Consider the following 144,179-nt stretch of genomic DNA (forward strand, 5'->3'; position numbering starts at 1 on the left):
ATACACCGTATGGAGTCTCTATTTGACTTCTCTCAACTTGACCTGGAAATGACAAATTGGGCTGCAGCATTTGTGGGCAGGGGTCCAAGAAGCTTCAAAAACACAGGAGTGAGGAACAGCATCAGAATAGCTGCTTTGATTTTGAAAACTATTTGAGGTATTGTAAGACCTTAACTAAAAAAATACATATACAAAACATAGAAGGAGTCATTTTTAATCAATGCAGATATTTTGGAGCCAAATATTATAAATTATAGTTTTACACTTGAAATGCTAAGTAGAATATTAATATCCTGTTCTACAGTTTTAGAGTTTATTCCTGACCTTGACAACTGCAAATACCATGCAAAATCTCATCTTCAGCTGCATATTCTGTTGCAGCTTTTAGTCTCCCCACCTTCTGCATCCTAATTTACAGTGTCTATTAAAAGTATTCACCTCTTTGGATGTTTTGATCTTTAATTGATTTTATAAATCATTCATAGTCAATTTAATTTGGCTTTTAAAAAAGGGAAAAACATCTTCAATGTCAATGTGAACACAGATTTCTACAAAGTAATGTCAATGAAATAAAATATATAATATAAGATAAGTGACTGCACAAGTATTCACCTATGACTACTTTGAAGGTGTTACAAGCTTCAGCAGCTGAGATGGGAGAGACTCTGCATACAACAACTGTTCGCCTGGATTCTTCACCAGTCAAAGCTTTACGGGAGAGTGGCAAAGAGAAAGCAACTGTTATAGAAAACTAGAGTTCACCAAAAGGCATGTGTGAGACTCCACAGTCAAGTGGAAGAAAGTTCTTTTGTGTGATGAGACCAAAATGGTGCTTTCTGGCCGTCAGTCAAGGCGCTATGTTCGGTGGACAACAAACACTGCACATCACCACAAACACGCCATCCCCACTGTGAAGCATGGTGGTGGTAGCATCATGCTGTGGGAATGTTTCTTGGCAGCCAGCCCTGGAAGGCTTGTAAAGGTAGAGGGTAAAATAAATGCAGCAAGATATAGGAAAATCCTGGAGGACAATCTTATTCAGTCTGCAGGAGACTGAAGCATACTGTCTGATTAAGACCTGAAAGCCAAATTATGCTGACCATGACAGATTTATAATATCACTAAAAGGGTACAACATCCAGTGGGGAGAATGCTTTAGGCACTGTATGCTAAAATATCAATATACTGCAGACATGGCTCTAACTGCCTCTACCTACTCATAATATAAGAGGCTAACATCATTATTAAAAATGATACCAAGTGCAGTATCAGTGTTTTATAATAATGTGTAGGCTACTCAGGTAAGTTCTTATGTTTTTATATATATTTGTAAATGAGATAATAAAAACGATTAATTTGTCAAAATGTGATAAAAATACAACTGAAATGATGCATTAAATCAAACAAAGAGCATGCCAGTGATACACAAATAGCCTCTTTTTCAGCATGCAGTGTCATTATTGAGATGCCATCTTTGTTTAAGAGGCAGTAAGTTATTTTAGACGGGACGTGACTGACACCTAGTGGACGACATTTGTCTCTAATTTTGCAAAGTGTCAATTGCAATACACCTTCGCTATTATCAAAAAGTCGTTGACGGAATTAGGGCAAGGCTGTCTGTGAATGTCACTATTTATAGTGTGGAGAATTATTTGATTATTTCTCTCCTTTTGAGGGCAACTTTATGTTGTTTTCAGACAATTTAACGTCATTTAGTGGAGTATATTTCAGACAGACTTTTTATTCACTTCCTTTTCTTAAAGACCAATGATAGTGACCTGACTGACAGCAGGGTGTCTATTTATAAAAGTGGACAGCCCCCCCCTTCCCTCCTCCCCTCGCGTCTCCCCTCCTCACCCTACATTACGTCATAGGAGCGCTGCCCTCGCGCATCGCGGTGAATCTCGGGGATGCAGCTCTGCATGAAGCGAAGCATGCACTTGCAGGAGACTGAGGAGAGTCTTTTGTCTTCACATGGTCCGGTGTGGTTTCTCTCCTGTCTGTAAACTCGATAGAAATAAAGTCAAAGGCGCGGAGCAGGGTGAAAGGCGGGACTTCCTTTGGACATAAACGCGTCCGGCTGTTTATCTCTGCGTGCAGCTTCGAGGCGAGCCAGTGCAGGATCAGATAACGAGGTGAGCTTGTTGACCACATTCTGTGTTATGAATTTATACCTTTAAAAACACTAAAGCCACTTCATGCACTCATGCCGCTTAGTCTCTTTGTTTAATTGTTGCAGAATTAACTGCGTGTCTTAGCTCTTAGCTCTTGCAGCATGTATGCTAATCACTGTATTACATCTTTACTGTGTCAGACCGTCTGTAGAAGGGATGTTGTTAATTATTTTCAACTTATGTCGCCCTTATAAATGCATTACAGACGCTTTTATGCACAGGCTACTAAATATTCAATGATATCATTGCTCCTCTGATCTATAATGTCTGTAGTGCTAATAGCTTTATGTTTAGGAAAACTCATGTTTTGAAGTCTAGACCCAATTATGTCAAAATAACATCACTTTGACACATTACTGCTAGTAATTACAGTATTTTTAGTGTCATGATATACATTTAAAACGTTATTAAACCTATTAAACTCATTTTATTGTGAATTCTCTGACCTAATTTTTACAGGAGAGCTTCATCCAATAGTTCTATCATATTGTTTTTCAGTGAAAATAAAAATGATGAAACCTTTAAATAATCTAGAGGAAAAATACTCCATCACAACCCCAGTTTCCAAGGCGACATCTCAAATTTGCCAATTAATCCATTCAAGGGTCCATTATTCAAAGCATTTGTGTATCTGACAGCAATTTAATTGAAGTGGGATAAACAATCTTATTCTAAAGCAGCATTTCCCAAACCTTTCAGCCATTTACCCCCAAAATTAAAGCGCCAAAGGGCAAGAACCCCCATTATCCCTGGAAGTATCATGTACAAATTTACATTTTAGGGCGTTTTTGTACACATTACTTATATTTAAGCACACATCTCACTCATTAACTCTGGTTTTAGTTTGATAATAAATAATAATTTCAACCATAGGTAAAATAGACCACTTTAACTAATTTTGTTTTTCTGTTTCACTATCCCCTATAGAGGCCCTGACCCCCACTATCGGGCCCACTTTTAAGTAAAATAGTCAAAATTGTTTTTTAAACTACTGGCTCAAAATGATACAGTTTCATGTTTTTTTAAATTATCTAACTCATTGAAAGGTAAAGCTTCAAAGAAACTACACCTGTTTTATTGGCTATAAGCTAAGGAGGGGTTTGAATCAATGCAAGATTGTAATACAACTCTTGTGCATTGTTTAAACTGTATAAATGGTTAATTGATCATTAACACATTTACATAATCAGCCATGGCAGTAAAAAATGCAATTAGGCATGCAGACAAGGCGATATGCTGAAATTCAAGTCAAGCATCAAAATAAGGAAGAGAGGTAATTGAGTGACTTTGAGCATGGCATTGTTGTTGAGTATTTCAGTCACTACTGACCACACAACCATCTCTAGGATCTAGAGAAAATATCCAGTGATCGACAGCTGTGGGTGAAAAATGCCTTGTTGATGTCAGAGGAGATTGACCAGACTGGTTCAGGCTGATAAAAAGGCAGCAGTAACTCGGTAGACTATATTGAGTGCTACTCCTGTTGGCTAAGAACAGTAAACTGAGGCTACAGTTTATTGGACTCATAGAACTGGAAAATGTAAGATTGTAAGGACTTTACCTGGTCTGATGGGTCTCAATTTTTGCCAGACCACCAGCAACCATGGCTCACTCAAAGTCCCTTAAATCACCTCACTTCAACATTCTGAAGCTCAGTTTGAACTTCAACACATCGCCTTGACCATGTCTGCATGCCTAAATTCGAGGGGTGCATGATAATATCGGCATGATATTGATATCAGCAGATCAGCTTAAAAAGTTAATTATTGGTTTTAGCAGATAGAAAATTCTTGCTGATATTTACAACCGATACCAGCAGTGTATATCAACTATATGTACAGTTAACCATGTTAACTTAGACTGGACCAACTCTTTTTCTTTCTTTGCCCTTCTTTACACTTTTAAGTTTGATTTAAGAATTAAATTTAGTTTATTTCTTCATGCTTTGACTTTAAAATGTGTTTATGAACAGAAGTTTTAAGTCTGAACTACTTTTATATGTCAATTTGTGTTTATTGAGCAATTTTATTAAGCAACTGAACAGAATTACCTAATAAATTAATTAATTTATTAAGGCATTGTGCAGGAGTTTGCAAGCACTTTTTGGTAAATCAAGAAATGACTGAATTTTTGGTGCATAAGACATGCATATTTTGCTGCTAGTATTGTAAATGTTGATACTGTTAGATTGTCACAGTAAGGGTATTTAAGTTACAAATATATCATTGTAACAGCCCTGTTTCATAGCAAGAAGTACTCTGACATTTCTGCTTATTAGTTTGCTCAAATGAGTAAATGCTGCTTTAGATTAGTAGTCAGCTTGTGTCCAAACCATCAGTTACTCAAATATTTGCCTAATCTCAAATCTAGATCTGCAGTCGTTCCTCAGACTCTTGTGCAAATCTTAAAATTTGATGACAGTTTTCACATTTTGATTCTGAAGCCTTCTGGGAGAAAATATTATTATTTGATTTTAAGCAATCACAAATGTGAGCCAGGTTCAAGGGTTGACTTAATTTAAATGAGGAACATTTCTTTAATTGTTTAATGACTGTTTCAAACATTATTGACATTAAATTACAGCCACTAATGTTTGGAAATCTTGTTCCCAGGATAATGGCTGTCAGTAAGCAAGTTTAAGATGTATCTTCAGCTTTTTTGATCACTATTTAGTTGTATTTCTATTTCTACTCTTTTTTTCTTAAATTTTGTACAATGTTAGTATTTTTTATGAGCTGTTTGCACACTGTCAAAATGAGCTGTATAAATACAGGTTATAATTCTACTATTGAGCTGTGATGGTGTATTTTTTCCACCCAAAAACTCAAATTTTAGTGTTAGAAAGCACCTCGTCACAGAAGCCTTGAAATAAAAGCATTCATTCGTTTTCCATTTTCTGTGGAAATGGGGAGTTTTGAGGATTTTGTGAGTAATTACATTGTTGTCTTGTCTTGGGAAAACCATATTTGTCATGCAAGAAAAGGGGGTAAATAAGTCCAAATCTTGAGAGAACAACCTAAATTTAGCCTACCCTTTATCTTGGGATTTAAATGGAGTATAATTGGCTTTCTTCTTCTGTACATCATAGACTTTTTTGCCACATTTTTGTATTCCATGCATTCTAACTTTGTTGGAGTTATTCATCATGTTAACTTCTAACTTTGTATAATGTAACCGCTATTTTACTTAATTATATAGACAATTGATTTATCAGTACAAGAGTCATAAGGATGCATTCATGAAGAAAGTTGCAGTTCTTTGCCAGCACACTACAGTTAAAAAAAATTGAAATAAGGAGATTGTGTTCAACCACTGAAACAGGCCTGGAACATAAAAGCTCATTCAGCACACATTTTTTTCAGATAGGAGAGGTTAATTGCTTGTTTCTCTGTCTGAGTTTTTTTTGTGTGTATTTGCAGACTGTGTCATCACACCACGCTATGCTACGCCGCTTGCTGTGCGGAGGCTGCAGTCCTCTGCTCTGCATTTGGGTCCTCCTGCTGCCTCTGGTCTCCCTCCATCGTCTCAACCAACATGGCCGCAGGAACCACAGCGTAAGGGACCGTTCCAAACTGCTGCTCGTCTCCTTTGATGGATTTCGCTGGGATTACATTGACCGGGTCCCGACGCCTAACTTCCACAAACTCATCGACGAGGGTGTGATGGTGGAGCAGGTGGAGAACGCTTACATCACCAAAACCTTCCCCAACCACTACAGCTTGGTGACGGGGCTGTACGCCGAGACGCACGGCATCGTGGCCAATGAGATGTACGACCCCGTTCTGAACCGCTCCTTTTCAATGGAAACGGATAGTATTTATGAGTCCCGGTGGTGGGAGGAAGCCGTGCCTCTCTGGGTGACCATACAGAAAAGTGGAGGGCGGAGCGGAGCAGCAATGTGGCCAGGGTCTGATGTAAAGATCCACGGCATGTTCCCTAACCAGTACCTCCACTATAACTCCTCAGTCTCTTTTGAAACCAGGGTGGAGTGCATCATTGAGTGGTTCGCTGCACCCAAAGAAGAAGCAGTAGATTTTGGAGTTCTGTACTGGGAGGAACCAGATGAAAGTGGGCACATATTTGGACCTCAGGACTCCAGAATGGATGCAGTCATCTACGGAATTGATGAGAAGCTGGGCTTCCTTATCAACGAGCTAAGGAAGGCGAGGCTGTATGAGAAAGTGAACCTGATAGTGACCAGTGATCATGGGATGACACAGGTTTCTCCTGATAATATCATAGAGCTGGACCAGTATGTGAGCAGAGACCTGTACACCTGGGTGGATAAGAGTCCAGTGGTGGGAATACTCCCCAAAGAAGGTATATGTTAAACATCTGTTATAGTCAACATCACTGACATACCTAAAATCATTGAGTAGCACTGGTTTGTCTGCTGGTTTAATTGCACGTCTCATGTACAGGGAGTAGGACTACATTCAACACACGGCCCCTTTCCCTCCCATCATACTCAACTCTCTCTGTCCCCACACTGCCTCTTCTATCAAGGGACTTCAGATGTAATATAGCTCTAATTTAACTCTGCTAAAATGCATGAAATGGCCAGATTTATGTTAAATATCGTGCAGGGTCCCTTTACACATGAAATTGATTCATTAAAACAACTAAATGAATTGTCCTATCTGTAAAGTAAAAGCATTTTAGCTTAAATAAAAGATTAATACTCTTCTCATTTCAGTACAAGAAATAAGATCCCTCTGCAAGGAGACAGTTAGCCTAGCTCAGCAAAAAGTCTTGAGACAGTAAATCTAGCTACCCTGCATCTATCTAAAGGCAAAGAAAGACAGTCTTTAGAGACTCGGACTTTATGCTTACAATTTAATTTTTTACTGCTACTTCATGCTAACTTCATCTTACAGTATGCTCCAAATAGCATATATATGTTTTAGATATGTTATATTTTGAGTGTGCAAAGTGCAGCATTTGGAATGATGGAAACCTCCCAGCCTCTATGAATGCCATATTAGTAACATAGGGGAGAATGCCACAGACTTCTCAACTTTCAAAATAATGTCAGGGGACAGCAGTGAGAAAATGGCTCTTTGGTGATAGAAGTTGCTGATCTCTGTACGTACCATTGTTATGGCATGATCTGATCTTGGCTATCAGTGTCAGAAAAAACAATTTTGAATTTAGATGGTTTGATGAGAAAACTGTGCAGGGACACTGAAGTTGATTTTCTTTGAAGGAATGTTTCTAAAATAAAACGCAAGTTAAATGAATTTAATAGTGGGTGAAAATCAGAGGCGGAAAAATCACAAGATTATAACTCTCACGCTAAAGAACAGTTTATCTGGTTAAAACTTACTTAAGTAACCATAAAAGTACTGATTTCAAAATTTACTCAAAAATGTGCAGTACCCAAAAAAGACAACTCACTTTTTCAAAACTTGAGTAAATGTAATTAGTGACTTTCCACCTCTGATGAAAATAACGTCAATTTTCAATCACCTATAGCAGTGGCTTCCACATGGTGTTGTGAGACACACTGGTGTGCCTTTCAGCAATATTAGGTGTGCTGTGGGACATTGTCAATGTCGATATGTCAATACAACAACCCTATGACAAGAGATTAGGAATATCAGCTGTAAAAAACTGGCCTATATCATCTGCAAATATCAGCAAATATTGTCTGAAAATATCAGCCCATACTGGTTTTCAATAACAGTCTATTTCAGCTGTCAATGTAAGCCTATATTAGCTGTTAATATCATCAGGAAATTGGCCTGTATGATCTGTAAATGTTGGCCAATATTGTCTTTAAATCGGCCAGTATTTGCCTCCAATATTGGCCATTTTTATGTAAATCTCAGGAAAAAATACTTAATAAGAACAAAATGTAAAATAATTGCTAAATAAAAGTTTACATTATACATTATAGTGTATATATATTTTGCATTTTTTTAAAAGTGGTCTTAAGTAAGCAGTGAAAGCATCTATTGTCAGATGATAAACCAGTATTATTTCAGCAGTCATTTAACATTAAAAAGATGCTGAACTGTGCATATGTTCTAGGCATGTTTGGGCCCAAAACTGAGGTTGAAGTAAGGCAAAAATGTGGCGAGAAAGCCGCCTTAGGGCACCATTAGGCAGGAAGGAGGATTGACGCAACCGCAGTCATGCTCTGGATGTCATTGCATATTACCAGGGGCATTGGAAAAAAATCTGTTGAAAAAATAAGAAAGTCCACACCTTTAGGACGGAGTAAGGGGTGGATGTGGTGAGCAAGCATGGCCTAAGGTACTGTGTAGGTGGGTAGAAGGATGGGTGTATTACCAGGGGTAATACGGCCCAGACAAAAGAGTTGGCGTTGAGCTTGACCTTGAGTGCTGAGCGGCTCACGTGGGTCGACATATGTTGAGCTGGACTCTGTCCCCGCCCTCTAGTCCTGGGTTGTGGCACATCAGGCCGATGATGAATCCTTAGCACCCTACATGCCTTAAACTTATGCACAGGACTGTCTATGTTATTGTTAAACTTGTGTCCTCTAATATCTGCAGCATTTCTGTTATTCCGTACTGTGGTTTTAGTCCTTACCCATAATAATCCTTTAATTTCTCGGCATTATTCTTGCAGGAAAGCTTGACGAGGTATACAGTAAGCTGATGGATGCAAACCCAAACATGGCGGTGTTCAAGAAAGAAGACATTCCTGCTCACTTGCACTATCAACACAACGTCCGGATCATGCCGATCATCATCGAGGCCAAAGAGGGCTGGACCGTGGTACAGAACAGGAGCAGTTCCTTTATGGGTTCGTAGTCAAACCTCATACAGCGGCACTCAGAAATTATGCACACATTAAACAGTTTTTTTCCTTTTGCTTCAAGCAGCTGCTGCTATGAATAGCTTCACAAGAGATTTTTTTGAGTCATTGAACCAAAGCTAGCTCATATTCTTTCAGTGTTAATTAACAAAGAAAGCCAGATTTGTTTTCCCTTGGAGACAGTAGGAGTGTTCATGTGAAGGTTTTTCTTTCACTGCTTTCAGTTGCACTTATTTCTTCCTAATCTCACTCAAATCACGTACTTTTTTCCCCCTCACCTCTTTACATAAGAGATCTCAAACTATCACAATTAGAGGACTTTTTCATTGCAGTTGCTGACTGTACCCTCTAATCTTTGTGCTGACTTTCTCCTTTGCTGTTAAAGTCTTGTTAATCAGTAAAATGTCCTGCTGGAGCATGCAGCAGTAGAAAACCTGCTGACTCTCCGTCCTGAGAGATACGTAATGTTAGACTGCCTGGATAGATAAGTGATAAATGCTTTTCTGTGCATCAAAAGGACGTAGATGATAAGACTAAAGCCGTGGCTGTGGCCCCTACATAACAGAAAAGGTACTGATGTATATTAGTTTAGTCCTAGTCTGCATGAACCACATCAGCACTCTGTTATTAGAGATTATTATCAGTTTATGTGGATGGATGTGCGCTGCCTGGTGCTTGAAGATTAAAAGTCATATTACAGATAAACTGTATGAAGATTCATGGTGCTTACTTCTGTGGTATCTTGAAAAGGTGTGCAGAAAGTACTCTAAGACCTTCTTTTTAAACCCAGGCCAGGCAGCAAAAACTGAGCAAAGACAAAGGGGCGTTAGTGATAAAGGCACAGAAACTTCTGCTTTTCTGGGATCTTGTCCAATCAGAAATGCTTTTAACTCAGCATATGTCACAACTGTCACTCACTGTGAATTCTCCAGTGGTCAATCCCAGTCTGGCACATCTTTAACACCTGCAAACACATGAAAGAAAAGTGTTTGTCAATATCAGTTATTCTGTCAGCTCTCCCTACTGCTCTGGCAAACTTAGTGGATGTTTTTTTTTACCTTTGTACTTCAAGTATCCCTCATTTACATTATCATCTCGTTATTTCATTCAAAACTGGGATTTGAAGGGCTGATACCATAAAACGTAATGGGACACCAGCAGCCCTGTGTGTTAATTCTTAATTTAATTTAATTTAATTTATTTATTTTCTTTATGGTAAATAAGGTTTGTACTGAAAGTACGGAATCTATCCGCTCTAAAAGATTTGGATCATTTTGCTCAGTACGATAGCGCTGATTGTTTAGCTACCAAATGCAGGGGGTGGAAAGTCACTTATTACATTTCAGTCAGGAGAGACCAGATAAAGATAACATTTATTTTACACGTGTGATAATGAATTATATTTATTAACATAGATGTAATATTGAATTATTGTCAGAGTCTCTTTGGCGCTTGAACTCCACAAGGACATAGTGTGATCGAAGGGTGTCTGCCTGAGCGGCAGAAAGATCTATTCCCCCCGTGGAGTCCAGACACTGGTGGTGGTGGTGATGGCTGAAGATGTCATTTCAGTCCATATGAACGTTGATGGACTTGTAGACTTGGCGGTGATGGGGAGGTGGAGGGTCGCTCGGAACCATGCCATGAATAAACTAATGGAGGAGAAAGCCACATTTAAAAGGGGCAGCAGTGATATGATAGGCTAACAATAAGGGAGTGGAGCAGTGCTATTGGATATGTGTGGTTAGGTGATGTGGACAGCTGATTATGATGAGACAGAGAGCATGAATGAGGGAGTGCGTGAAATAGTGCAGGCATGAACTACTAAACCAGCATGGAGAATATAGTCTTCTTGACTGAACTTACGCTAAGCTTCATTTACTCAAATTACAGTAATTAAGAAGCTTTTTGGGGTACTTGTACTTTTTTGAGTACATTTTAAAATCAGTAGTACTTTGATTTAAGTATGTTTTAACCAGAGTAACTGTAGTTTTACTGGAGTAATTGCTCTTGTACTTTTTCCACCTCTGTTGACTACACAGTAGCACATAGAGATGGAATACTTCAACATCACATCCATAAACAGCTGTTGAATTGTCAGGGTTAAACATTTCAGAGTTGATTTTAACTTCCAAAGTATGATTGTATAGATGTGTTAAGTTGTATTTAGATGTTGCTGGTTGTACAACCCCCTGGTGGGGCTCTTTTGGTGATGTGGACTGTTGTTGTTTTTAATGTGAGACACATTTGCACCTTGAGTGAAGTTATGTATTGAGTTAAAGTTCCTGTTTGTGACTTTAGATGCTCCTAAAGGTCGATAGTGCATATTCTTCTTCAGTATGCATTGCCTTGCTATGAGGTCTACTCTCTCAGTCATATTATCAAAAACTGAATACTTTCAAAAGTGTAGTTTAACTATATGTAGTGTAGAACAAACAGACACTTCTAAAGTGTTAAATATAACTATTTATGAGTTTTATTAATACTATCAATTTTGCTGTGTATTTTATTTGATCAAAGAGGTGTGACTTTAGCTGAACAACCTGGTTGGAGATCTGTTCTCTTATTATTGCCTCTAAGGAGAGATCACACGTAACTGTACAACTCATCAGTTTCTATTCAGTATTTAAAGTAAACTTTAAGTCAAATACTTTTTACTTTTACTTGAATAGATTTTTAGACAAGCACTTTTACTTGAAAAAATCTTAACCAATGTAACTGTATTTTACTGGAGTAAATAGTGGTGTCATTTTTCCACATATGACTAAACTGCTCTTTATTTTTTAGCAGTTTGGAGTTTTAAATGTTGAATAAGTAACAACTAAAACTAGAGGAAATGAAACTGGCACTCAAACAGGACTAGCTGCTGTGGCTCATATTGATGAGCTGTTTCATGGAATAGACTCCTTACCTACTTCTTTGTTCTGTTCATTATTCCACAAGATTTAGATCTGCAGGACTGCTTTATGTAATTTGTGATATTGATCGCCTACGCACTAGTTAAATCAGTTGAACTGTGGGAAAAACTCACTTTTTGTTACAATGCAGGGATTGTATTCAATGTACAGTGCTTAACAAATTTATTAGACCACCCTAACCCTAACCAAAGTAAGGTTTATGCCACAGCTGCACTAAATTAACAGTGTTGGTAATTACCAGAATCATTTTTTATGTTTCAGCAATGGTTAATACACCAATATGTAGAAGCTCTGTAACCGAAATGATTTTTTAAATGCTAAAATATAATTATTATTGTTATACATGAATTTTCAAATGTACTGATTTACAAAAAAAATGAAAAAATAGTAAAGCACATTATTATTTCTTGATTAATATGTCAAATTATAGTCATTTACTTGCATTCCTGAACAGAAAAATTCATTTTAGTGGTTGAATATTATGCTTGATTCATTTCTGACTTGTCAGGGAAGCCCAGTGATCCGGCTCAAATTTGGGTGAATTCAGTTTGAAATCCCTCATTCCTGCTCAAAATGGTAAAACGTGGAGAGCTGACTGAAAATGAAAGAGTCCACATTAAAGCACTTCATGATGCTGGATGGTCTTTAAAACAAATAGGACAGGTGGTCTAACAAATTTGTTAAGCACTGTATATAGAAATTTTATGGTAATAAATGCAGCCTACAGGTCCATTTAGAGCTTTAAAGTACTAACTTTTCCTCCATTCCCACTCATTTATGTTTCCCTCATTTACAATGACATTAAAATAAAAAGAAGACTAAATAAAAACTTAATTAAAACAAACCAGGAAAGGGGGATGCTTAGTTAAAACAATTGCACGCTGTGCTGAAATGATTTGAGTTCATCATCATAAATTGTCCAAGAGAAACTAAAATGTCAACCTTAAGACTTTGATATAAAATGTTTCACATTTTAGGAGCACAAAAGCTGAATGCAGATTTACCAAATTCTGAGTAAACCCTTGGGACCTGTAACATTAGACAGTCAGTAGAGTGAGTTTGGTAATATCCAGTGGTCCAGTTCATTACAGATGTTATGTAGAATGGTGTTGCATCCTATCAGGGATTTTAGATAAAAAGACACAGGTGTTTATCATGTCTCTATGCCAAAGATGTCCAACCAACTCTGTTAGACAGTGATGTGTGTTATGGATCCCCAGTTACTCCCTGACCCCCATTTCATATTTGGGTGCCATAAAGATCACGTGACTTAAAACAACCTATTGGACTGGCTCTAATTTTCATGATTGGTCTATCTGCAGTCTATCTCTGCCTTTGGTGGCTTTTCACATTGTTTCTCTGCATGTTACCTCTACTATCAATAGGTGCAACATGAAAACACTGAAGCACTTATTATTATGTCTCAATAATGAAATAAAAAATGATATTAAAGACAAAAAAACATTTTATACCTTCTAAACGCAGAATAAATCTGAACTGCTATCCCTGATTGAATTGTTGTCAACTCACTTTACAGGACGCCCTGATAACCTATATTGATTTTACTCACAGAACAATAAGCTCTCTCTGTCAGTGCTGGAGTGTAATAATGTTGATACATTCTTGGAGCAATAGTTAGCTGGTCTAAGCTTTCATTAGAAGTCATTCAGTTTTATTTTTTCCTGTGCATTGCTGTGATTGATTGAGCAGTAACCAGTCTGCTTGGACAAACAGTGATGGTAGTAAATCATCTTACAGAGCAGCAGTGCTGGAGTCAATAAATCTTAAAACAAAATATGCTTCATGTGACTCAAGGGAAGTGAAAACAGGAAATATTAGTTTAAAAATGTCAGAAAAATTAGATTTTTAGTGTTTAACGTCTTAATGTTTTTGTCTTCTTTTGCAGCAGGAAACCACGGCTACGACAACACCTTACGCAGCATGCACCCGGTGTTTGTCGCCCGTGGGCCAGCCTTTCGCCAGAAATACATCAAGACCTCCATGCGTTCTGTAGACCTTTACCCTCTCATGTGCCAGATCCTATCAATCAGGCCCCTGCCGAACAACGGCTCCCTCATGAACGTTATAGACCTGCTGTCCCCAGACACAACTCCTCCCACATCCAGCCCCCCTCCCAAGGTCCCCGTGTACTCCTACGCTCCTGTCATGGGTTCCTTCCTCGGTGTGGTGATGGTGCTGGGCTTTCTGGTGGTGTACATCAGACAAGTGACGCTCAAACAGCTGCCCTCGCTCAAACACAGACGCAGGGAGATGTCGCAGCCCTTACTGCAAGAGGACTTGCACCTGTAGATGATTGAACAGAGAGGATGGCAGACATAAAAGAAGAGGAGGTACCGCTCCCCAAGGTAGTCCGCTCTGTCCAGAAGCATCCCCTAGACGCTTCCTATTCAACGACTTCATGCCAGTGTGATTCTCTTTATAAGATAGGGATGAAGAGAACATAATCTAACCTCCTAATCATGTACAGAGGTAAACCTTGTTTGCTTGTTTGTAAAGGAAACGTCGCGGGTTTGCTTCTGGTGCAGGATAATCAAGATAATAAACCTTTACATGGGCTTCATAGTGGCTTTGCTTTGATTGTGAATTTTACCTACTATCATTTTGTCATCTTCATTGTCATTTAGGAATTAAAGTGGAATTTTAACCAGCCAATCAGGCAGGTTTGGAGCATTGTTAGCCAAAACCATGACTCTGATAACATGAAGGTGTCAGTATGCTCAAAAGGAACGCATCTATGTGAAGTTTACAGCGTTTACAGAGGAGGAAGTAGCAATAAAACTTAAAAAGGGAATACATGCAAAGACTTTCAGACAATCGTACCTTGATGGCATTCATAGTTTTGCACTCGTTTGTACATGGGAAAAATAGAAGTAGCTTCAGTTTCAGGGAGATGTTCAGTCTTTGCTTACTTTCTCCTCTTTACACGTCTGTGCTGGATGGATATGATGTCAGATTGTCTGCTCCGGAAGGGGGCAGAAACTTTCAGGCACCCTCCTATGCAGAGCGATAAAGCTCCATTATCCCAGGACTTTTTGATATCCCTTCCCTTACTAATTTTAGATGTAAGCAAGGCCTGCATAATACGTTGCATTGCTATCATTATTGTGTCATTAGATTCACAGTAAACCCATTGCTAAGGTCCCAACTGATCCCAGTAAATAAGGAAAATTATTTTATGTCAACAAGAAATGCTTCCTCACTCATCATATGTATGCGCACCTCACCTCAAATTTGACCTGATGTGGAGCGATCAGTTAAAAGCAAACCAAATTATCTAGTATTATCTAGTATAAATGCTTTTAGATCCAGGAGAAACATGTTGCATACATTGTTAGAACAGCAGATAGACATAAGCCTATGCATACACTCTTTGGCTTTTGTTAGTTTATCACATTTAATATCATTTTTGCAACAGTGAACTATGTTTTTGCACATTTCATGTTTTTCTTATAATCGGCAGGCCTCATTTAGGCTCAGTTTTCCCGTTCATGTTATCCCATACATCCTCTGCATTCATATAACAATGTGGAGACCAGTCCATGACTGTCACAGTCTTATTAGCTGTGCTTTCTCCGAATATGATTTCACTGCATTAGAAAGGAACTTGGGATTATTGTTGTGCTTTACAACAAAAAAAAAGAAAAAAATAAATAAGGCGAAAAGTGTCCCGGTGCTTTCCAAGAGTAATCAGTGTTCTGGCAGATCCTTGAAAAGCCTTAGAAAGACTTCAGTTGGACTTTTGAAATTTAATGCCATAAAAACTCTTATTTTTTAATTTGTGAGAGGTCTTGAATGTTAGATGTCACTTTGTCTAAGACAAGTCTTTACTTACCATTGGCACCTTTTTATGATTTCTTTGCATATGTGTTTGTCCATGTTACAGCTTTCAGGCCGGCCACAAGAAATACGTACACACCCCCCCACCCCCACACCCATTTTGATCAATCTTCCCTGGCAAAGCGTCTTTTTTAATAATGAGTGTGTTAAGTATCAGGTTAGCACACCTGAAAATGTGTTAATATAAAAATCACCAGTATATTAATAGAATAGCGGGATTAAATGTGCCAGCCGGCAATGATCAAATTTGGGTGTTTATGACCCAAAAATGTCTTTGCCCTACGAAATTTCTCTTACATGCCTTTAATTTTTGATCGTTGGGTGCACAAAAACTCTGTATTTTTTCAGTTTAGGTATTAAAAAGTCTTAAATTTGATATTTATAAGTGTGTAGGCATCCTGCAATAACATGTTAAATAATATATAATGATGGGCCAAGACTTTTACACTTCTGCCAATATGGCCCTGTCCATTTTCTAACTGTTACCCCTTCCCCTTGATTTTGAGTGCCCCCTTGCACCTTAAAAACAAATTTATGCAATCAATTAATAAAACCTTTCCAACTCCAACGAAATGTATTTTTAACTTAAATTTCTTATAACTTATTTTTTGAGAGTCTTTTAAATGTTTGTCCTTCTGCAAATTTCAGTTAACAATTTGAACTTCTCATTTGGTACTGCTACTTGTTTTATTTTTAGAATTTTTTTAAGTAAATTTAAATAGTAAAGTTGAATATTGTAATGTTAACATGATGAAATAAAGTTGGTGTGCACACAGTTTTATCCCCCCCACCCCACCCCACACACACACACACACACACACACACACACACACACACACGCGCACACAAATCAGGGCCAGGGCACCACCAACCAAAAAGTCTAGATTCCCCCTGCTTTGGGACTAATGAGCACATGTTACAGGTTAACAGTCACCTGCAGTAAATAAAGACATATGTAAGTCATTCGCAGCAGCAAATTGAATAAAGACATTCATGCTCTGCTAAACCAAAATGAGCGTAGACTACATGAATTAAGTCCAGGGTGTTTTGTTGTTTGATGCCTTTTATTTGGACTGGAGGAGGGTTGCGTAATAATGAAATATGGCAGGGAAATCTTGGTTTTGATTTGGTTTGGTAGTTAAGGATGAGTACTGGATTTTGATACTCATCCCTATACATACATGGTGGAAATTAGGGATAAGTAGTGGGGGCAAGGAGGGTATTGGGAATAAGACATTATCTTTATCATTTTTTCACCACATTACCCACCAAATACTCCTCAAGTTTAGTGGAAGGCAGGGGGGTTTCAGTTAACATCTTTATGGACGGTCTTTTGGAGCATACTGACACCCTTATTCTCTGACAGTATTTTGGCATTTTCAAATCTATGCAAAACAGATTTGTGTGTCATAAAGGAAGGTCAGAACCAGACCTTGTCAGGTATGTGCAACGATTGTGTTCTAATTACTGAATTAGGAGGTACTTTGAAACTTAAAGACTGTGACTAATCAGAAAAATGTTCTTAAGTCGACTAGATTGGGAGACGGGCAGGAGTCGGTGTTATATTTTGAATGTCACATTTGGAATCAGATGTTCCACTGAAGTCTCACTCCATGTGCCAGACTACTGCTTATAAATGTAGGTCATTCCATGATTGCTCTTTAGTGGACAGTAACCATTTGCCTTTAAAATAACAGAGAACATCTCTTTAATGTGTGCAATCGTTTGTCAGGTGTCAGTCTGTTATTTTGTAGCATTTGTGTTTGGAGGACATGTTTCTGTAAAGATGACTGTGTACTGCCCTCCTGCTCATACATCCACTGTCATAACCACGGCCATTTGTTGGTGAAATGTGAAGTGCAATTGCTATTGGTCAGTATTTCGTCTAAGGGGTTTTTAAGGGTTTTGTTGTTGCTAGGTTGAGAAGACTATTTCGGCATGACTCGTGAGAACTGCTCCCCTGATTTGCACTATAGGATAGAAATGAAACAGAGCGAAGGGGAAGTAGGTGGATGCTTCTTAGGTCATGTTTAATTTGCACTCGTTCGTAGTAGCTATATGAAACAATTAAAAAAAGTTAGGTGCCTCTTGCCAAAAAGCGCTTTTTAATGAGTAATAGAAAGTCAAGTAGAATCCAAATCAGAATAAAAGTTCTAATATTTTTTCAAGATCTTTTAAGAAACAATTGGTTAAATTTTCTTCTGCTTTTCGCTGCACTGACTAACACCTGTGGCCCAAAAAATGACAGACATCACTGTGATATATAGTTTTTATGAAATTTAAATTCATAAATTGAGAGAATTTATATGAAAATTATTAATTTTCTGACAATTGTTGTTTTATGAAAGAGGTGTCTGATAATTTTCCCCTGAATTTTTGAAATATAAATAAAATTGAGATTATATTTAAATAATTATTTGGAAATGATGAGAAATGAATGAATATTAGATCAGGTTTATCTCAGTGGATTATTAACTTGGATTTGAAGAATGGATTATTAACATTATTTACAAATTAACTATCTTTGCCATGTTGATGCAATTAAAGAGTCTTCTGAAATTAAAGACACTGTGTGATTTTTTTCCTCCATCCCTGTTCCTTTTTGAAGCCAAGGCCTTTTCATGTTTTCAGATTCAGAAAGTTGAACATAACTTCTTAAAAACAGCTGAACTGTGTGGTACAAAATGTTACATTGTCCTTAAAACCTAGGGACTGGACAAAGGATTTTTCCAGTGTTAAAAAATGAAGCCAAGATGCAACCAAAACTGTAGTTCATGAAGTGTCCACTAGAAGCTGAGCGCATAACCGTGGAAGTCACATACTCACTATCAAAATTCAGCTTTACATCAGAAATAAATGTGTTTACAGCCTGGTTCAAACAACTGTTTTGGTCAGAATCGTCAACGCCATTATTTGTACACACTGTGTGGGGGTTGAATTTTTTTAATACTCATCCTTTTTTTCAAATAAGGATATTGCTTTATATGTAATTTAATCAATCAGCTGTTTTTTTTTTCGTGTAGGGCCGATTTATAACCAAAGGTATCTTTGGGCACTTTACAAAGAGGGCAGATCTAGACTACACTCTCTGCCGTATTATTTATAAAGAAAGACCCAACTTTAATCAACAATGAATGTAGTAGTAACATTTAGCATAGTTTATTGAATGTTGAATAGCCATCTGCCAAAGCTGTGCTGGCAGAAAGACAGCAGAGGGTGAAGCAGAAAGAGAGAACAAGTAAATAGAGGAAAGAGAGGAGGGAGAAAGGGGAAATGCAGAAAAAGGAGTCAGATGAAGGAAAAGGGAGATGCAGAAAGAGAAGAGGAAGATCCAGAAAAAGAGATGAAGGAGAAGCAGATTCAGAAAGAATAAGGAAATACAGAAAGAGAAAGGAGGGAAATGAAGAAGATGAAATGCAGGAAGAGAGGAGGAAGGTATGGAAAGAGATAAGAGTAAGATGCAGAAAGCAAGAAAGGAGCTTCATAAAAAGAGAACAGGGAATTAGAAAAGAAAGACCAAGAACAGCATCAACAATGAATAATAAATAAAGACATTATAGACTTATTTTCTTCAGTATAGTTGGCAGTAATGGAGCATATTGATCCAACATAGTTTTTGGTCTATTTTTTTTAGTTGAAAACTTCCTAAATTATGTAGAGAAAGTTCATCTGTCTAACACTGTATAGCTTAGCTTCCCTGGTGGAATGACCAGTGAGTCTTAAAAGGGGAGGCTTGAGGCTAAAGCCACGATTAATGCAAAACACCACATACAACCTAACTTCAAAAATACCAGAGCTTAAACTTGAGCTGGAAAAAACTTGATTTGTTCGCTTTTTTACTCATTAAAGCAGTTTCAAATACTATGCCCATAAAAAGTATTCACACCCTTGGATGTTTTACACTTTTATTGATTTAATAAATTAATCATGGTCAATATAAGTTTGGCTTTTTTGATGAAATAAATAAACAAAAAACAACTTTAATGTCAAAGTGAAAACAGGTTTCTACAAAGTAATGACAGTTAAATGAACACATGTAATTTAAAATAATTGACTGCATAAATATTCACCCCCTTTTTGTCAGTATTTAGTAGATGCACCTTTGGCTGCAATCACAGCACTGAGTCTCTGTGCATGGGTCTCAGTCAGGCTTGTACATCTGGACACTGAAATTTTACTCCATTCTTCTTTGCAAAACTGTTCAAGCTCTGTCAGGCCGCATGGAGATCAAGCATGAACAGCCTTTTTCAAGTCCAGCCACAAATTCTCTAATGGATTGAGGTCTGGTCTTTGACTCTGCCACTCCAGAAAATTCACCTTGTTGTTAAAGCATTTCTGTGTCGCTTTTGCTGTATGCAGAAGGTCATTGTCTTCCTGGGAAATAATCTGCTCCCAAGCAGTAGATCTCTTGCAGACTGAATAAGATTGTCCTCCAGGATTTCCCTATATTTTGCTGCATTCATTTTACTGTCTACTTTTAAAGCCAGGGATGGCCACAGAGAAGCATCCCCACATCATGATGCTGCCACCACTGTGCTCCACCGTGGGGATGGTGTGTCTGTGGTGATGTGCAGTGTTTGGCATCTTGTCTGATGAACCAAAAAGCATCATTTTGGTCCCATCAGACCAAAGAACTTTTTTCCATTTGACCATGGAGTCTCACACATGCCTTCTGGCAAACTTTATTCCTGATATTATCAGAGTTTTCTTCAACAGTGGCGTTTTCTTTGCCCATCTCCCATAAAGCTTTGACAGGTGAAGAACCCAGGCAACAGTTGTATTCACTCCCATCGCAGCTGCTGAAGCTTGTAGCTCCTTCAGAGCAGTCATAGGTGTCTTGTTGGCCTCTCTGACTAGTCTCCTTCTGGACGGTCACTTAGTTTGTGAGGACTCCCTGATCTAGGCAGATTTACACGTGCTATATTCCTTCCATTTCTTGATGATGCATTTAACTGAACTGTTATGTTCAGGGCCTTGGGAATTTGAGTTGAGTTAATTTGAGTGTTCTTTTGGCTTCACGGTGTAATGGTAGCAAGGAATACTGATTAACCAGTGACTGGGCCTTCCAGAGCCAGGTGTCTCCGTACTACAATCACTTGAGACACACTCACTGCACTAAGGTGATCCCCGTTTCACCAATTGTGAGACTACTAGCAACAGTTGGTCAGGGCATTTGGTCAGTCACTTTAAAGAGGGTGAACATTTATGTATTCTCTTATTTTACATGATACATTTTATTGAATTAACATTACTTTGTAGAAATCTGTGTTCACTTTAATATTAAAGAGTTTTTAAGTTAAAAAGCCAAATTATATTGACCATGACTGAATCAATAAAGGGTAAAACATCCAAGGGGGTGAAAACGTTTTATAGGCGCTGTAGGTCCACATTTTTCTTTCTTTTTGAGTGGGCCTAGTCTGTCTGAACAGACATAAATTACTTGGACAAACTTGAAGTCAGAAGTTAGGTGAGAAGTGCATTGATTTAAGTTTTTTTTTTTCAACCATTTCTCTTTTTGCATTGTTTGAAATAAACATGTTTGAAAAAATAAAAAACTACTTTTCATGAAATTTCTGCAAACTTCAGTCGCGATTATTACACTTAAACTGACTTTCCTTACTACTAAACTGTCCTTGAAGGCTGGCTCTGTTTTTGCATAAATTACTAGTTAACTTTTCGGATCAAAGGTCTTTTATGAGTTATCGCTGGAATTTGCCCGGACGCTCAGTCAGTCAGAGGCAGGCGGACTGTGAGCCACTACTTCAGCACTCCTCATTTAACCCAGGTCTGCTTAAAAACACCAACACCAGCCAAACATGGACAACGTGTACGAGACAGTGGATGAGGTAAGTGCTAAAGAAGCTGGCAGTAGCCGCTCCAGCAGCCCGGACAGTGAGCCCAAGTATGAAAACACAGCTGAGGCCGAGGAGCACCTGTACAGCGAGGTGCAAGTGCACGCCTCCGCGGAGGAAGAGCGTGGCTCGCCGGACTACATGGACATCAGAGAGGAGGACAAACACAGCTCGTCTTCCTCCAGCGAGGATGAAGAGGAGAAAGCAGAGCAAGTTCAAGCTGAAGAGGTAGATGAAGTCAAAGCTGAGGAGGTAGAGGAGGTGAAAGCAGAGGAAGAGCCAGAGCCAGCGGTGGAGTTGGAAGTGAACGGCGAGGCACACGACGGATCCAGGCGCTGTTCGGCCTCTTCATCATCCTCTTCTTCCGCCGGAGACCCGTGTGACGACCCTCCGATTGAGGCAGAGGTCAAGGTGGAGGAATCTGTCGACTACAGCGTGAAAACCCTAGAAAATGTGACTCTGGATGACCCCAGCCAGCCTGAAATCACTCTGTTTGTCAAGGTAGGAGACACAAGGGCCGAAAGGTCAAGGCGCTATTTCTTTGCAGGGTTGACCCAGGGATAGCATCAAAAAGCTTTAGCTGCACCGTTCTGCTCTAGGTATGATAAAACTTCATTTAATTCACTGTTTTAACCTTCAGTAGGGAAATACTCAACGCAGTCAAGCAAAGGGGAACAGAGGAAGTCATGCTTAGAGAACCTTCTGTCTCTCACCTCTGTTTGCTTGGATAATAATACACTCAACATTATAATAAGCTACCACTTAATATAGTTTATACCAACCGAGATTATTTCTGTTAAACGGGGTAATAGCTTTGACAATAAGGTGATTCTGTGGATATATCTACGCCTAAAAGCGGACTAACAACTGCTCAAACCTCTGAGGTAATGATATCAAATGAGAATCAATGGCAGCACTAAATAGTAGCCTACTTACTAGGCTGTGTTTATGTGTGTGATTGTATGTGATTGAATCAGATTGCCCCCTCTTTATCTCTACAGATGATACAAAGTTTTATGACTTCCTTAAAGATTACATAATGCATGAAAAAACAGATAAAAATCAAAACATTAACACAAATATCCAAAGAAACTTAGAGATACAGACAAGAATAATCACAAATTTGTTCAAGAACTACTTTTATTTCAATTTCATTCAACCTCTGTCTTACCAAGACTATTCCAGTTGAGCTTTGAGTTTGATTTTTAATACTTGCCACATATATAAACTATATAATTTCCATTTTAACTGACTGATACCAAAATCTAGAAAGCTTAAAAAACTACATATATATTTAAAAAGATGTGTGTGTATGAGAGGAACGAATCCATTAAAAAATTGCAGATTCCTGCTGAAATGGCAGAACTGTACTGGCAACGTTTTAGTAGCAAGGTTGCTCATATTTTTTGATAGTTAAAAAAATTCTATCTTTGTTGCCAGCATGAAAACCAACAGCAATGTTTGAGGCAAAAGAGAAGAAGCGGTGTTTGTAGTGTCACATCCAGATGCTCTTTGGAAACTGGGTGTGATCTGTCCAGTTCATCCAGTGAAGGGGTGGTTCTATGAGTCAAAAAGGTTTAATCCAGAAATTATAAATGAAAAACTCAAACGGAAACAGTCTTTCAAATACATTTAAAGAATAGCCGACACATTTTTTGAAAATGTATTTTTCTGTGCGATATAAAGACATATTATTAAACCTGGCATATAAGCTGATTATCTATCAGTATCAAGACCATTTTTAAAATTCTGGGACTATGAAAAGCAATATTGTCAAATGAAAATCTCTTTTTTACAGAGCTATGGCCAGGACAGCTGCAGAGAGTTAAAACAAAGAACATACAACAGATCAATGACGAGGTGAAGTCAGATAATCCAGTGGCAGAGTCCAGCATTAAGGCATGTGTATGCACTGGTCAGTACGATCCTTTATACTGGGTTTGCTATACTCCTAACTACCAAAATGCTTAGGTTTAGAGTAATCCTGCACCTCAGATCAAGATAAGAGTGAGTAAAAACATTAAAAAGGCTTTTAAAAGAAGGAGCAAGTAAAAAAAAAAGATTACATACATGATGTGACCATGACCCTGTGACAGTTTTTTTTAAACAACAAAAATGGTTTAAGAAAAAAAAGTAAATCTAAACTGTATGAAGTCATCCATATCCAGTAAGGTTGTGAAAATGGTCATACATTTGCAATGCTATGTTTTTTATATCGTTACAATCTTTATATTAGGGATGCATAGTATTGTCAGTACGATAACGGTATCGGCAGATGAAAAAATTAGGCTGCATCAACAGACATTTGGCAGCTAAGGACTTGTTCTTTTTCACCCTTCCTTACACTTTAAAGTGTGTTAAGAACCAAATTTTTGTTCATTTTTGTTAATTTGTTCATCCTCAGACTCAAAATGTGTGTTTTAAGGACTGAATTTTGAGGTCTGAACTACATTTAAATATCGGTATCGATATCAGTAGCTAATCAGCTAAAATTATTTTGTATCAGCAGCATATCAGCATTTCAGATACCTGCAACAATCCAATAATGTGCATCCCTACTCTTTATATCATCGCTCATATCAGAAAGGACATTTATAAACATTTGTTTTATGAGTAGGGTTGTTCCGATTCTGATACCAGTATCAGAAATATCCGCTACTGCTTAACATGCAGGTGTTGGTATTGGCGAGTACACGAGTTTATGCAATGATCTGATACCGTGTTGTTTAGCTGTATATTTTGCTTTGTTTAGCCATGCTAAATGTTAGCACAATAAACCAGAAATTAATTCTTCTTCGCTGACAGAAAGCACTGCATGCACGGGCTACTGTTTTTATTGCAGCGAAGAAGAACCAAAGACCCTCTGCAGCAGCGAAGAATGGAGGCTACATGACAGTTTTTCTCTGAATGTGATCGTTAAAAATGTCCTCTAGATTGGTGAAGTCGTACATGACAACGAAGCGACAGCTTATCAAAAGTTAAATAACTTTTGAACCATAAATTGTTTCCTCTTACTTGTTTTTCCTCTTAAAGTTAGCCATTGTGGAAGCATTTTTAGCAAGCCTGGAACTCATGTGACTTTTGGGGACTTTAATGGTTCTATTTGTTGAGCCATGTTCTGAGTCAAATTTAGGTCTGAAATAATTTGCTAGTCTGCACAGTCAGTCCAGGAAGTTCACACTGGTTTTGAATCAGTTCTCAGTATCGAATGATACCCAACACCTTGGTATCGGAATCGGTATCAGGAACGGAAAAAAGGTATTGGAACATCCCTATGGGACACTTGAGTAAATTAAAAATGAGTCCAGCAAAAGTTCCAGAAACACTGTCTAATTTGCACAAAACAGGGCACCAGTATCCAATTGGATATGTCCATGTGCTGTTTGGAGGGAAATAAGATTAGACCATTCTAAGGCCCCTTGACTGACGGGGGTCTGAAAATGTTTGTTAAACGAAAGTTATTTTGTTCCACATATTGTTGGTCTGTCACCATGAAGGAAGACTTTTTTTCTTATATGACACTATTGCAACACAAAAGGCTCTTCAAGTGAATATTTATTTATTTTTAATTTATTGCATAATGGAGATGTGGTACAGAAGTTGCAGAGCTGTTATGGGGTGTGGTGGTGGGGCCAGATTTGTATTTTGACAAGCCCTTGTAGCGCCTATGTCCATGTGTCCCACGCACACAGAGGCGATGGTCCTCAAAACAGGTGGCCTGGGGAATTACCCAGCATTGGTACCTAAAACTTAAGTCAAACAAACTGTAAGAGTAAATCAGTATTAAAAAATGCACTTGAAGTTAGTGAATAACACTGATGTAGTTTTAAACAGAATGTAGGAATTCAAGTTCAAATTAAAATCTGCTAAAATGATAATAATTCTATTTCATATTTAAATAGATTTTACATAGATTCTGTTTAACTCAACACAGTTATGTATTCAGACACAGCTGCTCAAAATTCAGTTAATGAATATGACCTAGTTAATACAGAGGGTAGATCGTAAAGATCTGTTAATAAGCAGCGTTAATAATGGCAGAGTATTGTTGAATGCCATCGTTGCAGGGACTTTAATGTGAAGGTGGGCTGATGTAATTATTAACCTGTTGACTCTACCACCATCGAAACACGAGGTGAACTCTATGGCTGAGTGAATCCATCTGTGTGTTCTGCTGCTTGTCAGATAGAGCCACTCTGTGAGCTGTACTCTCACCTCACAGAGTCACACTGCTGATTGGGCAACAGAGATTTAGGCTGAATGAGCTCTGATTCAACTCACTGCAGGCCTTTTAATGAGTAATGACAGCAGCAGTCTGTAGCCTGTAAATATGACATTTATTTTTAATCAAAGAAGCAACAGTAACAGTAAAACAAACCGTAAAAAGGGAAAGTGGGTACCATCAGAAGGTACATAACTATCCCCTTATCTCTTTCCTCTTCTGTGGGACTTTAGTAGTTATATGCCACTCCAGTTGGATCTACTAATGTCATTTAGTTATAGGTTAAGCTTGAATTTTGAATATACTGGAGAAAGGGTTGCCAAACCTTGTTGAGATGTTGGAATTTTTTTTATCGTTAGAGACAGATTATCTCCAAATGCTTTTACCATAGTGTTAAGATGTTTTTTTCCCTTTGGTAAGCATGTAGGATACAATAGAAGTCCATGGCACCTCATGTTAGATCATTTTTTTGTTGTTTTCAGTTATCACAAATTTCAGGTAAACTCCTGCACACTTTCTAAATTGCACAAAAAAATATTGGCAATGTTTTAGTGTGAAATGTGCCTGTAAATGTTGATGCAATAATTGATACCTCTCCTATACACACCTGTGCCATTTAATAGATATAAACTTAGCATAAAAAGGAAATTTGTGTTTGGTAGATTATTTCTTTGTTGTAATGATGCTACCTGGCAGTAAATCTACCGTTGGAAAGCCTGTTTATTTCACTTTTAAATTGCACCACATTTGCAAGGAACATGCACTTGTGGGATGAGCAGCAGTGCTGAGTATGTTGGTTGCCCCCATGCAATTGGAGAAGGCTCTGCTCAAGAGATGCTCTCTGGGTTTGTCCAGCAGTGTGCTTTGACTTTCCAAGGAGTGCGTGGCTAGAAAACCCCTATATGGATAAATACATTTATGACAATGCGCACTGCATACCATAAAGAATTTTAAAAGCAATTAATCCATAGTAGCATGAATCTCAATATGAGGGTGCAACAGGCTTTATGTGATAAAGGAAGAGGCTTGGGTGGTGGAGGTTAAGCATAAAACAAGATAATGGAGATACAATTGCTGTGCCTCATTATGTTTTGTGCACAGTTTAACTATAGGCTTTGTTTTGTTTTGGAAATGGAACATATCCTCCCTTTCTTTGCAGAACAGCGTGCCCACCAAAACAGCTCTCACTTTAATTTAGGACTACTTAGCAGAGGGAGCAACATCATATACTCTGGTTAGTCTGAAAAGCGAGAGAGCTAAAGTAGCAAAAAAGGTAAAATGTCCTTGATCAAATGGGAACACTCTGATTTTGAGGAGTCAGACCTGGAACAATGCAATATAGAGTGCTGAACCTGTTGCAGAGTTGTGGCTTCCCCTCAAGGCAACACCAAAAATCATCTGAAATTCATGCACAGATGCAGATGTTGTAATATGGATAAGTAATCAAATTTAACCGTGATCTCCTGATTATTTTTGCCGTATCTGAGTGGTCCTACCACCTTATTGCCAAATCCAACAACAACTAAATAAGTCTTAAAGAAACCCACTGAGTTTATTATTATTCTTGCAGGTTATTTTTAACCATGTTCTCAATTACTCAAAGTACAAATGGACAAAAGCACAATTTCCCCATATGGAGATATACTATCTTCATGCCGTTATGATAAACCTGGACCATAGTTCACCACTGAACATATTTGGCCCCTTCCTCACATACCACCCCACCCTGCTTCCTATCCAACCTGCTAGTGGATTTCCCAACTGTTTAATCTTCAACAATCGCAATAACCATAAACTGAGCTGGGTTATAAAAGCAGGGAGGAGGGTTAGGAGATCAGCGGTCCGTGCTGAAAGACCGTGGCTCCTCCCCTGTGATAAAGCAGCGCACTATTACTACTATCACTGCTATCACCAAGAAGCATTTCACATTATGATCTTTTATAATCTTTGTAGACAGAGTGGATTATGGTGTTTAAGATAAATCGAACAAAATGCTCAAGTAATTACTATCAAAGTTTAAGAAGCCATATTATCAAATTAATGACTCAAAATAAAGTAATGACACATTTGGCAAGTGAATTCAGATTAAAGGGCAAGTTCCCCATATTGGCTCCATAAAGATACAAGGTGTCTGTTACTGTTTGATGTTTGAGTGAATCATTAGCTTCAGAAGTCAGTGATTGGAGCTGCTGTGTGTCTCAAGAGAACACTAAGGCCGACTTCTAAACCTTAAATGTTTTCATGATCATAAAGGATTTCAAAAGCCTTTGAAGAAAACAGATATTGCAACATAAATACTAAAGTGTGCATAGCTGTTTTACTACAAGCTGTATGTTTTTAACAAATACAGCGCCTAGCCTAGCAACTCTGTACAAAGGTTTAAGAAGTGCAATAATCTCTACATTCATAGTTAGTTAACACATTGTCACATAGTATCAATTTAACTTCTAGTAGAAAAGTGTATGATTGCTGTTTTTCATGCTTATTAAAGCAGTCAACCCAGTGGTAGCTTTATTCTGAGCTTAAAGAAACAAATAAAATTGGTATTTACCTTTTCATTAAACTCATAGCAATAAGCCAAACAAATCTTTTCCTTCAGAAATTACAGCCCTTTCCTCCAGCTAAGAAAGGATGCTATAAGCAAAGCAGAAACGTTTCTGTTGTTCATTCTACATTAACCTGTTCATTAACCTGACCTATTAAAATACAGACATTTTCACACATTTTCACTAGTTCAGATTGCTGTTGATACAATATGAATAAATCAAAAAACAAAACGGATAAAAAACTGTATTCATCAAGTTTCATGATCACATACAATAAATCAAGTTTTTTCCATATTGAAGAGATTTTACAAAACAATGAAGTTCATTTATTAATCTCCTCTTATGGGGTTTGAATTTTAAATATTTACATCTGAATAGGGATGCACCCATATCGGTGCTGATGCCAAGCCCAAGTGCTCATACTCGCACTCATGAAACATAACTGATACTGAACTCAGTATCATTTTACAGCATGGTGTTAACCACTCATTAGTGAAACAGGTAGGTATGAGTCATATCTGCACGTTGGCGATATAAATATAAAAATGAGGTTGATAAAAGTAGAGCATACTGCAAACCAAGGTTATAAATTTAACCAGTGACAGTATTGATACTGGTTCACCTCCCACCACTAATTTGACATTATCAACTAACTATTATAATTACAAAGACAAAATTAAGTTGAACTTAAAATGCAAAATAATGTCATATGAATAAAATGTGTGGGCAGGAAATGTATTCGTTTTATTCATCGGAAACTCATCAGCGATTAAAAAAAACAAAAACAATCCTAGATGTAAAGTCTTCCTTTTTAATGATGATGTAGAGCAGGTATGTTTTAATTAAAAAAGTGACCGTGTTAACCGCTGACTTTTCAGCTGAAAGTGTCAGCGGTTGTCATAGTTACAACATTGTTAAAACACGGAACATTTTCTGTTAAGCTTGATATATGTTAAGAAGATGTGAATTTAATGAAAAACAAAACAGAGTTTAAGTATTTGATATCTGTTATTAACTCTGAAGCATCTCATGTGTAGTCACTAGTTAACATGGTCACTGATTAAACTGTAACACTGGTCTTATATGTGAAAAGATAAAGACCCTGTTATTTTTGTTGTCTGTGCTGGTCAGCAGGTGTGGCTGATGTTTCGCTTATTTTAACACTGGGTGAATATGTTTGTTAACCGTTCCTGAAGTATGCATTACTTTAATTTAGCACTCAGCATGAATGTCGAATCATTCTCCCTTTTTACTACTTGATTATAGAAACCATGGTGAGTCATATAACTTTATTTTGGGAAAACAGGAGGAACTCACAGCTCCACAGATAGTGCAGGCAATATGCCAGACACAGCATTGTAAACAATACCAACACTAAGAGCTGGTGCTGCTAATGCTAACAGCGCAATTTGTGCATTGGTGCATGGAAGAAATACCAGCAGCAGTTTTGCTGTGCTGTCTGCTGTTGAAAATGCACTGAGGATGTAATAAAATATGTTTAAAAATATATTATTGGAAATTTTAAATCAGTTTATAATTGTAGAAATTCATGCTTATGATTCTGACATGAATTGATTTTTTTTCTGGCACCTCTAGTATCAATACAAATCCTGAAATCTGAATAAAAATGTACAAACTGGCTGTTCGATGTAGACTTAAATTTACTTAACAGTCAGGAGATCAAATGTACCATCACAAGCTGTAAGTCTTACAAGTCTTTACCAGCTAAAGATCCTATAAATTATGAAGAGAGCTGTGTTAAAATGCAGCTACACCAGTTTAGCCTGAGGTTTTCTTCTTATAGTTGAAGCACTATCAAATCAGATCCAAATCTTTAATGACTTCATCCTCAGCTTATTCTCACATATTGTTTCCATGATGTAGGGCTGTGAATCCTTTTAAAACTGTACAATAAAACTCACCAAAACCTAAAATAGCTCATTCAGAAACTCTACAACATTCCTCATAAACATGGATAATGAGCTCTCTCTTCTATAGTGGCTCAGTAATTAGTGTGTGCTGCATGTTGTTACATCAGCCAGGAGAGGGGGCTGCTCTATAAATAGAAACAGATTAAAAAATTACCCCTAGCTGCCTCATCTCTCCCCCCTTTTTCTGACTTTAAAATCGTTGATGATACTTTGTCTCCCTAGAAAATGAATCAAAAAGTATGTCAATGTCTAAAGTGTGTGCTGATGAATATTGTATTAGTCAGGGCAGTTTTTTTGCTGCCCTACATAGGTCCCTTTTCTACAAGTGAAGTCATTTCCTGCTTAAAACCAAAGCCAGGCATCAATAATTCACAGAAGAATCTTCTCCAGGTGTCCCAGTAGTGATCAAATATAACCTGACAGAGTCAAACATGTGAGCATGGATTAAAAATGGATGCCTCTGCTCAGACTCTCAAAAAGTGACAGATGTATCTCCAATATATTTTGACGGTTTCTGATATCAGGGAATTACCTGAGGGCAGAGATATTTTTGACTGTTTTTGATGCATCTAGAAACTAGAGCTACTGCCTGGTGGTTATATGGATCTGTGAAGTATTCAGCTGCTGAACCTGAGGTACAGTGGTGGGTCAAAAGAGGAGCAAGAAGAGCTGAAATCTGATTTGTTGAAATCTTTTAAGCATGATCTAAACATGGGGCCCACTGACCGTAGACCATCAGAATGAAGCTGGTTCATCTTTAGATAAGGGGGGATATTTCTGCAAAGTTTGAAGAAATTTCCAGCGAGTGCACTTGGCATTTTGTATTCACAAATTAGGGATGGACTCAGTGCCCATTGACATTGAACCTTCAACCAGCAAATTCTAAACAGTTCATCCTTAAGTCAGAGAGGACATATGTAGAAAGTTTCAAGAATATCCCTTTTAGTTACCTGGAGATATTGCCTTTGAAAGCAAGGGATTAACATGTTGCCCAATGATCTTTGAGAGCTCCAAATCTGATCAGTTTATCTTTGAGTCAGTGAATATTCAGGCAAAGTTCAAGAAAAATCTCTTGAAGTTTTCTTGAGATAAATCCTTCTCAATCAAGGGGTGAACATGAGGCTCATTCAACCTGACCTCTGATTTCCAAAATCTAATCAGTTCATCCTTGGGTTAGAGTAGACATTGATGCAAAGTTTGAAAACTACCTGAGAGTGCATTTGACATTTTGTATTCACAAGTAAGGAATGGACACAAGGCCCATTGATACTGAACCTTCACCTTCAACCAGCAAATTCTAATCAGTTCACCCTGTAGTCAGATTGGATATATGTGCAGAGTTTCAAGAAAATCCTTTTCAGTTTTCAGGAGATATGCTTTCAAAAGCAAGAGATCATTGTGAGGCCAGATAATAGGCTTAATTCTAAGCAGTTCATTTTGAGTCAGGGTGTTTAATCAAGCAAAATTTGAAGAAAATCCCTTTAAGTTTTCTTGAAATAAATTCAGCTTAATTGAAGGGAACATGAGGCTCATTTAACTTGACCTTTGACTTACAAAATCTGCCAAATTCTTTCTTTGTAAGAGTTGGCATTACTGCAAAGTTTGAAGAAATTCCCTCAAAGAATTCTTGAAATTTTTAATCACAAGCAAGGGATGAACATAAGGTCCATTAACATTAAACCAAAGTTCGAAGAAAGTCACACAAAGTGTTCTGGAGATGATATGTTCACAAGCAAGGGATGAACACAAGGCCCTGTCTACTTGAAATTCACCCTCAAAAACCTGAAAGGTTGAGCTTGAGACAGAGTGGACAAATATGCAAAGTTTGAAGTTTTATCTTTGACCTCCAACATCTATAACAGAGCTAACCTGACATGTCAGATTGACTGTTTCATATATCCATTGCATGGATATATTTCACATTCATCTGGGAAACCTCCCATTCAAAGCGTATGGAAGGACAGGACTTCTCAAAAAATTCTCAGAAGGTGATTGGGCGAATGTCCTGTCTGTTACAGTCATTGCAAGCCAATCAGAGTGACAATGCAAACTGAAGTAGTAGGCATGAGCACCTTTGGTAGTAACCTGAGCTCGACAGACATGTGCTGCCACTGTAGGGTTGGGTATCCTTTTCTATTTTTTTTTTTTTAGTGATAACAGTACTAATTCAATGCTTTTTTATGTAGTGCCGGTGCCTAAATGTCTGAATCTTCTGATACTTTTGCCAGAAAAATAAGTATGGTTAAAGTCAGCAGGAAAAAAAAAGCTGTCTGGGTATCATAAATGATTCGCAGTAGTATCTTTATAAGGTGCCAGTTGAACATGGTAGGAAAACAAAACCTGTGTAACTGAACACATAAATCACACAAAATCCATAATGTATTTTTTGCCTTTTATTTGGGGTGGCATTGGGGTGGTGTGGTATCAAAATTAAGAATTGGTGTTTGTGTTGTAATTCGATCCAGTGGGTCCAATATGTACTGGTACCATGTAAATACTGGATTTCAATACTCATCCCTTTGCCACAGTTAATGAATGATGGAGCTTGTTGTTAGATAAAACTCATGCCAAGGCCAGTCAGGAGAAGTGTAAAAACATCTTTTCTGCAAAGAGAAGCTTTCAGTGTGGCTCTTTGCTCGTGTTTTAATAAAGAAATGTGGCCCAGTTCTGTTTGACTACCATCGTACTATAGCTACATCTGAGCCACTCACTATACCAGCAGCAGCCATTGTATATACTGACCTACAGAGCAACTAAACCCCACCCTTAACTATTGTTTACCCATGCCAAAGCAGCTTGGGGGAAGAGCAAAATCATCTTTTTTGTTTTGAAGCACTTTCTGTTCTGTTCATTGCTCTGTTTAAAAAGAGAAATGTGGCCCGGTTCTGATAAAACTACCGTTATTCTATTGCTACATCTGTGCTTATTGCTATATCCGAGGCGGCCATTACTATCAGCTTCCAGAACGACTGAAGTCCACCTGTAGCTACTGTCTCGTTCTCCCCAAATGACGCTGATTGGTCAGGCCCGTTTTCAGAGCTAGCACAATTGTTCAAGATTGGAGCTTTGCAAGATGGATTTAAATGATGAGAGACATGGACTCTAGCCAGTCCATCTGCTTTTCAGGGTTATGACAGTGCTAAAGTTGAAGAAAATCACCTAAAGTCTTCTTGAGGTATTGCTTTTACAAGTATAGCCTGAATGGAGGGACAGATGTAAGGACAGACAGCCTGGAAACATTAAGCCTCTGACTTTGACTATTGTTGACATGGAGGCTTAAAAATTCTCTTTCACCTCATCAGGCTAAAGGAAACGATATAAACAAGAAACTGAGTTGACGGTTTGAAGAGAGCTGAGACAGATGAGAGTGGAGTGATGTGTGTCAGAGGGAGGAGAGGGATGCAGCTCCTCCCCCTGCTACAGACTGACTGACACCTGTTTTCTGCTGTGTGTCAGTGAGAGCTCACTCTGCTCTCCATCTGTGTCCAAATCAGAGCACGGGGCTGTCTGCCTGCCACCTGGACCGACCCTCAGACTCACCTGCAGGGCACAGATAAGGGAGAAGAAAACCCTTTACGGGACCAAAGAGGTGGATCCAGGGACTAGACACTGAAACAGCTTCTTTATATGAGTGGAGAGGATTATCTCAAAGAAGACATTAGAGTTTTTACATCTTCTTTTGGAGGATGTAAACCTCCAAGATCGAAAACGGAGTTGATTTGGGAAAAAAGGATCAAGTTGACAGCCAGAACAAGGCATTATGTCCACTAACAGTCAAGACAGAGACCCTGAAATTGAACTTTTTGTCAAGGTAAGATGGAGACAGAACTGTGGTGACAGTATTTCCTATTAAAAGTAAGTTTTTAAAGAATATAAAGCGCATACAAATGTGTTTTAGTGTAACACTGGAGTGTGCTGTGGAAAGCTGTTGTAACTCAATAGCAGAGGTAGTGTTACAGCAGCACTGGCACACTATGCTCTGTGTTGACCTGGGCTTGTTGTGACAGTGATACTAAAGCTGCTGAGAGGCTGACATTAGGGCAGCACTACCACACATTAAAAGGACTTATCCATACAATTCTGCAGTGCATGATGGGATAACTTTTTTTTTTTTTTTTTTACTTAGTCCATTAAATCTGCTTTTCATGTGCTCTTTTGTAATTATCAATAGATGCTCCATAAAATCACTTGAAATGGCTAAAAATGATCAGTCCCAGTGAATACAGCAGTGTTGTTTTGTTCATCGTGCACTCAAGGCCCTCTGGGGAATGTTTGAGGCATGATTCTACCTGAGGCAGGTGAGATGAAGCAGGTGGAAGGGCTCATTTACCTTTGTAGCAACCCAATTAGCTGCTGTAGCTGCTTTCAGTCAGTCGCTCTACTAGGAAACAAGTCAGCTAGGTAACCCAAAGTTCACTAACACATGGTGTAGGTCATCACCTCTTTAAAGCTGTACCATGCACATCATTATTTTCCCCCTTTAATACATGAAAATGTTATTTATCAAGAGCAGTATTACTGGAGATGCATCATGTTGTTTTATCTTGAATGTGGAAATGTTTTTACAATATGCCAGTCTTTTAAGATCTATTTTGGGGCTTTTTTGCCTTTATTAGAGAGGTTTAGAGCTGGATGAAAGAGTGGGGAATGACGTGCAGTTAAAGAGCCACATTCCAGACTTGAACCCAGTCTGCCTGCATATGGGGCCACTAGGCAATCTGTGCCTGGTTTAACTGTGTTTTAACCCAGAGCCAGTCTGCTGCACAGACACTCAAAATTGAGAACTGCCATCTGAGATGTGACCTACATGGACAGTGAGGTATCCCACATGGCCGTGGATCTTTTTATAAACTTGGCCTTGCACAAAATTTAGTTTGTCAGTGAGTGCAACCTCTTAAATATGGCGTGACACCAGCTGTTTGTGTTATTGTTGCCTTGTGTTGAATGCACAGCCAACTCTCGCTCCTTTAAATGCACTCAGGAAGAGAAAAGTACCAGGGTATCAGTAATTAGTATGAAGACATTAACTTTAAATGTGCAGCAGGGCCTTACGATGATGTAGCCCTTGCAGGAGTCTTAGAGGTCTTTCTTGCAAGCAAGGACTTGGTGAATATGCTTGGTTAAAAAACAAGATCAATCGAAATATGGATGTGTAAAATTTACCCAATGGCAAATACTCTTGAAAATATTTTTTCATCACTTCTTTCAGTGTAAGACTCTCACAATGCCAACATTTCCTCTCATGTTGGACCAGGAAAACAGGTGAGAGTTTGTTCAACAGGTCACATCCTTTGCCCAATAATATATCTTTTCTCTGAACCAGCTGTGAGATGTGCTAAATGCCAACATGAAATTAATGACATAACTGATACATAATTTTAACTGATTAATGTTCAAACCGACATTGAGGGCAGTGGTTTGGCCCAGTTGATAGAGCAGGCGCTTCTCAGTCCCTGTGCTTTTGGTACTTGGTACTTCCTGTCTCTCTTCCTATCCAAATTAAGACAACAAAGCAACCCCCAAAAATGTATATTTAACCCACAGTATTTACCTTTATTTAATGGCCGAAGTTTGTTGGAAGGGCAGATATAGGCCGATGCCTGCGTTAAACCAGTCTGTGCCTCCCTGCATTAAAGTGTGGGATATCAGGAGGGGTGCAAATAGTTTAGTGGTCAGGTTGCGCCCCATATACAGAGGCTAGTGTGCGACCCAGACTCAAACCAAACCTGTGGCTCCCTTTCTGTATGTATTTTCACACTCACTCCATCCAATTTCCTTCTCTAATATCCTATGAAAAGGAAATCAAAAGTGGTTATGTATGGCTGTTGTCCTCAAGGCAGGTAGTCAAGGGTTTCAATCTGACCTGTGGTTACTTTCCCTCATGTAATTCCCAACCCTTTCGGCATCTTCATGAGATCTTTCTCTCAGTTCTACATGTTATGGAGACATCTTTAATTCACTCATCAACTTTGAACACTCTTTTCTTCTCTTTAAAGTAAAGATTCACCATTAAGGCACCAGCACTGTTTAAAAAGTGTTGATTTAGCACAGGTATCAGAAGAAACCCAAACAATACAGAACCCTAGTTGTACTGTAGGTCTGAAAGACTGAGGGTTTTTTCAGGCTTGACCAATAAAAACACCTTTACATATTGTGATTCTGCAATTGAACCATACCAAATACATTACATTTGCATAAAATCAGCAACAGTGATGAGTCTTTTCCCACTTGGTTAGCTCACTTTGTTAGCACAGCCCTAATCAACCCCTTATCCAAATGCACACATCGTTTTGTTCTGCTGGCTCCAACGTACTCCTTGCCAACTGACTCCTCTTCGTTACGCCTCTGTTACTACCTCCAATGGTGGAGCAGGGGTGGTACCACCACCTCTGTGTCTTACATTTTGCAGGCAAGCTCAACAGGGCTGTTAATACTCAGGCAATATGGCTATACATAAGCCACAACAAGGATAAGGATGTTACTGCTTCTTATGAGTCCTTCAACCTTTCAAGTGCATTGACTAAGTAGAGATTACACTGTAAAACACCTACTGGTATCTTGCCTTCATTATTGATTAAAGTAGCTTAGAAATAACACTAGCAGCAATTAAAAGAAACTCTTACTCTAATTTTGTGAACTGGCATGCCTCGTTTCAGCATAATGTTTTTTTTTTTAAATATGGTAATTTTTTGGATATTTCAGCCTGGAAAAGTGTAATTCAGTAAAGTTTTTAAATGCATCTCACAAAGTATATTAGAAAGGAAGTCCTTAGACTAGATAATGCAGTTAGAAGTTCATAAAATGTGACATATCTGACCCTATATTGAAGAAAAAGTTTTTGAATATGATATAATGTCATATAGAGGAGTACTGATCAATGATAAATACCATTGAATCACTAAAATCTAAAATGTTAGGAATCATTTTGTGTCCTGACTTGTTAAATCTAAATATAAACCAGACTGAGGTCTAGTATACATGCATGTAACAGATCATATGAGGTAACATTGCCTCCATTGGACCCCTCTCATCCTCACATCACTCAGCAGCTCACTCCTTGTGCCCACAGGCCCCACTCTGTGTGTGTGTGTGTGAGACAGCTTTTGTCCTCCATATTCTAGATGTTGATTGGCTATTATGATGAGCCTCTGTGTGTATTGTGTTACAGCCGTGCCGCTGAGCCGGGCCACAACAATGCACAGACAGAAGCATCACATGCTCCCGGCAGCATCAATGGCTGGAGCTCATACAGTTGGCTCAGCTACTTTTAGACTGACGGCTCTGTTTTCTGGTCTTTGCTGGGAGCAGTGAACTGTGGGAAACGTGGACTGACTGCAAAAATAATTCACTTTTGTCACATATTTTTTCTTTTGACTTTGTCACTATTTTTTCCTCTAAATGAATTATTTAATGTTTTCAGTTCTGTCTGTGTGCAGCAACGATGGCATTTTACATAACAAACACCCTCTACTGTTATTTGACCGTTTAATAAAAAGTGTGATAAGCCAAATTAAATCTACGGAGTTAAATCCTTACTGACCCTGAAGTCATTACCCTTACTACCCCGTGTGTAGCAGACCTCAGTGTGACTGTCGGCCTGCAGGTCTGACCCTGAACTCTTTGTTCAGCTGGTCAGTGAACCAGCTGATGGAGTCCCTAATCTATAATTCAGCCAGACCAGAGGCTCAGGTGTCACAGCTGATGATCTGCTGTGAGTGCGTACATGCCGACACATGAGCTCACTGGATGTGCACAAGGGTCCAACAGACAGGAAGTGAATTAAGCAGGAGTGATCACAAAGGGAGGGGAATTTATAACTCTTATGTGTGTATTTTCAGTGTTAAAAAGAAGTAATCTACATTTAATAAAACTGTTAAACTGTGTTTGAAATACACTTTACAAAAGCTTTGCAGGTTAAATATTTTGCTTCTCATCTGTGAAGAAAATTGTAGCTTATTAAAAATGTGCTTAACTTGCAGTTTTGTTACTTAAAAAGATAAATATCTGGGATTGTTTTGTGTTGGACGTACGCTGCAGATTGTTAGTTCTCCTCAAATGATATTTTCCCGTAGTTACAAGAGTTTTGAAGCAAAATTTTAAATTTCTAAAACTTATTTTATAATAGTGCTGGGTGATAAATTGAGGTTCAGTTATGAGTTTCAACCCCCACAATCATGAAAACAAGACAACTGGGATAAAAAACAATTACTCTTCTGTATGCTATCTCACTTTGTTTTTAAAAATTGTTTCTTATTTTCTTTTTTTTATTTCGTCAGCTTTTAAATTTGTATTTTCATTGATTTTGAAGGTGTTCAGAATTTTTAAGTGGTAAGAGTGTGAAAATTGGATAAATGGATATAATGCAGAAAGAATAAAATCACTGACTGTGAAATAATCCTGATTTTATCAATCAGAATATTCGTAATTAGGGTTTTTTGCTGTAACTGAGAAGCCCTTGTTTAGGGTCAGTTTATCATTGATATTATTGATTGGTAATAGATTGGTATGTGTTAGGGATGCACAATATTAATGCCATGATTTTTTTATCGGCAGATATGAAAGTTTTTACCAATATTTACAACTGATATTTTAGCTATAATAATCTGCCTGTATCAGCTGTAAATATTGGCCATATAAACAAATAAATAAGTGAAGTTTTAGGCTGGACCAGTAGACTTGTGTCAGCTGAGGCGTTGTCTTTCATCATCATTGTTTAAACTTTAATGTGTCTTAAGGACTGAGGTTTAAGGTCTGATCTAAATTTAAATATTTGTATCAATTCGTTATCAGCTGTTCATATCTTTGCACTTTGTAACGTCTGTTTGAAAAATGCTTTATTATTGTTATTGTTATCATTATTATTAATATTATTATTATTGTTATTATCTTAGTAGCACTTTTTCGTTGCTTTTAAGCCACTCTTTTTCACATGAAACTATATTTTTTTCATGTGCAAGTAGATAAAGGACTGATTGTTGTTGATTTGTTCATCCTCAAACTTTAAATTGTGTGTTTTAAGTGTGGAAGTTTTATGTCTGAACTACATTTAAATATCAGTTTTGTTAAAATTACTATGTAAATATCGGCATATCTAATATCTGCAAACTCCTGCATCCCTGAGGGAATATTTTGTGACCAAAGACTTTCCCAGCAGCAGAGTGGGATCCTCTCTCCTCATAACCGTATTTGATACCTGGATTGAGAAATGGAAAAACCCTTCAAGCAATCAGGAGCACAGCGTGTGCTTTATCAGGAAGGCTGAACAATATATTATTATATATATCGTGGAGTTACTAAGACTGAACAACTTTGAAAAAATATCTAATAGTGGTTATTTTGACTCATTGTTAATTGGATAGTAACTGTTGTATTGAGATTGTTCTAGAAAAAATGACCTTGAATGTTTGCATGATGTGTGGAGCACCCTCTTGCGATATGAAAATTGCAGTAGGACATATCAGGATTTAATCCAAAATTTGAATTAACTGCCTAACCCTGTTTAACAGTCTATTTGACAGAGATTTATGCAGTATTGTAAGATCAGAACCCAAAGAGAAGTTTCAGATGCAACTAAACTGTTTTAAATGTGCATAAAAAAACTCAGCCGTAGGTCTGTAAAGCTTGTTACTCCAGATTCTGTTTGGGTGAGGCAGTGGCTCCTGACCTGAGGTCAGTGAGGCCAGCAATCATAGAAAAGGGAGGGAGGCAGGCTGCTCTAAAGTTGTTAAAACTGTTTTCAGCATAATAACTAAAATTTTGATCCTGGATTCCCAGATGTTTTTTTAAAGATCTTGGTTTTTAGGTAAAACTTGTCAAAAACACATGTTCTCACTCAAAAATATTTAACTGGATTGATTGAAATCAGCCCTGTTTCGTCTGGTGGGGTTGGGGGGGCTTTAAAGGAAACGGTTGAGAACCAAGGACTCAAGGTCTACAACTTAGCACACATGTCTGTGTTCACTCATGCAGTTCTCGTTTTTCCAAATCTTCATCAAGAGGGCGACTGGACTTGATTGAGGTTCTTGAAGATATTTTGCCTTTCTTCCAAACTGCTTCTTCAGGCCTGAACAGTAAAACTGAAGAAGCCTTTTGGAGAAAAAAAAAAAGTGCAAAATATCTTAAAGAACCAAGTCCAGTTGCCCCATTGATGAAGATTTGGATAACTTGTGCTTAATTTGATGATTATTATCTTGACTGAATATTTGGTCAACCACCACAAAAAGACTAGAATTATCTACAGCACATGATCAAATGATACTTACCTCGCCACAAACTTCCACTCATTTATCTACTTTGATCTTTATTGAAGAAAAGCAGCAAAGTCTCACATTTGTAATGGTGAAGCCATCAAATATTTGTTACTTTTCCCTCAGGTATAACTTTAAGAAAATAGCAACTGACGATTTCACTCTAGCTGGTGCTGTTGTTCATCAACAGAATGCTAGTCTGTTTAGATTATATAAATACAAAGCAGTTTTTATCACTCTGATGATTTATGTGCCGTTTGCAGGCTGGTAATGATGGAGAAAGCATCGGTAACTGCCCCTTCTCTCAGCGTATCTTCATGATCCTGTGGCTTAAAGGAGTGGTGTTTAACGTCACAACCGTCGACCTCAAAAGGTAGAAACAAAAACAGTAGCTTTCAGTATAAAAAACACCTCAGTGAACTTCCTCCTGACCTGCTGCTCTCTCTTCAAAGAAAACCAGCTGATCTGCACAACCTGGCCCCGGGGACACACCCTCCTTTCCTGACCTACAACGGAGAAGTCAAGACCGATATCAACAAGATCGAGGAGTTCCTGGAGGAAACGCTCTCTCCTCCAAAGTAAATATTTTGGAAGCTTTCCAACACAGTAACAGATTATATCAGACACGATCCTTCGGCTCCGTCTATCTATTTAGTTGAGAGGAAATGGTTCAATAAAAGTAGATGTGTGCTGATAATAGATTAAACTTTTATTGTTTATGGTTGTTGATGACTTTTTGTGAATGAGTCTCAGATTATAAAGCCCTGACAACAGCCGTGGCTTGTTTTGTAACTTCAGAAAAATCATGACAGGTTTTTTTCTCTTATATTCACTCTCTAAAAGTAAAAAAAAAACTTTATGCTTGAGTATTTACAGAGAAAAATGTCAGATTAACTAAATCAGTCTTTTATTGCGTGCAAAGTTTTTAACATTATAAATGGACCTCAGTGTGAGAGAGCTTAAAGGGGCCTATGGCCAACTCTGTGAGCATGTAACATGTTTTCAGTCTGAGCCGAGCTCCAGTCCAGGTGTTAATGCTATCCAGATGCTTTTTTCTCTGACTGCAACCCTCCCCTCCTCCTTCGCCTGCTCAGGTATCCCAAACTGGCCGCCAAGCAGAGAGAGTCGAACACAGCTGGAAACGACATCTTCGCCAAGTTCTCAGCCTACATCAAGAACACCAAACCAGAGGCCAACGCCGGTGGGCTGCTCATTTTTGTGACATTTTCACTCACACACTCACAGAACTAGATGAAAAAGCCTGTGTTGTATTCCTCCGCTAGGCTGTAGCAGAGTCCAGTGTTTGAGGCTGCCTTTTATCCATGTATACTGCTGTGCTGCCCCCTAGAGGTTATAAAAGGAATAGACCACTTTAATGTTACAGTTCTATATCCATGTCTCTGTTTGTCTTCATTTTTAGTCCTGGAGAAAGGTTTGACCAAAGCTCTGAGTAAGCTGGATGACTACCTGAACACCCCAGTGACTGATGAGATCGACGCAGACAGCATGGAGGAGGAGAAGGGATCAAACCGGCTCTTCCTGGATGGAAATGACCTGACTCTGGCTGACTGCAACCTGCTGCCTAAACTGCACATAGTCAAGGTAAAGAGACTACCTGAGGGAAAGATTCATTAATGTTAACTGATTAAATCAAGAACTATGCAAAGTCCTCTTTTTCAGGCTCTTTAAAGTTTGAAAAAATATTATTTTTTGGGGACATTTTTGCTCTCAGTGAGTAAAAACGGGTGATGTTGGGGGGATAATGGGAATTAAATGAAGCAAAGATCCTAGGTGTAAATGAGAGTAAGCTTATTATAATTATGCAGTCTTATGTTAATTACGTTACCCATCAAAACAATCAAATTCATCATGATATGCAATCCTAAATAAGTTCTTACCATCTTCACAAACTTTAATTTTTTTCAGTTTTCTTAATGACAGACAACTTGTATACCTTGCCATGTTTCAACTGCTATGTTCTTGCAGTTTTTCTCAGAAGAGTCACGTTATCTTGCTCTGATGTGTCTTAACAGCTGCAGGCTTAGTCGTCCTGTCTTGATTGAGAGGATGACCAGGTGTGGGGCAACATATAAGCCCCCTCGTCCCTGTTGATAGTTTTATGGGCCCATTTCTAAATCTCGGTGGCTTCTTGGATTTATCGGACAGCAGAGGCATGGTCATCCTCTGAATCAAGACGGGATGACCAAACCTGCATAAGATCAGCTGATAAGACACATCACAGCAAAATCACGTGACTCTTCTTAGGAAGACTGCAGGAACTTAGCAGTCGAAACCTGTCTGTCAATAAGACAACAGAAGAAATCAACATGGTAATATTACCAATTTACATCGATTACAACCAGCTGGTTTATAAACAACAGCAAAAGAAGAGATTAAGCATCAAGTTTGCTTGTACAAGTGTAAACTAACAAGCATGCTCCACTGCACTGTCTGAGTCTGTTCCAGAGGGAGAAAGCTGATTGTGTCTGGGATCACATTAATTCTCCTAAAATAAATTAATAATTTGCCTATTCATAACCCACCTGGGAGTGAAGCCTAGGTAAAGTCTGTGTGTGGGAAACACTGAGTGTTCATTACCTTTGTGATATTCTTCATACAGACAGCAAACTGATCAGAGGGAGAAAAAAGACACCTGTGCGAATATTTCTGCAGCTCCTTCAGGTCTACCTGTGGTTAATAACACTCTCAGTACTAAACAAACCACCAGAGTCGGAATAAGAGTGGACTGAGACCTACCCTCTCAAGCAGTCTTGATCCTGTTTTTCAGTGGACAGCTTTCACACCAGCACAAACAAACCCAATAAACTTAGAAAAAGAACTCAAATTCTTTGCAACCAAAGCAAACAGGTTAGGTGTCAAAGCACCCTGAACTGGCAACCCAGAAACACTGAGCAGAATATAAGTTATCAAGTATGACATTACATATTTGGCTGCAGTTTGCAGCTCAGCGCACTTACTCTTTGCCAGATGACTATTTGAAGCACAAAACCATGGAAATTATTAAAGTACATGCCACACTGACTGTGTTTGCATCAGAAAGTACTGCAACCACCATATTGGCAGTGTTAGATCTGTGCTGTAAGCAAATACAAGGAGATGAGAAAACTGATTGACTTATTTGCATTGCCACTGACTGTTTATAGATCATTTAACTGTTCTGACTGTGATTGTGAAGCTATCAATCATCTGGGCCACTGTTTCTAATTATGTGGTACATCTGAAGGTAGAGGTAGTGGGTGGGATTGGGTGAGTGAGCTATTTTTGTTTGTAATATGTATTGTTTGTTTTGTACTTCTGTTTATGTTGTTTATGTTGTATCAGGATAGTCAAACAGGATTATTTCAGTCACGTTTCATTTTGTCTTCTCTCTTAGGTTGTCGCTAAGAAGTACCGCAACTACGAAATCCCCTCAAGCATGACGGGCGTGTGGCGGTATCTGAAGAACGCCTACACACGTGATGAATTCACCAACACTTGTGCTGCTGACTCTGAGATCGAGACCGCCTACAAAGACGTGGCGAAAAGGCTGGCCAAGTAACCCGCCAACTGACCCGAGCTCAAACCAGATAAACTTGTAACACAACACAAAAAAAACCCATTAGTTTCAGTAAACAAGTCTGACAGTCCTCTCTCCGCTGTCGTCTTCTGGGGCGTTTTCAGAAACCTTCAGGAATGTTTTTTCTGTCGTAGTCAGGTCACATGTTTAATTCAGCTTCTTGACAGCAGATTCAAACGTGATTGTGTCTGTCTATATTTATTCCTCATAACACAAAGCTCTCTTTCATTCTCCGGTCTGCATGGCCAAACGTTTAGTAGCTGCTGATGTCAGGGCAGTTCACTTTATTTATTCCTGAGCCCACAGAAGTCTAGTCTGCCTCCAGTGTTTATTAGACTCCTCGGAGACACCTCGATTCATCTGTGATTAATGACTTATGGTAATTGTTTGCTGAATATATGACTGTTTAAATCTGCAGACTCATTATGATTGTCATTCATTACTGTTGATGTTGCTGTAGTTGTTGTTTCTTTGAACTTCTGCATTTCTTTAGATTCACTCCTGCTTCTGAATGATTGATTTTAAGAATGATTGATTTTAAATTTAACCTCTTGGTAATGTGAGTTTTAAAGAACAAAATTTAGCTGGCAAAGGCATTAATAGCTGAGAAAAAAGTTTGTTTGGAAATTGTTTGCATCCATAAATCTGTTTTAAATTGCGATATTTTAACCTGATATCATGAAAAGCCTCAACTATGTGCCTTTATTTTGAAGAGTCATAAGTCCATGCCAACGCCACTGATGGATTCATTCTGAAAAATGTATTGCAGCCAGAGCCGAGCCATTTGTTCTGCCTCTAGCTATTAGTGTTCAGTGGAGGTATTGATTTTGTCTTGAGTTACACATGATATTATGAATGGAGAGAGTATTTATTTAGCAGCCCCAATCAGCCCTGATTAGGTAGAGCCATTAGCACTGCGATGAAAAGCGTCTTCCAGGCCAGGTCCACAATGGTCCGAAACCCTCACCCTCCAGCCCCTCATCAAAGAGACATTTCCTCCGCTCTGAAGAGTCCGTCAACATCCGCAGCCTAAAGTTCAAGTTCAAAAGTTTCATTGTCCATTGCGCGAGAGGAGGATGGAAATTTGTCTCGGGGCTTATCGTCTTTGGCGTGGTGTCAGGCTGCAACTTTAGCGAGACTTCCTTGCAGAACCATAAGGCTCTTGTGTGGTTTGGACAAACATGTGATATGAAATTGGAGCATGATGACTGAGAGCCTTGCTCATTGCAAAGCTCCACAAATAAAATAATATTTTCACAGATCGGCTTCTGCCTTTTCTTTCCTTTCTCTTGCTAGGTGATCAATCAACATTGATACTTTGGAGGTTGTCATGTAGAAGAGGCCGTATCGGTGACAGGAAAGGTGCTGCTGGAAGCTGGATCCTTAAAAGGGTTAAGTGTTCCTGACTGAGTTGATCAAATCCAGTGGTGCAGGTCTGTTTCTCCATCATAACAGAAAGAGAGAGAGAGAGAGAGAGGGAGGGAGAGAGAGTGATGACCGTTGACAGGCTTAAATAGAGGCTTCCATGCCAGGGATCAAACGCCATCCCTCTTCTCCACTCTCTCATTAAGACGGAAAACCCGAGCGCCGCCATCCGATCTGTCTCCATTTTTCCTCAAAGGAGTCTAACTTGAAAGATCTGCGCCTGTCGGATTTACAATGGTGGGCGAGCGGTGTTTACTGAGACGCGGCCTTGCCAGAAACAACAGTCAAAGAAAATAAATGGAGCCTGCCGAGTGTTTCCACAGGAGTAAGGAAATATGGAGCGAGACTTGTGCCTTGCTGTTTGGTAATTAGTACCTAAACATCCCTGTCCTTGGATCCCATTGCTCACATCCAACATTTCTGCAGGCTGGATAATATACAGTGGAGCATTAACGTCAAACACGTCTGGTCACGGGGCCTGGCACGCCACATTAATCTGTTATTACGCTCCCAGTGGATCAACCAGTTGCTGGCCTTGGCTGGGCCACCGTAGCACAGGGAGTCCATATAGGCTGACAGGGACTCACATACGGTGCACTTTTATAGCCAGCTTCAGTAAACCTTCTCAGCTCAGGCATAAATTGTCTAAATTGAGTCTTGCTCAGAGACCTGAGCTGATTAAAACAAACGGGTGTGTTTGACGTGTGAGGACCCACCAGGAACAGACCTGTGATCCAATTAAACAGCAGAGCCATAGTCAAAGAAATACAGCCATACAGAGCTCAGAGCTCCTCAGGCTGATGCTTACCTTACATACTGTACCCACGGGACAGACGTATGTTTCAGCCAGAGGCGAAACCCTGCACCAGCCATGTCCTGTAACACCGACAGCAGCAGAGTTGGGAAACTTCTGCAGAGCATGGCCTTGCAAGCTACAAGTCAAAATGTTTTAAAAATGGGGGATGATACAAAGCGAAATACTTGCCCATGCATGTTCAGGATAAGAGCAGCATAGAAATTAGACTTAACACTGTCCACAGGGGCCAGGAGTGGCCCAAGTGAAGTTCCTCATGGAAGCTCGTGGAGCTTTAAAAAAATAGAGCTTGACCCAGGTTTTCAATTTACTAAAGCTGTTTTTAAAATCCTTTGACTGTTCAGATCATCTTGATGAAATTATGCAACTTATTTTCTAAGCTACACATCCATGTAGCAGGCCGTAAATGACATGCCTGGAGTTTAATTCTCACAATCTAAGTCTTACTACCTACAGTACTGTGAAAAAGTATTTGCCCCCTTTCTGATTCCTGAGCTTTTTGCATATGTATCACACTTAAATGTTTTGGATCATCAAACCAATTTTTATATTTCACACAGACAACCCAAGTAAATAGAAAATGCAGTGTCTGAAGGATTATTTAATTTTTCAAGGGGGGAAAAAATCCAAACCTATCTGGCCCTATGTGAAAAAGTAACCCCCCCCCCCCTTTAAATCATGAGTTAACTGTGATTAACCATGGTTCTTGGAAAGCTGAGTTCAATTTCACTGTCCTCGCCCAGGCCTGATTACAGCCAGATTTGTTCAATCAAGAAATCACTTAAATAGAAGCTGTCAGACAAAGGGAAGTAGGCCACAAGAACTCAAAAAGAAACATCATGCCACAATCCCAAGAAATCCAAGAACAAATGACAAACAAAGTGATTGAAATCTATCAGTTTGGAAAAGGTTACAAAGCCATTTCTAAGGCTTGGGGAATCCAGCAAACCACTGTCAGAGCCATTATCCACAAATGAAGAAAACAGGGAACAGTGGTGAACCTTCCCAGGAGTGGTCGGCCAACCAAAATTACTCCAAGAGTGCAACGATGACTCATCCAGGAGGTCACAAAAGAACCTAGAACCACATCCAAAGACCTACAGGCCTCACTAGACTCAGTTAAGGTCAGAGTTCATGACTCAACCATAAGAAAGACACTGGGCAAAAATGGCATCCATAGGCCAAAACCAATGCTGACAAAAAAGAGCACAAAAGCTCAACTCACATTTTCAAAAAAACGTATCAATAATCCCCAAGACTTTTGGAGAAATATTCGACCCAAACATACCAGGAAGTCCATCTCTGAATGGCTCAAGAAAAACAAAGTTAAGGTTTTGGAGTGGCCAAGTCAGAGTCCGGATTTAAATCCAATGGAGATGCTGTGGTGTGACCTTAAACAGGCAGTTCATGCTGGAAAACCCTGCAATATAGCTGAGTTAAAACAATTCCACGAAGAAGAGTGGGCCAAAATTCCTCCACAGCAATGCAAAAGACTCATCACCAGTTATCACAAATGCTTGATTTCAGTTATTGCTGCTAAGGGTGGAACAACCAGTTATTAGGTTCAGGCGGCAATTACTTTTTCACACAGGGCCAGATAGGTTTGGACCCCCCCCCAACAAAATAAATAATCATTCAGACACTGCATTTTCTATTTACTTGGGTTGTTTTTTTGAAATATAAAAATTGGTTTGATGATAAGAAATATTTAAGTGTGATACATATGAAAAAACTCTGAATCAGAGAGGGGGCAAATACTTTTTCAAGGCACTGTATGACTATCAAAATGTCATCAGTTTTAAGCCAAAAGCAGTTGTGCCTACAATTGTAAAGCTATTATATCAGAGTGTTTTTATTTTCTGTGCACAGAACTTGACTTTGCATCTCCATAATACATTCAGTTTATCATTTTATAATAGTAGACGTTAGTGCAAAGTTTGACGAAAATCCCTCAAAGTTTTCTTGAGATATCCCCTTCTTAAGGATGCACCAAATGTACGTATGGATAGAAAATCAGTTTGATGCATCCAGCCCTGGGTATTGCTAGCACAGCATCATAACATTATTTTTTTTATCACTCAACTTTATCAGAGATATAACTATATAGATGTAACAATATAGTTATTTAGTGTAAAAGAAATACCTCATTCTTCAAAATGTTAAAATTCCCAACCACTTGACATTGACCACAAGAGAACAATGGCTTCAGCAAACCTACTTTTTTGTTTTCTCTGTTGTTTTGCTTTGTTTCATTGTCTTTCTTGTTTATCTGCAGAGTCACCTGTCTGTCTTTGCTGTTACACCAATAAAAAAATGATAAGAAAAGGCAAAGGCAATGACCCTGGGAAAATAAAGTTGATCAGTGATAAGGAATAACATGAAGACATACACACTGTTGTTTTAAGAACTAAGGATTGCAGAAAACAAAACTACTAGTACTCCGTGATGTTCTATTATTTATTGTAGTTTAGTATAAACTAAAAATAGAATGTGTTCACACCAAACACAAACAATCACCTATTTGTGTGAATCTTAACACACAAATACAGGGAGCTTATTTTTTGGAAAAGTGCGCTAACAACTTGCTCCACTCTCGTGTCAAATCTCATGTGAAGGTGCCCAGAAGACGCAAGACAACTTACTTCTCCCACAACCGGCATATCCATCTGTTGTCAACAAACATGGCTGAACTTGACTACACTGAGAGGATTTCTGCTTTATATCTGTCGTGACAAAAGTTTTTACAACTTACCAGGCAATCCGACCTCCTCACTTACTTTCCTCCGAGAGAGCTCCTTTTATTCCTGTGGCAGTAGAACATAACCTTGCAAAGCAGATGGATTCACCCATTTCTGTATTTCTTTCTGGTCTTTCTTTGGGCCCGGTTACAAAGTGGCAGGACCAACAGCGTCAAGGGGCAGTACTTTTGGGCATGGCAGAGTCGTGACGCAAGCAAGCAGCGACAAGAGACCGGTGCAATTATGGCGGAAGACGTTAGCGTGGATGCTGCTAAAGCGCCTGTTTTATCAGAACTTGATGGTATTTCTTCCTTAAAAGAAGAACAGAACGAGACAGAACGTTCACCCAATCACCCTCCGAGTTTTATTTTTCAAAGGATCTGCCCTTTCCCAAACGCTGTCTATGGAAGGATTACCAGATGGATGTGTAAAACAAATCCATCTGGTGTGTCAGGTTAAGTAAACCAGGCACGTTGTGTAGTATAGCTCTGAGTATCAACAGACAGACTCCACTACTTTTTCCTCCAGGGATATTTTGCAGACGTCACCAGAGGATCTTCATGCTGATTGGTTATAATGACCTGAGTGATTTGCTTGAGTTCAGATTTATTAACACTTGCAAATAAAATTAAGCAAATGGCACATTGAATGCTGTCCAATTTGCATGTAATTAAATCGTGTGAATTATTTTAACCAAGTCCGGTGTGAACACAACATTGGTAAAATCTTAATTACAAAGCTAAAAAGGAGATTTCTTTTTTATAATATACCTGAGAAAAGAGTTTAATTTTTAATGCCTCTCCATTGATAATAGCCTGGCCCAGAGGCATTTTCTTTTAGGATTGTCTGTCCCTGTGTTCTGCCTGAACGAGTTCAGTGAACGATCGTTCACTGAACTTCTTCATATTTTGGGCAAATGTGAACTGAACGTTCTGCCTGATGAGCGTTATTGTGAGCGCACTCATCTTGGTGTTTGTGAACGGCGCTCTCTCACAATTCAACTTTGTTCAAGAGAGTGCCAGATTTCCATAGAGCCTTCCAGGCGAAACCCCGGCTAAAACACACAGTAAACGGGCTTTAATATGTAGGGGGAAAAACACCCAATCTGGCAACACCAGCCACCACAGAGTCACACCGTCGCTTGCGTCATCAAAATGCGAAGCATGGAGGCAAAAACAAATGAAGGCAGCAGCACTCTCTCAGACCCCACCTCCACGATTAATACGGCATCTTTGTATGATTACTTAAAAGAATTTTATGAAAAGGTCAGTGATGATCCAGGCGGGAAAAATCTTACCTTTTTGTGTAAACTTTGCCCGCCGGGTTTCAAGAAGCATCTCCGTACATCAACAACGTTAACAGCGAACCTGAAACGGCACATTGAACTAAAGCACCTGGCTAGCCTTTCAAGGTATGTGCAAGTGTGGACTGAATGGGTTGCAACAATGGGGAAATGCTAGTATTCTAAGGGTAATAGCTCACAGCAACATATTAGATAAAGAACTATGAACTAGTTCATTTTGAAATTTCTGAACTGAACTTTGAGATAGTTCATGTAGAAATTGAACTTTCCCAACACTGGTCTGTCCACCATACATCCTCATGAATGGTCGATTCTTGTAAATGAGACATCTACCTACCAATCTGAGGAATTTTCTTCAACTTTGCACAGATGTCCACTCTGAGTTGAGAATTAACTGTTTAGATTTCAAAGGTCATGAATCAGAGGTCAAGGTCAGTAGGTCTCATGTTCATTCATCTCTTGCTATAGAAAGCAATGTCTCTATAATTATTTGAGGGATTTTCTTCATACCTTCAACAAATGTCTAGTCTGACCCAAGGATAAACTGTTTAGATTTTAGAGGTACACGGCCACTGTCACAGTGATCTAAAGTCTCCTGCAATGAGTCAATAATTCATGACCAGATTCCTGTCAAATTATGCACAAGTTTATTACAAAACATGCACAAGCATCATTGAAGAAATAACAATTTTTACCAATCACTCTCCCACAGATCCACTCCTTAGCTGTTCGTCTTGACCCACCTTTGTACTTTCACTGTATGGCAACTGTTCTTTTAAGAACTAGGATGCTTACCGTTGCAACTTCAATGTAGTTAGACAAGATTTATTTAAGCAGTTTCACCTTCCTCTACGCTGAATAACAACTTCCCATCCATGATTATTCTCTTTCCTGATGTTGGCGAATGACTGACATGTGACCTTAACGTCAGCCTTTTGAGAATCTGAAGGCTGAAGTCCTACAGGCCTGAGAAGGAAGTGTCTAATCAGCCCAGCGCTGACGTCGACAGAAACCATGTCATAACAGGAGATCATGTTTAAAAGAGAGACAGAGCTGTGGCAGACGAGTCCTCATCCCTTCCACTGCGAGACACGGAGCATCCAACAGAGTATCAAGTTCTCAGCAGGTCCCCCATCCCCTCCTCCGCTCGCCTGCCCTCGGAGGCTTTGAGTGACTTGTGGTGGAGCATGATGGGGATTATTGATCTGCCTGGCGCGCGCCTGCGGTTTTCGGCGTAAGACTGACGACCTCACCAGAGAGAGTTCTTGGCACTCGGCGGCCCCTGTCTTAGATCAGGGCCGTGTTGAGGCCAGGACAGGCCTGACGTGTCCTGAAACGTGGACTGTTTGAGCTCGGAGCCAGGTGATCAAGACATTTCCCTGAGTCTTTAAATAATCAGCCTCAAATTAAGGCAGAAGATAACAATAAACATATCTGATTGGCTTCTTGGAGAGGAGCTGTTAAAATGAGTAGCCGTGTCTGCAGACAGCAGGGCCCAGGGGTATTTATGCTCTCGGTTAGCTTTTACTGGTTTGGGTTTCAGTTCCAGTTGTGGACCACATGAAATAATCCATGGCCACTGGAGAAGGATGTGGACACTGTGCTAATTATGTGAGATGATGATGTCAGGTAAAGATACTCTCTCCTCAGCCAGAGCTTTTTCTTTCCCTCTATGTTGTGTTCCAACGTATATAACCGCGCTGTGGTGACCACACGGGCTATACGACCACACTCACATCCACATGTCGGACATGTCTGGATCCTCAGCAGCCCTCACACATCCGCACTGTCAGCCGGCCGCTCACTTTATCATTCGGAGTTGTAAATCATCGCTTCGCCTGCAGGAAACACACAGCATTTTATTTTCCAGTCATAAACCATAAAACCTGCCTCTAACACGAGTTATGATCCTTGGAGACCAAGAGGATGAATGTCTAAAGCAGAACCAGACTCGATGGCGGGCATCCTTCATCCCCCTTGTGTTTTTTTTCTGCCTGGCATTGGTGGATTTTCCAAAAAGCTCCAACATGATCCAAATGTCACTGTGGTAGTCCGTCATTTAGCAGTGAACTGGAAATCTCTGACTGCTCTGAATTACCAGTCCATTAGTTCTCAATTAACACTTGCCTGATAAAGTTTTAACGGCCCTTCATCTGACAGGAGGAGCACATAGAGGCCCTTCATGCTCCGTTTCAGGCAGAGATGGGGCCCCTGCCAAAAATTTTTCAAATTTTATTGCCTGGCTGAAACCTATGGAAAAGGCCTGTTTTGCATGAATATTTGGCACCGAGCGGACGTTTATCCTGTCTTACGTTCTACGCACTCAGTGGCGCTGCAACAGTTTGCCTTTTTTTGACAGCTGAGATGGTGTATAATTTGAAACACTGACATGAAGCGGGGACCCCGCACAAAGAGGCCTTTTGTTTGTGTGTTTGGTCGCTGTCCATGGTCCTGACACTCTCATTTTCACTGTAATTCCTATTTTTTTTCTTGACAGTGTGGCTGGTATCAGGTTGCATAATCCAAACTGGCAGATGTCATTAAATGTAGGCTTTTTTATGTTTCACTTTTCTCTGAGTTTGCTGCAAATGGTTTCAAGGAATCGAATGTTTCCAGAGCAGGGCCGAGCTTTAATCTAGTGATGAATGGATTCTACTGCAGGCTCTCTTACAACCAAACATGTCTGCAAGGCTCTGGGCTGCTGCTCCAGCCTGCCAATTGATCATTTCTTTTATTACAGGTCAAAAGACAAGTTGTCGTTTACAACCCTCGCTCTCTTAGGCCAAAACTTTTCAAATCCGGCGTTCATTTATGGAGTAAAGCTCTTGAACATGCAGAGTGAAAAAGTGTTGGAGCCTCACTAGAAGCAAAGACTAACATAATAAGTTTGGCCACATCCAGCCTGACTGCCTGCCCGCATGGAACACCGTATGGGTGGGCCCCCTCACTCGGGTCCCTATGGTTGCATAAAAAGCCACTAGAGTGCGCCAAAGTACACAGTTATTGTTGACTCAGTATGAAATCCTCCTGGAGCTGAGAAGGGGGGGTTGTTCAATTACAATCAGATCAAATTAAGATCACTCCTGTGTGATTTACACGGGTTACAAGCCCTACTAGAGGATGGACGCCATTTTTACAACTCTGATTACATCAGATTAGGATGGTTCAGGGAGGTCATGCTAATCTGACAGGCAGGGCCCACACTGGAGAGCCCCTTGCTCTGAGTTTATCTCAGGACTAAATGAGAAATCAAGATGCAAAGAAAAGATCCAGGCAGACTGCTAGCAGTGATGGATCTGCAGAGATTTACAGCTCTGTGAGTTAATATGGGACCCTTGAGGCAGACTTCCCGCCTCAGCTTCTCCTCTGAAACGTTTACAGAGGTCAAGTAAACACTGGTATCAGGCTGTCAGCTGCGCACGCTTTTAAATAAAGTGGTTTTGTCTCCTCATAAACTCCTGTTTCTTACCCTCTCTGCTGATTGCATAACATAAGGAAGAGGCTGCAGGCTTGTTTTTGCTGCTGCAGGACTTTTTTAACCTGGAATAAAAATCAAGTGCACATTATCACAGGCATCATGTTCATGCAGCAGATTAGAACAGGGACAAGAACTCAATACCATCCCCTCTGAAATGAGCCTGTCTCTCTCGTGCATACAGGACATTATGCTAATTTCTCTGGGTGTCTGGGTCCCGTTTGCTCCCTCAGAGTTCATTATTATAATTGCTAGACATGGCTGAGAATGCTGCGAATGTGAACCTGAAACCAGCAGGAGATTTTTTTTTCCATGCAATCTATATGCAGGGAAATCCCTAGAATGTTCCCAATCTGAACCCTAAGAAAACACATGGATGCTAAAGCTGGCCCTCTCTCTTCTCTTTGTGTACGTGTGTGAGCGCTCACTTAGATTGGCTCTATTATGTCTCAGAATAATGTAAAACAGCTTCCCTGCTTCTCCCTGTCTCCGTTTCTCTCTGGTTTTCTCAGCGTACCTTTGAAATGAAGCCATGGCAGTGGCGGTGGCAGTAGTTCTCTGGCTCGGCGTCCTTCGCCTTCGTCCCTGTCCAAAGACAATGTTGGTGCAGACGGAGCGGCAGACCAGAGATGACACTGTTAGATGTGCTTCCTACGCGAAAAAAAGCATAGAGATCTGCCTGTTAACTGCTCTCAGAGAGGATTAAAGAAGTGATGACAGTGTTTAATATTTGTGGAGCATCAGCGGTGGCCTTTAAATTTAAATAGAAATTAAGGAAAATCTAATCAAAATACAAAGAAATAATGATGGATGAGCTCTTGATGGATATATAATCCTGTTTAAATAATGAATCTTGTCCTGATAAGGTCAATTACAAGGTACAAAATCTTCTTTCTTTCCAAAATAATCCAAATCTATGCATTTAAATGTGTCAACATCCTTCATTAAAAGAAGTAGTTCTTAACTGGTCAGGATCAGGCCCCACCAAATCCCAGAGGGCAATCGTGAGCCTTTTTTTCTTTTAAAAATTTTCCAGTCACTTAAAATATATTCAAAGATAAAAGTTGAGGTTTTGACCCAAAACGGAACAAATCCTACCAAAGAGACAGCGCAAAACAAACACGTTAAAGAAGCCCATCATTACAGAGAGACATGTATGAGTCCATTTTATTTTACACAGCATGGAACTTTGGTAATTTCTTGACAAATTTTGCTGTTATCGTAGGAAAACTAGTCTTGTCATTCAGATAAATGAGCAGAGATCTTGAAACAAACACTGAAATTGACTCCTCATAATGGAAAAACCTAGAATATGTTTGAATTTACTTCGGCCCAGTTCTTCCCGCAGAATTGACCAGGCCCCTGAATGTGCCCTAACCAGTTGTTATTTTGTGATGATATCAGTGCACGTGTGTTAGATCAGTAGCATCGGTGCTAGCGTCCTGGCGAACAGTCACATTATGCTGAAAAGTGTGTCAAACTGTTATTGGGGTCTGATGTTGAAATTATTTGCTCACTTATTTGCTACTTTTAAACATGTTTTGCTGTTTTTTCACCCATTTTTGTCATTTGTTTTTTGCCACTTTTTACATTATTGCTGCTTTTACCCATTTCACCACTTCTTTGTACCACTTTACATGCATTTTTGCCACATATTAGCCACTAGTTGTCCATTTTCTGTTTCTTACCCTATTTTGCCCATTTGTGCTGCCTTTTCCCACATTTTTTGCCACTTTTTGCCCATATAGCTACTTGTAAGCCAATTGCTCCATATTTTGCCACTTATTTTAGTCAACTCATTTTGCTGCGGTAACACATTTTTGATCACTTTCACCTATTTTTTTGCCACTTTTTTGCCAACCTGAATCTAATTTTGCCACTCATGCTGGTTTTAGCCACATGTAACCAACTGATTTGCTCATTATTGCCACTTGAGGGCCACTTGTTGCCCATTTTTTGCCTCTTCCTGCCCTACTTTTCCCTCAATTACCTATTTTTTCTCCCTTTATTTTTTTTTTGACTTATTGACTTATTTTAGCCACATTTAACCAAAATTTGCAACTTTTTCCCATTCTAGCCATTCCCCCCCCACTTTTGCAGTTTCTAATCCTTTTTTGCCCTTTTGTGCCAAGTTCTGTCACTTTAAGTCAATTATCCCTAATTTTTGTAATATCTTTTAATCAAATCTTTTTGCAACTTGAACCTACTTTTGCTCATTTTTAACCAATTTTTGCCACTTTTTTGGCACCCATTTTTTGTCCCTTTTACAATCACATTCATTTTTCCATTAAAGTTGTCTCAGTTTCTCCTTCTTGATTTTCTGGCATGCTGGCATTTGTGAACATCGTGCCTTAGCTGTGAAGTCTAACATTACTTTCCTAATCATTTATATCAGTGTGCCCATCCACAATGTCAACATCACCCCAAAAAAGTAATCACATCTTAAGATAAGGGGGTTTTACATTTTGAAATAAGCTGTATCATACTATGACTAAAATTAATTTTTGTTTCTTTGATATGAGTGTGTTTTTTTGTTTATCACAGCTTAACTTTACAATGGACCATTATCTCCCCAGCCTGGGCCCCAGTTTGGCTGGGCCCCAGAATGCTCTGCCCTTTATCCCCTCTTATGGGCTGCCCTGCTTAGGGCTACATACACTTTTTTTTCTGGCACACATTTGTTACCCACTGAAATAAGGTTCATGACTCACTTTTGGGTCCCGACCCACCAGCTGAGAACCACTGATTTTAAGCATTCTGCTACTTCACTGAAAAGTCTGTGCTCTTTTCCATATTAACTTGAGTAAGCTGCACATTAAGCAATTCAAATATGTGATCACAAAACAGAATAATGGCAGACAAAGACCAAACAGTGTATATGATTCATTAGGGGACAAAAAGATGCAAAATCATTCACAAACGTAGGGATTTTAAGAGACAGAAACATATAAATAATCTGAGATTAAATAAGGGATTATTCCACACATGCACACTGTCCCTTTAAGTAAAAAAAAAAAAAAAAACACAGTCCAAATAAGGCAACAAGTTCAGAAATTAAGTTACAAAATTCCTATTTTATTCTTAAAGTAGACAAATGTACAATCACAATGCCAATTTCACTCACTGTTGTCAGGTGTGTTTGTCCCTTTAAAAAAAAACATGATTTTTATGAAACGTACCAGCAAAATCTCCATAAGATTCAACTTCCTGACAAGATTTCATGAGAGAAGAAGACTAAAAATAGACATAAAAAGTAAACTTTACATAAGAGCAGGGTCAGGTATGATACATGTGGATCATTAAATAATAAAACAACATTTCTGGTTGACAGTTTGGACGCAACAAAGTAGAGAAAGGAGGAGGTTGAACCTCCTGTTTTCTTGAGAGAAAAAAAAAAGAACAACAAAAACAAAAGCAGGAGAGGACAAAGTGGGATGTCAGTGCTGCGTTGATGTGTAAACAGTTTTCAAAGACCATTTCCTGTTTAGAAGTTGTAGACAAAGAAGCAGATTAAATAAAGTCCAACAGATGTGCATAGTTGCTGTGGAGCACGGATTAAATCTGTAATTGGAAAACAGCTATAAAATGACAATAATCTCAAAGCTTTTATTGCTCTATTTTGTTTCTCTGTAAGAGCAAAGAGACTTTTTACTTTGGGCCGAAGCTTATGGGGAAATGTAGTGCGACATGTTCACTTGTATTAAGCGGGATCAGAACATCTTCTGCAGACACGAGGAGGAGAGAGAGAGAGGCACTGCGTGCAAACCTTCAATGAAAAGCCTGAAGTCTGATCCTTGGACAGGACTGTGTTTTTCTCAGCTTTTTCAAATTGAGTTATTATATTACCTACATGCACTGGAGATCATATTGTACCAAAAATGACTTTTTTCAAACAAATACCAACTGCCTTGTGAGATCAGATTCAACTCCAATGAAAATTTCTTGTTTGGCCAAGTGTTATCCATTCTTCAGTGGCGTTATGTCGACACTGAGGACCAAAACCACTAGCCCTGCTGGCAGCCGGCCGCAAGTGCTGCTAGAAATAAAACAAGAAATAAGTGCTTTATGAAACAAACATACACAAGTCTCCCATATTTTTTGGTTGCCAGTTTTGCTGCCAGCAGCTGCATCCAATCACCTCCCTTTTTTGCACTTTTTTCCCTCTACTCCGACACTTCTCACATCAAAATATCAGACCTCCCCGCCACACTGGTGCCACAGAACCATTTTAGAGCGTAACACTGAAAAGAAGACGATACAAATCTATTTGGAAAAGCCAGTCAACAAAAGGCAAAAAATGGAAAATAAATAAACGTCTGAAGGAATGTCACAGTCTGTTCTGTCTTTAACTGTGATTTTTCCTTTTCAATCTCAGAGATTGAAGAGAAACAAACAAAAGTACCCGTGTGTGCCTCACACAAAGACACTTTTTCAAAGCTATCTTTTGCACACTATATGAAGCTAGACTTGGCAGTTTTCCCCTATAATCTTGACAGAGCATTCAGACTGACTGGATATGAAGAGACTCAGATTTAACTAATCTGTAGGATCATCCAGGGATTATTCCCGGCCTGAGGAGTTGATAAATTATAAAATAAGTGAGCCCTAAAGTCTGACCTGCTGCTCTTAAGCATGCTTAGAGCACAAACAGGCGTGGCTCCGCCATAATCATCTTTGGGCTGCATGTCAGTTCGTGCATAAATGGACTCTTTACTTATTTGGAGGAGAAAACACACATGTATCTGTGTGCATGTCAGACTAGACGAAGTGAAAAAATCAAGCAGATTTTCCCTGACGGATAATTATTTTCTCCCAATGAAGCTCTCTTTTATGGTATGTTGCCAAGAGGCACAATACGAGTTATTGCTCAATAAATACCAAAGGTTTCATTCCCAGCCAAATGTGTGTCAACGCCTAGCGAGGATGTTGAGCTCTTAACGTGCGGAGCAGTTAAACTGAAAGTTACACCAGAAGAAACATGTTGCAATACTCTTTGGAAATTACATTTCATATTCAAAACCATTTAAATCTTTGGGTACGACAACAACAAAATTAAACCTCTCACTCTCTTAAATTACCTATCAAAAACAAGAACATTTTAACTTATAGATGCATCAAAAATATTCAGATTACACTTCTTTGACTCAAGTTTCAAATACAATACATAATTTATGGCTTTATAAGTTAAACGAAGAAAAACGCCTCAATCTACATCAACGTTTCACCCACAATATACAAGTTAAATTAATTGGTTTAAAGCAAATTTACTGTCCATACCACTCATGGTAACATTTGTTACTCTCCTCACTTGCTACTCAGTGCCTAACTTGCATCTTGATATTGTCGTAGTACAAAAACATGCTCTGCAAAAAGCCTTATTGAAATACAAACACTATACAAAAGAGGCAGTCTTTTACAAAGATGATTGAAGCATCCCTTAGCCTGTGGATTAGAATAAAAGGAGATAATGTCTCATCCACAGCAGCCTTGTTAAAACGTCTCTCATTATTGCTGTGAGAAATCGCTCCCTTTGTAGTGCCGTGGTCAAAACACATTCCAGGAAGACAAGCCCATACGAGTCCTGTCTTTTTTTTTTTTATCATCTCTGCCTTAATTTCCAACAAAAGGCAGAGATAGCTGATGAGAGCTCAAAAATCCCCTTTACTTTTTAAAAAAAGGTCTTGTGCTTTCAAACCATGACATCAGTTGACTTCCAGTCTCCGCCCCGTTCATTTTCTTCAATATGGCCTCCAGACAGCTTCATCCATGCGGCCTCCAGGGTTAAGAACAGTCGGGGAGTTACTGTGGCTCCCGTCTCCATCCACCCCTCCCTCTGTCTGGCTGGGCAGGTTGGGGTTCACCAGCGAGGTGCCCGTGGAGGCGCTAGTGCAAGGCGGGATCATCCTGGAGGGCGAGCGGTCCCCGCCAGGAACCATGGAGAACTGGTAGGAGCCAGACGAGGCGCCGTAGTAGAGATAAGGTGTGCTGCTGGTCTGGAAGGGTCCACTCTGACTCTGGGTGGAGCCCGGGTAAGGAGGGGGCAGGTAGGTGTGGTAGTGGGCGCTCCCGAGAGACATGGCGGAGGTGACAGGCGGGGAGTAGGTGAAGGTGGCCGGGTAGTGCATGCGAGGGCCGGAGAAGCGAGTCTCTGTGAGGGAGGAGAGGCCAGGGAATTGGCGCTCAAACTGACCAGGGAACGGGCTCAGGTCAGACGAACCTGCAGAAACAATGACATAAAAACATATTTAGCAAGTGCTCATTTTGGCAGCTGTTTTAAATTTGGTCTTTAGACTGAAATGCATTGAAGATTTGTCACATTTTAGTCATTTCTAACCTTTATAGTTTTTGTCTAGTTTAAGTCACCAAAAACAAAAAACATTTTAGTTTTTTTATATTTCATTAAAAGTTTTAGACAAAGCTTTTGGTTAAAAATTTATGTTCTTTGCCTCAAACTGGTGTAGACCATACTTCTGTATATGGTTTGGTAGTGGCTGTTATCCCTGCTTTCTACAGCTAAAAGGCTGTCTCAGTTTTGAGCTATTCAGGTGTTTGGTGTTGATTTAATCTCTAAAAACCCTGGAAAGTCACACAAGTTCCAGGTTTGCTAGAAAAGCCTCTGTACAGGCTACAAAGGCATGGATAGTATCATCAAAAGGCAAAATGGAGGGCTTCTAAGGGGCAAAAAAAGGGGTTATGACTTATCTCATCTTGTCATGTGCGACACCATCAGTCTGAGAGAATAAAAGATAAAAACAAGAGCAAAGACTCCCATTGAAAGCTTCTCTAGAAGGAGAAGACGTTTTTACAGTTCTTCAGCCTTGGCTTGAGTTTTATCCACCAACAAGCTCCACTGTTTATCTACTGGCCTGTCAAGCTCAGGTTACTACTGTTGCTATGCATGCCTGCTACCTCATTTTGTCTTGTTGCTTTGATCGGCCTGTAATTAATGTGACAGACAGAAAATTCCTCCAATTACCTTCCAAGGATTCTTTGGAAAGTCCTGCCCTTCCCCAACACTTTGTATGAGAGGTTTCTCAGATGAATGTGATACATGCCCATGAATTGATATATGAAACGGTCTATCTGGCGTGCCAGGTTAAGCATTGTTACCAGGTTACCGCCCACCACTTACTTTTGAGAATTTTGGTTATTCAAGATCTATTTTTAGCTAGTCTAACATTTTAAGTCACAGTTTTAGTGGACAAAGTTAACAACGTCTTCTGCATCCTCTGACATCACCATTACACCTCCTTTAACACTTCTTCAGCTCTGATTCAAGGAAATGTGGTTTGATTTGGACTCTTTTGGTGCTGCTGAGTAATTGAATTAAACAAATGTGTCCCCGGAGAAATGAAACAGTAGTAAAGCGGATTGTATGTAATCAAATGTTTGGAGCCAGATATGTGTGTACGCTCATTACGAGCAGACTTTAGCTAACGGTTATTGTGGGCACAGGCATGGAGCGGCATTATTCTATAAATATTGTTATATCCATCAACTCCATTCAGAGCTGTTTTTCACTTTGGGTTTGATAAAGTTAACAAACACATCAGTGCAGCCCCACACAGCAATATGTTTACGCCTCTGCATATTTATGTTTCTGTGAGTGTGCGTTGGCCCTCGTTCATGTGTGTGTGACTGTTTATGAATATGTGTGTGCATACGGTGTGTGGGTGGGTGTATGTGTGTGTGAATACTGTATGCACATAAAAAAGCAGTTGGGATGAATCAGGAGCTGCACATGTGGAAACACTTTGAGCAGAAACAGTTTCCATGAGATCCATAATGAGGCAGGGCTGAGCTCTGATGTGGCTCCTCTCCTCGCCTCCCATCGGCTCCAGCGTCTGTGTGTACGTGTGTGCGCCTGAGCGAGCGAGCGAGTTGGAGAGAGAGAGCGCTGGGGAAGGAGCTGCTCCATCTCACCCTTCGTTCCTCTCTTCGCTTCATCCCTTAAAAAATACCCAAAAACCACTAACTGGCTGCGGCGAGCTTTGCGCTTAAGGAGAATAGGAGGTCGTCCCCCCCTCCCCTCCTGTCTCCTCTCAGTGGTTTAGTCCAGCCATGGCGCTCTTATCATAAATCACCAGGCGTCTTCCGTGTCACCATGTCTGCTGTGAGAGGACAGGGGGTGGCGGGGAAGAGGAGAAGGAGGGGGACGCAGTGTTTATGTGCAGGGAGGAATTGCGAAGCCGGATTGTCGCTAGCGTCAGATAGCATATGCTGCCAATTAAGGCCTTTAAACTTCCTCTTTCCACAAGATCCATTTGATTCTAATAGAACTAGTAGGTGATTGTCTCCGCTGTGGAGGAGCGGTGTGATCTCAGACATGACCGGCGCTGTTCAATAAACTCCTGACTCCTGCTTTTAACATTTGGACTTATTTTAGCTCACAAAGGGGCCCTGTGATGATGAGCCAGATCGAGCTTTATTAGTTTAAATGAAACCAGAGTGGAACTTTGTCTAAATATTTGGAAGGACCCGACAAACTCTAGAGCATCACTTCCGAATTAGGTGTGTGACTTGACTGATGAACTTTTGCAGCATTTCAACACACGAGCCTGTTGGTGTGAAGGTGTGAATATGCAGGGGGGGCGTAGGGATGGAGCAGCGCTCCAGCATCCCTATCAGCTTCTGCTTGTACTTGTCGGTATGTTCTACGGCTGGATACTGTTACAACGCAGCCTGGCGAGGTGTCAACATGATCTCCAGAGATCTGAACGCCTTAGTCACATCACTTAGGAGGCATTAAATGCTGGAGGTGTGCATGTGGGTGCACAAAGCTGTGTTTACGCTCATGGACGTGCTTGCACATGCACGTGTGTCACTCTGAGAACAAAGCCTGACACTCAGGAGATGAAAGCTGAAGGGGAAGACCAAACTAATCAAAGTTGACAAGGCAGCTGGCTGGATTTTAAACCCTTTCTAATGCAGAGTCACACGGCCCACGACGCGTAATCACTCACCCTCGCTTGGGGCACACACTCACACATAGACACACAGAGGAGGGTGCAGCACAGGAAAACAGAAGGAGAAAAAAGCAGGTAGAGAAAAAAAAAAAAAACTCATGGCATTGAGTCAAACAGGTGTACGGGGGAGAAACTTGTCTGGCGGCATGTTGGGAGTTTAAAGGAGCTTTCACGTCGGGGAGGGGGAAACAGAGACAAATTGGAACACAGATGCTGCCGTTATGGCAAACAGATTGGCTAATGCAATTACCCAGGATTCTTTGGGAGAGTGGCCTATCACTATAAAGACACTTTATTTGTCAGTCACGAGCCTGTTATTATCCGGGGCCTGTTATTACCCATAGTCCTCTGGGATCAAAGGCTTGGACTGAGGAAAAAAGGAAACAATCGTTTTTCCTACACTGTCATCCTTGCCATCCAAACGGCTCCTCTGGGAAACAGTCGGACAACATGCCCCATTCTTCCTGTCCATGTGAGAATGAGCTAAAAGCAGCGCTGCATTTGTCTCTGGTCAGTAATAACACAAAGCATGTTAAGCTGTCTATCTTTATTCTGCTCCTAATGTGAGCACAAATGTCTTTCTTCACCCTTCCCCCTTTCTAATGAGTAAGAAAATGTTTATCTGGATTGTGGTTCTACCTGGCAATCGACGAGGCACGTCACTGATGGCAGGCAGGCCCGTGCCTCGGCTGGAGGAGAGGGGGGTGGTGGAGTGGACTGAGGGGGACGCCATGGGACTCAGGTAGGACGGGTACGTCTGTTCATACGACCAGGGAGGAGAGGACTGGGACTGACGAGGGTCTGATGGGGAGAAATGAAGCGAGGGAAGAGAAGGAGGAAGAAGAAAAACAGCCCAGAAAGACAGAGAAAGAGATAAAAACAGACAGGAAAAGACAGGATCATTACTAAGAGCCCAAATGGCCTAGTTTTCTGTTTAACAACATTCACAGAAACCGTAGACATTATTAGTGTGTCTGTTTCTCTGTGCTTGTGTTTAGAGGTAAGTATCAGTTGGGCGAGTTATGCAACATCCTCCATAATGACACATCTAATGTTTACCTTCGTAGAGAAGATCTTCCTGTTTGCCTTATAAAACATTGTGCTTGCAGCTGAGGCACAGAGAGCCTCACTGGCATACACCCAAGGTGTAAACACACGCAGACGACCAACAAAATACTGCTGAGCACACTTTGTCTGGAGTATCTGTACCACAACACTAGCATAGGTGTGCAATGTTACAAATGATAAAAGCTATTTTTATGTTATTAATGACAATTATGAATTGAAAGAGTTAATTCCGTCTTTGCCTGAAGGTTTGCAGAGAGATTACAGACATGCTGATATAATTACGAAAATAAAATTAAGATTCCATTAAAAACCACATTGACATACTGAGTTGGACTTTATTAAGATTTAATTAATGGTTAAAATATGTCGCTTTAGTTATGGTTAAAAATAGAAAAAGAGCAGCAAGGTTTAACTTTATGCATATACATTAAAAAAGGCATATAAATGCTAATGATAGTTAAAATTGTGCTAAAAGTACAAGTGGATAGACATGTTAGCGAGTTAGTCAAAAGTGCTAATAGACAACCTACTTTTAAATATTTTTAAGTAATAGTGGAAAACATATTCAGGTTATCTAAAAGAATGACTGGGACTTACTTCGAACTAGTTAGTTTAGGCATTAGTGGTTGAACAGCAAAGAAAACATTAGCTTAAAATACAGATGTATAACCTACTGATAGCCTACAGTTAACTTAAAACACCTGTACATGAAAAGCTCCTCAAGTACTAATAGATAACAGTAAACATAGTTATCAGCTGTTGAATAAGTAAGCTAAATATTTGAGACAAACAGCTGAAAAAAATAAGTAGTGAACCATAAACAAAGTTGACCTGATGTATTCAAGTTAGCTAAAAGAGGCGGTTGAAAAGTCCCAGCCAAAAGTATGTAAACTTTAAAAGTCAGCTGAAAATGTTACTAGACAATCATTTGATAGTTCCTTTACAATTACACTGAAAAACAACAAATAAAGTCCTTTAAAATTGTTAGTGGGAGGAGGTAAATACATTCAATTTGGGTACTCATGGATGAACAGCTAAGAAAGTTAGCTCAAAATACTAATGGATAACCTACTGACACAGCTAGCATACACAATAACATGCTAACAGAAAACCTTGTAGTTAAAGTATTGTTAGAAAACAACTAAGCAAGTTATCTAAAAGTGTGACTGAAAAGAGGGTAAGTTAGTTTAGATACTAACGGATAAACAGCTGAAAAAGTTAGCTTAAAATACTAATGAACAAACTATTGATACAATTAGCTTAAACTAGAAGGTAACAGCTATTCAAATTATCTTAAAGTGCTATTGGTCACAGTTAGCATAGTTAGCATAGGTACTAATGACAAACAGTGGAATTGGAGATTTAAATAACTGAACCAGCTGTTGAATAAGTTAGCTAAATGTGTAAGGTAAACAGTGGAAAAATAAATATAAACGTAATCAATTGTTAACAAAGTTAGCCTGGGACATACTAAATTAGCTAAAAGGAGCTCTTGAAAATTTGTGAATAGCTGGCTTAACATTTTATACAGCTTAACAATTTAACAGTAAGTGTGTCTATTTACTAAACAGTGACCTTAAAATATTTCAAATTTTTATCCAGAGGTAATGGATTATTTGTAAAGGTGTTAGCCACAAGGATCAATAAATATGCTGAAAGTGTTTATTAAAAGTTCAAATGACAAAATGCGAAGGATAAAAAATTAGAATAGTCAGAAAAACTTACTGATTAGTTGTAAAAGGGAAGAGTTCTAATGGATGAAAGGTAAGGTTAAAGTAATTCAAAAGCATAAAACATTGAAAGAGACAGTTAAGATAACAATCTAAAAGCAGAAACAGTTGAAATGGCTAAATTCATCATCTAAAAGCAAAAATAGTTGAAACGGACGGTTAAAATTATTATTCAAAAGCAAAAATAGCTGAAAGCGTTTTCTTAAAGTCCAATCTATAAACTTGAAAAAGTAAGCTAAATTTAGCAAAAAAGTGGCTAAAAGTAATAAATAAAAGTTTCTTGTACTCCATATTGGATGTGCAGTTGAAACAGTTAGCTAAAGGCAATGATGTTTTAATATGACACCTCTCTTTCTTTAAGAGGAGAAAGCAAACATTACAGAACCCATCAAGACTGACAATTTAATTATATGACAATGTCAATATAGACTTTAACATAGACATATTGTTGCATTTTAAACAGTTAAAAATATTTCAGGACAGGAATGGTGCCAGAGTTTTTTTCCTCACAGGGCCCTGCAGGTTTGTGAAACTTCATCTCAAAGTTCATATTCGAAAAGCGGTTCTTACTTGTAGCTGCTGTTCACTTCAGTCTATTCTACTTTTCATTCACTGCGGCACAGATCCACTGTTTAACCATCCCTCAAATGACCCACTGACTACCACTATAGAGCTGTGCCAGAGAGTAACAAAAAGCTAAATGACGACCTGCTTCGAGCCTGTGGAGGTGTGGGTGATCAGATAGCAGCCACCCCAAACCGTGAGAGATGGTGTTACCTTCCAGGATGTAGATTGATAGAGTGACAGAGAAGAGAAAGACAGATGATCTCAGTGTTAATGTAACGTACAGCACCGGGCATTTTATGGTCCCATCAGGATGTGTCCATGGCTGCAGTCAGGGTTTGATATTTCACCTCACATACTGTAAATGTGGTTTATTTAGAGTGTGACTCAGACTGCTGGCTTACTCGGTAAGGACTATTTTTAGAAAGTGTGACACATGTTGTAGATGTTTCTAGCCCTTTAATGAAATCCTGACTGTGCTGAATTAGGACTTTCTTGGAACTTTGGGAGTAAAAACAACTTAAAAAAACACAAAATATCAAATGTGTTCATTTAACCTTTTACACTTAATATTTAAATGTCAATTTAAAACAAAGATTAGCCTGTGATTAGTATGCAGTCTCAGTAAATGCTTTGTTCCCTTTAAGCTAGAGGTGTTTCTCTGCAAATAATTTAAAATCTAGTGAAGTGAAAATTTTAATTGTTTACTTTAGTTAGACTAGTCTGAAGTTACAAAACCTTTAAAACACAGTCAGATTTTAGCACAATTTAGTGATTGAAACAAAGCTTGACTGTGCTGTTAAGAGATGCTATCAGTGATATCTGTTTCAGCTTGTTTACATGCTGATTCAAAAGCATTATGGCAAAGCAGCAGTCATAAATGGCAGCAACAGTGTCTACTACTGTTGAAAAGCTGTGTTACAGTACAGACAGGGCATTTGAGCTGGATTATGTGCCTGAACTAAGAAAAACTACTGAGGATTAGTTTGACCAAGTCATAATGCTGATGCAGACAACTGAGGGCTCTGACATTTAACCAGTGAGCTGGCTAATTACACATATTCCTTCCTTAAAAGCAGGCCTGAGACATGCAATTTCAAGAGAAATGTTTTGTTAACTGAGACCTAAAACTACTTTAATCCTTAATAAAGAAGTTTTGAAATGAAAACTGAAATACAGGGTTAAAAAAGATGAGGAAAATTCTAAAAATACAGTATGATTTACACTTGCTATTTTAAAAAGAAAGTGAAAATGTTTGATAAAAATTAAACACAAACAAAAAAAGGGTCTGCTTTTTCGTCTCCTGTCTCCAGAAGTTGTCATCAACCAGGGAGGAGCCAGTGAGGAAGACGCAGGGTAGAAAAGACAACATATTGCCCAAAAGGGCGACAGGAAGTAATATGTTGTGTACAGAAGGGACAAACAAGTGTGTCTCAGGGTGTCAGATATGACTGTGGAAAAACTAAGCGGCATGTTTCAGGTTAAAAAAATGAAGTGATCAATGTGTGACAAGCAAATAGCTTTGCTCTAGTTTCTGAAGCAAGCCTGTTGAGCTCAAAGTTAACTAACTGCCTGAAGACATAGGGAATCTTGGACAACATTGACACTAGGGATGAATAAATCTGGTAGCGACATGGTACCAGTACCAACACATCTGATGCCTACTGGATTGAATTACAACACAGATATCAATACATCATTTTGATACCCAACCACTCCAAATGAAAGTCAAGAAATATGTAAACAAATTTGACTGGTTTACGTCTTATGCTACGCTAATTTCCTTTTCTTAACCCATATTCGACTGGCATCTTTTAAAGATATGTCTTCGAATCATTTCCAACACTTGTATTCTCAGGCCAACTTTCCCTTAAAAGTATCAATTCAGGCACTGTTTATGCACGGGCATATAGAAAGTAAAAAAAAAACCAAATGATATTCAATCCTAGCTGTTACTTATAGCATGTGAGCAGTAAATAATAACATTAAATATTTACACATTGGCTTACGGAGTATTTAAGGGGTTAAGTAACTTAACAAGCTAGCAGGCTAAGTCCACTACAGACCCACCGAAACTTGTTTCTGTTTCTACCCTGCACCGTCCTCATTGGCTCCCTCCTTGCAGATGACAACATCAGATGAATATAAATGAATACACAGACCTTTCCTTGTTTCTGTCCTTGTTTTCTTCTTTTCTTTTTTTAATGAACGATGAAAGCAAGCTGTTTTTTCTTTTACTCAAGTTGATCAATTTTAATTTTTGTTTAGATATTCATTTTTCTATTTTAAAACAAAACTCAAGCCACAACTTATTTTTTAATTTCTAATTCAGTTTCCTAACATTATATTCACTTACCAAAAGAGACAGAGTCTCAGGATATATGGGGTAAAACCTCTGACTGATGACATTACCCTCTGACATAAAGATGCTAATCACGTGCAAAAGTGCAGTTAAAGAGCTAGTGTTTAAAATCAAGTAAAAGTACAGCAACTTTGGAAAACATTGACTTAAGTAGAAGTGAAATTAGCTCTAGTAAAATTGAAAAGTATTACATTTAAATTTTACTGTATGTACTGAATATCGGTTAGCTTCTGAGGAGTTGTCCAGCGAAATCTGATCTCTCCTTATCTGCAATAATAACATGAAAATATGGGTCTCCAAGTAGCTTGTTCAGGTGAAGTCACACTTTTTGAATTACCTGAAACAGCTGTTTTGGGATGTCATGTGGAATTATTCTCTTGTTATGTTCTACATAGTGTGACGGTCTTGTGTGGTCAAAGCCACAGAACTTGCCAGTGTTATGAGAAAGCTAGAAGCTCCTCATTATGACTTTTAGGTTTTATTTAATTCAGTAACAGATGGTTTCTAAAATGCCATGAAAAAAAATTTCTTTCCCTATACTTAAGTAAAAATAAAACTACTGATTTCAGAGACGACTCAATAAATTACAAGCATCAAAAAGTGACTCAATTACAGTAATCTGATTAAATGATTTACTTTCCACCCCGGTTTAAGCCCCTGTGCAGAATGTTTGGTTTGTCTCATAATTAGCGCTCCCTGTAGACTAACAGATTTTATTTATCCCTGATCTACTGATCTTGTCCTGTGCCTGTGCAAGTTGTGTTTTAAGACAATCCAATCTTGCTTTATTTCAAACTTCAATAAATCACTCACTGTGAATCTTTGGTAAAGAAAATGTAATCAGTCTTTCTTTTAACTTGTGTGAAACCTACCCCACAGCAGAATTTACCGGCATTAGAAAAAGCCATTTGGAAATGATCAGCCATCCTCCTGATGGTCCCATTGCTTTATTAACTCATACAGAGACATCAGGAATAATTTAGCCAGAGAAATACTCCTAGCAGCAGCAGCTTTAAGTTACATTAAAATCTGTAAATCTCGACACATGTGATCCCAGAGGGAAAATATAAGTCCCTTCATAGTTGGTAGGGGGCCAGGGTTTTGTCATACAGTGGAAGAACTGCATTCGTCTAATTTCTACTCAAAAATAACTTACCTGATAATTCCAGATTAGCATGTTTCCCATGATATAAACCACAAAAAATAAGGCCTGCATTGTATGTCATAATTAGAAATCTCGTAAGAAGTGTCTTAAAATGCTAAGTGAATTAGGTAGTTGCAATGCTGTACTTGTGCTGTAAGGGTGTGTCTACTCTTGTCTGGTTTTCAGATGCTCACCCGTTATCTGCGTCTGTCCCTGCGGATTGAAGGAGTTGGCTGCTGTGTTGAGAGTCGGCCGGGGTCCCTGAGTTGGAACCGTCACCCTCACCCTCATCCTCTCGAGCTCACTGAGACGATCTGAGAACAGACCTGTTTTTGGAGGGTCTTCGAGTTTCTGACGATGTCCTGAAGAAACACAAAAACAATATTTCATTGGTGAAGAGTTGCACCAATCATCGCTGGACCTCCGGGCTGCATTTCAACAGAACTTCATTTGCTAATTAGATTTATTAGCGCTGTGATGTTGCATGCAAACTATATTTTTATCAAACTTTCAATGAAACAAGCTGTGCTCTTTGATATGATTGATGATCTCCGTTTGTTTGCTGTTCTCTTGGCGCAGTTTGTCAGCTCCTCTTTATAATGGACATTTAATGACTCAGTTCCTCTGTATGCCATGCCTTTCTTGGTAAACAAAGTGTGCTCGACAACAAAGAGGAGGTACAGAGGCTCTTGGGAATGGGATGCTACATCCTGCTAATTAGGAACACCAATTACATCAAATCACCTTGCATGAGAGAGAGGGAGAGAGAGTTCAGATGGGGTGATTGAGAAGGAGAAGTCAGCATGTATGTTTAGTTTTAACCCGAGGCCTCTTCCTCAGGTAAACACATGCTCTCACGCCATTACCCCATTATCCCTGCAGGAGGCTAAACCTATGCCAAAGATGTTATACCTGTTCTTTCCCTTCATTCCTCTGCTTTTAATCTTACACTTTAATCTCTCTTTCATGGCTTTTCTAGGCTTGGTACTTTGTTCAAAACAACGTATCAGTAAGAAGCCTGTTGTTTTCCTCAAGTCCCTATCTCTCAGTGGGCATGGGCTGCCTACCCAGGGAACCCAGGTGTAGTCTACTGTAGTTTAGCAAAGGTGGGGTAAAAATAAAGGCCTCTGCACACACAGTCTTCTTTTTTAACACTGACACAGCTCTGTATCAGTGCGTCTGTCTGGTCTTGCACTGGTTCCCCTGTGAAGGCGGTAAAGTAAATATCAAACAGAGGAGAGTAGGAGCTCCTGCTGTGCTTGGCAGTGCTCCAGCTGGCTCAGACAGAAACAGAGGACTGCTTCAGAATCCTGCCCAACCTGCCTGCTGCCTGTGCCGGGAACAAAGACCTGGCACTACACCTACAGCGCTCAATGGTTGTTACTGAAGGAAAGAGGAGAGGAGATCTTCATGTGATCATTTGTGTACCTGAATTTTCATTAAAATACAACAAAAACTACCTCACAGGGGGGTCTTGTGGACAAATTGATCAATTTAGCCTAAAGGATGAGGAGCTTTAAAGCATGTCTTTCCACATTTCACTTCATTTTATGACACTTTCGGCTGACAAATTCATCTTTAAAGTCCTTTGTAGTACTTTTCATCAATTCTTTTATGCTTCTGTGCCTCTATAAACCATCTGATGCTTCACAACAAACTAATTTATCATGAGGCAAGTCTTTGGAGTTCAGCTCTGCAATAATTTGAGAATGAAAAAGCAGCCAGTGACAGTCAGACGGACCCTGATTTTTATTACAGTGACGTTACCAGACTGGCATTGAGGAGTTCAAAATAAACAGACAATCTCATCATCCGTTTCTTTGCGTAGTAGCTTTGGAACGCTGCTAATATCGGCTACTTAAAACCCTAAGCTTATTGAAGTTTCTCATTTTATAACATAATTCATGGCCATTTTTCATTAATAATATTGCTCCATCGTTCCTGAGGATAATTTGTGCCTCTCGCTGGCATTCCTCATCTCTCTATGCACGCTGTGCCCAGTCAATCATAGCGTTTCCATTTTCACCAGACCAAATTTCTATTCTAAAAAAGCCTCAGGACACAGTGCCGGCTTTGTGCACAGCCCGTCTCCTAGTGATGGGAATAAATAGCAAAAGGGAGACCAAGGGAGATGAGGGGAGACAGAGTGGGACAGAAGTGAGGGGGGAGGAGGCGCATGGAGAGGAAGAGACCCTGATGACCAGTAAATTAAGAGCTCTGGATGGGTCTGAACCGGTCTGAGGCGACATGAAGAGTGCTGAGCACAGCAAATGGGGAAATAGTTAGAGATGATTAGGAATAATGGGAAGATCCAAAATTCAGACAAATGCATATATTTTTAAATGTGACAGTTCTGATCTGCATGGCAGCTTAAATTTGTACAGGATCTGAAGCTCTGATTTTCCAACCAGGACTTAAACCTGTCAAACACCTATAGATGCAGCTCAGTTTTCAGGAAAACCAATGCATTTTTTCTTGGACAGAGATGCAGCATTTGAACCACAACATTAAGGTCCAATTTACACTCCAAACAGCGAGACCTCAAGTCCATTAGTTTAGCAAGCTTTGACAGTAAATACAGTTTTTCATGAGTTAATTACACCTTTTAGAGGACAACTGTTGCCAAACACAAGACGTCTCAGCTGTTTTATCGGAACCCTAGCTGGGCGGAGGAATGAGCCGGGGGTATTTAAAGGAGCGGGAAAGGCGGATGATTTCACTGCCGTAGGGAAAGTCCCTGAGATTCCCATCATCCCTGTGAAAACAGCGGAGATTTTCGATAGCGCCTGCCACTTCCCTGCCCAGCCAGCGGCCGGAAACATGGACAGATTCAGACCAGATGTGAGAAACTTGCGCACATGCATGGAAACACACGCAGAGACGCACACATGTAAGAGCGGACGTGTGCAAACACACGTCTGCACATGCAATCACGAACATGTGCACACATGCATCATGCATACACTCTACTAAGTTGCACATGCAAACCAGGCTCATGCAGACACACAAAAAAAGATTAATAATGATTAGATAACGCCTCTATAGATAGTATCTCTAATCACGCAGTTGCACAGTGATCCTAGAATAGTATTATTTCAGCCGTCCAAGAGACATAAGTCTGGATTCAACTTGCCCCTGCTGATCTGATAACAGTTAGTAAGAGCAAGTAGGCAAACAGAATATAAGTCCTCTGTAATTAATGGCAGCATTAGACTGGATCTGAGCCTGAGCACAGAGATCTTTGACGGATGGTTAGCTGTTCCCTCATATGTCCTGGCTGAAAATATTCCTGGAATACCAACATTTTGTTAAGATATGTTTTGGTTTGCACAAGGATTTTTTTCATGATGAGGGTACCATAGGATTTTTAAACTTGAATCAATAAGAATAGATGTTGCTACGTGGGATCCTTCTTTATCCACTCAAAGTTAAATGGGAATAATACTTCTCTGTTGTCTGTACATTAAGTTTCAATCTATAGCTAGATGGTAGAAATACTGAAAGCATGAAGAAACAGGAAGCCTAATTCTGGTGGAACAGATTTATTTTTACAAGTAGACAAAGACAAGACAGCCTTTTTCCAGTCTTTATGCTAACCTAAGTGAAGACCCTGTAGCCTCAAAAATCACAGTACAAACTAAAGAGTGGAAACAGTTTGTCTCGTAATATCCTTTTTTATCAAAGGCTAATGATGACAGTTTCTTGTCTGTATGCTAATACTGAAGCTACAGCTGTGGAATTGAGCTTTATCATTATTGTTATTATTATCACTATTTTTATAATCATTATTACTAGATAAAGACATGCCCCTATACTAAACAAAGAGTGTAAACGATTCTAGTGTCTTGAAACACTGCCCTTTTCTAAAAGTCACATAAAAACATTTAACCACTCTCTTTTTGCATGCTAAATCTACAGCTAGCATAACTTGGCACACGGACTGGATAGGATACAAGAAGAAGCAGTTAGCCAAGCTCCGTTAGCTAGCCTAAGGTTATTAATATTTTTGGTTTGATTTGGACAAAAACAGATTAACTTCTTCATTAGCAGTCATTAAGCTAATCGAGCATACAAGCTATAGTTTCATAATTACAGCAAAAACTGGAGAGAGGAATCAATTCTACAGTCTTAAAACAATCTTTGCTTACATTATAACATTGATTCCACTTTCTTTCCAGATGCTAACAATGAATCTTAAGCTAGCTATAGCCTAGCTTTAAATTACTGCACAAACTAGGTGGTGGAATTGATTTTTTTCGGTTTGGAACATTGTCTTTTACTTAAAGTTACATAAGAACATTGATGTATTTTTTTGTCTGTATGCTTAAAATGAATCTGCAGCTAGCTGGACCAGGTACAAAGACTGGATAGGTTAGAGGAAGCAACAATTAGTGTAGCTCTGTTAGCTGACCTTAGATATATTTGGTTGTATTTGGACAAATACAGGCTAATTTAACCAGTATTACTTATTCTTTCAAACATACATAAACAGAAAAAACTCTTTGAGAATAAGTCAGCCATCATGTTAATGTAGCATTATCAGATTTAGCTTCAAAATTAATGTATAATCGCGACAGCAAAGGTATGAAATTTCAGATTTTTTATTGGCTGGGGTTTTTTTTTTCACTATTTGATTTGCAATTTCAGTTTAGTTTCAGTGTTTAAAGCTGTTTTACTAGATTAGTTTTGATTTTATTTTCCAAAAATGTTTTGTTTTAGTTTAATTTTTAATAGTTTTAGTAAAATGGGATACTATTCAGGGGCGAGGCTCAAAAAGACCAGAAAAAGTAAACATCATACAATTTTAAAAATTCATTCAAATAGGCTGCTCTTCACTCTTCATTTTATTTATTCAAATTTGAAGATTGAATGCAAATCAACACCTAAAATGACTATTTTGTGAAGTCTTTTTCAATCAAATCAAATCACTTTACACTCTCCAGGCTTTGGTGTGCATTTCGGTCAGTATGCTGGGCCAAAGACTAAAACTTAGGATATTTTGTCCCTTTTATTTTATTTTAGGTAGTTATGAGCGCACAATAAAGTTTTAATGTGTTTTTGTAAAGCCTTATCTTTATTCTATTTTTAAATAAGCACAATTATTTATGCATTTTAGTTTTAGCTGTATGTGTAGGTTCTCATTCATCCAGTTCATGGTTATCCAAATCTTCATCAAGGGGGCAACTGGACTTGATTGAGGCTCTTGAAGACTTTTTGCCTCTCCTCCAAAAGGCTTCTTCAGTTCAAGACTGTCTGGGTTTACTTTTAGTTATTTCATTAGTTTTAGTTTACTATAACCTTTTTGGGAGAGGAACACGTTCTCATGTCTCAAAATATCCCCTGTTATTGACAGTTACATGAACTACATGACCTGTTTAAAAGACTCTGAACAGGGAGAAACAGTTAACCTAGCTCTGTTGGTTAGCATTCAAGGTTAATGGATTTTGTTGGATTTGGCCAGCTTTTGCCCTTTTCCAGTTTTTCTGCTAATCTATGTCAGCATCTCCTGGCTATTGCTTCATACAGACATGAGAGGAGTCGATTGTAATGTCTCAAAAATGTGATTTATTCCTGATCTCCTCCCATTTGCAAGCACATCAAGTTTCAGCTAGCCTATCACTGCATCAAACACTCATCAGTTGGAAATCCTGCCTGCTGGCTGACTAAGTAACATGTGAGGAAAAAGTGGAGCGCCAGAAAATCCTGAATAAATGGGATAATTTATAAATTTGGTGTCACGTCATGCCCTTGCAGCCCTTCAGTCTGGTTTATGATCACTGGGTGAGATTGGATGAATGTATCTTTTGGGCTGATTCAGAAAAACCCCTCATGCTGGTGGAGCCTGGAGTTGAATCAGCCAGTCTGTGTTTGTGAGAGTCTGTGTATGAGCGTGTCAGTCATCTCCGAGTGCAACGGCCAGTAAAGTCGATGAATGAATACACTGGGTCCATATTTCACTTTTTTATTTGGAACCCTCACAGTGGCCATGTTGTTTTTGTGAGCGGTCAGAAACAATGAATTATTTCAGGTGGCAATCTGAAACTGGCAGAGCGTGGCCCGAGAGGAAAAGTGCTGAGTGGGTGACAGCCAGACGCCCATCTACCATGGGGGTCTGGTATAAATGTAAAGAGAGGGAGGGAGGGAGGGGAGAAAAAGAAGAGAGGGGAGATAATAAAAACAGAATCTGGGGAAAAAAAAAGAGAGAAAAGAGGGAAAAAGAGAGAAAAGGGGGTGGAGGAGGTGTGGGAGATGAGGCGGCGAGCGAAGAAGAGAAGGAGACGGAGAGAAAAAGGGGGGAGCCAGGCTGTCGTGGAGGGCTGCCAGCCGTCTGTGTGGTCCATGCGTTCCAGCCTGGAGGAAGCAAGCCAGGCAAGGGAAGGGCACACACACAGACATACACAATAATTCCCAAAGGCGAAACATTTATTGAACAAAAAAACACATTATATACACGCTTGTACCATATTGTACAAGGTTAAAAGAGCAGAAGCACACATACAAACACAGTTTGGCTCGTGTGTGGTTTTCAGTCAGGCTCCCGCTGCACTTCAACACTCACACTGAAGTGTTTTGATCAGAAAAAAATGTGGAGCAACACAGGACTAACAAACTCAGGACAGTCCTTCTTAATCTTAGTCTCTTCAAATAGTTTACTTTCTTCCTCCTTTCTCTTCTTTTTTCCTGCTCTCTTCCTTTCTGTTCCTCCCTCCTGCTGAATGATTTTGTGTTTTGCGTTGTAAAGGACTTGGCACCCCTTCAAGGAACTTCATAAGACATGCAACTGACTGAACGCCTCTGGAAAAGCCTACAGTCTTTTTTTTCATCTCTCTCTTTTCACCTCCTCTCTCCCTCCCTCTTCTCATTCCTCCTGATGTTTGGTTGAGTTTTATTTGTCCGGCTCCCATTGTTAAAACTGCTTCAAATAAGGTAACCACAAAAAGGTGTGGGCATGTATCTGTCTGAGAAAGAGTTTTAAGTCTTCTAAAATCCCTTTTTAATTACCTGGAATCTGTACAAATTATGTTCTTTACTTTGGAAATGATGCTTGATGCAGAGGCTGAAAGGTATGATAATCCGTAACCTATTTCCTTGTACAATTAAAGAAATTAAAGCGTGCTGACAAATGTTTAATAGTGCAGAGAAATGTAATTACCACTGACTACTAACACATAAATGTTTGTTGTAAGAAACAAAGCCCAGGACTTACAGAAGGTAATAGTACGTCACATCTGCATGTAATGGCATGTTATTCTGATGACACCGTTTGGAGGCCTGTAGGTGTCGTCATGACAGAAGTATTAATAAAGGCTGCTCACTTACTCATAGTGCTTCCAGCCCTACAATGAAACAGAGCAGTCTTTTTTTATGTTAATAGCTCAGAAACTATGTCACTAACATAGTTCACATGTAAGCTAAAAATAAAGTTGAAGGGTTTAGTTGTGCATTTTCATCATCTTCTATGTGGTGTGCCACAGGGCTCTATTTTAGGTCCCCTATTGCTCTCTCTTTGCATGCTTTCTTTCAAAGAAGTAATTTCAAATTATTATAAAAAACTTTAATTTCTTTGCAGATGACCCTCAGGTGTATATTTCCATCACTTCTGCCCACAGCAGTAATCTAGTTACTCTCATAAACAGCCTTAACAAGATTAAGTGCTGGATGTCCAACAATTTCATGCTGGTAAATTTTAAATAAATCAGAGGTCACTCTATTTGTGCTTTTTTTCTGTTCATATTTTTTTTTTTTTATCTAGGGCAGTCTGTCATTAAAGTAAAACATGTGAGTACAAATCTGGGAATTTTTTTGTTTTTATAATCAAATTTGGTTGAACAGAGCTGCTACCTCGGTGGCAAATCTGTGACAAAGAATTAGATTTCAACAATTTCCCCTTGACCTGAACTGCAGAGAGTTATCCACTGGTTTTAATTTAATCACATTTAAACTCCTATAGCTTACTTTATTAAATTTGAGTTAATGAAATAAACATTAAATCGGTTGTTCAGTTTTTCCTATTTTGGCCTTTCATACCAGTTTTTTCAAAATTTATTTTAACAGCTTTTTTGAATCCAAGGATAAGTTCCAGAAATACATCTATAAACTTAAACCTTGTGAATCAGACCAAGGTAGTGAGTCTACCCTGTACACCTAGAAACAAGCTAGCAGTTGGAGCCTTTGTTGTGAGGGCTCAACAGCTCCTGGATTACTTGTTTTGGAAATTCAAGCTTGATTTAACCCTTTTTGGGGCAAGAAACCATATATGCCTACTTCTGATGACTTCCTTTGTAGCCTCCCCCCAACTCTCTGATTTTTCTCAGCCAATCAGTGGAGATCAGCCAACATCAAAGAGAGTATCATCACACCAACTGACAAATCAGCAGTGGCCAAGAGCACTCAAACTTCCTGTTTCCTCCAGAAGCTGAAAAATGTAGTTTTATGTCTCTTTTTGGTCCCAAAGAAACTACCCTAAAATCATAACTAACCACGATATGTCAATGAAACTTACAAATTATGAAATTTCAAATGTCATAATAGATTTTGTTTGCAAAGGATATCTAGCGATTACTGAAATTTTGCGTTAAAAATTAAGGAACCATATTTTGACATACGCCCATTAAGTGATGTAAAATATTGTCTATATTAAAACACATGGCTGACTCACCTAGCAACCATACTAAGGGTGTGTTCTTGAAAAATAACTTATAATGTAGGATAACAGTACTCTATAGCGTAGTTGGATATGGTCAATTTTCAGTGGTACATTTTACCAATTTATAAAATGTTCAAGGTATAGATAGTATAATAGGTGTGATATTTGGTCAGTTATAAAACCTTGTAACAGTTTTATTATGCTTAAGTGGTTTATATCAGTTCTTATATTTACTGTCAGCCTTATTTATGCCTAAATTAATTTGGAAATTTAAAGTTTGTGATGCTTCTTACGTTTTCTGGTGGAATTATAAAGAAAAATAAATGTTATAAATAGTAAAATATTTGTGATTTTACTCAGTGTTAAAACAGCATAATCATTTTATTTAACTTAAATGTCAAAAATCAGTTTTTATTTTTATTGTGGGCCTCATCACTGCTTAAATTCACTTACTTATTCAATATTTGGGATTATTATGGGTGTCCTGTTGGACTTACAGAATAAAACTGGTGGTACCACCATAACTTATGCAGAATTCTGAAGTCATTCATGTTTTTCCTCTAAAACGGGTCACAATCTTTAAACACCCACACCATGTGAGATAATTAATTTGTTGTATTTAAATAACTTTTTAATGTAAATGCTCATTAGACTACATATGTGTTTATTTTCCATTATTAACATCTTTATATGTATATATCCACTTCATGGATTTTTTCATAAATCATCATCATAAATAGTTAAGGGAACAATATACTGTCACTTTGTTAACATTGATTTTCACTATAAGAATGAAAAAATATATATACATAAGTAATAAAAAATTTAAAAAGTCATTGGGTGTCCACCAATAATATTCCAGGGCTTAAATTTTGAATTTCCACATATTTCAGTGAGTGCCCTATAAAAAGTTAAAGTATGCTTCTGTGTGGAAACTCTGCCATAGCATCAACTGTAGGTCCTTGTGACTCCGGTCCTGATAAGCATCCAAATTTTGGTCAAGGGGGTAACTGGACCTCTATCAAGTCAAGTTGCCCCTTGATGAAGATTTGGACAAGCATGACCTTGATGAATAGGAACGTACACAGACACCTATGCACAAAGCTGAGGGGGCTTTTCCACTATGACTTTTGACTGTGTCGATCCAAACCAAGCCATACTGATCTACCTTTGCATCGCCAGTGAGGTCGTGCCAGGCTACGTTGAGTCATGCCCATCGTGCAGTGGTCCTGCTCTGAAGCAGGACCCAAGCACGCCTGCCCCACCTCTAATTGCCACAGTGGTTTGTCATTATTTAGGGACACCTCATAGACATGTTTAAGTAGCAACCACTGCACCAGACTTTGAAATACCTGCTGGATTACCAATAGAATAAGAAGAAACTTTCAAGTGTCTCTTCTTCTGGCAGAACAAGACAACGCTTACAGAAGTGGATCTATTTAATGTTTAAAGTAGAGCCAAGCTGCTCCATGTAATAAAAAAGCCTCACTAATGTAATTATGTGTGGAGATGATGCAGACTTCAAGCCCTGTGATTGGTCCACTGGTTGGAACTGGTGACAGCTAGTCTCTGAGTAATGCTTACAGGCAAGCTGCGTGTTCTTTAGTGTGATACAACTAGTCAAATCTACTTCAAAACATCCTAAAATATCAGACGCTCATTTCCTCATCCATGTCTCTCACTAGTCGGTCCTTTGCCTCAGAGGTTGTCCCTTTATCCTACTCGAGTGTCTCCTCTGTTTCTACTTTAGAATAGTTGTAGTATAATTAACTGCTGCTTGTTATTTATCAGCCCAACATAATAAGCTCGGTTTCAGCTGCCATGGTTTCCTGAATACAAACAAGCAGAAAATGTAGCGACAGGATCAGAGCTCTTAGCATTCAGTAGTAGTTGTCCTTGTCATCTTTTCTGCTGTAGTATCTTCTAGTGTGATTAGTTTCTTGTTATGTTTAGCTATGTAGAAGGTAAAAATGTTTATTTTTAGAAAATGTAGCTTTGTAAAATTGTTTGAATCATGTTTTCAATAATAAATACCTACAGGTTCCTATTGGTGAATGTACACAGAAACATATCTACCAAGTATTACATGTAAGTATGAGCACATGTGTGCCACAGGAAGAGTTTGGCTTGGCAGACAGATCTCCTGAACCACTAATATTGTCTGCAGGCCTCTAAGTAACCGAGGCCTCTTCCCCAGACTTGTTAACACCCTGACCAAAATCGAACCAAAACATGACCCTGTCCCCAAGCCCAGATACCCCAGACCCGGCAAATTTAAACACCAGAGAGGAGAGCCTGACCGCTAAAATCCCACCACTGACACACAACACACGCCGTTACCAACACTCGGTTATTCAAAATAACCACCGAAATATGCCACAGTAAGTCACAGCTAGTGTGACGCCACAATGGTTTTTGTCACCTCCTGTGTTTTTCTGTCATCAATTAAGTCTAATGAGAAGTGTGGGTTTGGACAGAATGCCTTGTATATTGTGTTATTATGGCTCGGCTATTATCACTCAGGAAGTTTGTCTCAGTTGGCCGCAGCCTCCGTCAGGAGTAGCTCAAAGGAGACAGAACCACCTATAAAAGCATATTGGTTTAAACAGCCACTCCCTGTCTATTAGCTCAAAATGACATTTAATGAGGCCTATTAGCTCCGCTCCAAATCAGCACTGCCGCTACACTGGAGTAATGACACCAATAACACACACACTCTCTGTACAACACGTCATGTGGGCTCACGTTTGCAGACGCTAGAGGATATTTAAAATCATACATTAGCAAACAGACATGCACATTGCTGCACGCATGAACACACAGACACGTATGTGTGCACAAACACTTGCTGAGTTGTTGGTGCAGTGGCAAACCACAGGGTAACCAAGAGCTGTCAAACGATTAAGCACAATGCGAGCCACAGAAACCGAGTTAGCCTCCCGCTAATAACACAGTGGCCAGAGGGACCTGACTAACCACTTACCATAGCCACACATACACTGTAAACCTCTGAGGAAAATCATACCGCAGATCTTTAAAGGAGGCCCTGCTGATATTCGTCACTCTGACCACGCAATTAATTAGCCGGAGCTCAGCGCCACAGCTCAGAGATACAAGCCTTATTCATTCACGGGTGGTCTGACCTGATCCCACTACTGATATTAGAAGAGGAACCGCTGGGGAAATCAAATCCCGCAGGAAGACTCATATGGTTGCCATAAGGCTCATCAAACACGCCGACACAAAATATCCTTCCTGAGTGAGACACCACAACCAAGTAAGTCATTAACAAGGAGCAAAAACTGCCACTTACATCCCAAAAAAGTCAGAAAAATCAATCAAAGCATAAAGGTTTTAGTTTCTCTAGCTTGTGTTGAACTCTACTGCTATTGTCAGCCCTGTTTTTTTGCAGAAAGCCAACCCTGCTTTCAAAGACGGGCTCCACAGAGTGCCAGTGTATGTCAGGCCAAAGACAGCCCACTGTTCTTTCTCCATGTGTCTCTGTGTGGACCCCTCCCAGTAGAGGCCCGTAGTGCCACAGGCCTCCTAATTACCCACTCGTTTAACACAAAATAGAGCTGTAATGGCCCCCCCATGTGTCAATGAAGCGTTCACAGATAGAATCACAGTTCTGGAGACAGCCGGGGCTCTCTGCTCCGAGTCTCTCTGTGCTGAAAACCTGGAGTTGGAGGGAGGCCCAGTTGAGAGGGCACATGTGTGTTTTGCCACCCTCCGACCTCAGCTTAATGACCCCTGAGAGGGATACGTGTTCTGGCTGTAGTTTCTGAGTAAATTACACCGGCGCTGCAATTCTGACCACTTAGCAGCAAAGTAAAGAAGTTCAGGGGTTACGTATGATGACATACTCTCTATTGCTTAAATTACTGTCCTGAGACTTTAGAGTAGAATGTGCATACTTTAACTTTAAAAGATGTGTTTAAAACCACAAATTGGTTTGAGACAAAGGAAAGAATAACAAATAAAGGTGCCAAAATCCCTCACCTGATGGCAGTTAGTGTTGACTGCAAGGTTGCATGCTTTTAAAATCTAATGTAAGGCTTTTATAGAATTAAAAATATCTGCACACTGTTGCATGGTCTTTTTCCATTTTCACATGGGTATGAATGGCTTTGATTAGCAGTATTCCAAGTTGAAAAGCTTTTTCATCTTTCTTGCAAGTTGCCCAATAATCACTGTCTGCCTTTGCCAATCATCATCTGTGATTTTCCTCTTGAAGCCAAATTTCCTCAACCTTGCATTCTCATTTTCTTCTCCTTCTCTCTCTACATGTGAATTTTTATGCAAAACGCTGCCATAAAGGCTTCAAATTTGCAATTAATTGAATTGAATGAGCGAATCCATGAAAAAAGTAGAGTTAAGGCTCATTCAAATACTTAAGACAAATTTAAGGCACATTGTCATCTTAATTTCAAGACATCTCAAGTTAAAGACTATTTAAGATTTAAGTTTTTAGGATCTAAAGTAAAACGTTTCAAGGATAAAAGTTGGTTGACTCAGTCCTCTTTCCATATTTCTCAGCAAGGTTTTCCGGACACTTTTCATAAACATACTCTGCTCTGACTCCCATCTGCTCACCACTGAACAACAGTACTTGTTTGAAAGTCATCTGACGGGGGACAGCAGATGCACAGGAAATGCTTTTGATCAAACAAAAAGGCTCGAATGGGAGGAAAGAAGAAGGGGAGAAAAAAGTGGGTGTGATTGTCAGTACATGTGTGCACGACGACTAGCATGTGCATTTGTTTCGTACTGTGTGTTGATGAACGCTGGATGTCGACTTTCTGATCCGGTTTTTGGCACTGTGGCCGCTTTCCTACAATGGAGACTGATGGTGGTGCTAATCCTACTGTCTCCCGGCTCCTCTGTGTCTCTGAGCGTCCTGGTGCCATATGTGGCGGCGCAGGCGGCGAGGCTTGTTTGTGATGTGATATTGTTCATTGAGACGCCATGAGATGAGAATATGTTTTTTTTTATGAATAGGGAGGAGGGTTGGGAGAAACAGCTGCATGCCAGACCAGTTGGCACTGACGGCTATAGTAAAGTTTTTTTTTCCTCCTTGGTTGTTTTTATATGGGCCATTAAAAGGAGCTGATGTTAGCATTCTGCTACCCAGTGTACCCTCTCAGGAATATTCTGCCTCACTTTTTATTTCCTCTCTTTCTCTCAGACTGTCACAGGGGTGGCTGACATTCTTTAAGAGATTGACTTTATTAAAACCTGTTGATTGCTAATCAAACCATCAAATTCTTTTCCAGTAAACTTTTTTTCTTAATTAATGTGTTTTACAACCTGTGCTATTTTAGTTAGGCATCTGCTGCCACTGACTTACTGCACATTCAGCCACACCCGCAGTTTGTTAAAGGGGCATTCAACTAAATTTTAAACTTAATCGACTCATCAGCTCATACTGTCGTTACAGAAAAATACCTTTAAAATAGGGCTCAAATGATTAAATAATTCAATCATAAGTAATCCTGAACTTCTTTAGTCAATTGGATTCATCTCCCTTTTTGTCACAATTTGTAATTACACTTTTTTTGTTTCATTTTTGATTTTTGTATTTTTCTTGAACTGTTTGGATACACACCTGCTTAAATTTTTAAAGAAGAAAAGGAACTTCAGTAAAATGGAGATTATGACATGGCAAAAGGAACATGTTATGGATCGTAAATAGTAAAACTGTAAATGGGAATTAGCATTTGAGCTTGTATAGTGCTTTTCTAGTCATCTGACTACTCAAATGCTGTCACATGACAGGCCACACTTACCCATTCACTCCACATTCACACACTGATGGCAAAGTCTGCTATGCAGAGTGTCCATCAGTATTAGCTTGACCCATTTATACTCATCCATATGCATTCACATGCCAATGAAGCAGCAGTGGGAGAAAGTTAGGGTTAAGCGTTTTGCCTTTAGTCACATCCATATATGACTGAAAACAGCTGCGATTGAAACAACAACTTTGGAGTATTGAAATGATTACTTACTGACCCATAGTCACCCCAGAAAGTAAATAAAGGAGCAGTAAGAAGGTATGCTTGATAACACAAGGTACAGATGACTCCTGATTGGTCCACTGAGCTTAAAGTGAAATAAGTAGAACTGTCTAAATTAATTGCATTAATGGCGATTAACTATGATTCACTAAAAGTGCTTTAATCCCTTTCAATCGCCATTAATCGCATGCTTTATTGTCCCTGTAAGCACACTTTGGTTAAGCTACTGTATCGTCTCTCTGCAGGTATGGTTATGTAAAATAAGTCCACCATTTCTCCTTAATGTCTCATTTCACTTTAAAAACCCAGACAGCTCAGCTCAATTCATCTAGATTTTTGTCATCAGAATTTAAGTTTTCATAATCCTCTTATTTCCTTTTCAATCCAAAACAAGTTCTTTTTTCCGTGGTTAATTCCATGCTATACGCTTTGTTCAACCAATAAAGGCAGATCTGCATCCAAACAGGATGTCAGTTACCCTTATATTAAGACAGTAGAGAAACACAGAATGACACAATAACAATTTTAAATGCAAAACAGAGGAATTTCAAAATGTGATTAAAAAGAGTGCACTTAATCGTGATTAATTACAAAAATCATGAGATCAATTGCAATAAAAAATTTTAATCTTTTGCCAGCCCAAATAATAAGACATTTGGGAGCAGTGGTAGTTTTATTTTATATCCCTGTTGCTGCAGAGAGCTGTTGCACCGATTTGACCAAAATGTGCTAAAAGTGACAGTTAAGCATGTGTTTAATGCAATTAAGACAACTAATGCACTATGGTCTTAAATCACATTAATGCTGACAGCCCTGCTTTTAAAGTATGAAAATTGTTCCAACAAGGATGCCTAAGCTGGGGGTTAAGACTTTAAGTCAAAGCTCCTGTCAGGACCTTTTGTTTGATGTTGATTTTGGCGCCCTCTCTGGACAAAGCTGTAGCTCTTGCTGCTTTCTACTTTTTCCAGACATTCAAAAGTGCTGTTTTTTAATGGTCAAATATCAAGAATCTTAAAAAAGTACTTCTTCTGACACCTACCCTACCTCAGCAGTTTCAGGCATTCGAAGTTACTACAGAGAAATGCTCAACCTTGTCTCTAGCAGTCTCTTTGCTTTTGCAAACCATAAGGAGATATTAACATTAGTTTCAGTCTGTTCCAATGGTAGCTAAAAATGCCACATGGGAGATTTAAGGCCTATAAACTTGAGCACTTCTCACTTCTGAGAGAAGTGTTTGATGAAAGATTATGTTGCATTGCATTATGGGAAATGTAGTACCTAGTGTTTTGAGGCTTGAAGAAGCTTCAACTCTAAAAATCTGGACAAACTGTCCTTAGCTGCATCAATTTTGACCTTTCTTGTCACTGATTTCTAAATATATCTCATTTTCAATAAACTACTCTTATTTTGAGGTAGCTGCTTGAAAGATACAAAAAAGTTGGACCACCACCCTAAAAGCAAACTAAAGAGGGTAAACTGCTCTTTAGATGGATGTGTGAGAATATTTCCACACAGGACTGTATGTGCGTGCCTTTGTACTCACTCCTGGGCTCACGCGGTCCGTCCACGGTGACCTTTATGGCTCGGTGGTAAGTGGCCACTTGTGGTGGGTTGGTGAATACTGTGATTGTCAGCGTGAAGCTCTTGCCTGTGGTGACATCAAACAACATCAAATGACACACTCTCCTCAGAGACAATGACATGCATTCATCACTAAATCATCCCCAAGTCACAAGTGTGGTTGTGATCACATAATGGCCAATGCAAACTAGGATTAACGACAGACATGATTGCCTCTTTCACTGGCTCTATTTAGGATCTCTGGCAGAGTCTAAATGGGAGATTGACTAGAGGAGCCAGTGTCTCGTTATCCAGACTTTCTCCCCCGTCTAACGCAGTGTGAGTGGGCGAGAGGCATTTTAATAGTCACTTCCTTTCTCGATAATCCCCAGCAGTTGCTGCCTTGGGGGTTTGTGTGTCTGTCTGTGCTCCTATGTGCATGCGTGAGGAACACTATGAATCAGAGTGCAACAGCCAAGTCAGCAGCAGCGCTCACGGCTGAGGTATGCAGATGCTTCGTGTAGCTATGGCTACACAAAGGAAACAGGAAGAAGGGGGCAGGTTGCTGCAGCAGCTGTCCATTCAGTCTGAGCACACCTATCAGCGCATGTTCTCCTCTCTGAAGCTCAGTGTAAACACGCCTTCAAGGAAGTGATAAGATGATCAGGAGAGATAACAGGTCACAGATGCAACAGGTGTCCCACATACCTGATTTGAGGTGCATGCGGGTGAAGCAGAGCCAGTGATGTGTGACAACACCTCTGCGTCACCTCCCTGCATTCACTGCTTCTAATTTAAGCTTACTATCGAGGCATTCCTGTAAACCAATTTATTATTGACTCTAATGATGTTATCAAAGGTGTCTGATTTCACCTGTCTCTTCTCTCCTTGCTGTATTGCATGCTAGCACAGTTCCAGCCTCTGTCTATCAATCCTTGTGCATCTCTGCTGGCTTCCCCTGCCTCTGTGTGCATGCCTGTTAGCTATCTAACATCCTATCAGTTTGCTCTGCTTGTACTTATCTCTCTCATTGCCTGGTGTTCATTTCAGACACCTAGTAGTCTGATCTCCCCAGGTTTCTATGTCACTTCCTGTGACTAGATTCTGTGTCAGAGCATCGGGACGCACGCAAGGTCTCCGTGACGACAAGTCCGGCCTTCATACATCCACTGCTCTTATAAAAATCTGTCATTTACATCCCTGCAGACTGATTTTGACAGAAGAAAACTAAAAGGAAAAGTCACTGATGGAGGTGCTGACAGCGCTTATCACCATCAACTTATCGCAGGCGATCACTGTCTGTGAGCCTTGTAGAGAATTAAAGTGTCAAAGAAAATATTTCCAGTAAGTTTGAGGGCTCATCCCAAGTGCCAAATCTCTAATCGTAAATAAGACGCCTTAGTGACAAGGCAGTTAATGATGCAGAGAGTCGCCTTGGCGATGCCAAATATTCTGGGAATGCCATTTGACCCAATAGGAGAGCGGCTGCCTCGCTGCCTGAGGATGTGTGCAGAGTGATCAGCGGCCAGGCTGCAGCACCACCCATCATGCAAATAAGCCTGAGCTGAGCAGGGTCACGTTAGGTGAACGTTATGAAACAGAAAAAAACAACTTGGATTTTTTATATCATCTTTTTCTTACAGTCAGTCTTTGTCTAAAGCTTTGTTTCAGATTTGTAAAAAGTGGATCTGAGAAAGCTTCTCAGTCTCACCTGAGTCAGAAAAATAAATCAAGCACTCTTTGCACTGCAACCTTATTCAGCACTCAGACTTAAGGAGACTGGTGGTGAGATCTGAGCTCAGAGTTAGAGATCATTATGTGGTCGCCACGTAGAGAATGTGACCACATAATCCACACCGCTGAACCTAATCTAATAGCCCCTGCTGAGTCGTGTGAGTGGAGCTCAGAGTGGTTCAGGCCTCACCTCTGCCACTGCGGCCCACGAAGCGAAGGTCGTTGAAACGTGCTACCTGGTTCTTCATCACACCTGAAGCGTTCCGCAGCTCGGCCGAGTAGTTCTCATCGTTGCCCGCCATCACCGTGACGACGGTGCCATCAGGTATGTCTCCCAGTGCGACCACCTGTCAAAAGGAGGAACTACTTAAATGATGCTCCACTCAAAAGCAGTTAAATGTGACTCCCAATTATCATATGATACTCTATTCCTCTGTTTATTATTAAAAATGATGACAGAACAAAGGAATTTCTTCTTGAGTGAAATCAACCCTTGGATGAATTTGAGTTTCTCTTGTAAAATAATTATTAAAGCTTATGAGACAGGCTTGTTAAACATCACACCATCCTCTTCAAAATCCTGTTGACAAATGACTTTTAATTCAGCCCCACATCGTCTTTAAAAAACAAAAGCGGCGAGGCCTTGTGTTATCATTTAGATCCCTGGATTCAGATAAAAGAGAAGGAGCAGGCCTACAGAGCTGCAATAATTACAGAGCCGTAGTAATAAGAACGCTTAAATAACACATATATTTTAAAATGTGTCACTTTTGATTTGGAGCCAGAGCTTCAGCCGCAAATTTCCACTTTGGTGTTTCTTTGATCCATCCTTGAAATAAAATCTGTCAAGTAATTAATGGGGCCTTTCCTGAGAGGGAACATGGGAGAAAAACAGTGTCAGGGCTACAGAAACACAGAGGCCTTAAGGCAATCTGTTATTCCTTTTTTCTTAAATGTTCATACATCTTTTTCTGTTTCCAGGAAAACTCAAAAAAAGTCAAATTATTTAGTGTAATTATCAAAAATGTTGGGACAGGCTCATATATTCTCCTCCATATATATTCAAATAATTCCTTGACAGACAGATTGTTTATCAATCTTAAGATGAATTCAGATTTAAAGATAATAAGCATGTTTATGACTAAATTCTCCACACAAGTAAATAATTCCTTGATAAACAAAACTGTAAAAAATCAGGATGGAAAAGCTTTGATTGTGGAATTATTTACACAGTGGGAGGTCTCTAAATGAGTATAAACATGTTTTTAATTTACAAAGCTGAATAATTACTGTCAGTCTTTAAAAAATCTGTTTTTTGTTTGTTTACATAATGTGAAAAAAAGCCACATTATGTAAACATTAGCTTCATTTTTGTGTTTTTCCATCTGTGCAACATTTAAACAAATATTTCCATAGTGCTATTTTTTTTCTATTTAATTTGCTGGATATTTCCAATGTGGTTTTTAAGCATATTAAGGCTGCCATGTTTACCTAGAGATGCAGAAGTTTTAATTGAGTGTAATAGCTTTCTTTTGTTGAAGGGAAATTAAAGAAACACGCAGCAAACAATGCAGAATCAGAAACACACAGGATGAGAAGTATAAATTGTTAGTTTTAAAGAATAATTGTGCGTTCACTCATCGTCAAAAGCTATATTTTGGCGTAATTCTGCGGTTGTTTGTGCTAACACAGACCCACACTGCGGTCTCTTCACCCAGCAGCTCCTGCCAGAGACGGGACTCACCTTAAAGGCGACAGGCAGCGTCTTGTTGCAGCGCCAGTGTGACGGCAGCACCGAGCACAGAAAGTTGGGGCTGTCGGTGCGGACCAACTCGGCCGGGTGGTCCGCGATGATCTCGGCCATGCTGCGGTTTTCGTGGGGACGCAGTCTTGGCACCGCCGCCGCTGCGTCCGGCTGCCCGGCTGGAGAGCTCACATCGTTCATCTTCCCTGGGACCGGCTGGAGGCTGTTGGACGGCGGACTGAACCTCCGACTGGCGCTGGGATCTACGGGAATTCGCATCACAACAGCGTGGATTATCAAAAAAGGCACCAACGAGTCTCCAGCTCCTCTCTTTCTGCCTTTCTGTCTCTCTCTGACACTCGCAGTGTGCGGCGCTGCTCGCTGAACCTCAGCGCGGCTGCCAACGGAAAATGGGACTTCTCGAGCGCTCAACGCGTTTCAAAACCCTCTCCACTACAAACTTTAGTGGGCGCCTTCAAACGAAATAAAATAGACTCTCCCGGCAAAAAAAAAAAAAAAAAAACAGCCCTCAGAAAACTCGATGATGTTTTAAATGACAAGCTCTTTTTTCAAACTTCTCTGGGGGAAGCGTCCATGCGCCATAACGCGGCGGTACTGCTCATGTGCGGATAAAAATAACATGAAATAAAAGTCCGAGCGCGTAATGGGCTATACGATTACAGAAAAAGCAGGTCTAAAATGGAACAGCCGACCCAGATGCTGAAAAAAGTTTTTGTGTGTCCTCCTTTGGTGAGGAGTCAAAGCGCTCCTCCAGGTGCGTCATTGAAGTCTTTGTGCCAAACTGAAAGGCTTTCTGAAAGCCTGCAGGCTATGTACACACAAAAAAAAAGTTTTCAAAGTCAAAGGAAAAGGCTTTAACAATACTTAATAGAGCTATTTATAACACGGAGACGCCTGAAAATTGGACACGTTTCCCGCAAAGTCTGTCGGTCACGCCGCAGGTTTTGTGTTTAGGGTTAAAAAGGTTGATGAAGTCGAGGGGGGAAAAAAAAAATCATCGCCGGTGAGATGAAGGAGGCGGAAAATAGAATCCCGTTTTGGTAGCCGTAAATGTGGTTAGTGTTTGGAGGTCGGGGTTTCCCGTGCGCAGGCTTTTTGTGGTTTATATAGCTCGAGCGCCCAGCAATTATTGCGCTGATGCGACTCCAACACGTGGTGTCTGGAGTCGGATCCATTCCCTCTGCCATAATCTATCACGCCTATATAGACGAGCGGACAGGTCTCCGTGTCAGCTCTATACCTTCATGAAACACACATGGAGTTCTGTTTAACGCCTTTCTCTGTGTCAGGACTCAGATACAGCCCCGTGCTGTACATACCCACATGTTCCCGCTCCCCTGGACCCTCCGCGCGCTCCTAACTCTGCTCATGTCCAGTCAGTAACACCATCAGCCCCGTCAGCCTCGTCTCGCCTTGTGTTACCGCTACGTCCTGACAATAAGCGCGTCTGAAGAGCGATCACACAGCCGAGAAGGGAGTTCCAGTCCATAAGGTAAAGGAGTGAGTGAGTCACCGGAGAGCGGTGAGTCAGGTAGAGGAGCAGGAGTAGAGTTTCACTCGGTCGCAGGGGAGAGCTGTTGTGCAGGTGTACAGGTATTCTACTTTACAGCGGCTCTAATTTATGTTCCACCACACATGGGGCCGCTGCTCGTGAGCTCAGGGCACTTTGAAAAAAAAGTCAGTAACGTAGAATCAAATCTTTTGTGCCTCGTGCAGCCTGTAAAATAATCTCACGGATACAGTTTCGTCATATGTATGTTAAATATAACAACTTCAAAAGACGAGTCTATTTAAACGATGCGTAATTACGCACAACCATGGATGCGCATTGCTCAAAATGACAGGAATGTAATTAAATGCACTGACGCATATGCTTCCTTTTGGCTTCATGCTTCCTCAGAGTTATTCATCATAACATTTCAGACAGAAAAACATTTTTTTATTATCCACAATTCATGTTTTATTTTGAGTTACTTTAGAAATAAAACAGTTTTTCATTGTGGGGCTTTTGCTCCTACAAATATATCACATTTTTAGTACCATAAAAAGAGCCCAACAATTAAAAACAGTGAAAAAAACGACCTTTTCTCCAATAAAATTAACAGTTCAACACTTCTACACACCACTCCATCACTCATAATTCCACAATTATTCCATAAAAAGGAAAATATATTACAACTTAAAAGAAGAGCCTCAATTTTGATCCTTGAAGTGCATTTTTCCATCAATCCACATCTTGTGCAATTAATATTTCCTTGCCTGATGTTTTATATTTGTCTAGTATTGATTCTCATGCTTATAAAGCATATCTGACACTCTTAATATCATACAAAGTAAAGGGGAAAATCTATAACGTAAATAATCACAGCTTTTCCAAAGAAATGCCAAAACAAAACCCACACTTAAATTGGCAAAATTTTGCTGAAATCTAATTATAAAAAGGCTCCATTGCATCTCCACATGCATGTTACCAGCAAGACTTCACTGTCAGCAAAAAAAATTGTCCATATAAAATAAAGGTGAAATTAATTTATTTGTTAAATTTGAGACCTGCATTGTCGTAAATATCTCATATCTGTGCATGTTAATCTGAATGCATTGAGTGATCAGGCCTGTGCCGTCTGTCTGCCTGTGTCTACTGTAGAGGGCATCATCTACCCTCTGACAGACTCCCTATCTCAGCCGGCTCTCATCGCCCACCCCGCCCTCCACCCTGATTACCCATCAGCCTCCCAATGAGTCTGTTTTTTGGTGCCACATCACACAGCAGCCACTCTGTGTTCCTTTTCCGTTGCTCCCAAACAGGCTTTTATTGCAGCAACTCTTTAAGACAAAGGCCTTTGATACTTCAGGGCCTGTTGCAAAAATAAAAAGGGACTACTGGAAGGCACAGCTGTCAGCTTATTTGGGGGTTTGTGCAGCTTGTTTTTTTTTGCCATATAGCTGGATATGGTCTTATACATTTTACAATAAGTTTTCTGTGTAAGGAGGAAAAAAAAGCCCAAAAGTGACTTGAAATAACTTGACTTCTTGTGTTTCATAAGTATGGAAGTACACGGCTGTGCGCTTGCATACATGTCTGTTAGGGTGGTGTATGTGTGTGAGGATGTGGGAGGGATATATATAAAGTCTAAAAGCACTGACACGCATCTGGCACCTCGTCATGTGGACAGGGAGGAGGAGGAGGAGGAAAAAAAAAAAGAGTGATTGAGTTACACTTCCCCTCCGTGTGCCCCAAACACCAGAAATATGGTTCACATTGTCCAACATTCTCAAAGATCAACTAACAATTCATGGATGGATAAATGTGAATAGTAGTAATTAAATCTGTAATAGTGATAAACATGGCCTTGCAGGGACCATGGAGTCGGTTATTCCAACAGAGTTAAGTTTCAGCTCTGATAATATCGCTTTTTTCACCGCCGAATACATTTGCTGTAATGTGGAAAACATCCTCGGTGTTGTAGCAGAATTTAATTTAGGAAATGTTGGGGCTGAAATAATAACAAGCTCTGAGTCCATTTCAGTCCATCAATATAATCAGGCTAATTATTTTAAACGCATATGTGTTCTACATTATTTTGACTGAAACCTGAACTGGAATTTAACTCAGGGAACTACTTTTTTTTTTCTGAAATTCAGATATTCTGCAGCCTGACTGAGAAAGAAAGAAGAGTGTTCATTTTGTGGACTACAACTATGACTAAAAATGCTCTTCAACTACCTTTTCCATGAGATAAACTAGACTAAGATTAGCCAAAAATAGATATTTGATGATAAAAGTGACAAAAAAGTAAGTTTAGTTATTGTCAAGATGACTAAAACGAGACTAAAATGGAGTCAAGTTTTCAACAGACATTCAAAACCCATGACATTTCTACTCTGTGGGTAAATCTGTCAAAGTGCATCTTCAGCTATTCTGCCTCTCAGATGAAGAAAGCAGGGACCCCAGGTTTGGCAGAGTGCATAGAGCCACTACCATGATTTGGTACCAGATTCAGGCGAGAGAATAAATGCTTGGAGTAAAAGTAAAGACTAAAATGTGAGGACTTTTTAATGGACTAAGTAAGTTTTCCTTGATTAAAACTATAAAGGGTAGAAATGACTAAAATGTGAATCAAACTAAAAGGCATAATCGAAAGACTGAGAAAAGAGCCTCTGCCTGATTCAAGGCCTCAAATGCACCCCTTCACCCCCGTGAAGTCGTGACTAAAACACTGACAAGTCTTCTCATCAAAGAGTGTTTGTCCCATCTGACTCCGCTTTGCCTCCCTGCTGTACATCCAGCATCTGTCTTCCAGCTCTCTACAGGATAGCACGGCCTGCTGTGTGGCTCTCTGTCAGCAAGAGGTAGAGCGACCTTGCTATCGTTTGATGTCCTGGAGATGTGAAGGAGACACCAGAGAAGGCGTTAATGTGCCAGAATAGGCCGCACCATCATGAAATACCACTTCCTCACCTCAGTGTCCTGGATTAAACCCCGTCAAAAATCAACTTTTGATTAAAAATGAACGCCTGAACTCTCCTGCACTGTTGGACTTGTGAAAATCGGACCTCTTTTGCTCAGTATTAACAATAATGAACGCTGCTGGTTCGTTGTGGCTGCAGCTCGCCTGGTGCACAGCTGGATCGTCTCCCTCAGCTCTGGTATTATTCATCTACTGTGTTACACTGGCTTGGAGTCATTGCACAGTAGGAGAAGTCGCTAACAGTGAAGAACCACAGTATACCACAGTGAGCAGGATGTGCGTTTTATGATTTATGGTAATATTGTATTTCTGCTGCTCAGTTTCAATTATTTGTTTCCAATAAAAATCAAACTCAGCTGACATCTCTTTGACTAATTTTCCTGTCGAGATATCAAGCGTGCAATAAAAGTTTCTGTTCTGGGTCCCACTTGGGGATGACAAAGGCTGTGTGAACCACTAATATGTGCACACACATGCTTGTTCTGTCTCTTCTTATTGTCTTTTTACAACTGTCAGCTTCATTACATCTCTCTCGACACATAAAAACACACATTTTGAGCCCCATCCATCTGTATTATTAACACCTAATTAGGAAAGATTACAGGATGTATAAATGCCAAGTGTTTATGCTAAAACAGCCAGGTGTAGCAGTTTGTATGCTCTTATTTCTGACGATAACCCTATATTTGACTCCTCCAGAAAGAAAAATAATGAAAACATGAAAGAAAAGCTTCTCCCCTCTCCTTTTCAAAAAGCAAACATCATTCAAGAGGAAAAGTAGAGCCACTTTAGACACAAGGATTAAGGCTACATTTCACAGTGCTGCATTTTTCAAGACGCTTAATTATAGCCTTCCAGAGGAGCGCTGTGACGAGGCCCAGGCTGTTTCAGCTCTAACGGGATGTTTCCATGTTTGGCAGGCCACCAGCCAACAGGGGCCTGCCAGAGAACCAATCAACGAGCCCACCGGGCTAGGCAGCGGCGCAGCCAAAGAGCCAGTCTACCAGCCAATCAAGCCAACAGACTAGGAGAGCAAAAGAAGCCACAAAACTAGCCTGCCGGTCAGCTAGTTAGATCGGGCTGGTGGCCAGCCAACAGGGCAGATAATTATCAAACAAGCAGACGAGGATGATGACGACAGGAGAAACGATACTCCTTGTGACCTCATCGACACAACCTCACATCCACGCACTGATCCTAGATCACAGCTAAGCCCTTAATGACTGTTTGTCACCGAGCCCGTGACATCACCGTGAACTGTGAGGACGAGGCGGCACGTTCTGCGGTGTTTGTGTGCGCATGTTACCCTGCAAGCATTTTCATTGAGTGTTATCCAAGTTTGCATGAGTCTTTAAAGCTGCATTGATTTGAAAGTATTTATTTATATGCAAGAAAGTGATGCAGAGAGAGTTTCTTTCATATTTGACTATTTTTGAAATGGAAGAAAGCAGAATGGAAAGAGATGGAGACATGGTGGGGGCGGCTGCTTGATGCTTGTGGCAGGAGGGTAAAGAGAGAGAGAGGGAGGGAGAGAGGGAGGGAGGAGGGGGTATAAAGACAATTTCCTCTCTGCTCTTATTGCTCTGACTGTCTGCCGCCTACCGCCTTCATGGAGGTCCCTAATTGAGATCACTTGTACTTAAAAATAGGAACAAAAAAGGAACTTCTGTGGGCAGGGAGATGGAGAGGAGAAAATAAAGCAGTAATATGTGACGAAGGCTGCCATTAAAAGAGACCCAATGATAGATCTGAGCCACTCTGGGGAGAACAGAGCTGAGAAGTCTTCCTCTGTGTGCCAGGGAACCTTCAGATGTTGACGTGTCACACACCACCTGCTGTCACAGCATGCGTAAGAGTGTATTTGTAGGGGTTTCTGTGTGATGGGGTACGGTGACAGTGCCCGGGGCTGACGCCAAGAAAAGGAGGGAGTTCAGTTTTTCCACAGGCGTTTGTGTATGTTATAGTTTGTCTTTATAAATCTGCAACAAAATATCTCAGGCGTTCTTGGCGGCGCCTCTCTGTGCAGCTTTTGTGTCATTAGCTATGCTATTATTAGTCCTTCACTTTAATTCAGCCGTTCCACCGATCAAACCCTTCAGCGAGCCGCCCTTCCCACACTCAGATGTCCCAAAGGCGTGCTGGTTTTCCCTTTAAACCCATCTATCACTCAATCAGGTCCGATCGAGCTATTAATCACACAATGAGCCCCCCTCCTCGGAGACCAGTTTGAAGGATTTGCTTGAGGGAAACGCAGCGTATCCAGGAGTGGTACCGGACCGCGGCTGGGAACAGGAACCCTGTAAAGAGCGTTTTTCTTGGACCGAGACCCTCTGTAGGTGCTAAAGACAATACAGACACTCGGGCTAGGCCAACATTCCACTTTACACTTTTCCCTTCCTCTGTGTATTTCACCGGTCTACTTCCCCTCTGCAAACTAGCCGGCTAGTATCAAAATATTTATAGTACATCTGCAAGACATGCTGTTCTCATGTATCCGGGGCCGTTTAGCCCCTGTGTTCATTATGCGAGGTAAAACTAATACCAGATTTATTGGGAGGGAGATTTCTCTCTGTTCTCCCTGTCTGTGTTGCAGGATCGAGGATGATTTATGTGAGGTGGAGGAGGATAGAAAGGGCGAGATAGATAGAGTGACTGCACGGCAAAACAGTCAGCGGCCCAGACGATCGCTCGCAGGGGGGCTATCGGCTATCGCTTGCCCCGTTTCCACTGCTGCTGTTTGGAGAAGGGAGGAAGGTAAGACAGCACGGACAGCGAGGGAAAAGAAGAAGACAGGAGGTGAGATTGTATGAATTTATAAGGAGTCAAAAGGAGAAATGCCCAGTTGCATTTGGTCCAAATTGATGCAGAAAGCCGTTTAAAAAAAAAAAAGGGCTGTTCGAGGGGGAAAAGTCAGTTATGGATGCTCAATTGAATGCAGATATAAATACAGACACTGCAAACCCACACCTTGAAATCTACCATATATTTTCTGTCTTGGAGCATTAAAATATATTAAATATACTATTTGTTTTTCTTGGCCATCCTCACAGACCATGAACGATGAATTTTACTGACGGAAAATAAGCCTATATTTGAAACCTTCAAGGGGAATCATGACATTTCTTTGCTGCGTTATTTCTGGGGGGCAATCAGTGTCAAATCTGTCAGTCAGTCAGTCAGCATGCACTGCTCTGAGTCAGCAGCCAATCAGATAAACAGGAAATGAAAAAACAGCGCCGGGCAGGAGCAGCGTGTAGCCGCAGCACTGGGCGTCCGTCGAGCAATGGCGCTCAACTTCCGAGGGTTTGGATCTGGCTTTCTTTCCTCTTTCTTCCTGATCTCTTCCAGCTCGGAGCTGCTCCAAAACTCAAAGTCTGAACTCTGCAACCTGGAGCCATACATATTAGATTCAATTCCAAACCATTCAGACGTTAAAAATGGCCCCAGGAAGGCTCCGTTTAAGAAAGTCAAGGCCTGACTTGAAGATCCGAGTGCTGAATGAGTTAACAAATTAAGTCAGGAGTGTCACCGCTGATGCAGCATGCTAAGAGATGGGCCTTTGCTGAAAACCTTAGTCTGTAATTAGACTGAGCCCATTAGGCTACTGGTCAGAGATGAGTCACAATAAGGTGGGGGTGTAACGGGGGAGAAAAAAGGAGGTTGGAAGGAGTTCATGTTCAAAGCTTCCAGCCTGAGATGTCCTTAAAATCAATTCCAGCCATCTTTGGAAAACAGGGTTCAATGAAAGGAAACATCACAGAGGTTTTTTGGGAAAACATGATTTCAGAAGATAAATGCCTATTGTCTGATTGTGTGACCCATGACACTGAGTTTTCCACACTTTTACTCAGAACTCGCCGGTTATTCCAGGACGAGTCCTTTTCAAGTCGTGTCTGCCCTGCCCCCCTCGCTGAGACTCGTATGTCGCCAGCTTTATTGCGCCTGAATCGACTCCTGATCGGGGAGACTCCTCGGCTGCCGGGTCCCACTGGGAACATCAGTCATGTTGGGAAAGGCCGTCCTTCAAACACAATCTAGTCTGTGGTGTTGCATTATAACTAAGCTGAGAATTTGAATGTCACGCACATATAAAATCTCTTTGGCAATGAGGCTGTTGGGATGTGGTCACAGGCTGACAATTAAATCGTCCTCTTGGAATATACTGTCACCCTGGAAGCAGGAGATTTACGGTGAATCATTTTGCCAGAACTGATCGCCTTAAATGTTTTAACTGGAGTTAATGGCATCATAGATCACTCTGATTTGTCCTCCTGGGACTAAAAAGTGTCCCCAGTAGTTGCAGAATTCATTTACAGACAATTAAAGAAGCTCTAAACAACCCAACCACCCCTTACTGAACGAGTGTCTTCCACCACACTAGTGCTTCTTCAGCCACTTTCCTGCAGAAAGAGGGGCAAATGTAACTCTTAACTAACCACAAAGCATTATCTCAAACCATCTCCTGGCTAAAAAAGCAGCTTCTAACAGCACAGAAAACCTTTAAGTCATAACACAAGTATACAGGGTTAAAGCTGTAAACATTAAAGCTGTGTTTACATTGCCACAGATTCTTTTTCATCAGTAATTGCCTCACACTGTGAGCTTGATGATTTGGTAATATTTATGATCGGCCCTCAGGGTCTGCTTCCCTCTAAGCCCTCTTATGTCTATAAAATTTTTTACCCCTGGCTCAACTGCAGCGCAGACAAGCTCCCATTAGAACCTGATTGTATATGTGCTTTTAAAGTGTGCCTCCACGGTGCCTTTAAAGTACAGCTCATGTGTGCGTATGCATGTGATGTGGGTGTGTACGCTCCATGTGTGTGTGTGTGGAGCAGTAAAGGGGCTGGCTTGGAGACTTTGGTTAACCGGACTATAATTTGGAGGCCCAGTGAAGACTCCCAGCAGCCTCTCACTGTTTGTTTACCAGAGAGACCAACTCAACTGTTTCTGCTGCATCTGCAGGGTCCTGCAGGAAAAGGGCGTGTGGATCTGTCTGGCTGTGTCTGCATGTGTGTGCGTGGAGGTTTAATCGTGTGTGTAATGCCGTATTTATGTGAAAGTGACATTTTGGAGAATAAGCTAAGATACAGTCAGGCGTGGGCACTGCAAAGACCATAGGGTCTCATTCAAAAACTGTTCTTAAGAGGATTTTTTCCCCTTCTACATTTTTAAGAGGATTCTCACATTCAGCAACAATTTCTTATCTCTGATTTTTCTGTCTTAGCTAAGAACAAAATCTAAGAACACTACAGAGCACTCTTTATTTATCTAATATATATTTTTGGGCATTTTATGCCTTTATTTATAGAGAAGGACAGTGCATAGAGTCAGAAACAGGGATTAGAAGGGGGTTGGGTTGAAAAATGCTGGAAAGGAGCCATAAGCCAGACTTGAACCCAGGCCCCCTGCACACATGGGGTGCGCCTCAACCACTAGGCCATCTGCACCCAGACTCCAGAGCACTCTTACCAACATTTGAGTGCAGATTAACCTTGCAAAGCAGATGGATATGCCTGTTTCCTTGTTTCTCACTGGCTAATCCACCTTGCAAAGCTCCCATCTGAACAGTTGGGCCCGGTTAGAAAGTGACAGGACCAATCAGCGACAGGGGGCAGTACTTTCGGGTGTGGCAGAGTTGTGACGTAAGCAAGCAGCAACAAGAGGCCCGTGCAATTATGGTGGAAGAACTTAGTGTGGATGCTGCTAAAGCGTCAGTTTTATCAGAACTTGACTACATTTCTTCGTTAAAAGAAGAACACATAACAGCATTGAGTTGTTTTCTTTTCAAAGAGTTGTATACTGACATGTCTACAGTTGCCATGATTCGTGTTATGCTGTTCTCTATGGATTTACTCCTTGGTAGCAGCTACGTCACGTGTTTTGTTGCTCTGATTGGCCCGTGAAGATGTGACAGACAGAATGATCATCCAAATTACTCTCAGAGTTTTTTTTCAAAGCCTCTACCCTTCCTAAATGCTGTGTATAAGTGGCGCTCAAATATGCATGATTAAGAATGAAACAATGGCATACAAAAACTAGAAAAGCCCTCGGAGAGCACAGACCTCTGCCATTAGCCCTTTCTCCCAATAGCAAAGAATCCTTTAAAAAATTCCTGGATCCAGACGGTGATACAGATCAGTCCAAAAATCTAATCAGTTCTTCCTTATGCCATTTGTGACATTTCCTGAAAATTTCAACAAAATCTGTTCATAACTTTTTGAGTTATGTTGCTAAAAAACAAACAAACAAACCCTGCCGATCACGTAACCTCCTTGGCGGAGGTAATTATAACTCTGGTTTCTGCATTTTTTTGTCAATTTTACACCTTAAAAAACACCCTCTAGAACCTAATTTTTTTTTGAAAACCACCCAAAATCTGACAGTTTTCTGAAAAACTGCCTAAATCCACTGTTTGCTAATTCTTTATTCCGATAAAGATAAAGACATGACTCTCTAGCAGGATTATTCTTTCGATGTTCTTGTCCAAACAATTGTTTTTGTTGACAAAAAACAGCGGTTCTTGACATGGGGGTCAGGACCCCCTTGGTGGTTGCAAGACACTGAGATGGGGTTGCCAGTTGGCTTCCAGAAAATGAAGAATACTTTAAAATGAATTCAAATTGTATATTTTACCCTTTTTTAAACTATGTGCATAAGATTAAGAAAATGTTAAATTAAAACAGTTGCTGAGATTTATACTAAAACTAAAGTTATGTTTAAAAATCCTTAAAATGTAAGTCTGCACATGACTGTTATTGAATGTTTATGACTTTGTTCAACTATGCTTCAACCACCTTTAGGTCAGTGGGGGTCCCTGGTCTCTGGTACCTTTATTTTGGGGGTCACAGGCTGAAAAGTTTGAGATCCCTCGTCTAAAATTCTGCTGTAGTTGGCCTCTATATCACTCCCCTTTACCTTTACTTTTGCATCTATCAGCCTCTCCATGTGGAGGCTAAAGAGACTAAACCAAAATCCTTTTTCTAATCCATGCCTTCCTAACATGTTTTTCAGCAAATCATGCTGCAGTTTATTAGCTGTATTTCGTAAAAATGGCAAGATCACCCAAAACACGGAGAGGCTGTATCTGGTCCTAAAGGTAGAAGCACACCAGCGCTTTATCCGGACTTAGAGCTGTATAAAGACAAACAATACATCTGATTAAATGATTTAGATAATGTGCAAAAATGCATGACTTGAATATGGTCAAGTATTATTTAAACATGCAGTGTTTGATCTTAACTACAGAATGTTAAATTGTGAATAGATATTTAGTACATGTGTGGGACTTTTATCACTTACTTAAAACAACAGAAACTTCATAAATGAGTATATGTGAATCAGCAGGTGTTAAAGGGTTAAAATTATGTTTGTTATTTCAAAGCATCAGGTTGAAGTATAAATGTACATTTTAATCAATCCATTGTCACTTTCCACGCCTGATTTCATTATTTTTTTTACTCATCTGGATGCATTCTTTTCTTACTACAGCATGATGCATGTCATTTCTGATGAAAACACCGTCAGATACAAGGATTTCATCAAATTAATGTATTAAAGCATATATTTAGTACCACTACTAAAGTGTGTATACAGAAAAATGTGACATTAAATATAATGCTTTTAAAGACCATTTTCAAGCCCCTCATCATACATGTTAAGACTCTATTGCATCTTCAATTTCTCACCCATTACATCTACAAAACAGTTATTATGTTCTGTGCTGACAGACAAAAATGTGACAACAAAGAAAAGAAAATGACTATAGTATTTCATGTTATGGTATGCAAATTATCTTATTTTCTGCTTAAACAACCTAAAAGTAGCTGTTCTACAATCTAGAAGTACCTGTCTAAGGGTTTGCACTGCAGTCAAAGCTAAAAGTAGAACCAGATACATTTAGGTCATTTAGGTTCAAAGAACAAATATAAAAGATATAACTGCCCATTTCAGGATACTTAGAATACTCTTCAAGTCTGATTTTAAAGTATTTTAAAGACTAAAACCACTTAAGAAAAATGTAAGACCTAATAGTCTTACATTTAAGACTTTTTAATACTTTTTGAAAGCCTCAATTCTGGCAAAAATGATATATCAACTTTTAAAACTTTTAAGACCCCGGGGACACTCTGTACTGGTACCCCAAATATAATTAACTCCTCCTCTTTTGGTGCTGTTTGTAACAGCACTACATCCACTTTAGAACTATTGAAGTATTTTAGAGTTTGGGAGTGTGTTTACAGTTTATTTTCATGTGGATATTACTAACATCTTGCTTCTGATGCTCCTGTGTACCTTCTGTGTTTGCACACTGCCCTGCAGTCTCATGCCCTTATATGGGCATAAAAGGGGCATTTCTCTAGACTAGTGCACATGCTTACAGCTTACGAACACCTGACATGCATCAACTAAAGCACTGGTTCTCAACTGGTGGTTTGAGACCCAAAAGTGGGTTGTGAAGCCATTTTCAATTGCCCACGTCAAGATACTCATAATACTCTTAAATTCTGATTTTAAGTATTTTTAAGCCTACAACCTCTTAAGCTTAGACTTAAAATTAGACACAAACATCAACATTTAAGCCCTTAAAGTCTTGCATTTATGCCTTTTAACAGTTTTTTAAAGCCACACTCTGGGCTAAATTGATTTATCAACTTTGAACACTCTTTAAGACCCCAAGGACACCCTGTACCTGTGCTAAAAATATTATCTTACTCTTAGAGCAGCAAAACATCCAATATCAAAATATTTTAAAGTTTTGTGATTGTTTTAACAGTTTGTTGCCAATTAGTTGATACTAGCTTGCTTCTCTCAGCCCTGTGTGCATTCTGTGTTTGCACACTGCTATGCAGTCCCATGCACTTATAAGGGCATAAAAGGGGCGTTTCTCTTTGCAAATGTGGAGAAACATGCATGTGCTTACAGCTTACGAGGACCTAACATTCATTAATTAAAGCCAACTGGTGGGTTGGGACCCAAAAGTGGGTCATTTTTAGTGGGTCACATATATATATGCCTGGGAAAAAATGTGTCTAAAAGTCTTAACCTGACATGCCAGATGGATTTGTTTCACACATCCATCTGGGAAAGCTTCAATAGGAAACGTTTGGGAAAAGGTAGAGGCTTTGAAAAAAACTCGGAGTGTGATTGGATGAACGTTCTGTCTGTCACATCTTTATGGGCCAATCAGGGCAACAAAACACGTGATGTAGCTACTATTGAGCTGCGTGTGCACAGCTACCGAGGAATAATGCAAAACATGGCGACTATAGACATGTAAGTACTCAACTTTTGTTGTTTTTGAAAAGAAAACAACTCACTGCTGTTCTTTGTTTTTCTTTTAACAAAGAATTGTTGTCAAGTTCTGATAAAACTGGCGCTTCAGCAGCATCCACGTTAATCTCTTCCGCCATAATTGCACAGGCCTCTTGCTGCTGCTTGCTTACGTCACGACTCCGCCGCGCCTGAAAGTACTGCCCCTCGTCACTGATTGGTCCTGTCACTTTGTCCTGTCTAACTGGGCCCAAATGGTTCAGATGGGAGCTTTGCAAGATGGATTAGCCAGTGAAAAACAAGGAAACGGGCATATCCATCTGCTTTAGAAGGTTCTAAAAGTCTATGATGGGCTTTTATTTTGAAGGTATTGTTTTAGCCTCCTTGTTTGGTCACATATTTTATTTTGTCTCTATTCTAAACCTCCCCATTTTTCATCAAAACATTTGGTTTTAATTGAAATATTTTAGAAATCTGGACTGTGATTTGTCATTAAGGAGCTGGTGGTGGGTCCTGACACTGGACCAGCTGAGAACCAGCTCAAGATCATGTTGTGAATCCCACATAGACTTCTCTGAGAACCTTGTTTAAGAACAAATAAGAAAAATCTTTGGAAGGTATTGTTGAATAAGGCCCATTTAGACTGTACATTTTCTTAAATTATCATCTAATTAAATGAGACTCTTTTTCTGAAGGAACCACTGCTTTGAATTAAACTAAAAGCATTCCCTCATTATTCCCATACACCGTTAAGCTACAGTAAACCACGGCAACAACACGCAAACACAGCCCATTCTTTTCTCAAAAGCTAGCTTTGTCATAAATAAGTCAACAAAACAAGTCCAACTTCAAAAAAAAAACAGCCTCACATTAAAAAGTGTTTGTCAGCAGAAAATGACTGCTATTTTTGTTTGTGCCGAGAGTAATTCTCCTGAGACTAAACTGCTCGCTTTCTGTCCCAATTGGGCTTTTCTTCTTTATTTTCACCAATCCTCCTCCCGAGCAGGAATGAAAAGAAAACAATGTGATTCAAAAGAGCGGAGCCTCGCAGCCTGTCATTTAGCTGTATCTTTGAATTGTCTTTGCTCTGCGTGAGCTGTTTTCTTTCACACACACAAACACAGATGCTGAAATGTTGCAGCATCCTAAAATCCCGTCACGAGAGAGGAAGAAAGACAGAGGAGGAGAGGAACTTTCAAAATATCACTCTAATAAAATATTCCCGCTCCTCTGGGATGCTCCTTTGCTCATTCAGCACGAGGAGAAGTGAAGTGGAAAAGGCCTGTTATTGGTCTCCGTCCAAAGAGGAGGAAGAGAGAGAAGAGAGAGAGAGAGACCTATTTCCTTTGGGGAAAGACAGAAAATAGAATGAGCAGCGCAACAGTTGACGGAAAACTTTAAACTGCGACAACAAAATGAACTACAGACGACTGTAAGAGGGCAGCTGTCTAAGTGAGTGACAGGATTCTGCTCAGGCGAGGATCAGACGATATGTATGTGTGCAGACTTTGATCACACAGAGCTGCGTGTCAGAGCGGTGTGATTGGATTGACAATGTGTAAACTGGAACAGCTCAGGGATCAACATAAAACACAGCAGCTACAAGTTCTCCAAAGATGCCAGGCTCAGTCACAGGAAAGAGCTTTGAAAACAACCTGAAATGTAACGTAGGGGATTTTGCAGTTTTGTAACAGTGCTGTACAAGCAGAAATGGCTCCAAACTTTCCCTTTTTTTCACAGAGAGTCATGAAGACTTCTGGATGTTTGCAGTAAAGTTGTACCATAGGAAAACTAGCTGGTAACTTTTTTTTGCTCCTATTGAGCATTTATAAGAAGTACATTAACATTTAAAGCTCCTATGAGGAGATTTATGATGGATATGAAATAGACTCAAAAGTGACGCATCTTTATGAACCACAAGAGAAATCAAACATCAAGCATGAAGGCGTATTGTTACTACATTAATTTTAATGTATGAACCTGATTTGCTGGATTCACAGCAAATACACAGCCTTTTTTCTATTTTACCCTCAATTTTTCTACTGCAAATACTAATGGTGAATGAAAGATTTGACTGTTAAAGAAGAGATGTACTGACGTGACGGTTTAACGACAGCAACCGCTCATATCAGCCCTGATGATAAAAAAAAGGCCGTTGGCAGGTATCAGTAGCTGATGTTCATCTATTGTCTGCAGTCCATTTATGCTGCCACCTAATTCATCTCACTGCTAATTCAAAGAAGGTTTTGTTTTGTGTGTGGGGGAGGAGAAAATGTCACCAGGATAATGTTGGCATAGTGGGACACTTGCATCAAAAGAAGTAATCAAAAGAAAAAAAAAGAGAATGTACTAGTATTAGCATTAGCCCATAATGTTCCCTGTGTGAATCTCTAAACCAAAGTGAGCAGGACTTACACCTGTTTCAAATGCACAGGACATTAAAAGAGCTAGAGAAAACAGCTTTGTCCACAGGGGGCGCCAATCCAAACACAAATGTGAAGTTTCTCACAGGAGCTTTAATGTTCGTAAAGTGGTTGTGGTTTTAAAATCTTATTTTAAATAAAATAGTGTTAATCACCTCAGATAAATAATTTAATTAATTTTGTGTAATTATCCTTTAAGATTAATGTTCTCACTGCTCTTATATAGAATATAATTTAGAAAGGACAAATACCTTCACAACAATGATTCTACATTGGCTCGGCCTGATTTATTCATTCATTTACATAATGACACATTTAAAATACTAACTCTATGCTTTTTATATCTTCATATCATATGCTGTACTTAGTGTGTAGCCAAATCATATCACAATTCACTGCACCATTATAGTAATAAATAATAACACATCACACTTATATAGCGCTTTTTTTGGACACTCAAAGACGCTTCACAAACAAAGCAAAACAAAACATTACTATCATTCATTACGATCATTACTATCATTATATGACTTCATAGACTGCTACTGTTATTCACATACAGTACGCTATACTCTTACAGCTCACTATTCACTAAAGTGTATTGTTTGACCTGTTGGAAGTTTGAGGCCCTATAGATGTAGCGTAGGTTTTACTACTGACAGCAAAACAAATTTTCCTTTACAAGGATAATAAAGCCAATAATAAAGACAACCTTGAACCTTGTACCATACATACTGGCTTTCTGTCACAGCTGCTGCATCATACCATCTATCAATATCATTATCATTTATGCCATACATGCTGTATGGCATAAATGATGCTGGATTTTTACAGTATCCTGTATACCATTATTTCCAAACTAAATGAAGTAAATACTTATATCAATACAGATATTCACAACTTTTTTAAATTGTAAAAAACCCAAGTCTCTCTTGAACTATTGCAAATCTGTTACTGAAAGTAATTCTGGTAATCAAACAGCATGTTTACAGGTGGTTCCCAAAGATAATCATGACAAACTGCTTATAATTAAACCAGTTATTTTCAAGGATAAAATTAAAGCTAGCTGAAACGCAGACCTCCTTAGAACGCACTTGAAGTTTAAGAACTTAGGATAATAAAGAAAAAAAACCTCAGCAGAGGTAGGTCCACTGATTCTCCTGCAAACTGCTCAAACCTTTCTGTACATTCTACCAGTACGTACAGCCGATACATCAGCTGTAAATATCAGCTAACACTGGCATCTGTCAGTACAATAAGAAGAACTCTTGGAGCTTTTTTCTGTCAATTCAGATATCGTGCTGATAATGTTGTGCACCTGAAATTACAAAATAACTTCTATTATTATGTAATCTGATATTTTTAAAGATTTTATTCAATAATATTTTATTACTTTTAACAATTTAAATACCATATTTAATCTTTATATCATGCTACATGACATAAATACTTAAACTGTAAACCAAACCGTCCTGTAATGTCATGCTAGATTACATTTTAATTTTTCTTTACTTACATTTGAATCAAACCTTAAACTATGTTATATCTTTATACAAGGGATGCCAAAAGACTAGACTGATTAATCTTGGAGTTTCTGTAGTTAATTATGATTAATCACATCATTTTTATTACATTTTTAAAATTCCATTTGGGAGTTTTCAACTGTCTTAAACTGAGCATAATGTCCTCCTGTTTGGATACAGACCTGCTTTTGAAGGTTTCAACATGAACCTGAAGGTTTTGTCATGAAATTAAACACAGAAAAATAAAATTGTTATGACTCTTAAAGAAAATAAGGGGATAGCAGAAAGGTAAATGTTTGCTAACACAAGGTCCAGATGTCTTCTGGCTTGTCCACTGAGCTGTCTGTGAGTTTTTAAAGTAAACGTTGAAGAGCAGAGGACTTATTTGAATCACTGTGATGCTTAAACAAAGGTGTGCTGAAAAGGACATAAAGCATTAAATTACCTGCCATGTCATTGATCTCAACTGCCCTTCTTTATACCTTCTACTAAACCCTGTTCTCCATACTATCTCATGTTAAAATGTCGTACTGTTAAACTGTTTGTATAACCTGTTTCTGGTAATCCTCCCATGCCATTTTCAACCATGACTCATCATCATTTGTCACTCTGTTGTGTCATTTACCGCACAGAACGCCTCACTACTCCTGTTCAGTTCACCTCACCCTTTTGTACACTAGTTATACATAAATCCTATTTTATCTATTTTATATCTTTATTTATTGTATTTTCATTTCTAATTGTATTTACTTACAAGACCCACTTCGCTTTTGTGTTGCTGTAAAGTTTGAATTTCCCCTCTATGCGTCAATCAAACTTTATCTTTCTTATAAATGCTTTTTTTTTCTATCAACTCTAGGTCAGTAAAGCGCTGTAGTCCTGTTAAACTTGCATGCAAGTCGATTTGAAATATCTCTAAATGATGAGATATGTGTTTTTCTGTAAACAAATCTCCCTGATTCCCTGTGATAACTTTGAAAACTAAAATCACGCTCAACTACAATGAGATGCTCCAGGTGAAGAGTTCTCTGTCAAACTTTGATAACCAAAGTTAAAGATTTTCCTCAACAGGCCTTAATCAGTGATCTGATTAAGTTATGTGTGGATAAATAACAGCAAATCAATGATGAGCTGATGTTAGTGGTTCCTAATCTTTTTCCTCAGACCCCTAACTTCTTTTATCTACAAGGCTGAGCCACCCCAGAACCCACATGACAAAAGTGATACATCGCTGTCAAAAATGTAGATACTTTCAATTGATTTCATAATATGACGTTCTACACGTATGGCTGAGAGAGTAGCCTGATATTTTGATGGGGAAACTTTTTATTGTATATAGTTATTAATCAGCAGATCTTTGAGTAATATCTAAAATGTGTAATCAGTATTTTATCTAGTGCATGCACATCTAATCTGACAACTTTACAGCAGACATGGTCTGATGCCACTCCCTGGGATCTTTGATGCCTCCCCCAGGTGTGCCAGCACCTCAGATTTGAAACCAATGCTTTATATAACACACTGTAGTAATGTATCATAGAATTTGATGACAGCTTTTGTCAATATTTATTATTTTGTCATACAGCAGTTCATTGAGGTAGTGGTAATAAGTCACCGGTACATTAATAAAAACTATGAATATCCTTATACCTGCAACGTAAAACTTGTTAAGGGGCAGTTAAACTAGAGCATCTGTGTAACCCTGATTGTTTGAGTGCTTAATCTCTATTATTTGCATGCTTCTTTCTTTCTTTCTTTCTTTCTTTCTTTCTTTCTTTCTTTCTTTCTCCTGGCCACTTTACAAATGAGCTCTAACATTTCTTTCCTCCCTCTCCTCCCCAGAGACTTGTCAATATCAGCTATTCAAAGTTCAAAGACAAGCATCCCACTGCACCCACCTCCACACACTCCTGGGCCTCTTTTGTGTCTCTGGGGCATATTTCATTTCAGTGTCCGTGCACAAACTCAAATTCATCTGCACACGCACGCTTGTGAGTGCTTTTGTCACAGGTGGTGCTGGTGCCGATGACTCTGCTCTGATTATTGCGGTGACCAAAGCATCGCCGCCCTGTCACGTTTGTCATCACCCTCTTCCTGACAGAGTGGGTGGGAGGGGAAGGATGGAGGGAGGACATAAGGGGAAGGAGAAGGAGGAAGGAAAGGGAAGAAGAGGAGGGTGGATGATGGTAAGTGGCCGCCCCCGCTGTGCCATATGGGAGGTGGTTTCAAAGAGTCTGGATGCCTCATGAACGCAAACCGATCCCTCCTTCTGTATCATATCTCTTTCTCACTCTTTTCTATTTTTGTGCCTTTTAAAGTTTCTCTTCTACTCTGCAATTTACTCACATTTTATCCCTCAGTCTCATATGAAAGAACAAACATGGACCACTTCTCATCCCCACTCTCACACAAGCCCTGGAAACTGTCAGACCACCATAAAAGGCTGGTGTGGGCGTCACCGAGTGGGTGGGCACTTTGATTTTCAGGTGTATTTGATCTGCTGTGTTCACACCTCGGCGCTGGCAGGGGGCCCGATGCGTGGGCAGGTAATTTGAGCAAATTAGGAGATGGGGCCTGTGCGTTATTAATGACACCCCATACCCTCCGCTGCACGTTCACCTATTGTTCCCCTGGCTGCACACCTTTCTTTTCTTCCGCTCTAAGTCCCCCCCCCCCCCCCCCCGGCCCCATCTGCGCCTCCTGCTCGAAACACCCACACTGAGCTCCTCTGGAGGCAAAACACGCACACAGACACATGTACATGGGACGGGGGTGGCAGAAGAAGAAGAGGGGATTGGTTCCAGGTGCCAGTTTGAGTGAGAGCATTAATCAAGCGGACAGATCTTCCCGTCACAGACACCTTTGGACACACATTAACACAATATTGTACATCCACACCCTCTTTACTCGACTTTACTTAGACTGTAAACTACTCTGTGACATTACTGCATACAAAACTCCTATTTAAGAACAACAAATGTATCCTAGAGTGATCTTTAACAATAGAAAAGCCAGAACTCCAAACCAACTACAAAAACTGGGATAGGTCATATTGACTGCTAGATAATAAACACAGTTTTCAATGATAACAGATAACCAATACAAACAGAAACACACCTAATGATCTGGGATATCTTTTTAAAAACTGAATATGACAAAATGTACTTTTATACTAGTTCATTTTCAATACTATTTGACATCTTAAAAAAAGCCTGTATTTGCAATAGATAAGTCACCTGACAGTCTCAGAACATGAAATTTACACTGGTTGTATCTCATTGGATGAAGAAACATTAAAAGTTTTGATCTCCTTTGATAGATGAAAAATAATATCTAAATGTAATAAAAAACAATTTCTGGAGAAAATATTTTGCGGGTGGAATTATTTTTATGTTCACTGGAAAGTTTGGGCATGCCTTTTCTGATAGATTCTGTTGTTAACACCATCTCTCATCAATTTGCTAATGTCAGATTCAGTTTTGATCTCATTTTATGGTTAAATAACATCACCCAAATATCATAAATTAACCACTTAAAGAAAAAATATTCAGTGGTTGAATTTTTGTCCTGTTCACTTGAAAGATTGGATTTCACTTTTCCAATAAATACTGCAGTAATGTTGCCACTGTTATTAATTTTACAAATATCTAACCATTTTTATCTCCTTTTATGGTTTAATAACAATAAACAAGTATCAAAAACTATCTAAAGAAAATATATTTTTGGGGTGGAATTCTTGTCCTGATCACCAGAGAGTTTGGGTGCAACCTTTTGGATAAATACTGCAGAGCTGTTATGACTTCTGTCATCAATTTTACCAAACTTTACATTCAATTTTGATCTCCTTTTATGGTCAAACAACACAAAAGTGTTAGAGACAAACTATTTAAAAATATAAATATTTTGGGGATGGAATTTTTGTCCTGTTTACCAGAGTTTTGGCATAACTTTTCTGATTAATACTGCAGTGCTGTTATCACCTACCGCAATTAGTTTTACTAATGTACAACATTCAATTTGATCGCTTTTATGGTCCATTAACAACATCCATGCATCATAAACAAACTATTTAAGGAAATGTATTTTCAGGGGCGGAATGTTGTCCTGTTCGCTGGAGAGTTGGGTCATGACCTTTCTGATAAATACTGCAGTGCTGTCGCCACCTGCTATCAATATTTTACATTCAGTTTCAGTCTCTTTTTATGGTCAAATGACAATATCCAAGTATGATTTAAAAAAAAACTATTCATATAAAATATATATTTGGACTTCTAACTGTTGCCCTGATCATCAGAGAGTTTTGTCATGGCTTTTCAGATAAATACTGCAGTTCTGTAACCATCTACTGTCATCAATTTGATCAACATTTTACATTCAGTTTGATCCCCTTTTATGATTTATTAACAATGCCAAAGTATCATATATAAACCATTAAAAGAAAATACATTTTTAGGATGGAATTTTTGTCCTGTTCACTGGCGACTTTTGGCATGACTTTTCCAATAAATACTGCAGTGCTGTTGCCCCTACCATGATCAATTTTATCTATATTTTCACTCTAACAGCCATTTGCTCAGATTTTTGTGAATAAGATATTTGTGTTATTAGTTAATCCAGAAAAAAAATTTCCTGTACATCAAAGCTTTACACAGGAGAAACATTATACCATGAGTTCCAGCAACTCAGCAAAAGAAACTTGCTCCATCGAAGCATATTTTCATTTATTTTTAGCATTTTTTATGTTATAATCATTATGGTTTATTGTTTTTCTGTAACTGATGTTTTTTAGCTAACCAATTTGTAGTTTTTGTTTAGTTGGACTTCCCTGTAGTAAAACAATGAGCTTTCATAAATTTGATTTAGAAAACCATGATAAAATGTTCTGATGACAGTCAAAACTGGGTTTTCTGATGTGTCTCTCCAAAACAGCTAGATAGAGGTGATGTCTCAGTATGGTCCCCCATGAAATTGTCACTCAAACCAGCCCTTGATCAGCACCAGTGAGAGACACATTTTCCTGACTGATAACAGATTTAAACCTTCTCAGCCTGGTTTCATTCAACTACTAAACATCTAAAACTGGTCCAAAAGACAGCTTACTCTGTGAGTAACAATGAATTCTGCAACTAAGACGCAGCTGCCACTGCAGAAAAATCTATCAATTTCTGCAGTCAAAATGATTGCCAGAGATAGCCAAGTGGTTAGGTAGCCCCCATGTATGAAGGCATCCCATGTCCAAGTCCGGGATGAGGCTCCTTACCGGCATGTCTCTCCCCCAATCACTCATCCCTGTTTCTGACTTTATCCACCGTCCTCCTCTATCAATAAAGAGCCCAAAAATATGTCTTTCAACAAAATGACTGCCTGCTGTTTTTCTAGATGTAAGAGATTACATTTTCCTTGTCTTTTGTGGAATTTGTTACAATTACATTTTTAAGTAAAATACAGACACATTTTGGAATATTGAGCAAAGTTTTACACATTGCAAATGTTAAAACAGTCAAAATAACTGCCTCTGTGTTTCTAATGTTACAGGGTGACAAATGTTCATGACTTGCGAGAAAGTGAGCGCTGATACCAGCGTCTGCAGACACATTGTAACAAGGAGCGCTTATCCCCTCAGACTACCTCTCTGAGCTGCTGCCAAGCTATTGATCCCAGCCAGAGTGCAGTTTAACTCTTTGATGCTCATCTTGTTTCACCTTCTCCTCCTCCATCCTGCTCTTTTATGTTTACACCCGGGCGGTTTTCAGTGCCTCGTATAAATAATCAAAACTGCCTTTAAGAACACAGCTAACACGTCCAACCCCGTGCTGCTCCCTTCATGACCTGCTACTAAGTAGGTTTATGTATTCGGGAGATTGGCCTGAGTCAGAGGGGATACCACATACCTTTAAGATTAAACTAACAAGGGGAAAAACCTGCCCCTTTACTCCAACGTGGGGACAGAACAGGTAAGGCCTTGTGTAGGTGCCATGGCGGTGCTCTCACTCACGTCGTTACAAGCCGAGCCCAAACATCCACACTCCATACTCCCCCCTTGTAGAAACACAGAGTGTGGAAGATAAGCAGGAAAGCGAGGGCGAACGCTAAACAATGCTGGTCAGGTTTCCTGTGGTTTGCTGTATCAGCTCTGACTCTTTGGACTTAAAGAACTCAAATAAAACCAGACTGATTGATGGATAATGTAGAAGAGAGGACAGGAAGAGAGTGAAAGATGTGTTACAATACTGGTGTTCTGTTTCATTAGGGTTAACGGCTTCCATGATGGACCAATTTCCAAAGTGTTAGGTAGTTACTTCCTCTCTGAGGGCTTATATCGGATAACGGTAATTCGCCCGGCATGATGCAATTGAGATGGATGAAGGGCTGCAGGATCTTGTAAAGTGTGAAAATAGCACAGAGCTGCATTAAAAGCTTCGGCGGCTAACGCATCGGCATTAAGCTACCTGGTAATTATGGTGCGTTCAAGAATCAGAGCTATGTGGCATGAGTTTGCAGCGGTGTCCAAAAACCACACTACAATTTAGCGTGGGTAAACACGGCAAAGATATGAGACATTTGCATTGATTTATGCAAGCAGAAACGTGAGCGCTCCCGTGTAAAACATACAAAATAATTGTTTTGAGTCTATTATCAACAATGTAGATAGGTATAAACTTGCAGTAAGCACAGACAATTGGCAGTCTGCCTTATCATAATAGTGTAATTACCCCCAAGCTACTGAATAAAAGGATAAAAGACAGGATAATACACACACAGGGCCTTGAGGGTGAGTATTTACACTGAACTCTGTGTTTGTTGTTGCAGTCTCCTCATTACAGGAGTGAACGTAATCTTGCACTGCAGCCCTTTTCTTCCATGTTTAAATAACTCCTCTCTGATACAACTGGACGGAGGAGAATTTTACAAGAGCTGCTGTGGATGATATAAAAGTCACGCTAAAGAGAAAAACAGCCTTGAAAATTTCTCATCCTTTGGTACAAAGATTCATGAAGCTATCTAGTATTTTTTTTTTGCACAAATTTAGAAATAATAGCAAAAAGCAGACCTCATGACCCTGGAAAAGCTCAAAGAAAAACAGACAACTTTCCCCCTCATGAGGGGACAGTGGGAAAGAAAATTTAGGTTCATACAAATCATGAAGTTATAGTGTTCCCATGACACTCTCATTCTGACCCTAATAAGTGCCTACAGCCGCTTTAAGGCCATAGTCAACCCACCTTTCACTGTTATTGCTTATGAGTGAAACTGCAGACCAATTAATCTAGCTCTGATTAAACAGTGATCACATTAACACAGCGCCTCTGTGATTACCCCCAGGAATCACGCAGACTAATGTGAACTTCAAGCACTAATAAGTCCTAATAGTCTGCGTGGAGCGCAAACACAAACTCACATAGCACCATTTTCCTCCATCAGTATGACCCTGCTGGGATTAAATAACATGTTTGCCTCAGAGGTACAATTAAGCATCGCTAAATAGAGTTCCTTTGAGCCGGGGAGTTAAGGGAAGAGTCTTCTCTGCACAGTAGCAGCCAGTGAAGCGCTCACATTTTTCCCCCTCGAGCTCTTTCAAATTACCTATTGATGAGTGGGCTTCACCGTCCGCTTGGGGAGGAGGGAGGGGGGGATGTCTGGTTCACTTTTAAGATGTCTCCAAGAAGCAGGCCTGTGGTTAGATCTAAGGCAACACTTATGCAACAGAAGCTGCCTTTCTCAAATACATATACGGTTTCCCCTGCAAATTATCGGAGATTTTCTTTTGGGGAAAGTTTTCCGCCCTGGAGTCTTCAGATATTTACCCCGTTTTTTTTCTTTTGATCGTGTTGATTTGGATCAGCCCGTGTATGTTTGTTTTTTTCATCTCTATGATAATTGCTGCCATGACTTAATTGTCTATATGTAATTAAGTTTGTAATAGAGAAAAGAGGCTTTTAAATGTTCCCCAGAGAGGCGCAGTGGTTGAGTGGGTGCCACACATGTTGAAGATTACTCTGCCCTCCCCGTCTCATCTGCCAGTCTGAGGAGGAGTTATAAAAAATGTATTCAAGGCAATTAAATGAAAACTGCTTGATGTAAATGCCAAGACAAATTTTAATGAGACCCCTTTTTTGTGCCCACTCCCACAAGTCGACTCAATTTATCACCAGGGATGAAACGCTAGGGCTAAATTAAAAATGTCCTTAAATACACGCTGACGGACGGGATGGAGTAATGTGGCTTTCTAACTAACAAAACAATATTTTGTAACTTGTGTTCTCAGGGAAAAACTGGCTGACGCCGGATAAAATGCTCCAGGAGAAACATGGGAGTAGGAGAAAAAATATAAAATCAACAAAAAGGCAAGACTGGTGCTGAGTTTTTGTTCTTGAAATGGACTGAAGCTGTCAGGAATAGACAAATAAAAAGATTAATGAAATAAGTGCATGCTTGAAAAATCTTAAATCAGCGTTATGAGAACTTAAATGATTACTTTAAACTGTCTCAAACTCAGATCTTCATTTTGTCAGACAGAGTAAAATAGTTTACAACCTTAATTTTAATTTTTGCCAGTTTAAATGCATGACAATACACAACTTTTATTTGTTTTGAATTAGAAGTACAACACTAAGCGCTGGTGGTCTTGCAAAATCACATTGCGCTGTCAGGGGGGACTTTTTGTGGTCGTACTGACAGATTTACAGCCCAGATAATCATAAACAGGAGCACCTTCAATGAGCAGCAGCACAATATCACCCTAAAAATACCTTTCATGATAATCTATCAGCGATTATCTTTCCTGTGAGTCACTTCACCTGAACATCTGTGCACATCTGCTCCTCACCTCATCTACTATTGCAGCATGCTTTCAATTTCCTGCACCTCTTCTCTCCTCTCCTCTGCTTCTCCCGTGCTGCGACCCCAGAGACGCACCGAGCGGTCAGGGGTTAACGTGGTAATAGGTGGTGGTGATTGGTTGAGGACGCACGCTCTCTCCTTGGCTTTCAGAGCGCATTAGGAGCTTCTGTGCCGGAGCCTAGAACAGCTGTGTCTGACCACGGAGCGACTTCTTAAAAACATCTTTTAAACATTTGATTTGGACGGAGAAGCGCAGGCTATGGACCGGAGCGGAGAAGAAGAAGAGGAGGAGGAGGAGGAGGAGGGCGGCTATTTAAACTGAGCTTATTTCTTACGTCGCACTGGAGGGGAAATGTTTGTTTAAATGATAGAATTCATCTGGTAAAAGTAAAAGAATATTTATATTGTTGATTTAATTTGACTGTGCAAGGAATATGTCACAATAGAAGGGAGTAAACCCAAAACAGAGGCCACAAACTGGAGCGTGAGACTTGGCCTTCCCAGATAATTGAGAACCATGCTACTGTTTGCTGCCTTTGTTTCCTATAGGTGCACTTAAACAGCCAATTAGCATTATGTCCTGATGATTGGACAAATAAAACCCTGAAGAATAAGTTGAATTGAAAGGTATTTGTCATGACAGAGGCATCTATGAGGAGGAAATCCCATCAGGAGTTCATTAAACAAACCAAATCCTATTTAATCTTTTAGCTATTTTGTGCTTAATAATAACCCAGCATAAATTGATTGTGTAATCTCCTAATCATTTATTCCATCACTTAGATTACAAGCCCTTCTAATGGATGTCGACATGGAGTAACTTCTTGTTCAAAGTGGATTTATGTCATTGGATTTAAAGCTCCCTGGAGGCGACAGAAATCGACACCAATTAATTGATGACAGCAGCACAAGTGAACAATATCAGAAAGTGATAAAAGATCCTCCTTGGCAAACTAATCAATACTTCCTCCCCCATGCACAATGTAGACACCCAACACAGCACATACAATCCGGTAATCCCCACATCTTGTTTCAATGCTGGACTGTAAACAGTTCTGTGCAACGTCTGTTTACATTCGTCAAAAATATCACCCATGCTTTTTGTTTTTGGTTCCGCAATGGCATTGCTTTGTAAATCTGAGGGTATGTTGCACAAACATGTCATCTCCCTCTTTCAGAAATATTTATAAACATCATGTAGAGTAAATAGTGGATTCACTAAATGCAGAGAGGGGTTTTTTAGTTTTTTTTGTGTGTTTGCGCACCGCAAAAAGCCTCAATGATTGTTGGGTCTTTCCTCTACCACAAAAACTTTGGACATGGATAGCCGGGTCTTCGATGACCTCAGCTGATCCCCTCCACTCATCTGGACCCAAATCCTTCAATCCCATCCAAGAAACTTACCCCCTTTACCCAAACCCCTCTTTAATTCCCCAATCCAAAACCTCAACACCTGACCCCGAGTCCTCCCAGTGACCCAACTCTAGACACAACAGCACCCACAGAGCTGTACTCACCCCAGAAGAAGTTCTGTTGACATGGTGTCACTGTGCTGAAAAGGCTGTTAGATGCCATAGCTGCCTCTGGTCGCAGCAAGCCCCACTTTTGTTCCTCTGTGGTTTCCGTGACCCTTGACGCGTCCTAAAGCAAGAGTGAGCGGCGTGTCATGAGGAAAAAAAATGGAAAAAGCCATCCACAAGACATGCTTTTAACGTATCAACTATTCAGATGACCACAAGTAACAACCAGGTCTGGTTTTATAGAGAAAAAAACTGCAGAGGCAAATATCGCCTTTGCGGATAGATCAGATGGTGTCGGACTTGCTTGCTTGGCGAGTGTGGTTGGAACGTACTTACTCGCTTAGCGCCGTCCCTGTGACTGGTGCTGGCCCGCGACGATTAACCATTTACACTCCGGGTCGCCCTCAAACACCAACCCCGAGCCGCACGTCTGTGGTTCTGTGGTTGTTTGGGAGGCGAGCAGAGCCCTCACACAACCCAAAAGGCACCAGCTTTAAAACTCGTCTCTTTCCTGCCCTCCATGTGCCGTCACTGGAGAAGCCCGGGCCACATGACCTCTGACGTCATCACGGCACAGCAGTGGAGTGGGACAGCCTACCGTTGTGGCTTTCCTCCCTCTCTTCTCTTCCTCCTCCTCGCTCCTTGGACTTTTTTCTCTCCTCTCTGGCTCCCTCCTTCCTTCCTTCCTCCTCTCTCTCTTGCGCGTGGATCGGCAGCGTTTTCGGGCTCTCTGGGGGATCGGGCTCCCATGAGTCAGGAGGGCTTCAGTGGGGGCAGCTTGTTCAACCGCCCATGCCTCCTCAGCATATGGGGAACAGCGCTCCACTCTACTCTGCTCTCCCCTTCCTTTGTCTCTCTCTCTCTCTCTGACTCCTCTCAGCTCCGTTCCCCAGACTCCTCTCACAGGCTGCTGTGCTGCTCCTGTCTGCCTCTGAGCAGGGAGAGCTCAGTTTGGTAAGATTTGAGGGTGTGAGTGAGGAGCGAAAGGCTGGCTGGCTGAGTGGCGGTGTGAGACTGGGTGTGTAATAGTGTGTGTCTGTGTTTGCATGTGCAGCAGAGAGAAAGAGCGCGACAGAACGGCTGAGTGTTTGTGTGTGAAGTGAAAGCGGAGGTGGTGTGAAGCTGCTTATTTACAGAGGAGTGTGCTGCCTCAGTGTCACTTCTGCTGCATGGAGAGTTTTGTCTTTCTCCAGAAGTTTGGGTCTCATTTCAGACTCAGCGTGTCAAAGACAGCAGTCATGCTTTGGTCTCAGTTTCTCAGAGATGTTCTGATGAAAATCATATCCTTCCTGGTGTATATTCTGATTGAAGCGACTGAAAACAAACACAATATTAGAGGAAAAACACTCATTTTATAAATGTCTATAGATAGTTTTGGCTCCCCTCCTGCTAGGACTACAAAATAAAATGCAATCTAATCACTTATCATACTATGAGCTTTCACAATAAACACATTAAATGTCTGAATGCATTACAATAAACAGGAAGCAGATTTAATGTGAAGAAGTTACGCTTTCTCATTCAGTATGTAATAAAATTACATAATAATAATGATGTTTATGCATAATGAACAATACCAGTACAGGACTAGACGGTATAAATATTCCATAGTTACTGGCTAATTTCCACCTGTTGTCACTGGTAGATGTCTACATTATAAATGCTCTCACCGGTTGTAATTCGTCAACTGAAACTATGACTAAAAATGTTTGTCGACAGCCTCTTTTTTCCATGGAAAAAAATAGACTGAGATGAGTAAAAAATACATCTTTGAGGAATAAAACTGACAAAAAAGTAAGATAAATTGTCGTCAAGATGACTAAAGAAAGGCTAAAATGTAATTTAGTTTTCATCACACATTGAAAATCCACAATATTTCACCACTCAGGGCAAATCTGTCAAAATACAATGTATCGGTATCTCTTCTGCCTCTGAGTTGTAGAAAGCAGGGACCCCAGGTTTGACAGGGGTGCATAAAACACACTACCATGATTTGGCACCAGATTCAGGCAAGAGAATAAATGCTTGGACTAAAAGTAAAGACTAAAATGTGAGGACATTTTTAAAATTCAAACTAGACCAAAATGTTTTTGAGTTTTAATGACTTAAACTAGACTTAAACTATAGAAATGACAAAAATATAACTAAAACTAAAAGGCATTTAATCTATAGACTGAGAATGAGACTAGAATGAAAAACATCCGTCAAAATGAACACTGTCTCTCACATTATTTTCATGCAGGCAGACAGAAAACCAAGCTCCCTATCAGCTACCCTCAGAGGATTTACTGGAAATTACATTATCACAGTATTGACAATAGTTGTGATCATCAAATTGTTGTCTCATAAAGAGCAAGTGTAACAGAAATATAGACTTAAAGTCCAAGATATATTATAAGATTCAATTTTAAATTGCCCATAATAAAGCTGACTGAAACTCAAACTCACTGTATTTATTAGGAGCAATTCTTTTTTTCTTCACATCACATCATATCATAAAAAAGATTTCACAATGTCCCTTTTCCAATATCCTTCAGCCTGATTCCCCACTCTCACTGTATGATCATTACATGATAAAGGCTTTTTAAATGTACAATAGAAGTGAGTTAATGAGTTGTTTTAGGACGTATTCCCACATGAGGTACCAAAGTCCTGCCGAAGATGTCCGCACATGTTTGCTAGAACTTATGAGAAGTGGATTTGAATCAAGTTTCTGATATTGTACTCTGAGATATCTGTACTCACAAGCATCATCTTGGATCCTGCAGAACTCCTCCACTTCACTGGGACTGGGATTAGGATTGGATCCTGTGACCTGGTCAAGGACTGTAGCCTCTGTATACGGGTGCCTGCTCCACCAGCTGAGCTTACATCCACAGGCACACTGCAAAATAATCCAACTTCATTAATGTTAAGTGAACGAATTCTGAATCATTGGGTGCACCTCTGATAACTGAACGAGCTGATACAACAAATTATAAAGTTTATTAAATTAGGTAAGGTATATACAAATTATCATATAGAGTTTGGCTGAGTCATCGTTTTCTGGTGGCTTAATTTACAGTAAATAATTGGTGCAACTTTCTTAGTTGAGCTAATCCAATCCACGTTATATATATAGCACGTTACAAAGTTTACCAAAGTGCTGCAAAGTAAAAACAGTTACAGAACACAAACATAGCAGAAATGATAAACACTAGGAGGATTTAAAAGCAAATAAGAACACCATAAAATCAATGAGAAGAATACAAAAACACGTAATAAAAACAAAAAAAGGAAAATAAAAGCCATTAAAAACACAAGGATTAAGAAAAATGACAGTAAAGGGCAGATATTGAAGAATTTGAAAGCTGAATTAAAATCTAAAGAATTAAAATGAGTTTAAAAGTAGGACGGGTGGGGGATATTTTGATTTCCAGTGGCAGTTTAAGAGCCACCCTAGAAATTGCTCGACCACCTTGAAATATACATTTGAATTAGAAAAATTTTCTAGCAACTTAACATTTTTAGCTGTGAGCATGTTATGTCAAGTAAGTGGCAACATGACGTGTTAATTTTGGCTCCTTGACTTAAAAAAGCCGTGGAACTTGTTATTTAACTGTTTTACACCGGGCCCTCGTACTGTTTTTACAGTGTATGTTTTTGTTTCTCTTATTTTCTTATTATTAGTGCTGTCAAACTATTGAGAAAAACCTAACAAACTAAAGGCTCTGTAATTATTGCTGGCAATTATTTACCTATATACTGACAAAAAGAGAGAGATTGCATCACAGGCAGATTAAATACAGAAGCAAGGACACCAGGGTGCCCACTTTTTTACAAGAAAAGCACTCGGAGAGCACAGACCTCCACCATTAACCCTATCTCCCAATGGTAAAGAATCCTTTAAAAATTCCTGGATCCAGACTGTGATCTGGATCAGTCCCAAAATCTAATCAGTTCTCTCTTATGCCATTTCTGACATTTCCTGAAAATTTCATCAAAATCCATCAATAACTTTTTGAGTTATGTTGCTAACAAACTAACTAATAAACCCAGCCTATCACATAACCTTCTTGGTGGAGGTAATTAATCTCAGATTGTGTTGATCTGTGAGATGGACATCATAATAAAAATGAAGAACAAAGGAAATTTCTGGTGTTATCAAATTTACAAAGCTACTATGGACCATTGTGTAATGACTTTGAGACACTAATCGGCATTTAACTTGTTTGTACATTTGTTCATAAAGATAATCTTCATAAACTAATAATATAGACATCATGTTTGTTTCGTAAACAAATTTGATAAAAGCCATTCGCTAATTTAATGCTAAACTGGACCAGAACACAGTCAGCTGAACTTAATGTCGTCACCTGCGTGTCTTGTGCAAGGACACAAGTACCGGCTCAATTGCTGCGCTCAGCATGATGTCGTATTACATTGCTGTAGTCGTAGTTAGCTACACATTAGCAACCACCTTTATTAAGATGCGAAAAGATATAAAATTCCAAAGTGGGGTACTTTCAGACTTTTTCACCACAGACCTTTAAGGCATTTAACCAAAACCTCAGTCAAAAATCCTATAGACTTTCAGACAGGGGAACTAAAAGTGCTATAATGCTAACTCACTTCTGCGTTTTAGGACTCATTCCTGCCCCACTCTTATTTCACTTAAGTTCCTTGAAGCATTGTTGCTTTAACGGTTTCAGCCTACTTCTGTGTTCACCAAAAACACAAAGATAAATTTGTTTTATGTGTCAACTCACTTGGCAATAAATTCAATGCAGATTCTGACGAAATCCAGTCAAAAACTCCTCACACAACTTTTGCAGCCCGGGAAGTTTGTCTTTCATGTCTGAAAAATAACATCAATAGAATTAGATCTGTGACTGAAATGGTGTGCTTTCTAAAACCTTACACTACATTTCAGGATGCATTCAAGACCAAATGACAGCACTTGTTAGTAACAGTTTTAAACTTGTAAAAACCAACCAATACGGACACCTCTTCAAGCATGGCAACAAAAACTGAAGAACTTGGCACCCAGAATGAAATTTCTTGTTTTTTACTTTTAAGAATGCGAACAGACTTCTGCACACTTATTATGTTGCACAAATGCACTGGCAATGTTTTGGCAGCTCCACAGCCTTTTTAGTTAAAGAATGAGCCAAGATCTTAACTGTTTTTAAACCCTTGACACTTTTTTATATGATAGATAATTAATATGATGGATTATGTATTTTTTAAGACACACAGTATCAACATTTTTAATGTGTGACAAAAATTTTGACAACCCTAGCTGTTTCCTTTTACTTCAGCTTCGTGTAAACAAGACTTTTTTGAGCTCTGCACTTTTTGGCTGTCTTTTTAACCGTCTCCCATAGCAATGACATTCCTGTAAGAAGCTGTAAATACAGCCCAATCTTCCTCTCTGAAAAGAGGCCTAACCAGCACATGGAGACGCACACAAAAACAAACTCTGTGCAAGAAGAAGCTGGCAACGTGAAGCTTAGAGCAGGCAGTTCACAACAATCCACAGTGAATCATCACTCCCGGATTCCCACACACGCAGCACACACCCTGAAACGTCACGGCTCGTCTTTGATCAGCGATCAGAGGTGTTTGTTTCAACAGATCAAAAACACAGACGGGGTGTTCGCTCAGAAGATGGGGAATGTGAGGAATGAAGCGGGGAGTTCAGTCAGGTTCGAAAGTGTTTGAGTTTCACAGGTAGCCCATCACTGGCCACTGGGAAAGTGTGACTAAGCATGCAAGAGAATCAGAAGTGCCGCAGGCTCTCTTCGTATGATTTACTGCTGCCAATTAGAACTACCTTTTAATCAGTCATATTACTTTCTCTTTTGTTTAATTTAAGCCTTTCATTGAAATGGGCGGCCCATCTCTTTAAACAAACGATTTCTCTCTCTGACGTTAGGGCGTTCCAAGCTAAGTTTTGTTTATTTAGTCCTATAAATGTCAAACTGTAATATTCCAGGGTATCAAACTACACTAAAACACAAGAAAGGTGATAAGACTTTTATTTGTGTAGCTCATAGCATTAAAAGCACTTTCCTTCTACTTTGAAATGCCAACAAATCTCACTAAAGATAATGTTCAAACTATTTTTTTCTGTTTTATTTTGTATAGTTTGTATGTACGCAATTGAATTTTTGTCGCATTTGTTTTGGGGCAGAAATCTCTGAGGTATAAATTAAACCTAACTTTTCCAAAGCTGGTACAAAAAAACACTAAATGGACTTGAACTTGTTTGGCATTTGTCATCAGACAACTCAAAAGCTAAGGCTGGATCAAGGAGGCTACTTCAGATGGTTTACTGTGCGTTGTTTCACAGATGAGATTTAAACTCTGATCAGTTTTCAGGCTGCGCTGCAGGCTGGTTGATGCTCTTTTTGAATTTCAATGTGGCACATTTGCTTTTGGTAGTACTTAAAATTATGAATTCTGACATTTTTAAGTCCTTAAAATGCAACTAAGAAGACTTACAGTGTATGCGGCCACTGATGTGTCACTTTGTAAAGTAAAAAATATATATAAACAAGAATAAAACATCTGTAGGACACTTGAGTATTAGCTAGTAATGCATGATATTATCGGTAACCATAGATTTGAACATTTGTACCAATATTTACAACCAATGTTTTGGCTATTAAAATCTGCCTACATCAGCTACAGGGAGGGAAATGAGCGCCCACCACCAGATGCATGTACTTTTTAACAGCGTTAGATAAATTAACTGGCTGTTGGGGCAGGTAAGTAAAAGAAGCCTAGCCTAACAGAGTGAATTAGCTGCAGTAAACTGCATAAATTATCACCCTTTTATCTGCTTGTGCCTTCGACTTTATGAGCAAAGCTGAGCAGACCTACATACTCACTGTCCAAAAAGACCCACCTCTCCTGTGTCAGAACTGCTGTTTACGAAAAGCCGTGTGCTGGGATGGTTTCGTACGAAGAGTGGTTCGCTGCAACTGGTCTACCTGCTAAAGGTGTGTTAGTCAAAAATTCAGGGCAGTTACAGTCTGAATTTTGGTGCTAGACTGCATAAGTTGTGCACAGAATATTAAATTCTAGCCAGTCTGACACTCAAAATGCAGCAAAATTAAGATGAATTTACACCGCCCCCACAGGAAGCACAGCAAGCATTTGCATGGTCAAATAGGACTTACGTTTTAGGTCTCAATTACATTTAATTATTGGTAGCGAAACTGCTATTGTCTAAAATGGTTTAGTAAATATTGGCATATCAGCAAAAATCCAACATCCTGCATGTTAGTTGCTCTATTAGGTATGTTAGGTGAATTAATACATGGTAAATAAAAGTTATTAATTGTTGTCAAGGACACCCATAAGACAGAGAAAAGGGGAGAGCTTTCTAAGGCCATTTAAGTGGCTGATGGAGGTTAGCAAGAATGTGTTCTGTTGTGAAGTTTAGCTATAATAACCATATTTTACTGTGAACCAATGTCATTAACAGCCTTATCAAAGCAGTAAAAAAAGAAACACATTTTACACACATGCATAAGTTTTAATATATTACATTCAGTAGGGCCAGTTCACTGGGCTTTCCAGGGGCCCAGCCATTCCTGTGGCCAGGCTTGATTCTTGTAAATGCATGCACATATTTCAGGCCACCTCTGCATATGTCACTGCCATGGTCAGGCTACCACTGCCAAAAAAAAAAAAAAGTCTGGCTACGCCCCTGCTCAAAGTGCTTTTACATAATAGTTCACAGTGGTATGAAAAATGTATTTTCAGAGTATTTTAACCACTAAAATTTAATCTGTCGCATGATAATGTATCTACTAATGAAAATTATGACTTTTAAGTAATGAAGAGGATAAGGGCCAGAGGTGAAGGAAAAAAATGCTGTGCACTTTGAGGTTAAATTAAAAATGCTGGGAATAATGTTGACATTTTTAGAATAAAGTAAAACCTTGTAAGACTGTTAGAATCAGCAGATCTTAGACCACTACACTGTGTTTATGAGCTTAAATAGAAAGACTCTGGGTTCCTCGATACAAGGATGTTTATTATAGTCAAATTAAGTTTGACTTATTCTCAAAATTGTGTTTCAAATTTTATTTTCAAAAGTCTGACATTAATCTAGACACGGACTTTTTCCTCGACATTTCGACTCTAATCTCAAAGTGCACAGGATTATTTTCTGTCACCTCTGGCCCTAACCCCCTTCTGTACTTTACGTGTATTTAGAGCATCAATACAAAACTACTATGTGAGACATTTGCTCAATTGTTAAGGGATTTCTAAAAATGTAAGTTAATGTACAGTAAATTCAGTGGTAATATAATAGGAAGCCAGAGATTTCAAGCCATGTATCTCACCATGGCCTTATAAAATCAATGGGCTTCAGTGTTTTACTATGGATACTCTAATGTGAGCTCAAGCAACATAATTTTAATTACACACAAAAATTACTTTTTCGTCATTTGTTGTTAAAGGTTATAAGATAGAAAAGCAAGTACTTGCTTTATGCCCTAAAATGTCTTTTTAAAATATATTTACCTCCACCATAAAACATTGAAAGTGAAAGGAACTTTGTGTGGCGTATAGCATTTCAAGTACCCCCTCTGCCTTTGAACAAAACTTTTTACCAAGAATATACAGTTTAATTTCTGTGTTGGCAATATTTCAACACCCATTTTGTATTTCACCTTGATGTTGGCATCTTAAATAAAACCCCCTGCATCCTGGATATATTTGGTTTCAGAAGGAAATATCACATTGGTAGCCTTTTTTGGTTCCAAAGCAAGACACTACAGGTAAGTAATATATATATATTCAAGCCTCTACCTGATGCATAAAAACAGGTGCTATTTAGGACAGAAATAAAGCACCCTCAAAAGCAGTATTTACCTAATTTGTTGTAACAGTAATGCTACAAAAAGAAACAGATTCAAATACTTTGATATTACATTCATACAGAACAAATAATCAGAGCCCATCATTTGGGTAGATTATGTTACATATTCATGTTTAATCAACTACTTTTCTATTGCACACAAAAGGAATATTTGATTTCACATTTTCTGGAGTTATTACATACAAAAAGAACTTCTTCCCATTAGTTTTCATTATAAAGCCTCAACATGCAGTTATTATTTGACAGATGCTTCTTAACCCTTATTCATACAAATTAAATCATTATTTTTTAGTTTAATTCGAGAAAACCCTGGATAAAAATGTCAAACATGATATGCAAACAATCCCCAAATTCCACAGCACAACAGCATCTCCACAAGTCTCTGCCACCTACCTTATTTTTGTGCAGTGAGACGTTTTCTTTGGCTCACTGCTTTGTAAATATTTGCTGTCTAAAACAAGAACATGCCTCCTGAGCTGCAGCACATGTTGCAGAATCCTCAGGGAGAGGCTATTCACATGCTGTGAGTTTACTGAATATAATGGTACACATTATCTACATTGATAATCTCCTATAATGCCTTATAAATCTTCCCTCGTAACCTTCCTCAATAATTGTTTGATAATCTGTTTTGGATCCGCAGTGGGATATCAGAGACAGGACGTATGCAAGGACTAGCTTGGTACCTGATACTGGAGTCAAGAATAACATTTAAGGTCATGTGTAAAAATTTGAAAGTTATTGCGAATGGAAGCCTCACTGTCAGAAACACTAAACTTTAGGATGGAGAGCAGCACCACAAGTGAGTTCAGCTGAGCCGCAATAAATTACACACAGTTTGATGGGAATATCACTCGCACATCGTGATTGAATCTAAAATACTGAATGAAAAAATAAAGTACAAATGTCAAACCCTGATGCATATGGCAGGAGACGTTACTTCTTGGGTGGCATGGCATTTGATAAACAGTCTTGATGGTGAAAATCTGAGTTATGATGATGATGTGTCAGCTATCTCTGCATGGATTCTTCAGAAAGTGGAGAGATTGGAAATATAAGGATGCATGATGTTTTCCAAAGATACAGCCACATAATTTAGTTCTAGCCGGTAAAATATTGTTTTTTTGTGACTCAGCCATTCAAAGAAAACCACATCTAACTTTTGCCATACTGTTAACTTGGCCACAGTTGTTTTTCTTGTCAATAATTGTTTTAAAGATTTATTTTGGAATTTTATGGCTTTGTTCAGATAGGACGGTGGACTGAGTTCGAACTCGAGAGAAAGCGGGAAATGATGAGAGGAAGAAGCTACAGGCCAGAGTTGAACCTGGGCTGACCATTATGGCTCATTTACATCTCATTTTCACTCATGTACAGTTCTGTGCAGAACTTTAAGCCATGCTTGGGCCAAAAATTAAAGCTGGAGTAAGGCATAACCGGGGCATGGGAAAATCAGTTGAAAAATATAAGAGTCCCCACCTTAAGGATGGAGTAAGGTTATCTCAAGCCCCTGGCTGTGCTGTGGCTGTCCAAAGACCCAAAAAACTGCAGGCAATATCCAGGCCTATAACCAAGGGTGAACAGGCCAAGACAAAAAAGATGCTGTCGAACTTGACATAGACCTGATGAGCAACACACATGTTGACGTGACAAGCTTGACTTGAGGATAATTTTGTTCTCATCTCTGGAAAAAGTGTTTGGACCCTATCACTAAGACAAAACAGGACTAATAGTGCATGTCAAAAAAAAAAAAAAATACACAAAGGCAGTGGTCTGCCAGGAAGAATCGTTATAAGAGCTAAGTAAATACTTTTGAAATATTTGTATGTAACCAGTTTTGATTTAATTATGCCTTCTAACCTTTCACTTAGATTTAGAAATATATGTCAAACCATCTAGACAATCTGACATGTTGGAAGCTGATGTTAGCAGCTTGTTCACTACATTCTCATACGGTCAAACAGCCTCTCCAAAATCCAAGCAGAAGTTACATTTTTACAGTGCTTAACAAATTTATTAGAGCACCTGTCATATTTGTCTCTAAGACCATCCAGCATCATGAAGTGCTTTAATGCGGACTTTCATTTTCAGTCAGCTCTCCACAATTTACCATTTTGAACAGGAATGAGGGATTTCAAACTGAATTCACCCAAATTTGAGCCGGCTCACTGGGCTTCTCTGAGAAGTCAGAAATGAATCAAGCATAACATTCAACCACTAAAACTCCTTTTTCTGTTCAGGAATGCACGTAAGCAACTATAATTTGACATATTAATCAAGAAATATTAATGTGCTTTAGTATTTTTTCAGTTTTTTGTAAACCAGTAAATTTGAAAATACGTGGATAACAACAATAATTATATTTTAGAATTAAAAATAATTGGGTTAAAGAGCTTCTACATATTGATGTATTAACCATTGCAGAAACATACAAAATGATTTTGGTAATTACCAATGCTGTTAATTTAGGGCAGCTGTGGCATAAACCTTACTTTGGTTAGGGTGCTCCAATAAATTTGTTAAGCACTGCACTTGTGGTGCATTCTGTATGAAAATATAAAGGAGGCAAGGAGTTTTGCAAGCATGCTGAATATCATTAAGATACCCTTAGTAATTCATGGACTTTCAGTATACTTGGCTCTGAACCATACGTTAGTAAAAACAAGGGGATATGCTCCCTTAACGTACAAAGATATATCTGAGCATTTAAAATGATTCAACCGTCACTGCCCACATACTCACGTGTTATGTTTAGGTGGATGTCAAATTAATTCATTTGATGTTGCTGTCTGAAACAGATCTCCACAACTCCTTTGTTGCTGCTCCATCAGGCCTCTGTCCAGATGTTTGTCTCTGTGCTCAGGTGAGCTGTCATTATATTGTAGTTTCTAACAATTTACACAATATTCTCCAATGTTCCCTAACCAAAAGGGACATTTTTTGCAAATGAGCATTCACTTTAAAACCATACTTTGATGGGATGGCTGTTCCCTGTCCATGTACATTGTGTCTGTCCTTAACAAACTATAAATGAGTATTTAAATTCAGGTAAAGTTTTCCCTATTTTTCAAATTATTTTTCTCGGCTGTGTTTTGCTGCTCTGGCTTAAACTTTTGGCTACACTGCTCAGCACAGCCCCAATAATTCCCAGTAGTATTGCAGCATTTGATCTGTATTTACTGTATAAGCTTTAAAAGAATGTGCAGACATACAGACAAAATGACTGCAGAGTACGGACAGTAAGTTCTGTCAGAATAAGTCTAAGTTTCGTATGCAAAGCATTAACCCATTGAGTGCCTGCCCTTTTATAAAATGGAAAGTGGCTTGTGCCAGTGTTTTTGGCCAATTTGAGTCATCTTTCAAGACCAACAGAAAATTTTGTATTGTGACTCTGAAAACACCAAATAGCTCAAATAAAAGAAGAAACTCTCTATTTCATCATGGAAAAAACGTTTGTTTGCACCTTGTTCCGTTCTTGATTTATCTTAAGTTGAATAGAGGCTAGTTTCACCAAGCAGACCACTTTTTTCTAGAAAGCTGAGAAAACTGCCCTTTTGTGAAAGAGAGTCTGTCAAGCAAAACAGTGATTTAAATGTTATAATTTTGCCTTCAATGACATAAAAGACATCTGACAATTGTATTACAAATGTTATTTTATTGTAAAATAAATTACAATGCTTCCAGTCACTGTCATTCACACTCTGGAACTGGACGGCCTCCACGGCACCCCCCATATGCCCACGTCCTCTCCTGCTTGCGTGTCTCCTGGCACTACTTGTAAATTATATAAGTAATATAAAAAAAAAATTTTTTTTCTTTTTTAAGATTTATTTTTGGCCTTTTTGTGATAGGACAGTGGATAGAGTCGGAAACAGGGAGAGACATGCAAGAAATAGTGCCATGGGCCAGATTAGAACCCGGGTCACCTGCATACATGGCGCGCACCTTAACCATTTGACTAACAGCGTGCCATATAAAATATGTTTTAAATATATAATCTATAATGTAAAAGTTTCTATGTTCTTACCCCTTTTTCTGCCTACAGACGGTGTTGTAGAACTGCATGGAGCTTGCTCTTCTCTCAAGTCTGCTGCTGAAATCACAGGTGCATGAGTGATGGTTTCATTCGATAAATTTGGCTGAATAATCAGTGGGTTTCTAACTTTAACTTACCTCCATCACTCTGGGACGGAGAACAAGATCTGGTCGGAAAAGTCCGTCTCTGAAGTGTCGTCACTGTATGCATTCAGCTGGCGAGACGCTGCCTTATTTCTCTGATGCACGGCGGCCGAGGCAGATGAATGGCCGTGCTGATCCCTAGATTCGCTGTCGTTAAGTTCAGTGTCGCCGATTTCTCAGGCAAAAGTTTAAAGTTTCTTCAAGCGTCTTTTTTAGAACTTTTAGCCTAGATTACCTCCGATCATTCTGCTCTTTGACCCCAGGGTCTCCACCTCTTATCTCTTTGGCTTTGATCTACCGTCTCTTCCATGTTCTTACCATAGACATCCGACTACGTATCCCAGAAGCCCCAAAATTACTCACAGGGAGCGTGAAAGCGCCCCCCTTGTGCCAGCTGCCGAAAAAACACTTTGACGTATATATACGTCAATAGCACTCCATGAGTTGATGAGCCTTTAGGCCACCTGCTGCCAGTAGCCTTATGCATTTTTTAAGGATATATTGTAAGGATTTTTGTCTGTATTTGGAGAGACTGGAGAATGGACAGAGCAGGAAATCAGAAAGAAAATATGGAATTGACTAAAGTCATACACCCAATTAGCCTGCACAAGATCTGCAAGTCAGTTAAACTAATTATCATTTTTAAAAACACGGGCCTGAAATCAAATTCAAATGCTCTTTTTAAACTGTGCTGAAGTGTCCCATCACTAGTAGCTGCTAAATTTTCAGTTAATGCTGCTGCCTTTCTGCAAGAGCTGAAAAGTTAGGGGTTAATGTGATGTAGGAACAGTGCAGTATGGCCATATTATAAACTAGAAGATGGATGTAGGCATGTAGGCTGTTGAAGGCAACAGCTAATACAAAACTACAACCAAAGTGATGAGTAACCACATTAAGCACAATATTAATCTGCAAAGAGGAACGAAAGCTGCCCAGGCTAGCTGCTAACTTTAGCCACATTGTACTCGGCACAGCAGCCTCACATCACTGACACAATAGTCCTATGACTGTTATCTGAGTGTTTTCTCCACTTCAGATTCATTGGTTAAATGCAATTTATATGCCTGTTTAGCCAAATAGAAAAATAGCAGCCTGGGAATATCTACATGCAAAAATGCATGTGACACAGGTCGGACTCAAATTGGGGCCTCCTGCTTGGAAGATTAAGGTTAGTTGGATGCTACCTACCACTAGAGCAGTAGGTCCAGCCATTTTTCCTTTAGCCAACCTAACTTGTATCTAAAAATGTGATATTAATATATATATATAGGCTGTTATCAATGTGCAAATATAATTTTGACAATCTCAGAGCTCATGAAGCCTAACGCCACCCTGAAATTTTGGTCCCTCCAGGTCAGGAAACCAATGCACTCTGCCATCTGTGCCCATAGCACCACCTTTTTTTGTCAAGCATGTCAAGAATTAAAAGGAAATCAAACTGAGCACCCCACACGATTAAAAAAGAAAAAAAGTCTAGATTTTGTTCTGAAAATATAAATTTTTTAGGGTCAGTAAAAATTTCATTCACAAAGGTCTTAATTGAATTTATTTCCACTTGCTAAAAAGGATTGTTGCAATTTTGCTGGATGTGTTTTAATGCATATAAAGCAGTCTTTCTATATTTGTATAAAATGTGTTACTGTGTATGTATATATAAAGTGCAGGGAGTTCTTTACAGCACGGAGGAAGAATATTTGTACTGGAAGAACTGCCAGCTTGGAAGGGTCTTCATTTTGCTGTATAGACAATTTTATAATAAATGTATTCCTAGCTGTCAGAAACATGCTTTTATATGAAGGTAATAATGTTAAATGCTGGAATATGATGTGGAATATAATATTTCATTCATTACAGCTTCTCCATTGGTGGCCGTATGCTATACTTTGCCGTGCCTGTGTGGGTGCTGAGCTGAAGAGCCTGGCCGTACTCTGAGCACTGGCCAAGGTCTGCCCTGAGGACTGTGGTCTATGGCCCACCCTGCCAGACACTTTCTCTCCCCTACCATACAGGACCACACACCTTCAAATGGACTGGCTTTGTTATCTCAAGCTCTCACAGAAACATAATAGAGGTATCATGTGTTGGAGAATGATTAAAATTACACATGCTATTAACATAGTGAGAGTGTAAAGCAGCGCTGCAGGAGAAACTGAGCTGTTTTCTTGCTTTGTTGCAGCACTGGAGTGTTTTCTTAGAAATGTATTTCATGCAAGTGAGTATTTCTGGAGACATTTTGGGCATAATGACACCAAAGATGAGTTAAATTTAACTCACACTGAGGCAGTTTGTATTCATCTCTCTGCGAAGGCTAAAAATGACGTGACATAATTAGCCTGGAGCAGACGTTACACAGGTGGAGGTATTGCAGTATTAGAAAAGGAAGGGCTTATTAATAGCCCGTTTGGCTCGTGTTGTGTACTCTCTCTGGCCAGGAATCAGAACGGCCCGGCTGGGGCAAACAGGCAGGTACAGTGATTCACTTTAACAGGCGACATCTGTAAAACGCCAAGGTAGTTTACACTGCGGCCGAGCCCGAATTAACGTGCTTTCATTGGAAACAAACACCACTTGCAATCAGCTTCTGTTGGCGGCTAGAGCACTGGTGTGAACGTAAATATGTCCTCACAGTGCTGCAGAGGCGGGAAGATGACCTGCAGCCATAGAACGAAGCGAGAGACATGGAGGGCTTCACTTCAATGCGATCCAAAACTAATGGAAGTGTAGAAACACAATCTGCGCCACCAAGTCGCCAAGAGGATGTTGATGTTCTCTGTCAATTGTTTGGCAAAGTATGGTAGGATATAGTCTTAATAAAAAGTAGATATTTTTCTTTTGGAGTCCAGCGGTGGTATCTACATCTTCCAGCGACTGAAGGCCTCTTTCTTGTGGTGTCTGGACAGCTGTTTTTGGAGTCACAGCTTTGAGGGAAAATAAAGTCGGCCTTTAAGTAATAAGGGGAAATGTTTAATATTGAATGGCGCATGAACAACCTAAACACACATTATAAATAGCTCTTGGAGTTGTGATTACATAAAATCACAAAAAAAAAGTTAGATCATTGGTTGAGGAGGCTGTGGCTGACCACCAAGAGACTGAGCTGAGCCATGTCTCTTTTTTTTCCTCCATTCCTCATTTTAATCAAGCGGCCGGTCCAGGATAAACAGTGCCTACCTACACTGCAGTTCAAACAGCACGGCCCGCAGAGACCCAAGCGATGATTTCTAAATGTTCACTGACAAGTTGGTTTAATTTGTGTGCTAAGTAGATGGAGGTGGACTTCTATATATCTTTCGAACTTGGCATGCTCACCGCTCTCCTGCTGTTTCTCCACCTCTGTGAAACTTTATGGCACTTCTATACATTAAAAGCAGACTGGACGTCTACAAGTCCTGCTGTCTGGTTTATATATGCCATGCTGTGTTAAAGGTGAGGACAGGTCCCGGCCGCTGAAACTTAAACCGAGACCTTCAGCTGCTTCTTTGCACCGAACACGGACTGTCATAGAGTGCAGAAGTATTGCTGGTAGGGGCCAAGGCTGGACTCACTTTTGAAGATACAGGAGTGCTGCTCATTTTTAAGACCAGATTTGACCAGAAAAATAACATTTTTGCCCTGTATAGAGCACAATAGTGCCATACCACTTTTCTCAGCAGCTCTCGGAGTGAAATTTGCCATTCAAATCCCCCATAAACATTTAGTAAAATCCTTGTTATAACCCGTTTAATGCATGAACCAAGCAATCTAGCTACCTGAGCACTCAAAACATTTGATTCCACAAGGAAATGGTGTTCGAAAATGGAGAAAAAGACTACAAGATTGTGAACATATTTCTTTACAAAGAGAAGAGAAATGCGTATCCCACAATCCATTTCAATTCATTTTATTTGTTGTCAATGATATCTTTTCAAGTGTTAAAACCACAAATGTACCTCTTTTTTATACTTCTCTCTAAAGCCTGACCGATACAGTGATTTTTGGGGCCGCTGCCGATACCGATATTGGGGGCTACAAAAAGCCGATAACTGATATATTAGCCGATATATGATACAATATATTAAAACGCTGTATAATAGTCTTTTATTAGATAATGGTGGATATGGGAATTAATAGTTGCATTTATCTTTGTTTATTTAAAAAAGTTGCAACTTTGATAATGTTAAAACACTGTAATACGCTCTCTAAAACTTACGTGAAAAAACTAGTATGATCTCCTTGACGTACCCTAACAGTGTGTTTCCGTGAGGACGTTACTGTCATGGGGCACTAAAGTGTAGTGTTACATTGTTTAATAAAGTCACAGCTTACCATGGAGTAAATTAAAAAAAAGGCAGTTTCTCTCTCCGTTTCTCTGGTCTTAGTCCTCTTCTCTGCCGCAGCAGAGTGACTGAGTGTGTGTGAGGGGGAGGGGCCAGGCACTCGGGCTGAGTTCAGCAGGGATGCACAGGAGCAGAGCAGCAGAGCGACAGAATCCCCGCGCGGCAAAAAAGTTAATATATCGGCTACATATTGGCCGATGTTAATTAATCTGTGATACGCTATAATCGGCCCGTCGATCAGTCAGTCGGGCTCTACTTCTCTCTATTGTGGTGTTTACATTTTAAATGAAAATGTAATTTATCATAGTTTGAGTATTTATTGCTTCATACTGTGGTCGCATTTACTGTCATCATCAACAGTCGACAGCCTGTGTCCACGGACAGACATTTCCATGTTAACCTGAGACCCAATCAGAGATGTCACTGTGACGCTTAAATGTTGTGGCTATTGTATTATTTTTGGCTGAGATTGCAAATAAACTGTTTTTATTGACTAGAGATTGACATCTAATGACTTTTTTTCTTGTAGGAGCATATGCCAACAGTTCACCTTCAGGTAGCTTGTGGTAAGTTGAACTCAGAGACCTCTGATTATATGGCTAATATTAAAATCTGCCATGGAGTTTTACTTCAATCACACTGTTGAGCTTCCTTTCTTTTCATATTTCATTTAGGATTAATTTGCTAACCTTGCCATGCCAATGGAATGGCCAGATTCCATGTCTGCCATCAGGTGAATCCATCTTGCAAAGCTTCAGCTAAAACATTTGTTCCCTGTCTGAGAATGAACAATGTAAAGCTAAATAAATTAGCACGAAGGAACTATAGCCGTAGTCTTATTGAGAAAAGAAAGAAAGAAAACCAAGGAACTGCAATGCCAGTTTTTCTTGGTAGAAAAGATGTATTAGTTCTTCTCCTGACCGGCTTTAGTAACAGTCTGATTTACAAACGAGCTCCACTGATAGTGAACAACAATAAAGGCCTTTGCACACTGAGTCTGTTTTTTTTGTATGAAATTCTGCATGTTTTTAAAGAAAAATATCTTGTTGCGCTAATCATGTTTGCAAACTGATGCCGAAACCTTCATCCATCATTTTTTTCTTTTGGAACAGGTTTGATTTTTGTTTTTGTTTTTATTTCTGTCCAGGTCATTTAAAAGAGTGATACTTCAGAGCCACTTTTTCCTTTTCGCTTGCTCATTCGCACTGAATACTCACCTTAAACACAGGGATCTGCCTGTGTGTTTCGTTAATATGAAACATAAACCATAATAAATTAAGGACAAATTTGTACTCCGGCCATGTTACCAAGACTGAATTGAAAAGTTTGTCTCTTCAGCTTGGCATCGATAAGTGATTGCTTTGCCACATAAAAACATGCCAGGATACTTTTCAACATGCTGTAAAAAGGGGTAGGGTCGGGAGCTGTCTCACCTTGATAATGCAAATCTACAACATTTCCCAGAAGTCTAAGGGAGTTTTCTGTGCTGACAGTACATTCCCATTAATCTGAACTTCCACAGAAACTTACATTGATGCTTACTGGCAAAAATCCCAGTATTCGTGGAGTGACAGCTTTCTCCCCTCATTAGAAAACCACAGTAAGACAAGCATATCAGTGATGGGTGCTGGATCCAAAAACTGAAGAAAAAGTAGAGCGGTCCACACAACACAAAGCTCCCCTTTCAAGCATTCAGTTGCAACAAGTGAGGTTTAGAGCCAACCAAATATGAGGAAGAGCATGATGGCTCAAAACATTGCTTGTTACAAATAAAATAAATACTCTCAAAGAAAACTGTGGTTACTGTACAGACACTTTGAAGAACAAAGGTTGTATCAAAAAGACTCCTCAATTTAAAAACAACTGACCAGTGGAGTTGGGTAGCATGCCCTGCAAGTCGTGGGTCCGTATATTAAAAATATAACCATACGTTGAGAGCTCTACTACCGTAGCGGCAGCTAGCAGGATCACAAACTGTACATGGCAAAAAAAAAGATGGTACTGGAAGAACCAACCACCTGGAAAGAAATGGACTTTTGTGGACTTTTCAGACCAAAGATTTGGCTCACTTGGCTTTCACATTGAGTGTTTTGCAACTCCAAGTAGGGTTTCATGTGTTTTGCACTGAGGAGAGGCTTCCGTCTACTCTACCAAAAAGCCCAGGTTGTTGGAGGGCTGCAGTGATGGTTGTCTTCCAGGAACTTTGTCTCATCTCCACACAGGATCTCTGGAGCTCAGTCAGAGTGGCCATCAGGTTCTTGCTCACCTCTCTTACTAAGGCTCTTCTGCCCTGATTGCTCAGTTTAGCAGAGTGACCAGCTCTTGGAAGAGTCCTGGTTGTGCCATTTTTTTTCCCATTTGAGGATTATGGAGACCACTGTGCTCTTGGGAACCTCTAGAGTATCACAACTGTTTTGCAGCCTTCCCCAGATCTGTTTCTTGCAGAAATTCTGTCGTTGAGCTCAGAGATGGTATCCAGGCTGCAATGTGAGAAAAACAAAAAAGTGAAGGAGGTCTGAATACTTTCTGAATGCACAGTAACTAACAGCAATATGCAGCATTGACTAATTCTGAATGTCTTCTGTGGCCCACACTGATCATGACTCGGGGACCTTGATGCTCCTGGTTCTTCTCTGGTTCTCTCTGCAGCCAGCAGCTTGGTACAGTGTAGTTGCGGACTAGAAACCCTGTCATTGTGTGGTCGGGTGTCAACAGCTGAGAGATTTTACAATAGCAGCTAGGCAGAGGTCAATACAGTTCAAGTGGCTCAACTGCTAAGTCAGCGTTGTAATTACAATGCACTGATGATACAACTCCACTACGAGTTCACATGACGCCTCCAGTCACATGATGCTGTCACTCTACGCAAATGTCAATAACAGAAATGACAGTGTGCTGCATTTGTGAGGAGGAATACGTTAACTCTGCGCTGGCCATGACTCAGATCTTCGGGTCACGACAGCCAATTGCAACCTGAATGAGCTTACACATAAGCTGCCCATTATGTGTTTCAGAAACTCGGCTTTACTCTGAGCAGAGAACAAAGTCTGCCTGATAAAAGCTCGCCGGAGAAACAAGCCATTATGAGGAGGAGTTCGGCACCGTGTCACTGACAATGGAGCAAACAAAAGACTCTGTTGTCTCCTCCAGCCGGTGGGTTATTTTTTTTCTCTCTGTGGGGCTTTTGTGATGGATAATTGCCCTCCTCACATGATTTCATAATGCTGTGACTCGTCTTTCAGTCGCAGTGTAACACAATAACAAGATAAAAAAAAGAAGGGATCTAAATCTGAATTTTTGACATTGTTTAGAAGTGGCCGCTTTTCTTCGTTGTGGTGTATAATTTTAGAAAGATGTATGAGCAGGACGCTGACTTGAACCAGTCATAATACAGCCTGGAGCGCAGGCCAGCTCCCACAGTTCACTGGGTGTATTGTCTTAGGATAATCATTTAACAGAGCTCACAGTATAGGACCATAGTTTATGGATTTAAATCTTTAGTGCTGCATGGATGTCAAATTTAAACCAGGCCAAACACTCAAAATCAACCCTGACTTCAACAGAATAAAGAAGGATCTACATAATGTATCACATCTGACATTTATTTCTCAATTTTACTGTTATTTCTAGCACTAAAACTACAATAAAGATGTTTTTATGAGGATTTATGACCCAGTGTTTATCACCTTAACCTCTTTAAGGATTAATGTTTCTTTTTGCTGACAGCAGAGAAATGACAGTCAGCAAAAATAAAGAGTATAAATGACAGTCTGTACGGCTACCAGGACCGGGTAAAAATCATTCTGTCTGCACATGTACCGAATGTGCAGAGCAGTTACCCCCCGGGACATTGTCTATTAGATGTTCGGTAGGTATGTAATCTTTTCTCTGAGTCAGCAGAGATCAATCCGGGACAGGCCAGATGAGGAATGTATTTACTCCTCCTGAAATAAAAAGCTTTACTTCAAACAGAGAGCACATTATAATCTATGCTGGAGTCTGATTTATTCAGAACCATATTGGCACAGAAGAATGCATACATTACAGCGGAGCGGGGTAACAGAGCACATGTAAACACATTTTTAAAATGAGCCCGTGCTCAGGCGTGTGCTGTTCACACATGTATGCAAATTAAATATGCTTGCAGAAAATCTGAGGCTTATCGTGCAGAGTCAATTTCAGTGAAAGCAGAAATTGAAATCAGGATAGAGACTGAGATTACGTTAATCCCTTAACGTATTTCTTGGATAAGAACAAGTGGTTGCCAGTCTTTATTTGCGGGGCCTCTCTTGGCAAATTAAAATATTTACAAGCCCTCCCACCCCTCATCATAACTTTTAAACATATACTAGCATACACTGAAAAACCATCTCTTACAGATTGTGGTAAAAGGATGGAGTGTTGCTGTCTATTTAATGTCTTCATTCAAGTGTACCTGAGGGTGACATGACTCATCACATTTTCTCCTCTTTGTTTTAGTAGTCATGATGTCTATTAAAGATTTGTTGTTATTCTTACATTTACCTAGAAATTGTCTCTGCTTGCAGCACAAAATGGTGCTCATTATTATTATATAGCCTTGCCAACCCACTCCTGTCATCACATGGGCCCCACTTAGAAATTACTGTCTTAAATGAAATGGCTGGAGGCTTGAGTTTTTAAGTCATCCTAGTAAAAAGTATGAATTTGATGATGTGAAAATACTTTCCTGATCTAAAATGTATGTTTATTATTACAAAGGACTGTCTATCTACAGTATCTATGTATTTACAGCCGCTTTCTATCCATTCTTCTAAATTACAGTGCATGAAAAGTTTGTTCACTCATTCAGCAGGGCTGTGCATCCTCACTTAATCTGTGATTTGATTCAATCATAAATATGTCAATTGGATTTATGATGGATATTATGGTGCATTATGGTGGGTTTCATCTCACCTGGGAGCAGATGGCCAGTGGTGCTGTCACGCCCAGTGTATGTCGGCAGCCTGGGTTCAGCAGCCTGTGGCTCTTCTCCCTCATGTCTCTTTCCCACTCTCTCACTCCTGTGTCCAACTCTGTCCACTGTCCTCCTCTGTAATAAAGGCATACAAAACCCAAAATAAATCTCACACAAAAACCCAGCTATATGTGGACTTCCTTCTGATTGTTTAGAAAGTGCCTTGAAAATCAGTGTCAGCATAAATGTCTTTACATCATCAACAAAGAAACAAAACATTGTAAAGGCCCAGCTGTGGGAGAGAAAAAATCATCAATCAACTTAATAGCTGAATGATTATGATTGATCACTGAGTTGATGCAAAGTTGTCCACCTCCACAGTGTGATGTATCCTAGAAATAAGCGATGCATAACACACTGGATTAGCCCTGTTGACTAACATCCACCCTATGCAAATGATGTGGCATGAACCAGTGTAAATGGCATTTGTTTACCTGTTGTGTCCAACCAACTTAATGCTGGCCTCTGGTGCACCTAGCTGCTGAATGTCAGAGATTTTATTAGGCATAAAAAATCTTGTTGGACTTTCTTTTATTTTTTTGGTTCAACATGACAAAAAAAAGTTTGTTGTGACACACCAAAACAAGTTTTGAAAAAAAACATCATAACCAGCAACTGGCTAAATAGTTGTCGTATACATCGGTATCTACCTTGATTTTATGATGGGTGCATCTTTGAAAGAAGTGATGCATTTATTTTGTAAAAGGATTGTCAACTTTATTTCCCCATTCATTAAAAATTCTGCTCGGCTGAAATGCTTCATGTAAAAATGATCTCTGTTAAAATGCCATGTCTAATTATTTGCACTCAGTTCAAATAGATTTTCTTATGCACATACAAAAGATGTTTGTCGGCCAACGACATATAAGGGTCCATTCATTGCCATTGCATCTGACATTTGCAACTAATTTCAAGTTTCAACAGGTATACTCAGACACATTGTTACTCTTGTTCTAAATAAAATGAAGAGTTTTATGGCATAACAAAACTGTGCTGTTTTACACTGTTTTGACCACTTTGACTCTGCAGGGGAGTTTAAATCCAAAACAAAAAGGCTTATGAAGATGCTTCTCCTTTTACAAAAATATATAATAAAGTTATCCTGAGTAGATATATAGATTTTTGAATACAAGGGGCTAATAGTTACATAAAATGTAGAGCAATTGCAAAGAGGTATATATAAAACACAAAATACATTGAAATAAGATCTTAGAGCTGTTACTCATCGTAACCAGATTGCTGACCTGTTCATATTTTTTTCTCCATATTTCAAAGAGCTTTGATCACAGTAAGACAGGTATTATCAGCAAACTCCATTTTATAATTCAGAAATTAAACTTCTGACTTGGCAGGGACAGATACTGAGAGGAGTATTATTTTCATCATTATTTACATTCAGACACTACCTAAATATCTCAGTCAGACCAGGTGAAGTCCATGGAATCGGTCTGATTTTTCATCGTATCATTTTTATAGGCTGAATATTACTGTTGTCAGGCAGAAACTTTGTATTATTTTATTTTTTCATAAATCAGTGCTACTGGTCACCCTTTACATCTATCAGCGGGTTTTAACAAATTTTAAAGCTATAGAAAGTGTCAGAAAGATGATGATTATGACATGCAGTGTAAAATAATGTAAAAAAAAAAAAAAAAATTTCATTCCCTGACAAGTGGTGATTTTGGAAATACAAGGTTTTGGCCTGACGCTAGTGGTATATATTTTGATGGCATTTATTTAAATATCCAGGGAACAATTATCAATAAAATATGGCAGATAGAGACATGCCCTCCTCTTAAATTTAGTCAAATAGTCAAAAAGAAATGTTACTAAATCACGTGCTTGTTTAAATACATCCTGGAACTTTAGATCTCTTTATGCTTCATTGAATGTTCATATATTTTCCTTTTTAAGTTGATTAATACAAATTCATACCATACTTCTATAGAAATAAAAGTATAGTAAAATGTAGACTAAAATATCTCCAGACCTCAAATTGAAATTAACTCATTCATCTTTGATGCAGTACCTTCTTTATGTATGATATTAAGATGTAGGGGTTTAATAAGACTCTCTACTCATAGAATTTGGTAATAAAATAATTATCCATCAGGATGAATTAGCATCACATTGTTGGCTGTCCCTTTCCTTAAACTAATAAACTCTAAAAAGAACATTTACAAGCGTATTTCCAACAACCAAACATAAGAATTAAAAAATGAATCCTGCTCAGTAGTATAATTGGTACACATGTTCGATGTGGAAAGTTGGACTTTTTTTTATGAATGAGGGTTTAGTGAGCGTGCCATGTGGCAGCAAAACATTTAATGCAGCAGGAAAAATCTTTCATGTCCTAATTTAGCGAAAAGACCAAACGCAGCTGCAGTTTCTGTTGACTTCCAGCAGCACGCCTCCCTTCAGCAGGAGCACGCTCGTTTATTAATGAACCGAATTAGACATTTCTGTGCCTTTTTTATCCAAACAGTCCAGAACCGTGGCTAAAAATAAAAGAAATACAGCTGCACTTAAATGTGGCCTTCTTTAAAACTGTGCGCTCTCATATTGTTGCCTCTCTCTGACTGTATTTTACAGATGGTGGTTTTGGGATGTGTATCTGTGAATTACAATGACTCCTTTTTTACTCTCCAAACATTCCAGCAGCCTGCAAGATGAAATGCTGGAATCTGAGGCATGATGCTAATTTGAAGACTAGAAGACGAATAAATCTATAAATCTGACTTAGTCTCTCGCCCGGGGATATACAGCCACGATAATTACAGGTTGACTTTACAGACATGCAGACATCTCTCATCTGTAACGCTAATAGTATAACCAGCAGGCTGCTACGTGCTTACTCAACGTCTAGCAGAGGGGTGAGCAGAGGTAAGCTGAAACAATGATATCTTTATGTAGTAGGAATAGATTGAATCAAATTGTGTGTTGTTGTGACAAATATTTTGAGTAGTTTGAAAGAATTATCTGTTTGTTGTATAGAAGATGTCGGATCCAGAGTAATCCTCTAAATGTCATTTAAGCATAATTCTGAAGTCACTGATTTAAATAGCATTAGCAATGCAAAAACACGTTCAAACTCCTGTGGCATACCAGAATTCAAACATATTTGTGAATGCTCACTGCAATAACTACAAATAAACATGCATCCTCCTCCACGGGCAGCGTGACTATCAGAGGACCATCTCACACAAAGCATAATGGATGATCTGGGAGGACATCGCTGCATCTGGATGTAGTTAAATCCTTGTTTTGCTGTGTCCTTCAGACTTGGTGCCACAGGCCCAACAAGCTTAAGCTAGTAGAGTTCATATGGACACAAAACCAACATGTGGTGCCGTGAAGACTCCCCACAGAGGTCAGCTCTGGGACTCACCAGCCCAGGAGACAATGGATCAGGACGGGGAGGACTGGATTGCTGGTGAAGGCGATGAAACTAACACCAAAGGCTTGAGGTGTTAAATAGACTGAAAGTAATGTGGGGAGATTTAGGGGATGTGTGCAATAAGCCCACTAAACCCTCTTTACCATTGCTTGTCAGTATCAGGATTATTGGTTGGGTGAATTACAGTAAAAACTGGAGTTGCACCTATTCAGGAGATGCAGTCTCTTTTTTTGGTAGGAAAAAAAAGGTCTCGTTGTGTTCAGCAAAATCCACTACCTGCAGTTTCTGTGCAGCTGGGATGCTCTTTAAATATTATCTTTAAATCAATCATATCTTTGGTTGTTGCATTCTCAGTCTGTGGTTATAGCTGAGGACCTACTGCCAGCGAGTTATACAGCCAAACTCTGCCGGCCACTTTTTGTCTTTGAAGAGTCTTTAAATCAAACCAGCACTCCACAAGGTTTATTTACTTAACAGTACACCACTGTCTTTGAATGAAGGATTATAACCAGAGATGTGAATCTTTCAGTAACCCACAGTTCATTTCGATTCAAATTCTGGGCTCGTCATTCGATTCAGAATGAATTTTTGATTAAAACCAATCCCACATTTACAGAAAAACTGTTAAAGGTGGCACAGCCTGTCTGGTCTTTGTCATTATGTATCCCTGCAAACTTTTAGCAGTGAGGCAGCAACTTTCATTAAGCAGTGAACAGGGTTGAATTTTCAGTCCATGCATGCAGTAGGTGATGGTGATGACCTCACTTAGAGTCATAGGTGTGTCTCAGCATTTTATATTGGTAAATTTGTCACACTAGTATATAGGCCAATGTGTTTTTGAGATTAAAAAATAGGAAGTAAAAGTACATCTTTTACATTGGATTTTACAGTAACTACTATTATTTTGATGAATTGACGCCAACTGCTGTGTCAAAGCA

At 39.5% G+C, this 144,179-nt stretch overlaps 3 protein-coding genes across 7 annotated transcripts; 2 read left to right on the plus strand and 1 right to left on the minus strand.

Moving 5' to 3' along the window:
* The first annotated feature begins 1,897 nt into the window (after positions 1 to 1,897).
* Positions 1,898 to 15,923, plus strand: enpp5 (ectonucleotide pyrophosphatase/phosphodiesterase 5). The gene is made up of 4 exons (XM_041805377.1): positions 1,898 to 2,135; positions 5,594 to 6,494; positions 8,769 to 8,945; positions 13,782 to 15,923. Exons 2-4 carry the CDS (start codon positions 5,615 to 5,617, stop codon positions 14,183 to 14,185), a joined length of 1,461 nt encoding a protein of 486 aa, XP_041661311.1. The 5' UTR covers positions 1,898 to 2,135; positions 5,594 to 5,614; the 3' UTR covers positions 14,186 to 15,923.
* Positions 15,924 to 21,461: 5,538 nt separating this feature from the next.
* Positions 21,462 to 45,367, plus strand: clic5b (chloride intracellular channel 5b). Of its 2 annotated transcripts, none has more exons than XM_041806156.1 (6): positions 21,462 to 22,086; positions 40,795 to 40,904; positions 40,984 to 41,109; positions 41,626 to 41,732; positions 41,952 to 42,133; positions 43,926 to 45,367. In XM_041806156.1, exons 1-6 carry the CDS (start codon positions 21,550 to 21,552, stop codon positions 44,088 to 44,090), a joined length of 1,227 nt encoding a protein of 408 aa, XP_041662090.1. In that variant the 5' UTR covers positions 21,462 to 21,549; the 3' UTR covers positions 44,091 to 45,367. The 2 variants fall into 2 exon arrangements, with proteins under 2 accessions (XP_041662090.1, XP_041662092.1); XM_041806158.1 differs by lacking the exon at positions 21,462 to 22,086 and adding an exon at positions 33,762 to 34,095.
* Positions 45,368 to 57,011: 11,644 nt separating this feature from the next.
* runx2b (RUNX family transcription factor 2b) lies at positions 57,012 to 117,593 on the minus strand. Of its 4 annotated transcripts, none has more exons than XM_041804449.1 (7): positions 117,470 to 117,593; positions 89,403 to 89,665; positions 87,849 to 88,005; positions 85,908 to 86,012; positions 69,892 to 70,059; positions 63,469 to 63,630; positions 57,012 to 60,080 (listed from the first exon to the last, which is right to left on the minus strand). In XM_041804449.1, exons 1-7 carry the CDS (start codon positions 117,525 to 117,527, stop codon positions 59,602 to 59,604), a joined length of 1,392 nt encoding a protein of 463 aa, XP_041660383.1. In that variant the 5' UTR covers positions 117,528 to 117,593; the 3' UTR covers positions 57,012 to 59,601. The 4 variants fall into 4 exon arrangements, with proteins under 4 accessions (XP_041660383.1, XP_041660380.1, XP_041660379.1 ...); XM_041804446.1 differs by lacking the exon at positions 117,470 to 117,593 and adding an exon at positions 90,743 to 90,901; XM_041804445.1 differs by lacking the exon at positions 85,908 to 86,012 and having other exon boundaries at positions 117,470 to 117,578.
* Positions 117,594 to 144,179: the final 26,586 nt, after the last annotated feature.

Source organism: Cheilinus undulatus, linkage group 14, assembly GCF_018320785.1.
Source record: "Cheilinus undulatus linkage group 14, ASM1832078v1, whole genome shotgun sequence".
Taxonomy (NCBI): Eukaryota; Metazoa; Chordata; class Actinopteri; order Labriformes; family Labridae; genus Cheilinus; species Cheilinus undulatus.

What these genes read in the sequence shown, in the direction of transcription:
- runx2b (XM_041804449.1), bottom strand. Translation starts at nt 117,527, where the DNA reads ATGGCATCTAACAGCCTTTTCAGCACAGTGACACCATGTCAACAGAAC. An exon ending in TCAACAGAACTTCTTCTGGG is followed by an intron (nt 89,666 to 117,469) that starts GTGAGTACAGCT and finishes GAATTCCCGTAG; the next exon opens with ATCCCAGCGCCAGTCGGAGG. An exon ending in CGTGGGCCGCAGTGGCAGAG is followed by an intron (nt 86,013 to 87,848) that starts GTGAGGCCTGAA and finishes ATGTCACCACAG; the next exon opens with GCAAGAGCTTCACGCTGACA.
- enpp5 (XM_041805377.1), top strand. Translation starts at nt 5,615, where the DNA reads ATGCTACGCCGCTTGCTGTGCGGAGGCTGCAGTCCTCTGCTCTGCATT. An exon ending in GGGAATACTCCCCAAAGAAG is followed by an intron (nt 6,495 to 8,768) that starts GTATATGTTAAA and finishes TTATTCTTGCAG; the next exon opens with GAAAGCTTGACGAGGTATAC. An exon ending in CAGGAGCAGTTCCTTTATGG is followed by an intron (nt 8,946 to 13,781) that starts GTTCGTAGTCAA and finishes CTTCTTTTGCAG; the next exon opens with CAGGAAACCACGGCTACGAC.
- clic5b (XM_041806156.1), top strand. Translation starts at nt 21,550, where the DNA reads ATGGACAACGTGTACGAGACAGTGGATGAGGTAAGTGCTAAAGAAGCT. An exon ending in AAATCACTCTGTTTGTCAAG is followed by an intron (nt 22,087 to 40,794) that starts GTAGGAGACACA and finishes TGCCGTTTGCAG; the next exon opens with GCTGGTAATGATGGAGAAAG. An exon ending in CTAAACTGCACATAGTCAAG is followed by an intron (nt 42,134 to 43,925) that starts GTAAAGAGACTA and finishes CTTCTCTCTTAG; the next exon opens with GTTGTCGCTAAGAAGTACCG.